Here is a 106,553-nt window from a genome sequence, read left to right as displayed (position 1 = left end):
ATTTATACGCTATGATGGTACTGTATTATCTGTAAAAATGCCACTGGCAGGGAATGGGTTAACACTAGGGGGCGATCAAGGGGTTAACTGTGTTCCCTGGAAGGTGATTCTAAGTGAAGGGAGGGGACTGACTACGGCAAGTGACGGATCGTCACTAATAGGAACACACGATCTGTCACTCCTCTCAGAACAGAGATTTGTGTGTTTATACACACACTTCCATGTTCTGTCCCTTGCGTGCGCATGTCTGGTATCCCAATTCCGCAAGCTGGCGTATAGTTATGACGGTTTGTGGGATCGTGCCGACCTGCAGCAGTAAAATGATGGTGGCTGGTCGGCAAGCTGTTAAAGCGGAAGTAAAACCATTGATTTAATAGTTTACAAAAACAGTTACATTCACGGCATGCTACCTGTCACATTGGTTGTGCTCTCAAGCAAACTGTGAAACCATCCAATGGCTGGTGTCATAACTGATCACATGTGCAGCATCATGACAGTTGAAGATTAAACAGAGGCCAAGATGGCAGCTTCCTTGGCTGAAACCGATAGGAGGGTTTACTTCCACTTTAAGCTTAACGTTTAGAGGCAGGAAAAAAAAACCTTCTGGCTTGCATTTCTGATTGGAGCTTTCTGGCAGAAAAAAAATGCAAAACTTGCCTAAACATGTGTTTTTCTGCCAAGGTAACAGTTGTTATTTAAGCCTAGTGTGCATAGAGCCTAATAGTCTGCTAGCTCTGCTTGCAAGCTTTTGCTGAGCCTGTGATCTACGAGGACCCCCAGATTTTTTTTTTTTTTTTGCATTTTCCCCCTAGTGAGTAACTTGCATTCATATTTTTAGCGCCCAAGTGCATTACTGTGCATTTTTCAATATCAAACCTAATTTGCTGACCCCTTTACTTTATTGAGGTCTTATAAAGTTTATATCATGCTGTGAAGTTATTGCCCTGTTTAGCTTTGTACATCCGCAAATACTGGGATTAAAACTATTTATACCAAGCTGTATAGAATTTTTTTTAATAAATGAAACAGAATTGGTCCCAGAACAGCGCCTTGCGGTACCCCACTTACAACTCCATACCATTCTGAGTAAATGCTATTTATCACCACCCTTTGAATGTGCTCCTGTATCTATTTTTCTGTCCAGTTTCATATACCACTGTCCATGTCAAGAGACAGTTTGTAAATTAAGTGTTAATGGGGAACTGTATTGAAAGCTTCTGCAAAATCCTGATACAAATAAAACAAAACAAATAGTTTAGGTACATACTATAGGTGGAAAGATTCCAGCACAGTAATACGATGCCAAATACTACTAATACATCTTGGATGTGGCCCAGACTGACAAAACCATCCTATGCAGGGGGATTTGGTGTTTTTTCTGTTCGAGCACATACTTGCCATTATATTGTGAGTGGTTTTACTTAATTTAATAAAGCAATTTTAGCAGATTTACACTATGGAAGCCTGTTTGTTTTTTGATTGCATATCCCATATATACCGATTGGAGGATTCTGTGCATGCTGGAGTCAACATCTTCTGAGTTACCTGGTCACATCATAAGCATATCGGTGTATGAGGGTCATTAGGTGCTTGCCATAGCACAGTGGTGCTGCGTTGCACTTATGTATTGTTTGAGGAAGCACTGACATGTTTAGGTTTGCACCAATCTGAATACATGTACAACTTCTGTCTTAGCATTTGGACCCTCAATTATTTGCACTTGTAGTTTGTGTTTTTCAGCAGATATCCGATATTTGCACTGGCACTGGCATGCACACCAATATATACCTTTTTCATATACTTGTATGAACCCTTCTTTAAATTTCGCCAGCAATGGCACTGTTTTGTTCAATGGCCTGTTGAAGAAAAAGGCAACACCTGAGCCACCGAAAAGGGATGTGGGTGGAGAGACAGAGCCTCATACCAGGCAAGTTAAAGGAGTTCTAAACCCTTGTGTTCCATTGTGATCCAATGACATGGGTGCCGGGGGGCGAGGCTGAGCAACATTCGTGTCTGTGGACACAAATGCTGGACTCAGGAGCGCACATTCTAGTGGACCCCCTCAGGAGAGCGATTCTCCTAGGGGGTTATCTGATGCAGGGAGTAATCTTCCAATCTTCCATTGTGGAAGGAAAGAAAATTGCATAATCTATAGGCTGCTTTACTTGTCTACAACGTTGAATTGTGAAGTCCAGGCCGCTCCCATCCCGGAGGGCAAACCGCAGAGGGGGCCTTCAGGGACTGGGTTCCATAGTGATCATGGCCCTGGACATGTAAAGCACCATGCGGCTAACAACACATTGAACCAAGTGAAAAGGCGTGTGCCCATGCAGAATCCAGTACCCAAAGCAACATTACAGGCTGTCCCCACAAGTACAGCTCCCAAGGTTTATGCGAGGTAGCACCAATCCAGATACACTGCTTCTATACTGGCATTAGAAAAAAAGCGAGGGCTTGGCTGAAGAATCAGAAGATAAAATAAAGAAATAATATACTAGTAAAGCGCTAAGGTTTTTTCCATGAACAAAACAAAGATCCATCACCTTTAGACACTAGTACAGAACTGAGGTTTCATTGAGTAGGGAAGGGTTATAGGTGAGGCATCCAGGGTTTCCCTCTACAGCTTTGTAACTATCCAATCACCTGAAAGTGCACACCTATAACCATAGTGTATGAATACTCTACCTGTGTCCTGTACAGTGTGATTAAAGAGGAAGAAAACCCTGGTGGGTTTTACTTCCTCTTTATTTCCCTGCAAAAGGTAAAGCATAATGGGTTAATATGCATCGCATAGTGTTACTTACCTGACACCGCAGCCAGCAATGTCTCCGTTGTCCCCACGAGCAGGGAGCATCCATCTTCGCCCCTCTTCCTTCCGAGGCCGCAAACTCCGGCTCTGTGACTGGCCGGAGTCGCATGACGTCACTCCCGCGCATGTACGTGGGAGCCGCCAGTCACGGCATGACCTCTATTGGAAACAGCATGATGTGCCCTTAAAGGACGCATGCACTGTAGTCATTGGCACTCGTCTTTTTAGTAAATATCTTCTAATCCGTGGAGGTTTAGGAGATATTTCAAGCCTATATTAAGGCTTACCTGTAGGTAAAAGTGGTTTTCCAGGGTGTACAACCACTTTAAGATGCAACTTTTGATGAATAACGTCTTCTATCCAAAGCTGTCACAGCATAACTACGTTTCCATCACCAAATAATTACAGTGCCTTGAAAAAGTATTCATAGCCCTTGACATTTTCCACATTTTGTCATGTTACAACCAAAAACGTAAATTTATTTTATTGGGATTTTATGTGATAGACCAACACAGAGTGAAAGAAAAAAAATGGTTTTCAATTTTTTTTACAAATAAATATGTGAAAATTTGTAATCAGAAATTTCCAAGTCTTGTCAAAGATTGTCAATCGAATTTAGGTCTGGACTTTGGGCCATTCTAACACATGGATATGCTTTTAGCTAAACTATTTCTTTGTAGCACTGGATGTATGTTTAGGGTCGTTCTGCTGGATGCTGAACCTCCGCCCCAGTCTCAAGTGTTCTGCAGACTAACAGGTTTTCTTCAGATTGTCCTGTATTTGGCTCCTTCAATCTTCCCCCATCAACGCTGACCAGCTTCTCTGTCCCAGCTGAAGAAAAGCATCCACACATTATGATGCTGTCACCACCTTGTTTTACAGTGGGGATGGTGTGTTCAGGGTGATGTGTAGTGTTCGTTTTCTGGCACACGTAGCGTTTTGATTTTAGGCCAAAAAATGAACTTTTGGTCTCATCTGACCAGAGCACCTTCTTCCACATGTTTGCGGTGTCCCTCACATGGCTTCTTGCAAGCAGGACTTCTTATAGCTTTCTTTTAACAATTGCTTTCTTCTTGCCACTCCTCCATAAAGGCCAGATTTATAGAGTGTACAACTAATAGTTGTCCTGTGGACAGATTCTCCCACCTGAGCTGTGGATCTCTGCAGCTCCTCCAGTGTTACCATGGGCCTCTTGGTTGCTTCTCCTATGCTTTCCTTGCCCGAATTGTAAGTTTAGGTCTGAGGTAGGCAACCTTAAAGAGGTGAAGATCTAACTGAACAACACGGAAGAAGTAAAAGATCATTGGGCACCTTGTCGCCTCCTCACACCTGATTTAAACCTCTAATTGTCGCACTATCATGTTGCAATCGTGTGCATTGCACGGTAATCATGGGTTTATATCAGGTGATGAGGAGGAAATAGATCACCTCCTCACCACCTGTCAAACACACTCAGATCATTTTTTAGAGGAGCAGCAGTTCCTGCTGCACTTGTGAATGAGCCTTTATTCGTCAGCGGCGCCCTTAGGGCTTGTTCACACATAAAAGTTAGAGGGTAGTAAAACCCTGCGGTTGAGTCAAGGGTTTGCTGCGCCCCAATCCCTACCCCCAACCCCTGAGGCAGCAGCCAAAGGTGTACACATGCTGCAACAGGAAAGAAGCCCCTTGTTGCTTTTGGTGGGTGCTACCGCCTGCCAATCCTGACCAACTCAAGTAAATAGGGCCATTCTGCAAGCGCCCCACAACTACCTGCTTCTGTGGGGTCCAAGGGGTTAAAGCAACACAGTGCTGCTATTATGTCCATTGTATTGCTTTACACTGACCTGAAGATCTCTTCTTCCCTACTACTGGCACCCCTCTGGAGACAGCTAGTCGGGATAAGAGATGCTCCCTACAACAGCTGCAACGTTACAAATAGTCCCTCTGCATTACACTATGTTTGACGCTCAGGGCTGGCGGGTCAGCAAGCCCAGACCGCAATCTACCAGTCACCCGGCTGAGATGTACTGGTAGATCACAAACTACAGGTTGCTGAGCCCTGGTTTAGGGGGACATCAATGTTTTGGTAGGTTTTCAGTTGTGCCATACGCTTTCCATTTTCGGATGATGGATTGAACAGTGTTACGTGAGATGTTCAAAGCTTGTGATATTTTATTTTATAACCTAGCCCTGCCTTAAACATCTCCACAACTTTATCCCTGACCTGTCTGGTATTTTCCTTGGCCTTCATGATGCTGTTTGTTCGCTAAGGTTCACTAACAAACCTCTGAGGGCTTCACAGAAGAGCTGTACTTATACTGAGATTAAATTACACACAAGTGGACTCGATTTACTAATTAGGTAACTTCTGAAGGCAATTCGTTCCACTAGATTTTAGTTAGGGAGATCACAGTAAAGGGTGCTGAATACAAATGTATGTCACACTTTTTAAATATTTATTTGTAATTTTGTAAACCATTTATCATTTTCCTTCCATTTCACAACTAGGTGCCACTTTGTGTTGGTCTATCACATAAAAAATGGGTATGAATACTAAAGTTCTATTTCAAAGTAGAACTAAGGGTAAAACTTTTTTTTTACATTTTGGATAGAATAAGGGAGGGTTATAACCAGTCAGTTATAGGAGAGATTTTCCTTAACTTCCTGTCCCACAGCCAAAATAGGAAATGAGAGAAAATACCTTAAACGGCACAGACAGCAATAAGACCTGACAGGTGTTCTAACCCCTCTCCACTCTATGCAAATTGCCTTTAGTTACACTTTAAAGAGGACGTAAACTTCCTCTGCAGACATTTACCTATAGGTAAGCCTATAATAAGGTTTGCCTATTGGTAGTGTAAATCTCTCCTAGATGTGTACCGTTTAGGAGATATTTACATTACATCCAGCTAGTGACATCACTGGCGCATGCGCTCTGAAGGAATGACCAGAGGGGTCGATCCTTCTGAGCTCTGTGCATGGTGGCTCCAGCGTGCATGTGACGTCACCGCGGCTCCGGCCACTCACAGCACTGGAGCCCGCAAACCCAAGAGAAACACTGGGGAAAATGTCAGCTGTCTCAGTGGTGTGTGGGCGCCCACTGGAAAGCTTAATTCTAAGGTACTGAGCGATACATACTAGCGATACATACTAGCTCATTATGCCTTTGTCTTAGTTTTTTTTATAGGAGTTTACAACCTTATCTGTTTTCAATTGCATGCAAACTGTAAATCTATTGGCAATTGAAAAAAATGAATTCAAGAGAGAAAGTGTTTATATACATCTTCAAAATTTTCACAAACTTTATAAACACCCAAAACAGAATTTATCAAATGTTACAGCCCATAATACGTTTTATAGTTTCAAAATCTATAACTGTACAAAATGTTACAAAATACTAATAGCAAAAAACACAGCACAAATTATGACACTTAAAGTGACCCTGACGAAAGCCTAAAAAGACGAGACACATCCTGTAAAATATTAGGCTAAATACCCGTCCAACAGGGAACGAGGGAAATCTGCTTAAAGAGTTCCTCTGCACACTACCAGGAATGTCAGATAGTGGGTCTCCGGTCTTGCTCTGTGGTTCCTCCTGCTGAACCCCTATGCCCCTACATGACAGTAGTGATCACAGAAGAAACCACAGCACACAGTTGGAGACATGCAATCCAACACCTATAACAGTAGGATTACTGCAGCATCCAGAGCTAATAAAGTGAAACCTTCTGCTGGACAGATACATATGTAGCCTGTTCTTTTACAGTATGTATTGCATTCAGTTTGTTTGGGATAGCGACAGGATACCTTAAAAGATAAAAATCTGAGAAAACTATTAGACAAAAAAAAAAAAAGATGCCACAGGGAATTTACTAAAAACTTCAATTTACAATAGCACTCCGTTACATTTCATATACGTTGATGTCATTTAATTGTCCTCCTGATGAAAAGATGATATACTTCAGGGATATTAGATTCTTGCATAGGAATATCTGATCTGACCATGAGGGAAAACAGTAAATCAGTTTGTGAGGGTCTTTTGTCAGAAGAAAACCTTTGTTCAAAATATCTCTAAGCTACAGAAAAGCCCCTTTTTCTCGCCAATTCTGACCAATCATGACTGGTAACAACTCATCATCATCACTTTCAGCATCCTGTTCCCTTTTGCCTGCTTTTGACTTCATAACTTCATTCAATGACTCATTTAAGACATCTCTGCGGTCTCTTAAATGTTCAATTCGCCTGTAGCATTCACTGCAAGAGAGAGCAAAAGAATAAATACATACAAAGATACAATTATATAAAGCTTCCAAGTCGTGGAAACAATATTACTGAATCACTTCAGCTCTCAAACCTGTATAACCGCCTAAGGATCAAAGCAATTTTATTCTTCTGCTATAGGCTTGTTGATCTGGCAAAAAAATTTTCACAAATATAACAAAATAATACATAGTGGGGGAAATTTACTATAACTGGTGCACAAATCTAGTGCAGCTATGTATATAGTAACCAATCAGCTTCCAACTTCAGCTTATTCATTTAAAGAGTAACTTCTAGATGTGATTTCCTATTGGAAGTATCTCTCCAAAAATGACACTTTTGTTGCAAAGAATGCATAAAATGTGACTTGTATCTTAGTGCAGACTTCTGGGGAAATCGGTGAGCCAATCACACAAGCAGGAAATTATGTTTCTGGGGGAATTCTGTGTACAGAACACCTCCAGGTTGCAATATTGAATTGCATTTTCAGAAAATTACAGATTGAAATGAAAATGTCATTTTTAAGAACATTCAATTACAATATAACTTGTATGGCAATTGTATACGCTATATTTTTTCTTTATTTGCTATTTTTTTTTATCCCCATGAAAGTGGCGTTACCCTTTAAGCTTTGAAAATAAAATCTGAAAGCTGATTGGGTATTATGAACAGCTGCACCAGATTCTGTGTCTACCAGTGTTAGTATACCCAGACCAATCATATTGCATATCCTATGTAATCTATAAAAAGATGCAACAAAACAAAACATTTTAGACAACAGTTTGAGAAGCGTTCATTTTAGACAAAGTGTTTCGGTTAATAAGACTGCACATGTTATTCTATAATTTATTCTGTGTATAATGGCATCAAAATAGTTCTTCTATTACAAAGCATACAAATAAAATAAAAATCATTTTGCACTTTTGCTTCACAAAAAATAAAAATAAAATAAAGGACCAAAATGATCAAACACATTGATAAATAATTGTCAATTGTGATTGAAACATAATAGTGAGGAAGAGGAGGCGGAGTAAGAAGTTGATTAGGGTTAACCAAAGGTGTTAAATAGAAACTTTTTCCTTCGGGAACATGTTACATGTTCCACCCGTTTTTAGGGTGGAACATGTAACATGTTCCCAGTCCTGCAGCCACTCCCCAACCCCGCACTCCCTGTGACAGTAGGCCAGGGATCTTCTCCCGGTAGCTACTGTCAATATTTGAAAGGAATGCGGCCATGCCGTTCAGTCATAGAGTTCTGTGAATGAATAAGCTACAAGTACCGACAGCTTTTGCGGCTGTCGGCTTGTAGTTCTCCATAAACTACCACTGTTGAGTGTTCTGGTAGTTCATGGATTTTTCCTGTCTTTGTGAAACTGCCTGTCTGTACAGGTAGACAGCTTATATGGGTGTATGTAGAAGTCATGCATTGCACCAAATATGTGCATTTTTTTATTTAAAAGTGAACTTATCTTTTAACCACTTCCTGCCAAATCATATCACCCAGGTACCTTTTGTCTTTTTATGCAGAGGGTCGGTCTCTTGTAATAGCAACCGGAGATGTCCCCTCGCAGCTCTCTCGGGCTCCGCATTCGCTGGCCGGAGACCCATACAAAGCTGGAATTAGCTTTGATCGGGTCTCCACTATGGTAAGCCAGAAGCAATGACATTGCTTCCAGTAAACCTGGCTGTCATCTGTGCCATTTTTTTTAAATGCTTTTTTAATACTTTCATAGTTACATAGTCCATAAGGTTGAATAAAGACACCAGTCTATCCAATTCAACCTGAGTTAGTGTCTACAATTGTCCCTATCCCTGTACATTGTACACTCACATTGGTCCCTACCCTCAAGGAACCCACAATCCAAGGTCCCCATTCATATACTAGGGCCAATTTTGGACAAAAGCCAATTAACCCACCAGCATGTCTTTGAAGTGTGGGAAGAAACCCGAGTACCCGGAGGAAACCCAGGCAGGCAGAGGGAGAACATGCAAACTCCAGGCAGGTAGTGTCATGGTTGGGATTCGAACCAGCGACCCTGTTTACTGCTAGGTGAGAGTGCTAACCACTACACCACCGTGCACCTTTTGAGTGCAGGGGAGGGATTTGGGGTCTAATTGACCACCGATACCTCAATAAAGAGTACCACTCACATGCCTATTGTTTTCACAAGGATGTTTGGATACCTTGTGACAGAAATAAAGTGATCACAAAAATTACAAAAATGTAAAGCAACAGTGTAAAAAAAAAAATTTAAAGTGCCCCCACCCCCCCGTACTACCGCGCAAAGGCGAACATGTGTGTCGGTCCCGCATGCACACAAACAGCGATCATCCTACATATGTGAGGTATCACTGTGAATGTCAGATTATTAGCAGTAATTCTAGCACTAGACCTCTGTAGATATAAAGTGGAACCCTGTAAAGGCTTTTAAAGTGTCGCCTATGGATAGTAAAATTAATGTAGTTTGTTGCCGCTGGGCAGGCGTGCGCAATTGTAAAGCATGACACATTTGGTATCCATTTACACGGCGTGACATCAACTTTTATATTTTACAAAAAAAATGGGTTATGTATTGTGTTTTGCAATAAAAATTAAAAAGGTTAATTTTTTTCCCCCAAACATTGCGTTAGGAAAACCACTGCACAAATACTGTGTCACATAATTTTTTTTTAAAAAACAACCAATTTATTCTCTAGGGCCTCTGCTTTAAAAAGATATGATGTTTAGGGGTTCTAAGTAATTTTCTAGCAAAAAAAAAAAAAAACCTGATTTCCACATGTATACAAAAAGCGCCAGAAAATGCCTGGTCTTCAAGTGGTTAAGGCATTTAAGGACTTAACATGCAGAAAGATTTGCTCCGTGGAAACAAATCAAGTGCCTGCTAGATGATGCTGGAGAGCTCTGGGGGCAAAAAATTCAGTCTTGTAAAGTGGATATAAAAAGTCTACACACCCCTGTTAAAATGTCAGGTTTCTGCGATGTAAAAAAAAAAAAAAAAGAGACAAAGATAAATCATTTCAGAACTTTTTCCACTTTTAATGTGACTTATAAACTGTACAACTCGGTTGAACAACAAACTGAATTTTTTTTAGGCGGAGGGAAATAAAAATCTAAAATAATATGGCTGCATAAATGTGCACACCCTTAAACTAATACTTTGTAGAAGCATCTTTTGATTTTATTACAGCACTCAGTCTTTTTGGGTATGAGTCTATCAGCATGGCACATCTTGACTTAGCATTATCGTATTTGCCCACTCTTCTTTGCAAAAACATTCCAAATCTGTCAGATTGTTAGAGCATCTCCTGTGCACAGCCCTCTCAAGATCACCCCGCATATTTTCAATCGGATTAAGGTCTGGGCTCTGGCAGAGCAATTCCATAACTTGAATCTTCTTCTGGTGAAGCCATTCCTTTGTTGATTTGGATGTATGCTTTATGTTCAGCTTTCTAGCAGAAGCCTGAAGGTTTTGTGCCAATATTGGCTGGTATTTGGAATGGTTCATAATTCCCTTTACCTTGACTAAGCTGAAGAAAAACAAAGCCCCACGGCATGATGCTGCCACCATGCCTCACTGTGGGTATGGTGTTCTTTTGGTGATGTGCAGTGGTTTTTGCAGCAAACATATCTTTTGGAATTATGGTCAAAAAGTTGAATTTCATCAGACCATAACACATTTTCCCATATATGCTTTTGGGAGACTTCAGATGTGTTTTTGCAAGATTTAGCCCATAGTCCAGACATGTGAAGAATACAGAAGATCGTTGTTATGTGTTCCACACAGCCAGTACTTGCCAAATATTCCTGCAGCTGCACATACGCTCACCACGTTGTCAGGACTCAGCAGCCCTGATATACGGTTATCAGCTTACGAGTGGGTAGAAATTGGCAAGCTCAGCCAGGTATTTCATGTGACCGAGGCGGCCACATTACAAAGCACAAGCACTGCTGTATAACATGCTTTAAGGGAACAAGGATCACATTTTTTTTTAGGTTAACAAACACTTTAATCAGAGGCCCGCTAAATGATGGCAAGTGTGTACGGTCTCCTGTTTAACATGAGTTTGAATGTGATTGCTTAATTCTGAACACAGCTACATCTGCAGTTATAAAAGGGTGTGCACATTTATGCAAACCACATTTTTTATTTATTTATTTTTTTACTTCTCCCCTGAAAGATTTCCGTTTGTTTTTTCAATTGCGTTGTATAGTTTATACTGTAGGTTGCATTAACGGTAGAAAAAGCTTTGCAATTAGTTATCTTTGTCTCATTTTTTTAACATCACAGAAACCTACATTTAACAGGGGTGTGTAGACTTTTTATATCGCTTGTAAATGCTAAATGCCAGGCACACATTTACATACATGGATGAAACATATTAAAAGCAGCTGTGTTATCTGCAAAATGATTTGCATTTCTGTCCATCACGTTCTGAGATTTACAGAGGCCATGCTGAGAAAAACTGCACAGACTTGGTCCACCATTGTCAATATGAGGAAGTAGATTGAAAGCAATAATGTGAATCACACATGCCAAAACAATTCCATACTGGATTTTCTGCATCTTCTCTTATAAATCCTCCTCAAAGTGTCATTATGTGCATATTAAAGTGGTTGTAAACTCTCCCCCATGACTTTGTCCCTTGTGAATCAGCATAAAAGAAAACCTAATGAACACTGCTTTTAGATATCTCCTTACTTGCCTAGTATTGTTGTAATCCCTTTTGTTCTTTAGTCACTGAGCATGCCCATATATCCCATGATTTACGGCACACTCTGCGTGCTCGTCTATTATCAGGACTTCCTAAGGCACAAAACTGAAATTCCACAAGACTGCATAATCACTCAGAGAGCTTCCTCCTACACCCCATGTGACCTTGCAACATCACATGGAGTGGAAGAGACATTGTACAGCATTACTGCAGTCTTATCAGCTGAAGCGGATAAGACTGACATGGGAAAACACTAGATAATCGGCACAAGTAAATACTATGAAATAAAACAAGTCAGCCACGAGCAGGGAAGCAGGGTTGCCATAAACGTTAGCTTGAGAAGGAGGCTTGGGTAATAGTACAGGAAGTGCTCAATGTAAGGGTGGAAAATACACTCTACTGTGGACTCAGAAAACAATACTTAAGATGGCGCTGCCTTACCTCTGGAAACAAGTTTTTTTAAAGTTTCTTTAAACAGTAATTTGGGATTTGGGCTGGATTACAGTGGCTATAGTTTGATAATTACTTATTATAATGGACTCAATGAAAAGCATCAGAGTGGGATAGTTTACTTCCTCTTTAATACACACCATGACTAATGCTGTTTAAGATTATATAATCATTCCACCTACGCATACTATAAGTTAACATTGTAGTTACTTGCAAGAAAAAAAGCTGCCTAGGACATCCTAAAAAGGTTTGCATTTAAGACTGGAGCATCTGAGTATTTGGCTCTGCTAAAAAAAAAAAAAAAAAAAAAAAAAAAACACGTTTTGTGAAAATAAAGTCCATCCTATTGCATTAATTTGGTGATACTTAGCCAGAAGAGGCCTGTGAAAATAATTTGTCTGTATGGTTGTTTGAAAAGGCTCTAACAAGAAACCTGTCAAGTGAGACCTTAGTTAATTGCAACTTTCAATGAACCAAACTGCAAGATGAGTAATATGAGGTCAAAGAGAAGTGGCACTTCTGCAAAATGGCAAAATCACAAAGTTAAAAATTAAGAAACAAAACTTTATCTCTATAAAGCCAAACCAGTTTGCGTACATCTGTTCATCAATTTCCTCAATCTGCCGATCCAGTCGACCTTCCTCGTCTTCTTCTGCCACAATTGCTTCAGACACCTTTAACATAAAATGTTATAATGGGAATGTAACTCACATAAGCAGACTGTTACATTAGAAATTCATTTTATGGCACACCTTTGCCCAATTGGAAAAAACACCAAGAACCAACTACCCCATGCTAAACCATTCCCCAAATACACATGCTTACAAAGGTGTTGTCTAACACCCTGGGCTACCACCATCAGTACCTGTGGAGGGATTGTTGATCTTTGGGTAATTTAAGGGGTTGATTTATACAAAAGTGACTTGGCCGCTAGCAACCCCCAGCAGGTGCGGAGTACACGTTTTTCTAAATCATTAATGCACACTTCCTGCATGCAATGGAGTAGATATTCTTTAACCACTTTCTTACTGGGTACTTAAACCCCCTTCCTGCCCAGGCCAATTTTCAGCACTGTCACTCTTTGAATGACAATTGCGCGGTCATGCTACATTGTATCTATATGACATTTTTAGCATTTTTTTTTCACACAAATAGAGCTTTCTTTTGGTGGTATTTAATCACCACTGGGGCTTTTATTTTAAACAAACATAAAAAGACAAAGAAAAAACAGTTTTTAACAAAACAGGCAATTTTTCTTCTTCATAGACGTATACTGATGAGGCTGCATTAATGGGCACTGATAGGCAGTGATAAGCAGGACTGATGGGCACCGATGAGGCTGCACTGATAGGTGGCGCTTTGTGTGCGGGACCGAAGTCCCGTTTACTCCAGATGGTAATCCGCTTTTCTTTTCTTACATCAGGGGACACAGAGCCATAGTAATAACTATGTGGGTTATATCGGCGTATCAGGTGATGGACACTGGCACGCCCCTTAAGGTGTGTACTTCCCCCCCATATATCCCCTCCCATTACTGGCATTACTCAGTTGTTTCGCCTGTGTCTAAGGTGTTGGGCACGTGTAAGGATGTGTTGTACTGAGCTCCACGGGCAGTAATCCTTGATGAGAGCCAGCCATCCTGACCAGATCCGTTTTGATGTCTCCGTAATGGACTAAATGAATGGTACTTGGGCCTCGTAATCTGAAAACACAAGGTTTTGCTTGCGAATGCTTTGAGAGCTGGGCCCTGGGATCCAGTACTTTTTGGTAGGAAGGCCAATAAAAGTTTACTGGCAGGATTGTGGAATAACCTGAGTGTTCCCCGGTTCCTGAAGGTTTGCTTTTAGGGTCTCGGAGCCTAACGTGAAGGGCGAAGATTGGGTTTTCATCTCTGATAAAACCCTGCTGCGAGGATAAGGTAGGGGAGATTTTCTCAGGAATCTCTCTTTCTATATATTGTGTTGTCATGTCATGTGTCACCACTTTGGGCTGTATTGAGCACTCACCATTTTTGATGCTGGAAACAGCACAAGCTCCACTCTGTCTAAGCCAGCTCAGACCCTCAGGTAAGAGAAAGGGGGGTCTGATCACTTCCTGGGCCCCCAGATTGGCGATTTTTGTCTGAATTAATGCCAGCCAGCTGCCTTTTTTTCTTTCATTAAAAGAAAACGTTTTTTCTGGCAAACCGTGGCCGCTCACTGAGCGGAGGATTTACCCCCCCCCGCCATGATGCCAGCGCTCGCACAGTAGATTCAACTTCCTTGTTTGGAACAGGGGCCGTATTCCGTGGGGGCGTGGCTAAACGGCGTTAGACTTTGGGCTCATGTGTAGGAAGTATTTTAAAGCTCTGCAAGAGAAGCTGCTGTCTGGCGGGGGAGGGACAGAGCAGAGTGGTTGCTAGTCAGGTTTGGTGACACAAGCATTTCCCTTTTGACAACATTGTACTGTATAGCTAGGATTAATAGCAGTTATTGTACTGCACTATAGCCTAGCAAGTGAAACATTCTTTTGCTGGTACTGCCTCTGCTTTGTACTGTAAGCTATGAGTGACAGGGATCAGAAACTCCCCCAAGGGTTCTAAGGGGTTAATGGTATACAACAAACTAAAAACCCTTCCAAAAAGAATGTCATCCTTCCCTGAGAGGTATACGGCCAGTCAGATGAGCCGTCAAGGGTAGAACACTTCTGTCCCTGTGTATTTCATACAAACAGGATTTTTCTTCTACCATTTAAAAGATTATTGCTATCATGTCTCTCCATAGTAGGACTAAACATAGCGGATTCCCATCTAGTCCTCTGGGCCCTTTTGTTGAGGTGCAGGAGGCTGGGGATCAGGTAGATCTTCCCAAATATTGGAAGATACTTATCTTTCCTCTTCGGAGGATCCTAACAGGGAGGGCGTAGCCGCACAAGTCAGGCGTTTGTGTACTCCTTTACTTAACCCTTTTGTTGCCTGCAGCACAGGCTCTTGAGGTATCCACCTCTAATAAGGTTCATTTGAAACCTCCCCCAACTGGGGATGTTTTTTCCTATTCATGCATAGCTATATATTCTGAATGGGAAAATTTCTATGAAGAAATGGGGGGTTCCAGCTATTAATGCTGCAGTTACCTCAGTGAGCAGAGTCTCACATGTCCAGTGGATAATACACTGATGTTAAAGGATCCAGCAAGTTAAGGTTGGATTTTCCGTTTCAAGACAGGATGTCTTTTGCAGTTCTTGCTACAATTGGAGTAGCTCAGTCCATTAACCCTTTAACATTTGCTCCACTATTTTGGTGGAGCACATTTTGAGTCACGCCAATGCATTGGAAAATGTGGACTCCATTGGGTTAAGGAACAGGTGTGAGATACCTGAAAATTCTGCCTGATCAGCAGGCCCAGCAGAGGGCTGGTGTATTTGATGCACTGTGTCTCACAGATGCTATGAAGGACTCGATCATTTAAGCCTTATGGCTTATACTTGGACCAGTGCATTCTTGCAGAGGTCCGTGGCTAAAATATTGATCAGCCGAAGCACCAGAGGAAAATCCTTAGCCAGTCTGTGTCCCTTCCTGGGGTACGAATATTTAGAGTGGATAAGTACTTTCAAAAGGGGGTAAAGCTCTCTTTACCAGTAAAAGGAGGTTCAAACAGTTCTTTAATCATGCAGCCTCTCCTATGCCTGGGGCATCTGCCTTTAGGCAGTCTCGACGGTCTCAATCGTCAGGTTCAGGAGAAAGTTCCCAAGGGTAGCACCAGGATCTTGGGGGCAGAAGGCCCATAAAGCAGAATGCTAAGGCCTTCTCATGAAGGAGCACCCCCACTTGTTTGGGTGAGGGGAAAGGTCCTGGGATTCTCAAAGTCTGGCAGGAACAATGTTAAGAGCAGAGGGATTTCTGCAATTTTTTTTCTCTAGGTTACATCTACAGTTTCAAGAGCCTGGATGGCTCAGTCTGCTTTTGTTCTGAGGGTCCGGTGTTCGGGTCCGGGTCCTGTTTGGGTGCTGCCTGTGGAGTCCTTGGGGCTGCTAATGCGGCAGTCTTTATGCAAGACTGTCCATCTCCTCAGAGAATGCTCCTAAGGTTCCAAAAAAAAAAAAAAAAAAAAAAGATGTCTCTCTTTCTTGCCTCTGGATCAGCTGTTATCCCAGTCAATATCAGAGATGCCCTTAGTGGAACAGGGGTTTTCCTCAAACCTTTTAAGGTCCCAGAGCCAAACAGAGAGGCAAAACCCATTCTAGAACTCAGAGATCTGAATCGGCACTTAAACATCCGATCCTTTCATAATTCGATCGGCTGTGTCCATCCTGCAAGGAAGGGAGCTGCATATCTCCATGTGCCAGTTTCCCGCTTACCAGAAATCTCTGCGGTTCGAAATATCTTTTTTTTTTCTCAGTTGTGGCACTGCCATTCGGCTTAGCCACAGCACCACCAGTGTTCTGAAAGATTCTTGCACCTCCTTTAGCCAGGTTAACGGTCCTAGCCTATTAGAAGATCTACTTTTAATTGATCATTCAGGCTCAGCTCTAAAACCAGAGTCTGATCTCAGCTGTAGATAGCTGAAATCCCTAGGTTGGATTCTCAGCCTAGGAAGAGTCTCCTTAAAACCATCAAGGAGGTTACTTGGGGGCTGGTTATGGATACCATACAGAAAAAGGTATTCTTACCCCAGAGAATCAGTTCCAACTTATCAGGACAAAGGAAAATTCCTTCATTTGGCGGCAGGAGATTTTTCAGGCAAATGGTGGCCTCCTTCAAGGCCGTCCCTTACATGTAGTTTTATTCAAGGACTGCTTCAAGACACCATCCTGTCGGTCTGGAATAAAGAGGATTCAGGCCTTGTTTGTTTCCAGAATGCTTGGTTCCCGACATTGGTCAGAGCCTAAATTGGTGGTTGTTATCCAGCAGGAGGGAAAATCTTTATCCTGGAAGGTGTTAGAGGGGAGGAGCAGCCTTGGAAGGAGATTCTGTCCAGGGGAGATGGTCCAGGTTAGAGGACCTTGCCCATCAACTTTTTTTGGAAGTTTCAGGCAGTACATCTGGCCATAGAATCTTGGTGGTCAGACCAAGGGACTGTCCTGACAGGATTCAGTCTGACAGGGCCACGGCGGTGGCTTACATCGATCACCAGGGGAGGCACGAGAGGTCGTGCAGCCCAAAAAGAGGTAAATAATGTTCTATCTTTGGCAGAACACAACACTCCTTGCCCATCAGCAATTCAAATTTTTCAGGCGTACTACTTGACGCCAACAATTATTTCCAGGAGAATGATCTCTTCACCCCATGTTCCTAGCAATATGTCAGATGGGATACTCCAGACATGGACCTATTTGCGTCATTGATTAATAAGGTCGACAACTTTAGGTCGAACAAGGGGTCCGCTAGCAGGCAGAACAGACGCATTAGTCTTCCCAGGGGATCAGTTCTCACTGATCTATGCATTTGCTCCAGTTCTGCTACTTCCGCGCTTTCTCTGCAGGATTAAGCAAGAACAAAAGGAGGCGATTTTAGTCCTTTGGACTCTGCCTTTATAGCCAGACCTTCTTGCACAAGGTCCGGCATTTCATCCTGCCTTACAGACAAGGAGTTTAACAGGTTTGACTGCTGAATCCCACTCTATTAAAGATCGCGGGTGATCTCCTTCGATAGTATCTACTTGACTAATGCCAGGAATCCGGCTTCCAGAATCACTTACTTTAGAGTCTGGAAGGCATAGGTTTCTTGGTGTGGATCCGGGGGTTGGCACCCCAGGAAGTATGTCAATAGGCAGGATTCCTGCATATGGGATCTGAAATGAAGCTGGCCTCGACTTCTATCTAGCGACAAGGCCTGGATATGGCTGTGTCTTTTCCTATGGCCTCTTGCTTCCCACTCTGGGTGCGTAGCTTATTCAGGGGGTAACACTTCTAAATCCTTAGGATTTAAAATTGGTCTTATCGGCTTTGTTAAATCAGCCATTTGAACCTTACAAGAAATTCCCTTGGTTCTTTGACAAGAAAGCTAATCTTTTCTGCTTGCCATTTCTTCTGCTAGAAGAGTATCGGAACTAGCGGCTCTGTCTTGTAGGAGCCATATTTAATCATGTATAAGGATGAGGTGGTGTTATGTCCTCATCCTGAATCCTTACCAAAAGTGGTAACAGGTTTTCATTTAAACCAAGATATTATTCTTCCTTCTTTCTCCCCAGAGCCTTAATGTGGGGAAGAGAAAGCACTACATTCTCTTGATGAACCGTTCAGGTTCACAAAACACAGGTTTTGTTTGTACTGCCAGAGGGTCCAAGATGTGGACAGGCAGCGTCAAGATCCACTATTTTCCAAATGGATTTGTCAAGTGATTGTTCAAGCTTCAGCTTAAAGAAGAAAATTCTTCCTTCTCATATTAAGAGCACGCTCATCCAGGGCGATTAGTGCCTCTTGGGTGGTGCATCATCAGGCCTCTATGGCTTGGATCTGCAAGGCCGCGACTTGGTCTTCGGTTCATATGTTTATCTGATTATCTGATTTTATCAAATTGATAATAAAGGTCATGAGGATATTGCCCTTGGGTACAGCATATACTACAGGCTGCAGTATGAGTCCTGTGGCCTCCTGTTTTTTGTTCTCCCCCCTTCAGTTGCCATTGCTACGGGACATCCCACAGTTATTACTATGGCTCTGCGTCCCCTGATGTAAGAAAAGAAATTAGGATTTTTAAAACTGCTTACTTGTAAAATCATTTTCTTTGATGTACATTAGGGGACACAGAGGTCCATCCCTCCCTTCTTCTTATACACTTTTATTGCTTGGCTACAAAACTGAGGACTCCCAGTAATGGGAGGGGTTATATGGGGGAAGTACACGCCTTAAGGGGCGTTCCAGTGTTCAGCACCTGATATGCCGATATAACCCACACAGTTATTACTAAGGCCCTGTGTCCCCTGATGTACAAAGAAAAGTATTTTACAGGCAAGCTGTTTTAAAAATTTTGTAAAAGTGTGAACAGGCGACCAAGTCGCCGCTTTACACACTTGAGCGACAGATGCTTGATGTCAGAAGGCCCAAGACTCTCCGATTGCCCTTTTGGAGTAGGCCATGACCGGAAAGGGGTGAACCTGCCCCTTCAAGGCGTAGACCTGTAGTACAATCTGTCTGATCCACCTAGAAATGGTGGTCGACGAGACCGCCATGCCTTTTTTCAGACCAGCCACCGAAACAAACAAGGAGTCTGACTTCCGAAAGGGAGCGGTAGCAGACAAATACACCCTCAGAGCCCAAACCACGTCCAGGGAGTGAAGGGCCACCTCCTTAGGATGTGTCGGCATCGGACACAGAGATGGTAACACAATGTCATTATGTTACTAAACGTCTTAGACCCGGTTCACATCTATGCGTTTTATGGTGCTTTTTGCAGAAATACCCTACAGTTCATTTACATGGTTTCCTATAGGACACGTTAACATCTGAAAGGGTCAGGGACTTTTAATGCAAAATTCAATTTATTGGTTCAATATTCTTCAATGGAGAAGCTGTGCAAAAGCATGTAATGAGTTTTTGCATCAATTTGTGTTTTTTAATCTGCCCAAAAAAAATTCAAAAATGCAAATTGCAGTAAAATTGTGTGTGCAAAAATCAAAAACACACAGCAAAAAGCACTGCAGAAACAGATCAAAAGCAAACTGCATAGGTGTGTACCGAGCCTTATGCTGGTCACGCAGATCAATTTTCAGATGAGAATATTCAAAGGAAAAATCTTTGCACATTCGCTGAATGAAAGAATTTTGTTTGAAATTTTCACTTGTTTTTAACATTCTGTTTTTAAAATGTAATTTCTGAACGAAAACCTCATACACTGTCTGAAAATTCCTTTGACTAAGAAGTTTTCTATTTCCAAATTTTCCTGTCACTGTGGTTGAAAACGAACGTCAATTTGACCCACTTTTTATTTTTTAATGGTTATTAACCGATTAATCGAAACAATAATCGCCCAACTAATCGATTATGAAAATAATCGTTAGTTGCAGCCCTAGACGTATGCCACCGCCGTGGCGTTGTCTGACTGGATCCCGATTGGACGACCTTGAAGTCTTATCGACCATGTGGAGAGGCATAGCCTGATCGCTATCAGCTCGAACAGATTGATTGGCAACTTGGATTCCTCCACCAACCAGAGGCCCTGGGTCGACTGAACTCCCATTACTTCACCCCAGCCGGTTAGGCTGGCGTCCGTTGTGATTACTGTCCATTTCAGAGGTAGCAACGACTTCCCGGACCGAAGTGCCGGAGACCTCAGCCACAAGAGCAGGGAGTCCCTGACTAACTGGCTCACCTGAATCTGCCAATCCAGGGACAACGGAGATATGTCCCATTTTGTCAAAATCTCCTTCTGCAGGACTCTGGTGTGAAACTGGGCATACGGTACTGCCTTGAAAGAGGCCACCATGAGTCCCAGAACTTGCATGCAGAAGCATAGCAACGACCACCAGCGGTTCGTCAACAGTTTTACCGCGCTCTGAGAGTCTGCAGCTTGTCTGCAGGGATAAACACTCTTGCTTCCATCGAGTCCAGCAGTAAGCCTAGGTACTCCAAACGCTGAGTAGGTACGTTCACCGACTTTTTTCAACAGCCACCCAAATTCCCGCAGGGTCTGCATGGTGATCGCCACATCCTCCTCTAACTCCGAGCTGGAAGATGCTCTCAGGAGGAGATCGTCTAGGTATCCCGAGATCGCAACCCCGCGTTGCCGCAGCAACGCCAAAACAGGAGCCAATACCTTGGTAAAGACTCAGGGTGCTGATGCCAAACCAAAAGGGAGAGCCACAAACTGGTAGTGGGCTTCCCCGACTGCAAATCACAGAAATATCTGATGCCAAAGGCATATGGGTATGTGCAGGTACGCATCCTGGATGTCTAAGGACGCCAGGGAGTCCCCTTGATGGAGTGCAGCGACTACTGAGCGAACTGATTCCATTCTGAACCTCTGTACTTTCACAAAGTAATTGAGGGCTTTCAGGTCCAAGATTGGACATACCCCTTCCTTTTTGGGGACTACAAACCGGTTTGAGTAGAACACCTGGAAACGTTCCGATTCCGGAACAGGTACTATCACCCCGCGACTCAGCAGGTCCCTTACCGCCCCCAATAGGGCTTCCCGGCGAGCCGGGAGTATGGGTATTCTGGAGGGGAAGAATCTGTTTTGCGGCCGAGAGGGGAACTCTATCTTGTAGCCTGAAGAAATCAGATCGCAGACCCATTGGTCAGACAGCCGAGAGGCCCACCGGGCTGCAAACCCCTGAAGGCGACCCCCCACCGTGTTGCGGGCGGGGGCAAACCTTCATGCGGTAGCACTTTTGCTCGCAGGCTTGCGGTTCCAGGGACGCTTTGGTCCTTCAGAGGTCGTCCTGTCAGGCTGGGGACGCTTGGTTGAAACCCCGGGTGGTCAAAAAGGCTGTTTGTGAGCGGAGAATGAGGGCCCTTGCCTACGGCGTGCCTGTGGGAGTAGTATACTCTTACCACCTGTGGCATTTTTAATAATGTCATCCAATGAGGCTCCAAAGAGACGATCGCCAAGGAAGGGAAGATCCGTCAGGGCTTTTTTGGATGCCTGGTCAGCAGACCAGCATTTCAGCCAAATCAGGTGCCTCAGCACCACTGCTGACACTGAAGCCCTGGATAACAGAGGAAGGGTATCCAGGGCTGCGTCACAAGTGTACTTCAGTCCTTGTGCTAGTTCCACGCAGACAGGAGAAGCCTATTGCTCTCCCAATTCGTGGCGCAAATGTTTTGCCCACTCGGTTAGTGTCTGAGACACAAGTGCGGATGCCAGTACTGGTAGCATAGTTGACCCCACAATCATAAACAAGGAACGAGCCACTGCCTCGGCCTTCCTGTCCGTGGGGCCCTTAAAGGCAGGAGTCCCCTCTACCTGGATCGTGGTTACTTTGTTTAACCTGGATACTGGGGGGTCCACGACCGGAGGAGCCGACCACTTTTTGAGAAGGCTCTCCTCAAAGGGGTCGACCCCATTGCTTGTAAATCAACTTATCAAAATAAGTCAGATACGAAAACACCTTAGGTGAACGGGCTGGCTTACGGGACCAAAAAGGGACCGCTACATACCTGAATCTTCAGGATATCAAGCGCAGCTATGATAAGTACTCCAACAAGCGCTTTGTCGCACACGGACCCGGACAGGGACTCATCCTCACTGTCCGATCGGTCCTGGTCAGCGTCATCTGAAACGACAGAGCAGGGGTCACCAGCCTCAGCAGGGGCCGAGTCTGTGTCAGAGCTCTCCCCGGAGGACGGGGGGCCAGGAGCCATTTTTTAACCACCTTTGCTCCCACGCACTGCCTCCATCTTGGCAACGAACGAATTGAGGATGGCCGACAAAGCGTCCAGAGGCACTGCACAGTCTGCAGGTGAACCGGTTGCAATTGCCTAGATTTTGGGGGGAAAAACACCAGTTTCTAAAGCCATGCCGACCCTACCCTGTCTGCCACCTGATGGGGACTTAGGACAGTGATGGTCCCACCGTCCTAACTGCTGCTGGCTGAGGGGCTCTTTCCTGCAGGACTCACCACCCTGACTGGTTCTGTGCTGTCCAGCTAGTAGTGTCTGTGTCAGCTCTCAGATGCATAGGAAACCACACTGCGCTGTGCAGAGCTGCTGTAAATGGTGCTGAAACTGACCAAAAATGTGTTCAGGCTTCAAGAAAATGGCCGCCGAGCGTCCAGTATAAAGGACATAATCACAGGGAAAATGGCCACTGAACTACAGGGAAATGGGCAGACAGCATGCTGCTCCTTGCCCCACCAAAGATGGCTGCCGAGCACTGTATACCATGAGGGACAGTGAACAAAACAGGCAGATAAATGGCGATGAACAGCGCTACAGTGATCAACAGATACAGCCTCCAGACACCTGCAGGGAGAGACCTACACACATCCAGGGCACAGCCCAGCCAGCGCAGTCCCCCCCCCCAGGCGAGAGCCCCCCAGAGAGCCCCTGTCTATGGCACACACAACGCTCAGCAGCCCATGCAACATCCCCCACAGGAAAGGGGGGAGGGAAGAAAAGGACAGGAGGAGAAGAGATGGCAGTAAGGAACCCCCGAATAGACCTCCCAGGGAATGCCCAGCTTCTCAGCTCCACGAGGCAGGGAGAGCTGTACTTACCAGTCCTGAAGAGCTGGGAGACATTCCATCACAGACCCACTCTCCAATCAGTACGGTGTGGCTGCTGGTCCGGCACACTGACACAGACATCAGTAAACCGGTCATGTGTGTGCCCCGGAGCATTTATGCTCACCGACCGCCTCTGGAGCTGAGGCATGTGGTAGTCGACCCAGCGCGGAGCTCTGGTCTGCACACGCTCGCTGGCCAGGCTGGGGAGACTACAAGAATAAGAGTATCCAGCCTGTCACCCAGCCGGCTGTTGATAGCAGATCACAGGATCTTTAATCTTGCGCAAAAAGCAAAGCTTCTGCAAAAAAATCCACAGACCGATGGGCCCGCAGGGTTCCTAGGCAGAAAAAAAAACTGAAGCGGCAAGGCAGGCTGTGGGGTTGTTACCCAAGGGACCGCTCCTTGGGTGGAACTAGAACGTTCTATTTTTTGTATTACATGTTAACATGTCATGGCTAGTCCTCTCCGGAAGGTGGCGTAAAACCCAATGGTCTAAGAGAGGAGTTGTGTCAGTTGGTGAATATAAGGGAAATTCCTACGGCTTCGCATTAAAATAAAATCTCAAGCAACACTGTCAACCTGCTGGACTACAGAACTCTGTGCCCGACACATTTTTGTCCCTCTTTACATGCTTATTTCTTTCCCAACAAAACAAAGCTGCTACTTCGACTAAGAGTCAGTGTAGGGAAATGGCTCTCAGCCTATATACAGTATCAAACAAAAGTGAGTACACCCCTCCCATTTTTGTAAATATTTTATTCAATCTTTTCATGTAACAACGCTGAAGAAATGACACTTTGCTACAATGTAAAGTAGTGATCGTACCGCTTGTATAACAGTGTAAAAGTTGCTGTCCCCTCAAAATAACTCAACACACAGCCATTAATGTCTAAACCTGGCTAAAAAGGTGAGTACACCCCTAAGTGTAAATGCCCAAACTGGGCCCAATTAGCCATTTTCCCTCCCCGGTGTCATGTGAATCATTAGTGTTACAAGGTCTCAGGTGTGTTAAATTTGGTGTTATCACTCTCATTCTCTCATACTGGTCACTGGAAGTGCAACATGGCACAGCATGGCACCTCATGGCAAAGAACTTTCTGAGGATCTGGAAAAAAGAATTCTTGCTCTGCATAAAGATGGCCTAGTCTATAAGAAGATTGCTAAGACCCTGAAACTGAGCTGAAGCATGGTGGCCAAGACCATACAGCAGTTTAACAGGACAGGTTTCACTTAGAATAGGCCTCGCCATGGTCGACCAAAGAATTTGAGTACATGTGGTCAGCGTCATAGCCAGAGGTTGTCTTTGAGTGCTGCCAGCATTGCTGCAGAGGTTGAAGGGGTGTTGGGGTCAGCCTGTCAGTGCTCAGACCATACGCCGCACACTGCATCAAATTGGTCTGCATGGCTGTCAGCCCAGAAGGAAACCTCTTCTAAAGATGATGCACAAGAAAGCCCGTAAACAGTTTGCTGAAGACAAACATGGATTACTGGAACCATGCTGTGGTCTGATGAGACCAAGATAAACTTATTTGATAACTTATTTGGGTCAGATGGTGTCAAATGTGTGTGGCAGCAACCAGGTGAGGAGTATAAAGACAAGTCTTGCTTACAGTCAAGCATGGTGTTGGCAGTGTCATGGTCTCTGGGGCTGCATGAGTGCTGCCGACACTGGGAAGCTACATGGTTTGAGGGAACCATGAATGCCAACATTTACTGTGACATACTGAAGCAGATTATGATCCCCTCCCTTCAGAGACTGGGCCACAGGGTAGTATTCCAACATAAGACCCCAAACACACCTCCAAGATTACCACGGTCTTGCTAAAGAAGCTGAAGCTAAAGGTGATGGACTGGCCAAGCATGTCTCCAGATCCAAACCCTATTGAGCATATGTGGGGCATCCTTAAACAGAAGATAGAGGAGTGCAAGGTCTCCAACATCCACCAGCTCCATGATGTCGTCATGGAGGAGTGAAAGAGGAATCCAGTGGCAACCTGTGAAGCTCTGGTGAACTCCATGCCCAAGAGGGTTAAGACAGTGCTAGAAAATAATGGTGGCCACACAAAATATTGACACTTTGGGCCCAATTTGGACATTTTCACTTAGGGGTGTACTCACTTTTGTTGCCAGCGATTTAGACATTAATGGCTGTCTGTTTAGTTATTTTGAGGGGACAGCAAATTTACACTGTTATACAAGCTGTACACGCACTACTTTATATTGTAGCAAAGTGTAATTTCTTCAGTGTTGTCACATAAAAAGATAGAATAAAATATTTACAAAAATGTGAGGGGTGTACTCAGTTCTGTGAAATACTGTAGGTCAAGGGGTATGCCTACATCAAGAGGAACTGAACTCCCAGCAGTTGCAACCTGCAAGAATTTTACAAGCCTAGTGATGATGTCACAATAAAAACAGTTTCTCACAACAGTAACATAAGGAAAGCTTTAAAAATAATACAGTACCATAATCTAGAGGAGGAAGGGGGAGTCTGGGGTAAAACTTGGGTGATGCCTGAATATATACGTTATTTTTTTTCAGTAGTTTTAATCTGTGAAATAAAATTAAAGTAACCATTCGCAAGAGAACTATACGCATTGAGCTGATCTAGTTACAAGTTGTTGGACTAGTGGAAGATGTGGTTTCATGCAGCGGGTTTTCCATGCAGAAATGTGAGCTGTTAAACTTCTTTTATGCAAGTAAACCTGCAACAAGCCAGGGCGATTCAAACAGTGCATATAATGAAACATTAGAGAAACAGAGGTTCCTTTCTGTAAAAATTGCACATCTTAGTGATCAGTAGATCCAGAGGGGCATTTCCTGCAAAAAGCTGGGCCTGACACTGCCCGCCTCAAAGCACCTAAGCCTGCTAATTTGACAATGAGCTAATTGTTTAACCTTTTTCACAAACATTTGTTACAGTTTTTATTAAGGTTTTGTGAAAACAAACATTTTAGAAGCTATCCCTCTTTCTCACCAACCATACAGCCATGTCTGTGTATTTTCTAAATACAAAATAGCAATAAAAAGGTAAAACGATACTCACAGTATTAACTTGACGCATTTCCTTCTGAAATTCTTCCCACTCTTTAGCCATGTGATCTTTGGGAGCATCTACTTTTCTCACCTTTACAAGAAACAAAATTAGTCAGTAGAAAGCTGCCTTGAATAGACCGCAGCTGTAATAAAATATTATATAAAGGCAATAAAAATACATATATAAAAATTCTGTATAAATAATGGCTTAAAAACTAGGCATTACCAATGTATTCACAATCTGTGCACATTCAAGAAGCCATAGTTCCATATTTGCTCTCAAATAAACATTTTCCACTTAAAATGAAAACTGGACTGTAGCCGCTTAAGACTTATATATTGTGTATAGTCTTTCAAGAGTGTCACGTACACATGAACAAACTACCCTGTCCACTTGAACTAGTGTACAGAACTTTGGTGCCCAACTTAACGGAACTCAAGCGTCACATTTGTTGCCACATAAAGAGTAAAGAGCTGCAACTAAATAAGGGAGTAAAACATATATCATGTTTTGAGAATTTTCTTTGCAATCTATAGACACAAAGATGCAATAAAAACAGAAAAAAAAATTATTCCACATTTTAAGCATTAAAATTTTGACACTGGTATAAAACATGGCAAAGTTATTTGCAATTTAAATAAAGTTTCTATGTTAAAAATTTACTGTGGTGCTAAAAAATAAAAAAGGAATTACAATTTAAAAGTTAATATTTTTACTGGTAGAGTTGCTTTAACCACTAATTTATATCTCATGTGACTGTTGTGATTGGCTCTCAGAACAGTCACATGACTGGGAGTCTCTCTCAATGGCTCCAAATCAGAAGCCATAGCCAACAGCTGTTGGCAACCTCAGCTCAGTTATTAACTGCTTCCGGACCAGCTAGCGCAGTTTTACTGCGGCAGGTTGGCTCCCCTGCACAAAATCACGTAACTATACATGGGTTTGTGGGGTCAGGATATCAGGCAAGCGCTGCACAGCAGGGGTGCCAATGCTCGTGGCCGACGGTCGCAATGACCACCGGCCATGAACGATCGTGAGCTGGAGACACAGAACAGGGACAAGAGTGTGTAAATGCACACTTCCCTGTTCTGACAGGAATGACAGATCGTGTGTTTCTATTAACTAGGAACCCCAATCTGTCACTTTCTGTAGTTAGTCCCTCCTCCTTCAGTTAGAATCACCTCCCAGGGAACACAGTTAACCCCTTCACAGCCCCCCAGTGTTAACCCCTTCACTGCCAGTGAAATTTTTAGAGGTAATCAATGCATTTTTAATCGCACTGATCGCTGTATTAATGTCAATAGTTCCAAAAATGTGTCAAAATTGTCCGATGTGTCCGCCATAATGTCGCAGTCACAAAATAAAAAATGTTATAAATCTATCCCCTATTTTGTAGATGCTATAACTTTTGCGCAAACCAATCAATATACGCTTATTGCTTAAAGCGGAGGTCCACCCTAAAGTGGAGCTTCCGCTCATTGGAACCCTCCCTCCCTCCGGTGCCACAATTGGCACCTTTCAGGGGGGAGGGGGGTGCAGGTACCTGTACAGTACAGGTATCTGCACCCACTTCCGGCGTAGATTCTGCAGAAGGTACGCCCCTTTCCGCAGAATCTACGCCCCTTTCCAAAGGTCCCCCGCTGCCTGCTGGGAAACACACAGATCCCAGAGACAGCGGGGACCATCCTTATTGCGCAGCGCGACTCGCGCATGCAAAGTAGGGAACCGGGAACTGAAGCCGCAAGGCTCCACTTCCTGATTCCCACACCCAAGATGGCGGCGGCAGCACCCGAGAGACGATCGAGAGATTGGCTTCGGATGCCGACATCGCGGGCGCGCTGGATGGGTAAGTGTCATTATTTTAAAAGTCAGCAGCTGCAGAATTTGTAGCTGCTGGCTTTTAAAAAAATTTAAAAAACGGCGGACTCCCGCTTTAAGAATACAAATCGGCCTAAACTGAGGGGAAAAAAAAAAAATTCTTTTGGGGGATATTTATTATAGCAAAAAGTAAAAAGAATTTTATTTTTTGCAAAATGGTCGCTTTTTTTTGTTTATAGCGTAAAAAATTAAAACCGCAGAGGTGATCAAATACCAACAAAAGAAAGCTCTATTTGTGGGGGGAAAAAAGGACGTCAATTTTGTTTGGGTAGAACGTCGCACGACCACGCAATTGACAGTTAAATTGACACAGTGCCGAATCGCAAAATGTGCTCTTGTCAGGGAGGGGGTAAATTCTTCCGGGGCTCAAGTGGTTAAATAATTTTAAAAATTTTAAACAGTCAAAATATTCGGCTGATTAGGGTTAATAAGGAATTAAATAGGAGCAAATATTTATTTCATTATATTTTTTTTTACTGGTAGGGTTGCTTTAACCCCCAACTTACATCTCATGTGACTGTTTTTTTTTTTTACTGTGATTGGCTCTAAGAATGTTTAAATGACTCAAAGTCTGTTTCGATGGCTCTAGATTAGAAGCCATGGCTGATAGCTGTTGGTAACAGCACACCACCTTAGGCCATCATGGATGCACACGTGACGGCTGGGTGTTAAAGTTTTGGCGGGGGGGGGGTTAAATCCATACTAGATTGAAGGGCCTAATATGGATTTGGGGGGGTCCTCTTGAAAATCCATACCAGGCCCCGGCTCCTAACAACCAGCATGAATCGCACACAAAAACACATAAAAAAATGCATGTAGATGCAATTTAGATGTGCTTCCATTAAAGCCTTTGGACCACAAAATCACATTGCATTGCACTAAAGTAACAAAGGACTATTCCTCCCGAAAGTCCCATTACAGCTGCACTGCACTGATGTGAACGGGCACCATTGGACTAGTTATTTCTATTGTCATGCGATTCAGTGTGACCCAGGTCACATCTGAAATCGTATCAGCGTGAAACAGGCTTGAAGAAACGAAGTATAGTATGAAATATTAATGTTAAATGGTATCTCTCCAATGTTCCAAACTCCAGAGCAAGGCCCAGTTGTCATTTTGATAGCTGGGATTTTCTGGCAAGAACAGTGATCAGTGTGGTGCTCACAGGCCATAAAATGCCCTGCAGGATTCAACAAGCTGTTTAAATAACAGTTTCCCTCTGGAAAGTGTGGCAAATTCCCTAAAGATTTAATATAATAAAGGCAAGAGGTTCCTTTACATGCGGACATTCAGTTTCATTCTATAAGCTCTAATGAAAGAGGTACTGTGAATATGGTGGCTTATAATGGAATGAGTACATGTTAATATTAATGAGTTATCTAGCAGCAAATTAGGTCAGTTTTATAGGCAAAATGACAAAAGACTAAACATTGCAGTTTAGTATTTCAATTCAACTTTATGAATTCTACTGATTCATCAGACAAATCTTTAGCAGTTTACAGCTATTTGGTTGCAAGTATGTAGTGAATATACCTTGTTCAAAGTATACTTCACATTTACTATTCTAAAAGACATTGGGCTTAAAATATACTTTACTGCAGCCTCTTTCATCAGAAAAGATATGGCTCGTGCTAGGCTCCATATGTTGTGTATGTGAAGAACACTGCCAGCGGAGCCACTAACAATTAAAATGAAATGGACCATTTTTGTTCTGAATGTGTTAATGATCCCATTATGGCATTTAAAGTAACACTGCATAGAAAAGAAGAACACTTGCCTTTGCATCAACTTCTGGGTCATCAAAGAATCCCTCAGGTAAAGCTTCTGCTGTATTCTCTTTCCTGCATTCAAAAGAAAACACATAGTGAAATAACACTACATGTGAAAGTAGGACTGTGGACTTGTTATTGCTTATAATGCAGTTATAAAACACACAGCTTAGTTTTCATTGCCCAAACAATAACGCACACACATTCATACATAAGACTATATATCAAGGCTCAAGAGTATTTTTAGCCATCCTAATTTCCAGGGAAGGCAACAACCCCTAGGCAGAATCCTGGGTGTTTCACCACATTCTACTGTCGGTAACAGTTTTGAATGCAATGTGTCCTTGTCAAACATACCAGGATAGGGAATACTGAAATCCTGAAGCCTTAGACCCCTTTCACACCAGGGCATTTTGCAGGTGCTATAGCGTTAGAAATAGCGCCTGCAATCCGCCCTAAAAAAGCTGCACCATTGTTTGTAGTGTGAAAGCTCCAAGGGCTTTCACACTACAGCGGTGCGCTGGCAGGACGTCAGGGAAAAGTCCTGCCAGCAGCTTCTTTGGAGCGGTGAAAGAACGGTGTGTTTACCGCTCCTCCACCGCTGCTCCCCACTGAAATCAATGGGGCAGCGCTGTAATACCGCCGGCAAAACGCTGCTATTGCGGCAAAACATTGCTAATGATGATGTCCTCTTTCTTCTTCTGGGGAGATCTGGAACAATGCCAAGCATCTAAATCTCACAAGTAGCTGCTCTTGCACTGTTTTGGAGTGCTCTTTCTTGAGATTTTTTGGAAAGGTGGGTAAATTTAATAATTTTTCTTTCCCTAAAAATTTTTCTATTTCATGCTGCTATCTAGTATGAGGGAGCAGGTCCAGATTTGTGTCGCTTTAACTGACAATTGCGTGGTTGTGCAATGCTGTACCCAAACAAAATTGACGTCCTTTTTTTATGACAAATGGAGCTTTCTTTTGGCGGTATTTGTTCACCTCTGCGGTTTTTATTTTTTTGCGCTATAAACAAAAGAAGAGCAACAATTTTGAAAAAAACAATAGTTTAGGTGGATATATATTCTACAATTTTTTTTTTTTTTTTTACAAAAAATATCACAATAAGCTATAACAAAAGTTATAGTGTCTACAAAATAAGAGATAGATTTATGGCATTTTTATTATGATTATTTTTTTATACTAGTAATGGAGGTGATTTTTATCGGGAGGGCACGCAGTGACGCCACCACGCTGTTTGAGAGGAGGACGGGCTCCTGTTTTACCGGCCGGTTTCTTATTACTGTTTATACAAGCTGTATTTTACTCATCCACATGTAAGTGTGCTACCTTTTTCTTTAATAAATTGTTCAAACGATATCATGCCATGTTAGCCCCTTTCTTTTTCGGGAATTACTGAGCTCCACGAAGCATATTAATATCTGGAGGGCACTATTGGGAGATGGAGATTTGACCCACTAAAAAGGAGGATATCTTTTGATGGGACCCATCGATTATATACCAACGCCCAAATTGCTTATTTTCTGGTAAGCACATTCATTGTACGGTGACGGGCACTTTTATGAGCTTTTGGATCGTTTCTAATCACCGTGGTGTCACAAACGCTTATTTGGATCCACATAGGAACTTCCCTTGAATGGACTTTTATTTATGTTTTTTTTACTTTACACATTGCTGTGTTCTTTATGCACTTAAGGTGTTTTTCCATTGTTATAATCATTTAAGGTTAATGCCTATTTATTTTGTTATTACTTTCTGACATTTTTTACTGTAGGGTTGGCGCAGTTTTTTGTTTCTGTATATTTGTTTGGTGTTGTATCACATCTATTGCTGCTGCCTGTTTCACATTTAGTATATTTGTTTTCGTGTTTTTTTCCTAGCGCGGAATAATTTTTTCCATCTACAAAATAAGAGATAGATTTATGGCATTTTTATTATGATTATTTTTTTATACTAGTAATGGAGGTGATTTTTATCGGGACTGCGATATGGCGGCAGACAGATCGGACACTTGACAAATTTTTGGGACCAGTGACAATTATACAGCAATCAGTGCTATAAAAATGCACCAATTACTGTATAAATGTCACTGGCAGGGAAGAGGTTAACAATAGGGGGCGATCAAGGGGTTAGTTGTGTTCCAACTGAAGCTTTGGCGGAGGTCCATCGACAAAATTTTATATATCAAAACGATAATGTAAGACAATAATGTAAATGTAGAAAGAAAAGGCTGACACTCATGGCCAACATCTGTGGTATATAAATTGAACAAAAAGAAAAAAGGGGGGAGAATCAGACTATATAGGCAATATAGGAAGTATACACTCATAAAATCTAAAAAAAAACTTTATTATACAAAAGATCCAAAATATCATACATGCATGCTTTTAATTAAAAACACAATTGTATTGTTTTTGCTCATAGGTTGAATCAATTGCATATAGTTTACACTACAACATATATGATCCCACAGTCTTTTCCATATAGGTACATTAGTGTCTGGGACCTCCTCTTTAGCCTCTCCCTATGCTCTGGTTTAATAAGGGGGGCCCTCAGATCCCTGCCCCCCACCCTATGTGAAAGAGTAAGGGAGAAAAAAGTGGCAATAAAAAAAAAAATAATAAAAAAAAAAAAAAAACACAACACAACACAGCTTTTTAAAGTAATTAATCAGTCTTCTTCCGACTTTTCCGCTCTGTTCAGCCCCTTCTCCCACTCTGTCGGCTCCTCCACTATCTTCTTGTAGCACTTTTACTAGCGGAGAAGCCTGGTCTCCTCCGTCCTCCTTCCCTCTTCTTCCAATGTTGACACGATGCGGTCTTCCGCGGTAATGGCTTGTGCGACGTGCTTGGCGACTTATATAGGTATGGGGCATGCACCGGGACTTGACGTCATAAGGGGTGGGGTCACCATGTGACCACCTGGTGACCACGCCCCATACCTATATAAGTCGTCGTGCACGGCACACAAGCCATTACCGTGGAAGAGAGCATCAGGTCAACATCGGAAGAAGAAAGAAGAGAGAAGAGGGAAGAAGGATGGAGGAGACCAGGCTCCTCCGCTAGTAAAAAACTACAAGATAGTGGAGCAGACGGCAGAAGAGCGGGAGACTACGCCAGAGAGCGGGAGAAGAGGCCGAACAGAGCAGAAAAGTCGGAAGAAGACCCCCGGAGCTGATTAATAAATTATTTTAAAAAGTGTGTTTTTTTTTTTATTGACACTTTTTCCCCAGGTGAATGGGTAGGGGTACGCTGTACCCCTTACTCATTCACATAGGGTTATTAAAGGGGGCTCCCGGATTCCGATAAGCCCCCCCCCAGACCCCGACAACCAATGGCCAGGGTTGTCGGGAAGAGGCTCTTGCACTCATCAACATGGGGACAAGGTGGCTTGGGGTGCCCCCCTCCCCATGTTGAGGGCATGCGGCCTGGTACGGTTCATGGGGGGGGGGGGCACTCGCTCATCCCTACCCCCTTTCCTGACCAGCCAGACTGCGTGCTTGGATAAGGGTCTGGTATGGGTTTTGGGGGGACCCCCCCCGCCGTTTTTTTTCGGCGAAGGGGGTTCCCCTTAAAATCCATACCAGACCTAAGGGCCTGGTATGCTCCTGGAGGGGGAACCCATGCCAGTTTTTTTATTTAAAATTTGGTGTGAGTTCCCCCTTGAGAGCTGATTATACTCTGATTGGCCACGGCCAAAGTCTGGGGCGACTTAAAGTCAAGTTGTAAGTCGCCCCAAGTCGTGTTGAAGTAGCTCCAAGTCGCGCTGTTATTCATACTCAAGTCGTGTCCAAGTTGCCTCCAAAAGTCGCGCTACCCCAGTGTTAATGGACTCTTAAAAAAAAAAAAAAAACCCTTCCCACTTCATGAGGTCAGCAATGGCAGCACAGGAAAGAGAAATGTCACAAGGCCTGAGAAATAACTTTTTTACAAAAACCAGTGAAGGTTACAGCAGAGCTTTACTTGTCAGAATACTGTAGCAAAAGTGATACAAAAATGTACCAAAAGATGGAATAAAGATGGAAATGCAACCATCTCAGAGATGTCCAGGCCATCCACGGATGTTAACACCTTGACTGGCGTGTCTTCCGATGAGAAAGGTTGAAGAAAATCGCTATGCAAGTTCACTGCAGTTAGCTAAAGAAGTAGAAAGCCAAACTGTGGGTGATTGTTTCTCATGACAGATTACGGAGTACACTGCAGAGCATGGCATTCGTGGGTGTTGTCCCCGAAGGAAGCCTCTCCTAAAGGCCATGCACAAAAAAGCCCACCAGGGCCCATGCTGAAAAAGAAGACTACTGGGACTCTGTACTCTGAAGTTATCAGATCAAGATAAATGTTTTTGAAACTGATGGCTTCAAAACTGTATGGCGTCGCAAAGGTGAGGAGTACAAAGAAAAATACATGGTGGTGGCCTTCAGTGGGGCTCCATGAGCGCTGCTGGTGAGCTGCATTTCATTGATGGTATCATAAATTCACAGATGTATTGCTCTATGTTGAAAAAGAAGATGCTACCATCACTCTGTGCCCTTGGTTGTTGTGCACTTTCAACATGACAATGATCCAAAACACACATCTAAGCCCACTGTTGCATTTCTGAAGAATATTCCCTGGATCAACTTTACCTATAAATATTAGTATCCAGTTATATTATGTACATTTAGGAAAGAATCCAGGCCTTTTTTAAAGCAACCTGAGCTGTCCAGAACCAGTGTGACCTACAGAAAGTTATATAGCACCTGTGACCAATTAACTACTCCCCTTAATTAGCAGGCTGAAGGAAGGAAAGAGATAAAATGCTACTATGGAAGCTCCTAAAAAGTATAGAGTTAGGACTGCAGATAATACTGGGGTGTAGTTGCATATGTGTAAACAAACCCCCTGTTTTAACGCAAACTGTAAGACAGGATAATTTGGCTGGTTGCAGGCTGACTGGTAAGTTGAGCTGGGAATTTTCTTTGGTTTTAACACTTTAGGCAGGAGTTCTAAATGTTCCATGACCAAAAGATCAACTGGCATAGTGATTGGATCCCTTCTAAAAGCCAGAAACAGTGGGCAGATCATGATAGCCAGCTTGAGTTTTCTGAGATTAGAGTCAAAATACATCAAAGCTATATGGCACATGACATTTTCCTTGGACAGAGGAGGCAGTTATGCCTGACAAGTACTACTCCAAAGATGCATGGAATGTACAAAAAAGGCAAAATTCCAGGACGCAGGGGTGAGTCACATCAGTCGGCACAATGCAGGCATCAGAACCTTTTACTGAGTGTGAGGCACCCGATACTGCAGGACTGGTCCTCCATGTCTAGAATCAGACATGTTGCACCAGGGCAGTACTCTAATAGAAGCAGATGTAGGGTCAAGCGGACAAATGCGAGCAGGTCACAGATGGCAGGCAGTAGGAACAGGACCCCATGCGACTCTTGCAAGCATGAGCATCAGCTGGAAGGTGCTTCCTCAATGCTGAAGAACAGGAAAAAAAGAGCAAAGTGCACGCATGTAACACTCCACCCAGTGGATGATGTCAGAGCATAGCCCCTGTCACAGTAAACCCAAAAGGAAAAAAAGGAAATTTTAAAGATGTCCAGCGGTCCTAATGACGAGGTAGCTCCTGGTGCTCAGCTCAAACTGCCTTCTCACAAAGTAGGTCTTTAGAGACAGGGCAAGTATTGAGGCAATGTCATGGCTCTGGACCTTCCTGCATCCTTCAGATAGAATGGACACAAAAAAAAATAATAATAATAATAATACAGCTTGGCTTCTGCTTGGGCTCTTAGGCGAGGGTGACATCAAAGATCCTACGGCCATTAAATCATCTTTGTCTAGCCACTGCGGGAGAAGGAGGAGTGTAAAATGTATATAAAAATTCATAATTTTCCTTTTAACTTCTTTTAATGCAGTTTTTCAAGATGATATCATAAAAACTATTTTTAAAATGAAATGAACTCTTCAAAAACCTAGATAGATAAATGTGCAAAAGAGTAATAAGGTTTAATTTTTCTCTCTCTAAACCAAACGAGGAATGCAATAGTCACTAGAGCCCAGTTCTATTCTTTTGTTTCTTTCCTTTGAATTTTATGAAAAAAAAAAAAAATGATTTACAGTGCTCTGCAAAAGTATTCACATCTCTTGGCATTTTGTCATGTTTTGCTACCTCACAACCTGGAATTAACATGGATGTTTTGAGGATTTGCGTAATTTAATTTACAGAACATGCCCACAACTTTGAAGATTTTTCTTTCTTTTCTTTTTTTTTTTTTTTTAATTGTGAAGCAAACAAATAGGACAAAAAAAAAAAAAAAAAAGAAAAGGTCAATGTGCATAACTATTCTAACCCCTCAAAGTCAATACTTTGTAGAGCCACCTTTTGCAGCTATCACAGCTCCAAGTTGCTTTGGATAAGTTTGTATAAGCTTGCCACATATTACCACTGGGATTTTTGCCCATTCCTCCTTGCAAAACTGCTCCAGCTCCTTCACGTTGCATGGTTTGCGCTTGTGAACAGCAATCTTTAAGTCTGACCACAGATTTTCTATTGGATTGAGGTCTAGGCCATTCCAACACATTTACATGTTTCCCCTTAAACCACTCAAGTGTTGCTTTAGCAGTGTGTTTGGGGTCATTGTCCTGCTGGATGGTGAACCTCCGTCCTAGCCTCAAATCGCACACAGAGTGGTACAGGTTTTGCTCAGGAATATCCCTGTATTTAGCACCATCCATCTTTTCCTCAACTATGACCAGTTTCCCAGTCCCGACTGCTGAAAAACATCCCCACGGCATGATGCTGCCACCACCATGTTTCACTGTGGGGATGGTGTTCTTTGGGTGATGTGATGTGTTGGGTTTGTGACACACATAGCGTTTTCTTTGATGGCCAAAAAGTTAAATTTTAGTCTCATCAGACCAGAGCACCGTCTTCCATACATTTTGGGAGTCTCCCACATGCCTTTTCGCAAACTCAAAACGTGCCTTTTTGTTTTTTGCTGAAAGTAATGGTTTTCTTCTGGCCACTCTGCCATAAAGCCCAACTCTATGGAGCGTACGGCTTATTGTCACCTTATGTACAGATACTCGTCTCTGCTGTGGAACTCTGCAGCTCCTCCAGGGTTACCTTAGGTCTCTGTGCTGCCTCTCTGATTAATGCCCTCCTTGCCCGGGCTGTGAATTTTGGTGTACGGCCGTCTCTTGGCAGGTTTGCTGTTGTGCCATGTTATTTCCATTTGGTTATGATAGATTTGGTGGTGCTCCTAGGGATCATCAAAAATTTAGATTTTGCAAGGCACTGAATACTTTTGCAAGGCACTGTAAGTATCAGAAAATGCTGCCCTTGTTTTTCTCCCCTGTAACATTTTACAGTAAGATTCAACAGACATATGGAGACACTGTAGGAGTTCTTGGAAGTAGATCAGTAACATGCTGGGAGCTTATACCCTTTTGTCTCATAGCCTTATTGCTTCTAAGATTATGTTACAAGCAGTGTATACTGCAGCTGGGCATTGTAGAACATTGCTACAGCCACTGAAAAACATCACAATCTTCCTAGAAGACGGTTCAAAATATTAAACCATCCTATTAAAAATACGTATAGTGCTTCTGACCTGCTAACATCCTTCCTTCATGGTTTCCTTTTTTTTCTTTTTTTTTTTTTTTTTTTAGGGTGGATCCATGGAGCCACCCTTGCATCCAGCACTAAAGAAAAGAAAAAATTTTCTTGTGCCAACATAGCAGCATGTGCAAATCTATAAAGGCTTAATGCCCCCACAGCAGCCCATTTCCTTTTTTGTCCCCACAGAACTCACAACTAGCGTAACGAGGAAAACCCTTCACTTCCACCTCTGGTGGTTGTCCATGCAGGTTCAGCCTCTTCTTTTAGTGCTGTCCCTGACCTTAAACGATTGTGTAATACAGCTGAGGGCTTTGACAAAGCGCAGGAGCGCGAAACATGTAAGCAGGAGAGTCGGCATAGCAACCTTCCCCTTCACAGCCTTCCACGTGACAAGCCTCTCATGTGATCCACAGCCGCTCGGACAAGCGGCGCTGCAAGCAGTGCAGCGTTCTCTAAGCTGCCTATGTGTACAGCTGATATCATCTGGTGACTAAGCTTGATCCTTTCCACCCAGCGTGCAGCATTACACCTCTGCCTCCAAGCCGAACGCTTCAGATGGAGCTGAAATAAACACCTCCCCCTCGGTCATCAGACTGGACTCATCAGCTCTGTAGCCCATTGAACACCTATGAAGTGAGTGTCCCTAGGAACTTTGTTCCATTCGTTTACACTGACTTTTCATACAACGCTCTGGGTTCTTTCAGATGATTGATTGCATTCATTAGGCATTCGATAGCTGTGCACATTGGTCTTTGGTTTTCACCTTTCCAAAGTTTTAATTGAGAGATCTGAGGAGCTTTTCATTATCAAACATCTGTCCGTTTTATGATTGGTGTTTTTTATGTGTTTTAGATCCTGCAGGGATCAGATGTCTGTGTTCATTGTTTACATTTAATAAATGACATTTTATAGTCTTTTTCACATCAATCTACTAGTCCCTTTGATGCGCTGTTTTTGATCGTTTTTTTCTAATACAGCTGAGAACCCTTTCTGTGGATCTTTTGGGGAAAACTGGGGCCAAAATATTCCCACATACATCACAGTAACCAGGGTTATCTTTCCTGGAAGTGTTCTCCTCATCTCATGCAAATTTTCAAAGCCTGCCACCCAATTTAGTGGATCCATGGAGCTATAGAACTACAATTCCAGAACAAGCATGTTTTCTTGTTCTGAGTGTGTCTGTCAATGTCCCCAGAAAATCAGTACTATGTTTTTTCTCGAATGGGCTGCACCCACGCCATGTTCCAGTGTGCATTTGAGCTGGAAATTGTGGAAAAAAAAAAAAAAAAAAAAAAGTAAAAGTGGTTACATTCCAGGGAGTGATGCATCATTCTGAGCACGTGAAATGGATAGAGCTCACACGGCCATCCTGGACATGGGCAAAGTGAGCAGATTGGTGAGGAAACAGAAGCAGGCATAAGAGTGGAGAAAATGTTTTTCAAAAGCTGGCGGCTTTACAGATAGGGAGTTCATAGGCTAAGATTTGCATGACATGCCGTCTGTAGATATAGACATTTACTGTTACCACGGGCAAACAAACCTTCTCAGAAGATTTAATGCGCTTATCTTTGTAATGTATTTCACAGACAAAAATGTGTGTGTTTTTATATTTTCTGAATTTTTTTTTTTTATATATACACAAACCAGGTCATGGTTATGCAGTAGTGTTTGTCAGCTTACCTCTCCATGTGTTCAGCTTAAGAGGCCAGCCACTCTCACCTGGCTGCTTAAGTAATCTCTCCTCAAAGCATGGCTCCACCCCAGCCCCTATCAGGGAACTGTATATAAACCTGTGCATTTGCAAGCCAGCCCTGCTGATCAATATTGTGTATCTGGCTTCCATGTGCAACTTGCTGTGTGTTCTACGTCTGATTCCAGTTACCGATCTTGGCTTGTTCTTGACTATCCCTGCCTGCTTGTTGCCCGGACCTTTGGCTATCTTCTGACTATCCTTTGTTGTCGCAGTCTGCTGCTTCTTCTCTACCTCCCTGTAGTCTATCGTGAGCGTGAGCTGGGAGTCCCTAGGGGTCGCAACCTGGAGCCAGACTGCAGCTAAATCCATCCCCACCACTAGGGGCCTCTGGTGAACACCCGCTGGCTCTTAGATTCCCCACCGTTGGAAATCTCATGCTCTAGCTCCCAGTGTCATCAGTGTTGGTACTATAGAGTACCTGCTCTCTTGTAACACCTAGAGCTCAATCCGCAGCAGTCAGCCGTAGCGTTCACTACCTTGGTGCACTCCAGATCCCAACGGGGTGCATCTGTCACCTGGACTCAGGTGACCTGACGATTTTATCAGCCATGGACCAATCCGCGGCTGCAATCGGTGGCTGCACCTATTCCGGTCGCAGACGCAGCCACACATTCACTAACAACTGCCAGCTCTGTCCCATTTCTTTGGTGACTCCAAGGCCTGCAGGGGGTTCCTCAGCCAACACACCATTCATTTTGAACTCCAGCCTATAAACTTCCTGTCTGATAGGGCAAAAGTAGCCTATATTATTTCCCTTCTCTCCGGCGAAGCTTTAGCCTGGGCTGCAGCTTTAGACTGGGCTGCCCCCCTGTGGGATAAGAATGATCCTGTGGTTTCCAGCCTGTCCCACTTCTTGAAGCTCTTTCAAAACATCTTCGAGGAGCCAGCTCAGGTTTCTTCAGCGGCTAGGGCCCTTTTAAGTCTTTGTCAAGAATCTTCTTCAGTGGGACAATATGCTCTTCAGTTTCGTATCCTCACAGCTGAGTTGAGCTGGAACAATGAGGCCCTGGTTGAAACCTTTTTACATGGCCCCTCTGACCGAGTGAAAGAAGAATTAGTGGGAAGAATCATCCCTGCTGGTCTGGACGATGTAATTTCCTCGTGTAACCAGATTGACATTCGTTTTTAGGAGAGATCCCTAGAAGAAAAAAAAAAAAAAAAGCCAGCACTCCTTGGGCCCTAGTCAGTCTGAGCTCCCCTTCCTTCATTCCATGAAGCATCTTCTGCCTGCTGAGGAACCTATGCAGCTGGGCCAGACCAGGCTAACCCCCAAAGAATGTGCTAGGTGCAGAACTATGGGCTTGTCTCATATTGGACCCACCAATCTCGCCACCTTCTTCCGGTGTTCCTTCATGTAGGCACGTCTCCTCAAACGATCTTTGCATATCGGAATTTCAGGTCTGCTGGCAATTTTATGGATTGGGAAACTGCTTCTTCCATGAAGTTTACCCTTTTGCCCCTCACTACGCCACTGGTAGTCTTTGAAATTGATGGCACTGTTCTCCCTGGGGCCCCTAGCCACTTCCTGACTCTACCTATTAAGAAGTCTGTAGGGATACTCCACCAGGAGTGGATATCCTTCCTCGTTCTACCCAAGGCCTCTACCCCCATTGTATTGGGCCTTCCTTAGCTACAGCTCCACTCTCCACATTTGGACTGGGTCTCTAGACAGATCCTGGCTTGGGGTCCCTCATGTTTCTCATCCTGCCTTCTCAAGATGGCCCCTAAGGAGAGATTTACGGTATCTACCACATCTGTATCTTCTGATCTTCCTGCTGCATACAGCGATTACCGGGAAGTGTTTTGTAAGAAATAAGCTGAGGTGCTTCCTCCCCAAAGTTCTTTTAACTGTGCTATTGACCTCGTCCCTGGAGCAACTCTGCCCAGGGGTCGTACCCACCCTCTGCCCATCCCAGAGACCCAGGCCATGTCAGAGTACGTTGCAGAGAATCTAGAGAGGTTTCGTCCAGAAATCCTCATCGCCTGCAGGTGCAGGGTTCTTTTTCGTTGCCAAGAAGGATGGTACCTTGATACCCTGCATCGACTATCGAGGTTTAAACATGGCGACTATCAAAAATCAATATCCCTTACCCTTAATATCTGAGCTATTCGACAGGTTAAAGCGTGCCTCCATTTTCCCCAAGTTCGATCTCAGAGGTGCATACAATCTGGATTTGGGAAGGTGAAGAATGGAAAACTGCATTTAACACTAGACACGGGCATTACAAATACCTCGGTATGCCCCAGCTGTGTTCCAAAACTTTGTCAATTAAATCTTCAGGGATCTGCTGTACCAGCTTGTCGTCATCTATTTGGATGACACATTCTCATCTTTGGAAAATCTGCTTGTCCATAGAAACCATGTCCGCACTGTACTTCAGCACCTTAGATATAATAATCTGTATGCCAAGCTGGAGAAATATTCCTTTGAATGTTCTGAGGTCCTGTTTCTGGAATTTTGTCTCGAGTTTGGGTCGTATGGATCCTGGAAAGGTCTTAGCCATTACCAACTGGCCTCTTCCTGCTAGCCTCAAGGCCACAAAGTGCTTTCCTGGCATCACAAATTATTATAGGCAGTTCATAAGGAATTACTCTTCCATTGCTGCGCCTATTATAGCTTTGACCAAGAAGGGTGCGAATGCCAAGGACTGTTCTCCTGAAGCTGTCTCTGCATTTGATGACCTGAAACAGGCCTTTGTTTCTGGACCTCTCGAGGAGACCTAATCCTGGGGATCCATTTTTTATTGAAGTGGACGCTTCTTCAATGGGGGTGGGAATTGTGCTTCTTCAATCCTTTGAGAAGAGACATCAACCACGTGTGTTCTTCTCCAAAAAAATTCTCAGGCAGAGAGAAATTATGCTAATTGGTGATCAGGAACTTCTCACAATTAAATTAGCGTTAGAGTGGCGTCATCTCTTGAAGGGTTCCCCTCACTCCATAACGATTTTTATCGATCATAAGAATAGACAGTACCTACAGAATGCTAAATGTCTGAATCCCAGACAGGCAAGGTGGAGTCATTTCTTGTTTTAATTTCAGGTTTACGTACAAACCTAGTCCCTGCAACGGTCGGGCTGATGAACTCTCTAGGTCATTTGAAACTTTGGACGAGGAGTCCACCCCTGAACCTGAGACGATTCCAACTTCATGCACGGTTGCCCATTCTACCACCCTGGAGTCAAAAATTCACCCTGGCAAGACCTTTGTCCCCACTGAACTAAGAGCCAAGATCCTTCGTTGGGGACACGATTCCAAGGTGACAGGTCATGCTGGGTTCCTCTGATCTTTCCTGCTCATCAGTCATCCCTACTGGCCTAATCTCCGCTCTGATGTCAAAGTCTACATTAAGGCTTGTCATGTCTGTGCTCAGTCTAAATCCTCCACACAAGCCCCTGCTGGTCATCTCATGCCCTTGACCATTTCTAAGGAGCCCTGGTCTCACATTGGTAATAAAATCCACGACAATCTCCCACTGTCACAAAATACTACGGTCATTTGGGTGGTAATCGAATGGTTCTCCAAGATGGCTCATTTTGTTCCACTTCATGGTCTTCCTTCTGCTCCTGCCTTGGTTCCCACTTTTGTTCGAGAAATTTTCCATCTCCATGGGGTTCCTTCTCATATTGTTTCCGACAGGGGCGTTCAATTTACATCTCGTTTTTTGGAGAGCCTTTTGCAAATCCCTCAATATCATTTATACCTATATCTATATACCTGTTCTCCAGATATTCCAGCTTTGGTTGTGGCTCAGGAGTCTTTCAATTCTATTTGGAGTGACGCTCACGATTCCCTCCAGGCACCCACTGACAAATTCAAAGGTTTTGCAAACCGCCGCAGGTGTAAAAACGGCTTCCTTCAGCCACGGGACAAAGTCTGTCTCTTCACCAGGAACATCAAGCCCCGAGTTCCTTCTCTAAAGTTTGCTCCAAGGTTCATTGGTCCGTATACTATAACCTCTAAACTGAATACGGTTTGTTTCAAACTCCAAATTCCTAAAAGCCTCAAAATCACTAAATCCTTCCATGTTGCCCTTCTGAAGCCTTTAGTCCTCAATAAGTTCAATCATCCTCTCCCTACTGCAGCCCCAGTCTCGGAGGATAATCAGGAATATGAGGTTAGTTAAATTCTGGATTCTCGGCTCTGTAAAAGCATTCTTCAGTACCTCATGCATTGGAAAGGGTTTGGTGCTGAGGAGAGGTCTTGGATCACTGCATCTGAGGTCTTTGCACCTCCTCTTTTGAAGAGGTTCCATCTGAAGTTTCCCTCTAAGCCTGGGCCCAGACAGGGGAGGGAGAGGACTCAAGAGAGGGGGGGGGGTTACTGTTATGGTTATGCAGTAATGTTTGTCAGCTTACCTCTCTCCATGTGTTCAGCATAAGAGGCCAGCCACTCTCACCTGACTGCTTAAGTAATCTTTCCTCAAAGCATGGCTCCACCCCAGCCCCTATCAGTGAACTCTATATAAACCTGTGCACTGAAAGCCAGCCCTGCTGATCAATATTGTGTATTGGGCTTCCGTGTGCTACTTGCTGTCTGTTCTATGTCTGATTCCAGTTACTGATCTTGGCTTGTTCTTGACTATCCCTGCCTGCTTGTTACCCTGACCTTTGGCTATCCCCTGACCATCCTTACCTGCTTGTTCCCCCCCCCCCCCCCCCCCCGACCTTTGGCTATCTTCTAACCTTTGTTGTCACAGTCTGCCGCTTCCCCTCTACCTCCCTGTAGTCTACCGTGAGCTGGGAGGCACTAGGGGTCACAACCAGGAGCCAGAATGCAGCTAAATCCATCCCCACCACTAAGGGCCTCTGGTGAACACCCACTGGCTCTTAAATTCTGTGCCTTGGGAAATCTCATGTTCTAGCTCCCAGTGTCATCAGTGTTAGTACTACAGAGTCCCTTCCGTCTTGTATCACCTAGAACTTTATCTGCAGGAGTCAGCCGTAGGGTCCACTACCTTGCGGTGCACTCCAGACCCCAACGGGATGCATCTATCACCTGGATTCAGGTGACCTGACACTGTATGATATAGGAAAATAATTTCTTTTTGCGTGGCAAGTGTGCACACTGGGGTATATTCAAAGTCCCAAAATACTCTGTACTTTTGTTCCTCAGAGTAAGTGGACTGCATTGTTGTCTGGGACACGGTCTCTTCGGAACAACCCAGAAACCTGGTTGAGGTTACAAAGCCTTCTCATATGCAGCTTCCTAAGAGACATCCTGTTTTCATTACTCTCCTCCTGATCTCTGCATATCCACTCAAAATTCTGGGTCAGTGTTTTTTTCACACCAGTTCTTGAGGCAGAATGGTTCACTGATCCAAAGTCCATAGGGCATTAGTCCATTCTGCATTTAGACGCGCTAAGAGACAGGATTCAGGTGCAAATTTATGTTGAAGTATACCAAATCTGCAACAGCCTCCCTTTACCTAGGAGATTTCTGACTTAACATGCATTGAAGATAATTATCAACGTCCTATTCTTATATGGTTTAATAAATCCCCATGATGGGTGCCAGTCAGTCTGGAGAGGAGCCATAGACACCCTTGATTATAGGAGACTTGGTCCTTGTAGTTTAATTCCCCAACATTAGAAGCTTCAGATGTTTTTTACTGTCCTTAAATTAGACCTTATTCATGGAAGGTTATACAATCTGAATTACAACATAAAAGACCATTAGGATAGCATACATCAACTGTCAGAAGGATCTAGAAGTTTGCAGTAGCAAAGAAATAGATTGGATCATATTGACAAAACTTTACGCTCCAGTCTTGTCAGCAAAGTGCATTCCAGACATACACAGTGGCAGGCAGACTTCAGTGCATGAACCCAGGGGAGTGGTCACTACTCCTGGAGCAATTCCAGTAGGTACAGCATTTCAGAAGTAGGCAACTCCAAAAGGTTGACTTACTGGCATCCAGGTCAAAACAAAGGCTATGCAGTTTCATCTAGGGTAGAGTAGTCCTTTGGTAGAAGCCATGGATGTTCTGGTGACTTTGCGGGATCAGTACCTCAGTACTGGTTTGTCTCACAGGTTCATAATGGAGAGCATTCCGGTGTTCCTCTTTGTTCCTGGATGGTCCGTCCACCTGAAAGGATGCTTTGAGGGCTCTACTGGATCAGAATCATTTGTTTCCAAGGAGCAGTTCGCCATCCTGCTTTATGGATGCTGCCTTTAGCAGCATGGCAGCTAAATCTCAAGTTATGGAGAGACAGGGCACTCTGGAGTCTAGGCATCCCGATGCAAAGCTGGGAGATCTGCTTCTTGTAAAATCTATCTCTGGACATGCAATGCACGATTACTTTGGTGTAAGCCTCAGGATTACCTCCCCAGAAATGTCTCCATGGGACAAATCCTCTCCTGCAGCCAGATTTGGGCCAGCGTTGAGTTGTCAGTACTATTAGTTAGGTACCTACCCTTTCTATTTTGTTTTGGAGGCCATTGGTTTCCTACTCATTGATTAAAACACTTGTACATGGGGGTTTCCAATATAGTTTCCCCTTGTGATTCTGTGGCATTAGAAAGCCTTTGCTTTGATGAAGAAGGTGTCTGAACTGGCAACCTTATCTGATAAGGAATTCTTCATAGTTTTGCACAGGACAAGGTGGTATTGAGGCCCAGTTCTTAGGGTAGATTCCATCTAACTCCTCAACCAGGACATTCTAAGGTTCCTCAATCTACCTCCAGTTCACCCTAGGAAGTTTCCTTCTACTGTCTGGGTGTGGTTCAGGTTTGAGAGTCCATCTCAGCCTCTACTTCTTTCAGACAGGCTATTTCTTTTTTGTTTACCAAGATGGGCCCTGTACTAATGCTCTGGTTTCACCATCGCAAGATGGCACAAGCAGGCCATCATCCACCCACATGGTGCAAGGTTCAAGTTCCATTCTTTCCTGACAAGGTGTACTCAATTAAATCTATGAGTATTTCCAGAGCTTTTTAACTTAAGACAACTGTTTCTCAAATCTGTCAAATCAAGGTTACCACTTGGGCTTTTTAGTCTCCCTTTTCTCTAAGTTCTACCAGGTGGATATTTGGCCTCATCTTAAGCCATCTTCAGGTTTAAGACCCCTCCAGCAAGCTCTCTAAGCTGCAGGCAGTTCACAGCTTTGCTCTTCTCATTATGTTTGGGCCTGCGGCCATTTGTTTGCCTAACCTGCAGCTGGATTGCTTCTGGACATCCTTAAGTTTACTGTATCTAGATCAAGGAGATTGTCAGTTAGGTAATCAAAACAGCTATACCTAGTTCCTTAAAGGCAACAAAGGTAGCAGGCATCAGAGCACAATCACTTTGCGGAGCCACCTTAAGTAAATGCTGCACAAATCAACAAGGAAGCATCTCAAGATCATGGACTTCTTTGCAGATTGGATCGTACATATCCGCTAAGGGACACCTAAATGTATGAAAAGTAGAAGCCAATTCTTCCATAACAGAATTGAACCACTTGTTACATTCTGGAGCAGATTTATCTTTCAAAAGACAACCAATACAGCTACAACACAGAGGCTTGGTCCAAGATTAACCTAATTTAACAGAACATACAGCACACTTCTTGGACGCAGTATTTCTGCTCTATTCAGCAACTTTGTGCTGTAGCAAAAAGAAACAAATAAAGCTCACTTTCCTAGATACACATCTCACCTTGCCTAGTAACAAAGTGTCCACCACCAAAGGAGACCAGGTGGCATGTCAGAAAGAGCATATGCAGGAGTTAGGGCATAGCAAGACTCTCAAAGCCCTGACCTGTGAGCTGGAGCCTACCTCCATTGGAGCTTATTGGGGTGAAGCCTCCATAGCCGTCCGAGACAAACCACATTGTAGCAGCCATTGTTGCACTTTTCCCCCACTAAAAAAGGCACCAGGTCAGGCTGTTTCCCTTTACCCTGCACTTGCCAAGGCCCGAACCTAATGAACCTAAAAGCACCCAGGGATGATGGTGTTCCCCCCCAGAAGTGACACCCTATATCTTTCTGATTCTTAGAAGCCTATCCACTGCAGGAACGCCCACCGAGTTCCAGTGGGGAGAGCAGGTGTCAAATGACCTTGAACACTCTCTTTTCCTTCATCAGTGTACCCAAAAAGCATGTTTTTAGAACTGTTGCACCAGTTATCACTAATCCATAAACAAAACAGCAAAAGGACCACATTTTGTTGCTTGCTTTAACTACTCATACATTTTCATCTACAAACGACTTTTTATCAGCCTGTTACACTTTTTCAAGTGGCTCTAAAGGCTAAAAAGTTGTGTTACCTTTATGCAGTCTATGCACTGCACCACACCACACAAACATTACCTACCCGTTTCCCTGCCATTGCAGAAAAGATCTTGCAAATCCATCTTTCACTTGTTTACACACAATGCCTTTTAATTTACCGGTTTGCCCATGTTTTAGATTGATAGTACATTGATGAATTTGGAAATATTTTGTGAGTTATTTACTTTCAGAACTTATCAGTTTAGCTATTTGGTGCAATCAAGGTTTGGCCTTGAAATTATGGCAGAAGTTTGTTTTGTTGTATTCAAGTGTTTGCATGATAGCATTTCAAATCTTACCTCTCTACCAGTTTTTCTTGAATGTCAGCCTTCAAAATAGACCCAGAATGGGAGACCACAGGTGTCTTACTATCAAAGAAATCTACAGGTGGGGAAGGAGATAGTAAAAGTCAAACTCTAGGCAGATATAAAAGACACATTAATACAGCTTTGCAATCATTAATACATCATTAAATGTATTTTAAAAATGCAAGCAGTGTAAGTAGCTGAATTTGGCCTGAATCAGAGTGCAACCAGTCCCCCCCCCCCCCCCCCCCACACACTCTTCAATCCTCCTGTCTAAGCTTCTCACAGCTGCAGTCACACACTCAACCCTACCATGTACAATGCAGGGTTAATAGCCCTCCATTGTACGTGATAACACTAAGAGGCCCTCCAGCCCACAGCTTCAGAAGAGGGAAGTCTGAGATGGTCAGAGCAGGGAACAGGGTAAGTATCTTACCCCTAGACATAACAAGCAATTAACCTTTATAGTGCAAGGGGGCCCACGGCAAGGGTCGATTTTCTTTTTCTTCAAATTCCTGGAGTTGGGCAAAAAAATAAATAAAAAAAAATAAAAAAAAAACAAACACTAACCATGCAACATACTTTCACTTGCTGTATAAGTGTTTTTTGTTTGTTTTTTTTTAACCACTTTCAGACCGGACCATTTTGCTGGTAAATGACCAGAGGTCTTTTTACAATTTGGCACTGCGCTGCTTTAACTGGTAATTGCGCGGTCATGCAATGTGGTACCCAAACAAAATTTGCGTCCTTTTCTTCCCACAAATAGAGCTTTCTTTTGATGGTATTTGATTGCCTCTGCGATTTTTATTTTTTGCGATATAAATGGAAAAAGACCGCAAATTTTGAAAAAAAATGATATTTTCTACTTTTTGTTATTAGAAAAATCCAATAAACTCAATTTTAGTCATACATTTAGGCCAAAATGTATTCAGCCACATGTCTTTGGTAAAAAAAAAGTCAATAACTGTATATTTATTGGTTTGCGCAAAAGTTGTCACATCTACAAACTAAGGTACGTTTTCTGGAATTTACGCAGCTTTTAGTTTACGACTGCCTATCTCATTTCTTGAGGTGCTAAAATGGCAGGGCAGTACAAAACCCCCCCAAATGACCCCATTTTGGAAAGTAGACCCCCCAAGGAAATTGATAAGTGGCATGTTGAGCCCATTGAATATTTTATTTTTTTGCCTCAAGCGATTGAATAATGACAAAAAAATATATATTTTTTTTTTTTACACAAAGTTGTCACTAAATGATATATTGCTCACACATGCTATGGGCATATGTGAAATGACACCCCAAAATAAATTCTGCTGCTTCTCCTGAGTACGGGGATACCACATGTGTGGGATTTTTTGGGAGCCTAGCCGCGTACGGGGCCCCGAAAGCCAAGAACCGCCTTCAGGTTTTCTAAGGGCGAAAATATTTGACTTCACTCCTCACTACCTATTACAGTTTTGAAGGCCATAAAATGCCAAGATGGCACAAAACCCCCACAAATGACCCCATTTTAGAAAGTAGACACCCCAAGCTATTTGCTGAGAGGCATGTTGAGTCCATGGAATATTTTATATTTTGCCACAAGTTGCGGGAAAATTACAAACTTTAATTTTTTTTTTTTTTTTTTTCACAAAGTTGTCACTAAATGATATATTGCTCACACATGCCATGGGCATATGTGAAATGACACCCCAAAATAAATTCTGCTGCTTCTCCTGAGTACGGGGATACCACATATGTGGGACTTTTTGGGAGCCTAGCCGCGTACGGGGCCCCGAAAACCAAGCACCGCCTTCAGGCTTTCTAAGGGCGTTACAGTTTTGAAGGCCATAAAATGCCAAGATGGCACAAACGCCCCCCAAATGACCCCATTTTGGAAAGTAGACACCCCTAAATTTAGGGGTACACTAGTGAGACTAGGTAATAAATGGCGGGTGCCCTGAAACTATAAAAAAATAACTAACCAACCAGCGTCACCTGTAACCGTTATATGGTGATCACTGGTGAAAGGGTTAACTAGGGGGCAATCAGGGGGCTTTATGCGGTAGTATATGGGGGTCCCTGGCGCTATAAAAAGCTGCGGCAAACCTAAATACCTACCTGCCTAACTAGCGTCACCTGTGACACTAATACAGCGATCAGAAAAACGATCGCTTATTAGGCTGGGTTCACACTGGAGCGATGCAGGAACGCCACAAATCCGCGGCGGGTTCCCGCATCGCATGCCTCCCGGCGGCAGTTCACACTGCCCTATGCGAACTGCTGGGAGTGTCAGTGAAATGTTAATGACACCCCCAGATCAGTTCGCATATCGCAGTGCGATCTGCAAACTCGGATCGCATGGTGTGAACACCCATGCGATCCGATTCTGCTGCGGACCAAAAAAAGGGTCCCGTGCGAGTTTGCGGCGGGTGCGACGCAAATTCAGCCATACTATCTGTATGGCTGAACTCGAATCGCACAGAGATCGGATGTGATTTGCACTGCAGTGCGGTGCGAATCACATCCGTTCTCAAACCGCTGCAATGTGAACCCAGCCTTAGTGACACTGGCGACGGGGGGTGATCACGGGGTTAAACCTTTATTGGGGGGGTTAGGGGGGTACCTTAGAACTAAAGGGGGCTAACCCTAACTGCCCTAACAGTTTTTACAGTCACAAAGGACACCCGCCGGGTGATCAGGGGGTTAAACCTTTATTAGGTAATAAATGGCAGGTGCCCTGAAACTATAAAAAAATAACTAACCAACCAGCGTCACCTGTAACAGTTATACGGTGATCACTGGTGAAAGGGTTAACTAGGGGGCAATCAGGGGGCTTTATGCGGTAGTATATGGGGGTCCCTGGCGCTATAAAAAGTTGCGGCGAACCTAAATACCTACCTGCCTAACTAGCGTCACCTGTCACACTAATACAGCTATCAGAAAAATGATAGCTTATTAGGCTGGGTTCACACTGGAGCGATGCGGGAACGCCACGAATTCGCGGCGGGTTCCCGCATCGCATGCCTCCCGGCGGCAGTTCACACTGCCCTATGCGAACTGCTGGGAGTGACAGTGAAATGTTAATGACACCCCCATATCAGTTCGCATATCGCAGTGCGATCTGCAAACTCGGATCGCATGGTGTGAACACCCATGCGATCCGATTCTGCTGCGGACCAAAAAAAGGGTCCCGTGCGAATTTGCAGCGGGTGCGGCGCGAATTCAGCCATACTATCTGTATGGCTGAACTCGAATCGCACAGAGATCGGATGTGATTTGCACTGCAGTGCGGTGCGAATCACATTCGTTCTCATAAACCGCTGCAATGTGAACCCAGCCTTAGTGACACTGGCGACGGGGGGTGATCACGGGGTTAAACCTTTATTGGGGGGGTTAGGGGGGCACATTAGAACTAAAGGGGGCTAACCCTAACTGCCCTAACAGTTATTACTGTCACAAATGACACCAATGCAAAAAAAAAAAAAAAAAAAATGCAATTGGTGTCACTGTGACTGGGGGGGGGGCAGGGGTAATTGGGGGGGTGATCGGGGGGTAAAGGGGGGGTGTGAGTGTGCCTGGCATGTTCTACTGTACGTGTGGTGTGTTGGTGCAACTCACCGATCCTCTCTCCTCGGTGCCGGAACGAAAAATACCGGCACGGAGGAGAGATTACATCACTTCCTCTCCTGTGAGGAGAGGAAGTGATGTCACGGAGCATTTCTATTCGTCGGGAGCGATCGCGAGGGGGTGGCCATGAATGAATGGCCGCCCCCTCATCCCGGATCGCTCCCGAACGAATGCCGACCGCCGCAGGCACCGGGGGGGGGGCCCGATCGGGCCCCCCACCCGCGGGAAGGCAGGGACTTATATATACGCCCATATGCCTGCCCGTGCCATTCTGCCGACGTATATCGTCGTGTGGCGGTCGGCAAGTGGTTAAAGTAATTTTTTATTCGTATAAAAAGATAAGAAACAAAATACACATTTATACATCCTTCACTTTCTCTTTTCACCCACCACCCCAGCATTTAACATACATACCTTTGTTTATATAATGCACTACAATATTTTTTCAGCCATTTATCAAAAATAGTATACAATTTCTTTTAATTCACTATGCATAATTCCAAGGAGCAAAAAAGAAAAGCAAAGACGAATTCCTGGTATCACCCAGAGGTAGGGCCCCATTATCCTTGACTCTACATCACACCCTTCCCTTATCTGCTAATCCAGCATTCCCATTTTTTAACATTTTAGCATTTCCCCTTTTATTATTATACACAAATCTTTCCTTTCTTATTGTTTTATTAACCTCATCCTCCCATTCTACACGAGTCAGTGGATTTAACGCCAGCCACCTTCCAACTATCAATTTCCGTGCAAGGAAAAGGCATCTAACTATTGCTGATTGTCTCTCCCACGTTATTGTCCTTTTCCATACAACCCAGTAGGCATATGTTGGGGTCTAGGTCAAGAGTAATTCCAAATACCTTATTTATTTTTCCCATAACTTCACTCCAGTATCTATTTAGCTTGGGGCACCTCCACATCATATGAATTAGGTCTCCCTTTGGGTCCCTACATCTTGAGCATTTAGCATCCATCCTCCATCCATATAAAAATAAATTCTGAGGTGTCATATGCTCTATGCAGTAGTATTAAAATGTGACACCGATTGTGATGGTGACAGGGTACTTAAGGGACCTATTTCCAAGATATGCTTCCACTGTTCGTTTGATATGTCCCCCATGTTTTCCTCCCATCCCTTCCTACAGGGAAGCTAACCATTTCCCGTGATAACCCTGTCACATATACCATCATATATGAATAAAATCAATCCCTTAGGCGTATCAGCGTTAATTATTTTTCAGAGAATGTTCATCTCACTCCCCTTCATTGGCCTCTCTTCGAATAGCGTCTTCAGAAAGTGTCTGACTTGCAGATATTTAAGAAAGGATTCACTGGATGTGCCATATTCCACCTTAAAGCGGAGGTCCACCCTAAAGTGGACCTTCCGCTCATTGGAACCCTCCCCCCCTCCGGCACCACAATTGGCACCTTTCAGGGGGGAGGGGGGTGCAGGTACCTGTACAGTACAGGTATCTGCACCCACTTCTGGTGTAGATTCTGCAGAAGCTACGCCCCTTTCCGCAGAATCTACGCCCCTTTCCGAAGGTCCCCCGCTGGCTGCTGGGAAACACACGGATTCCAGAGACAGCAGGGACCATCCTTATTGCGCAGCGCGACTCGCGCATGCGCAGTAGGGAACCGGGAAATGAAGCCGAAAGGCTCCACTTCCTGATTCCCATACTCAAGATGGTGGCGGCAGCACCCGAGAGACGATCGAGAGATCGGCTTCGGGCGCGACATCGCGGGCGCACTGGGCGGGTAAGTGTCAATATTTTAAAAGTATTTGTAAAAAAAAAAAAAAAAAAAACGGCGGACTCCCGCTTTAAGTTCCAGGCATGATTTAAAGCGGAGATCCACCCATTTAAAAGTCAGCAGCAACAAAAAGTGTAACGGCCAGCTTTTAAATAATCGGACACTCATCTGTGCCACGGTCCAGCAATGCAGGTGAACGAAGATCTGCTCCTTACCCCCTCCTCTGTGGAACCGGCATTGTAACTGTGGGCGCGAGCCATGCTGCGAATGGCTGGGTAATCTTCTGGGACCTGTGATGTGTCCCAGGAGATTGCAGGGAGGGGGGGGGGGGGGGCGGGGGAAGGTGAACTTCCTTCCAGCACCATGGAGCCCCAGGAGGAGCCAGTCTCCAGAGCCTCCTTCAACGTATCATGGCTCATGCCCAATAGAAACATTCCCCTACCTGGATTCTGTTCAGACAGATCGTTACATCCTTTCAGATGTTGCAACCGTGATGCCAAAAAATAGCACAATGGGTGAGGGACTGTCAAGCCCAGCTTTTGGCAACTGTAAAGTACATAACCATATCCTTGACTGTTTTTCTTTTCCAAAACAACTCTCTAAATATGGATGTCAATCTTCTGAAACCATTTCCTATTTATCCAAATTGGGGAATTATGTCCAGTGCATTCAGCAATTGAGGCATCCAAGTCATCTTGATTAGATTGTACCTTCCCGCCACTGATAAGGGTAGCTGTTGCCATACCTTTTATCCAAAAGTGGGATAAACAGGATTTTACGGTGAGTACAAAAATCCTATTTCATCTATCATTGACGGACACAGCAGTTCTTCTCGACCTTAGGGACGTCCCCAAGCAGTGGCAAACGAGGGGTGCAAACAGAAAACCACAATAAGTCCACCCAAAACAACCAGAGCTCCTCAACGGAGGAGTTGCAACTTTAAACAGCCGCCTGCAAAACCTTGTGGCTGAAGTAAGCATTCGAAGATGCACTCATATCAATCTTGTAAAATTTAGTACACATCTGAGATACAGGCGCTTGAGAAAGCCCAAGAGGCACCTTTTGCCCTGGTAGAATGCGCCGTGACAGGAAAGGGAGGTGCCCGTCCCCTTATGGCATAAGCCTGAACCACAGTCTGTCTGATCTACCGAAAGATGTATTCTTTGGACCTGCCACCGATACAAACAGCGAGTCTGACCTCCGGAAAAGGAGCCGTAGCAGACAGATACACCCGCAGAGCCCGGACTACGTCCAGGAAATGCAAAGCCACCTCTTTAGGGTGCGACGTCCGAGGACATAAGGATGGAAGCACAATGTCCTCATTTAGATGAAAGGCCAAAACAATCTTTGGAAGAAACTAACGCTGCGGATGCAGCACCGCCTTATCTTTGTGGAGGATCAAGTAGGGAGACTTGCAAGACAAGGTCATCAACTCAGAAACCCTCCTGGCAGATGTAATGGCCACTAGAAAGACCACCTTCTGTGAGAGTGTCAATAAGGGAATCTTCCTGTTTCCAAACAGCGGTTTCTGAAGCACCGAGAGCACCAGATTCAAATCCCATGGAGGTAGCAGTGGTCGGATGAGAGGAGCCACATGTCAAACCCGGCCATGCGTTTTGGGACTGAAAAGGCCCACTGCAGTTTTCCCCATTCCTTGTAAATAAACTTATCAAAATAAGTTAGGTAAGGAAACACCTTAGGCATGCGGGCCGGCTTATGAGACACGAAAGGGACGCACACCTCTGTAGATGTCCCCGACCTATACTCCATTTTTTAGGGTATCCCGCACCACTGTAATAAGTGTTCCTACAAGTGCTTTTTCCTGTGCTGACCCGGACACGGAGTCAACCTCACTGTCCGAATGGTCCTGGTCCGCATCTTCTGATACATCAGAACATCGGCCGCCAGTCACAGCGGGGCCAGAGTCTGAATCAGAGCTTTCCCCAGAAGACGGTGGGGGGAGGGGCGGTTTTTACCCCCCTTGCGCCCACACACCACTTCCACCCTGGCAACAAAGGCCTCCAGAGCGTCCATAGGCACCGCAGGTGCAGGGGAACCAGTTGCAACCACAGGGGTGTCTGGGGAAGAAGCACCAGCTTCTGACAACATTCTGACCCACACTCGCCTGCCACCACTTAGGGACCTAAGGCAAGGCACACAAGTCCACCCTCCTAGCTGCACAGACTGAGGGGCCCCCCACAGGACTCACCACCCTGATCCAGGTACTGTGCTGCTGCCCGCTCTCCCCTGTGCCATCCATGAGGTGTCTGTGTGGAAGCGTGCTGTTCTAGAAGGAAACAAGTGCCCAGTGCTAGAGGCAAAACCACCTGAGGCTACCAGAAAACGGCCACCGGCCGCCCCAGCAAAAAACGTCTGAAAGCACCATGAAAATGGCTGCGGAACTACTACAAAAATGTCTGAAGGCAAAAAAAAAAACATTTGTGGCTACCACAAAATGGCCGCGGCCCCAAGAAAATGGCCACGGAGCGTGTGGCAGCCTTCTCAGTGGCCATTTACAGACACCCACAGTGGCAGAGAAAAAAGGGAAGTGGATAAGCAGACCCCCAACACCCAGCGCAGCCCCAAGAGCCCCCCATGGAGGACCCCCGGCCAGGTAAGAGCACCGCACCCCCATGTGCCCATTCAAACAGCGGCCAGTAGCATGGGGAGGAGGAAAAGGACAGGGAGAGAAGAAAGGGAGAGCAAGAGACCCCCTAGTCAACCTCCCAGGGAATGCCCAGCTGCTTACTCCTGCAGGAACTGCGGGACGCATTCCACAGACAGACCCATCACCCGAGCAGTACGGGGTGGCTGCCGGCTACGGCACACTGACACAGACAGCAGTAGCCCGGTCATGTGTGTCCCGGAGCATATAGCTCACCGGCCACCCCTGAAATAGATGGGGGATGTCATGGCCGACCCAGCGCGTAGCTAGGGCCTGCTCACGCTCGATGGCCAGGCTGGGGAGACTACCAGGATCTATATTATCCAGCCTGTCACCCAGCCCGGCTGTTGAAGATCACAGGACTCAAAAATGCAGAAAATTGTCCCATCGGGAGCCAGGTCCTTCTCCTATACTAGGCGGGAAAAAAAAACTGAGCTGCTGGATGCAGTGTGAGGCGTTCTAGCCAGTAGGACCAACCCCTGGGCAGTACTGTGCAAGTGTTGCTGTTTTTAACACTTTCTGCCTAGTCCTCTCCTAAAGGGGCGATATAACCCTAAGGTTAAGAAGAGCTGCTGTGTCAGTCAATGAACGATAGAGAAATAAAAAAATCAACTAGTTATAGCTGTCCTCTTACAACACCCTTTCACCACTCACCCTTGAACCTCACTGAAACTGTACAACCAGTGTTTAGATTAAGTATTTCCCATACAACTTCACTGTTATTACTTATCAAATAATTTAGAAACAATACATAGATGAAAAGTACAGTTGCACATAAATCCTTGGATTAACAGATCATTACACACCTGTGTAAGCTAAAACAGTAGCAGTGATATATTTTGTGCTGGTCTACGATTGTAAACACTCTTGCATGATTTATGACACATACATATTGTTGCCTTATGAGTTTATGTGAAATCTCCATTAATAGCTGTAAAATATTTTAATTATGAATATAGTTCATATAGCTTGCATCTATATAGGGCGTAGCATTATCTTCACATATCTGTGGTAGACCAGACAAGTCAGTGCCTAGGCTTGAGTATACAAACAATGGGATCCAAACCTCATTGTTTTACACATACTCACTTCAAAGGATCCGAAGCTGGGATATGCAATGAAGGGAGGCCAACCCGAAATCAATACTTAACTTCCGGGAACATTCAAGTTAATCTCCTGCTCAGAATGGCTCACCAATTAGAGCCACACTATCCATATATGTATAAACATCTATATATATTTATTAGTAAACCAAATATGGCATAAATAGAATAATATACATGCATAAAAAGGCATATGGCGTATGAAATATACATAGAATAAATTGTAACCAACATCTCACACACACACACACACACAATAAAAATTGTACTCCATGATCCCCCAGGGAAATGAACATGGTCATTTAATCATGTATAATAGCAAATATTCTAGATGGTTTTAATTTTTATCAAGTAGATGCATCAAAATGCCTCATCAGGAGCAAGTGCATCGATGTTCTGAAGGGAGATAAAAATCACCAAATACCACATGCCGGGGGGTCAGCCAGAAAGATATACGTTTGGCACGGGAGCTGAGGAAGGGGCCAAAGCGGAAACCAGGAGCACAGATGTAGTCCCCCATGGGATATATTGTGTGAAAATTCTATGTTATATAAAATCTTTCTGGCTGACCCCCGGCATGTGGTATCGCATGGTCTCAATATCATGTCCTATGTGAGTATTATCAGTTATGGCTAGCCATTTTTGTCAATTAATTCTAACCTCCCAGTTGGTAGTTATATTATTTCACTTTGGTGATTTCTATCTCCCTTCAGAACATCGATGCACTTGCTCCTGATGAGTGGATTGGAGTCCATGAAACGCGTCAAGCACATTTTGAAGCATCTTCTTGACAATAACTATTCTAGATGGTTTTAATTAGTTTTTATTATACCTGATCAAATGACAATGTTCATTTCCCTGGGGGGATCATGATGTACAATTTTTATTCTGTATGTATCATGTTGGTTACAATTCATACTATGAATATGTGATACGCCATATGCCTTTATGCATGTTATATTGTTCTATTTATGCCATATTTGGTTTACTAATAAACATAGATGTTTATATGTATGTGCATTTGTTTGGCTCCACCGCACACACCTCAAAGTCCCAACCTTCCCCCCTTTTTTTGCTTACCATGTTAAAAGGTTATATGAAATTTTTGTGACTTGGTTTACAAAAACAACCAAATGCTAAGGTCTATGGTGCAAAAATGTGAACTATACAAAAGCAAAATAAATGGGCTTCCAAATGTACCCCATCATGCATAAAAAAGCACGACCCTGTTTTCATAACGCAGCAAGCTACAGTGTATTGCCATGTTCTTGCAGCAGATTACAATGCAGCACTGTAATGTAAGTGATAATATTAAATACATACTAAGAATAATCATAACATTATGATTACCAAACATAACCTGTTGAGACATGGACTCTACTAGACCTCTGAAGATATGTTGTGATATCTGGCAACAAGCTTTCATGAGGAGATCATTTAAGCCCTGTTCGTTGCAAGGTGGGGCTTCCATAGATCTGAATTGTTTTTCCAGCACATCCAATAGATGTCTGATTGGATTAAGATCTGGAGAATTATGGGCCAAGTCAACACCTCAAACCTATTGTTGTGTTCCTTAAATAATTCTTGAATTCACCAAACCAGACCACCTCCCATTGCTCTGTGGTCCAGTTTTGATGCTCCCATGTCCACTGTAGACACTTTTGGCTGTGGACATGGGTCAGCATGGGTGCCCTGATTGGTCTGTGGCTAGCTAGCCCCATACACAACCTTTGATGCCCTGTGTGTTCTGCCACCTATCGGATCCCGTGCCAGAGGGAGCCCCCAGACTTTATGAGAAAAATTTAATAATTATAAAAGTAGTTTGATTATTTAACCACTTCAGCCCCGGAAGATTTTACCCCTTCCTGACCAGAGCACTTTTTACAATTTGGCACTGCGCGGCTTTAACTGACATTTGCGCGGCCATGCAATGTTGTACCCAAACTAAATTTGTGTCCTTTTTTCCCCACAAATAGAGCTTTCTTTTGGTGGTATTTGATCACCTCTGCTGTTTTTATTTTTTGCGCTATCAACAAAAAAGAGCAACAATTTTGAAAAAATATATATATATTTTTTTTTGCTATAATAAATATCCCCAATTTTTTTTTTTTTAAACAATTTCTTCATCAGTTTAGGCCAATATATATTCTTCTACGTATTTTTGGTAAAAAAAATAAAATAAAAAATACAATAAGGGTATATTGATTGGTTTGCTCAAAAGTTATAGCGTCTATAAACTATGGGGAAGATTTATGGCATTTTTATTATTTATTTTTTATTACTAGTAATGGCGATGATCTGCAATTTTTAGCGGTACTGCAACATTGCGATGGACAGATCGGACACTTTTGACACATTTTTGGAATCATTGAAATTTATACAGTGATCAGTGCTATAGATATGCACAGATTACTGTGTAAAAGTCACTGGCAGGGTAGGGGTAAACACTAGGGGGCGATCAAGGGGTTAAATGTGTGTTCCCTTAGTGTGTTCTAACTGTATGGGGATAGGACGGACTGGGGGAGGAGATATATCATTGTTCCTACTTACTAGGCACACATCATATGTCTCCTCTCCCTTGACAGAACGGCGCTTTGTGTGTTTATATACACACACACACACACACACACACAAATCCCCATGCTGGCACTCATGTACGCGCATTGGGTGTCCTGCCGTGCAACAGGCGCATGCCTCCGGCTGCGCGTTTGTGCCCTCTGTCGGCTCTTAAAGGGAATCCTGTATATGTACGGGGTATGAGGTTCAATTGTCCCACAGTAAAATGTGTGTAAGCCAGTCGGGAACTGGTTAAAAAATTAAAGTGTGGGTGTGGGTGTCAGGATACAGATAAGTTAAGCCTGACTTCAGAGACAAAGAAAGGGATGAGGGCTTCCGGGAGATGTTTTGCATTTCAACTTCTCATATTATTTTACTATTTGAGTTGTGCGTTTTAACATGACTGTGGCCTTGTATTTTCCAATTACCTGTGTATTCTTACAGTCAAAAAGAGGGGAAAAAAAAAATCTGACAAGTGTTTTCTTCAAAACTCAACATTTATCATTCTCGAAGTTTATTATTCATATCAGTTCACTTTTTTGTTTGCCATATAATCATATTTCTGTGTTGAGGGACCCCGAACTTGAAGTGCCCTGCCCCCCCCCCCCCCCCCGGTCTAAATCTGGCACTGTGTATAGTATAATTTACATTATATATATATATATATATATATATATATATATATATATATATATATATATATATATATATACACATATACATACATACACACACACACACACCAGAATACTATGTCCTTTATGCTGATTTTCATGTTTTTATTTTGGCTGCACGTTAACCGCCTCCCGACTTCCTTGCTGCATACAAAGTACTCATATTCTTATTCTTTGCGAGGATTGATGTTGTTTGAAGTATGATAACATATTACAGTAGTAAGTCCCCTACTTATGAACCAGTTCTGTTCCAGGAGCTTGTTCCTAAGTCCATCAAAGAATAGTGTTTGCAGACAAAGGCTGCGAGCGCTGATCAGTGTGTTCTGGCAGTGAGACATGCGCACCCAGCTGTGAAGCTGCAAGCTGTCACAGCCGGATGCCCACAGTAGTATTGCCAGCGCCGTGGACAGGTGGGGGAGAGAAGGGAGGGTTTGGGTGGCCACGTGGCTGCATTGTAGGACAGGTGAGTGTCTCTATTAAAAGTCAGAAGATACACTTTTTTTGTAGCTGCTGACTTTTAAACAAAAAATTGACCGGAACTCCGCTTTGAATTAAAAATAACCTCAGTCCCTTAAAAAGCGCACTAATCCGGTGCACTACAGGGTACAGGCATTCACACACACTGCTGCTGGGAGGTCAGGAGGGGTTACAATCCACAGCTGACAGACAGCCCTGTGAAGTTTCCTGTACTGTTTCTGTGCTGACCAGTGGCAGCTGGTGCGCAAATTTTTTTTTTGGGGGGGGGGCGCAAACAAACTGAAAAATACTGAACCTCCCCCATTAATTGCAGCCTCACTGTGCCCGTCAAATGCAGCCACTTGTGACAATCAAATGCAGCCATCACTTAACTAATCCCCCCACTGGTGCTGACAGACAATTCCCTGGCATTCCTGTTTGTGCCTTCCAGCACACTAGGAGTTAACACAATGGAATGCGCAAAGGGGAAGCCAGGGAACTGTGAGCACGGAGCATGTACTAGGTGTAAGTAGAGTCCAAACAAATTTGTACACTACTACTGTTAATATTACAGTGTTTTAATAAATGGTGTGTTACAATCAATAAGGTGCCCCTGCTGTATGTGCTTTTTAAAAAATATGGAACTTCATACCGAATTTCACAGTACAATACATCCAGCTCATGTGACTGCCCTGCCCTGCCCAGCCCAGCCCAGCCCGCCTCTCTCCTCTCATGTCTCTGATGTCAGCGGGAATTCTCAGCCCTGCCCGCAGACTGTAGCTGTAACACAGGATTTATTAAAACACAGTAATTTTACTAATACGCTCGGAGCGCTCTCCCGGGAGGGACGAGGCAAGTCGGGATAACGTCACCCGACAATCGATTTTCTGGTCATTTGCATCGATGCCGCATTGGGGACACCCGAATTGCGAGGCATTGGTTCATTTCAGCACCCCTAGTCAGCACACAAAGGCGCAGTAGGGGATATCACTGCACCAACATTGCTTGTGTTAGTACGGCGATCTGTCAGTTTTTTGCTTGCAGCCCACTGAGTGTGTGTACCTAGATTTACAGGACTGGACATGCGAACACATGTTCGCATCTTTGAAAGTTTTCAAGTTGAATGTTTGTAATGCTCGTATAGGAACTTAATGTATATGCTTAAAAAAAAAAAAAAAAAAAGTTATATATATTTATTTACAATTAAAGAATGTGTTTTATGGTACAATTTGCATAAGCCAACTATTTATCAATGGAAGCCACCAAGGAGGGACAAAGTAAGGGAGTTTTTTACATATATATAAGCCTGACAGGTACATCCAATAGTTTCACTGCCGACCAACTTCAATCTTGCTCCAGTCAACCTAAATGTATGCTACTTTAAAATGCAAACCTGTGAGATCCTGGTCCTGCTGTCTGCAGATGGTAAGCAGTCAGCAAAAGGTTAAAAATAAAGACTGCCCAGCATATAGCCAGTTTGTTGGAAACGTGTGAATATGAGGAATGTTGAAGAATAACTGTGCCCAACAGTGCCATGTTCCTTTTAATAGGTTTGTTAAACGTGACTTGTGTGTGTGAGAGAAGATAATGCTGTAAATAACTGCAGACTTACATTGTCAAAAAATCGTTGCTTACGACAAATAATCAAATATAAAACACTACAAATATTAAGGCTAGAATTGTATTTCAGTAATATAAATGGGAAACACCTGGTGGGAGGTCATCATGTGCAGTTGGTGGAGGCAATGGGATTTCTGTAGATTTCTGCACGGGAGACGATAGCGCTGCTGAGTTAATTTCCACTTCCTTCTCATCTTCCTCCTCTTCATCATAATCGCCTGCCAACAACCGAAGACTTGCAACATTAACTGTAGCCTGTTTACTAGATGGTTGATCGGCCTTATCGAAAAAGCCTGCTGGAAGCCTAGAACGAAAAAAGACAGAGCTCAAGGTTTTCCTACAAACAGGTGCTCTCAGCAGGCAGATCTGACAAAACTCTGGGTCAAGGCTTTGGTATGCCTTTCGAGCAAGCCACGTGTCTTCCTGGATTTGACAGTTTACCCCAGTCAATGATCTGTGTGCTTTTGGACCTGCAGGCCACATTTCTTCAAACACCACTTATGCCCAAGTCAGTCAGAAGGCATCTCCTAAGACTGCATTTTTCAAGTGCCATTAAACATTGTCAGCAGACCAGGTCATGCCCAGCAGACGTATGCAGTGCAGGTGCACTCTTAATGGGCCCCTTCAAGCTAAAAGCATTTCCAAACATTCCAAAGATGTCTTATACAGATTGTGTCTAGAATACCATTAGAAAGGTTCCTAAATGATTTTTTTGGTCACCCAAAGATGGCACTTAACTTTTGATTATATGCACTATAACTATCCAACTGAATGTGTTTATTGCATTTAATCATTAGTAAAACTTTTAAGCTCAAAACCTCACAATGTGTTAAACTGTATAACGTCACATTTTTTTTCTTGATTGCTCTAGACCACTCTTGGATAAAGTAGATAACCGTTACAGCTTCTGTCAAGTTTTTACTGCTGTGTCCTCATTGGAGAAACCCATTCCCTTTATTTTCCTTTGGAACTACTATCTTTGGAGACGGAGGGGATAAGAGGAATGTGTACTTGTAAATGCCATATCTTAGAGTAAAGTACAGGATACAGGAATCAATTCATAGACCGTAGGTTATATGCCACGGCATTCAAGTAAATGAACACTGGCAATAACTGTGCTGGGTCCACCCCCTTGTGTTCCCATATAACCCTGCCCACTTCATGAGGTTCCAGTTTTGTTAGCAAGCAGTTAAAAGTTCATAGAGATGGGAGTGGGGGGACCTGTGTTCTGTACTGTACTCAGAGATACAGAATTAACAGATGCATGAAAATTCTTTATAGGAATCGATACATAGACCATGGGACTTGCCAACACATAACAAAGGGATGTGCAACAATACCGCTTAAAGAGCCAGAACTGGCCCACAAGAAAAAGCAAGGTGGCTAAACAGACCCTAAGAAACATTTAACAGTAGAACACCTTGCTGCTGGAGTAAACTACAGCAGAGACTCAGTCTCCTGGCAACCAATGGTTTAGGAGAAACATGAAAAAGAATTCAGGCAGTGGCTCTGCTCACAGGAGGAGTATAGATGCTGTATAGGCTTCAGAACTGGACCTCAACAGGAAAATGGCCAGGAGACAAAAAAAAAAAAAAAAAAAAAAAAGAAGAACGTATTACCAGAAAACAGAAGCCCTGTAAAAAAAAGGCAGCAAAAATACTATGCAGGCAGGCGGAAGTAGGGACAGGAAACCCCAGGGGAACCTTCAGATAAGGAATTAAGAGAAAAGAAGGGAGGCAGGTTCTAAGGGAGACATGGCACCTGGCCACAGAACTCCTCCCAGACACCTAAAGGGGGGAGAAAATAAAAATGTTGTGCTGTCCATGAGTACATTGCAGGCAAGGAATAGAAGTTAACATAGGAATATTCAGGACATAAGGATATCAGGAAGTTAACTGGCAAGGCTGCCACGCAGCCAAAGGAAGAAGGCTGAACAAATCAGATAAGTGTCAAAGTTCCTATAGACTGATGGACAGGAAACTGTTTAAAGTGGGAGTAAACTCCCATCTCTGACTTTTACTTATTTATAATATATATATATATATATATATATATATATATATATATATATATATATATATATATATATATATATATATATATATATATATTAAGGCTTACCTATTACATGCGCGGAAGTGACGTCATCGCAGCTCCGGCCAGTCACACAGCCGGAGTGCACAGACTCGGAAGGAAGATGGAAGTGGCCTCCAACAGTGACAGTGTTTCGCTGGAATGCTTAGTTTTCAGGTAAGTTTCACATAATGTGCTAGAATGCAAATCTTACTAGCACATTATGACATTACCTTTTCAGGTTGGAAAAAAAAAAATCCCAGCGGTTTACTACTGCTCTAAGAAACCTTGGGAACAAGGGGATAACAGCCTCATCCAATAAAAAAAATGAGTAAACAAGTACCCAGTAAGACCTAGGGAAGAGGAAGCATAATGGCTGCCTTAGCACGAAAATGGGAAAATTGGCAATCAACAGTCATAGAATGGGTATGTTATGGTGCGTCGGGGGCTCAGGAAAGGATTGAGGGCTAAAGTCAGTTAGAACATGCCATGGCAAAACAGAGTAGCAGGGGCTCCAGGTTGTAACCAACTTTCTCAAGTAGAGGGTATTTGAAATCAAGGACCTGGGAGCAATAAACTACTTTTTGTTGTCGCAAACCTGCAAGTCAGAGAAAAAAAAAAAAAGGTCACAGCAGTGTTAAATAAGGACTAGAGGGTGAACGATTAGCAATTAAAGTGTCACTAAAATAAAAACTTTTTTTTTAGTAGGGGAGGGTATAACCTGACAGATTTTTTCTTTGGCAACTGGTATCCCATTTTGTAGCTTTCCCTTCATTTCCTGTCCCATAGCTAAACAGAAATTGAGAGGAAATCCCTGCAAAGTGAAAACCACAGGGTTTCAGCAGAGCTAAAATCCTCATTGAACGATTACCCCTCTATTCCTGTTCTGATGTCAACATAAAATTTACGATTTTCTTTTACTTTTATTGAGAACAGAAGAACAGGACAAATAGAGACAGAGAGCAATATAATGCAGCTTACCAATCATTAGATGTGATGGCTGCGTTAGATTTGTTTTAGGCTTTTTTTCCTCTGTTTTCATTTGGTGATCTGGTCAGTAACACACCTCCTGCCACCACTCTGGATGAATGAATGCAAGGGGCACAGTAGACAGCAACATTGTCAGTCTGGGAGGGATTGGAGTGTTAGATTTAAATTGAAGCCAAACTCCAGATCACACTTTATAATCAATTACAGTTTTTTTCCCTACTTGAATAAAGGTTTTACATGAATAAATAAAATCTGATCACTGTAAGCATCCCTGTTAGTTTTAAATGGTTTGTCTTATCCCTGTAAACTGATACACCTGGAATATGTGGTTGATGAAAAGAAAGACCGATAAGGCCGACATCTGGCCATCTATAGGCCAGCTTAATTTCTAATCCTATCTGTAGGAATTCAAGGATCCTACCTATGACAGATTTCCTGGGGTGCCAACCCCTGGATTTACACAGGGACATATATGCCTTCCAGATATTTGACTCTGGAGGCTGGCTTCCTAGCATTTAACCTAAGTAGAATTACTGAGGCTAACTGCCCATGATCTTTCAGAATGTGTGTCTCAATAGCCAAACCGCTAAATTTAGCGTTTGTAAGGTAGGATGGAATACCGGACCTCACGAGTGAAGGTCTGGCCATAGTGGTAGGGTCCAAGGGTCCCCCCACCGCCATCTTTACTATCTCGGCAAATCAAGATCTCCTGGGCCACACTGGGTCCACAAAAATCACTTCCTTCCCTTCTTGCTTGATCCTGCAAAGAAGGTGCAGAAGCAGCAGAACAGGAGGGAATGCACAGGTCAGTAAAAAAAAAACTGATCCCACGGAAAAAACAAACAAAGCATCTACAAAATTCCACATCTGGAACTCCATCTTCTGGTTTATCAACAGAAACATGTCGGGGTGAAGGGACCATTCTCTGGGAACAATTGTTGGCGACTCAAGTAGTCCGCCTACCAATTGACTATTCCTGGAATGAAAATTGCTAATAGGCAAGGAATGTTGTTTTCTGCCCGAGATAAAATATGATTCAACTCTTTCTGGGCCGCACAACTTCTCATGCCCCCTTGGTGAATGATAAAAGCCACAGCTGTGGCACTGTCGGATTGGATCCTGCTAGGAAAATTCTGTATTTTGAACATTCAGCCTGAATCTCTAGAATATTAATGGACAAGATCATCACTGATTTGGACCATTTCCTTAGGACAGATGCTTCTTCCAGGACTGCTCCTCAGCCCAGAAGGCTGGTGTCTGTGGTTACCACCTTCCAGGAAACTGGTAGAAAGAATTTATTTTTGAAGATTCTTGGATATCAACCACCAATTGGGGCTCTGACGCACATTGGGGAATTAACACACTGGGAAGCCCAGAACTTGGGCCTTCTTGTTCCCAGTGGACAGGATACTGTTTGGCAGCAGTCTTAAATGAGGCCACGCATAAGGAACGGCCTCAAAAGAAACCACCGTCTTTCCCAACAAATTAATGCAACGCCGAATTGAAGGATTCTTCTTGGACTTGAGTAACTTAATCAGTTCCCTTATGGAACTTATTCTTTCCTGGGGAAAAAAAAAAAAAAACATACTCTGAGCTGTATCAATGATCAGCCCCAAGTACTGCAATCTCCTTGATGGATTTAAAAAGGATTTCAGTAGGTTGAGAATCCAACCTAGGTATTCCAGGTAGCTAACTGTGGTGACCAAAGTTTGGATAAAGCGGGCTACCGAATTGATCTTTGAAGAGAAGATCTAAGTAGGCTAGTATTGTTATACCATGAACCCTTATTACCCTGGCTAAAGGAGGAGCCAGGACCTTTGTAAGCACTCGAGGTGGAGTAGCTAGACCGAAAGGCAGAGCCACAAACCGAAAAAGATTTTCTAACTTGAAGCATAGAAATTTCTGGTGAGCGGGGAAAAAAACGTCACATGGGAAAAAGCATCCTTGATGTCAATTGACGCCAGAAGTTCTCCCTCTTATAGGACAGAGACTACTGATCAGATCTTTAGATCCCTGAGAACAGAAACCGGCAACCTCTTATGACTTCTCTGGTACCGCAACGTGGAACCCAAGGTTACAATGACCCATGATGTAGCAAGGGAGTTTCAGGAATTTTATAACTCACTATACAATTTGACAACTAGGCCCCCACCTTAGGAACACAGATTCCTACCTGTCCTCCTCCCATATGCCCCAACTATCAACTGCAGATAAGGAAATCTTAGAAGACCCTATCACCACAGAGGAACTCCAGGGAGCCACTAAACCGGGGAAGGCCCCTGGCCTCGACAGCCTTACTATCCAATATTATAAGGTCTTACTACCCTCACTTGCCCCATTCATAGTCAAACTGTTTAACACACTAAGCTCTACTGTAACATTTGTGGCAGACACCTTACAGGCCCATATATTAGTGATCCCTGAGGACAAAGACCCAACTTCTTGTAGAAGCCATCGGCCGATTTCTTTGCTCAATCTAGACCTCAAACTCTTCACGAAATTTTGGGCAAATAGGATTCAACACCTATTTCTGAGCCTAGTCCATTTAGATCAAGTAGGCTTCGTTCCCACCTAAGACAACACCACCAAGGTCCTAAATGTATTACATGTAGCCAACAAATCCCGCACCCAATGCATGTTCCTTAGTACCAACGTGGAGAAGGCCTTTGACAGGGTAAACTGGAGATTCATGCTTTCAGTTTTAAAGTATGCTGGCTTCGGCACCAATATGCTTCAATGGATTTCCACAATTTACTCTCGCCCCTCAGCTCGAGTTCAAGCCAATGGAGTTCTGTTGGAACCCTTTAAAATTACCAATGGGACGTGACAAGGATGCCCATTGTCGCCCCTCCTCTTCACCCATTCACTGGAACTTTTTTTTTTATGTACTGTGCGTTTAAACTTGGACATAATTGGCATAATGGTCGAAGATACCCAACACAAAATCTCAGCCTAAGCTGACAACATGTTATTCTCCCTCATGAACCCCCAATCTCACTCCCGAACTTGATTAAAGAATTTGAAAGATATGGAGCCTTTTCCAATCTCAAAATGAATGGGAATCAACCTCCTGCAGCCAACTCTCTCACAACTCTAGAGCAACTTTAAATTAAAGTGGAACAGCACGCCGCTGACATATTTTGGCACGCTTATCCCTTCCAAAATATTCAAACTAAAAACTTTCCTCCACTACTGAAAAAAAGTCAGAGTTCTTCTGGACAAATGGAACACCGGACTCCACTTTTCGTTTGGCTTCTGCAATATTCTCAAAATGAGTATCCTTCCTAAGCTCCTATATCTCCTACAGGCTCTACCAATCAATATCCCATCTAACTATTTCAAACAGATCCAAGAGGTATTTTTTGCATTCATATGGGCCCATAAACGGCCACAATTGAAACGCTGCCAGCTCACACTACCTAAACAATATGGCGGACTGGCAGCGCTAGACTGACGGGAGTCACTTTTGGGCACAGGGTGACCAAGAAAAGAATGAACCCAGAGAATAGGATTGGATTACTTCAAACGGGACAGTGATATTCATTAACAATATCTCTCAAGAAATATGAAGATTTTGTCCCCTGTACACTGAGGTCTATGGCCAGGAAGTATATCTCCTAATATGAGCATTCCAGGAAGTTCAATGTTAGAGACCGACGTCTATTGCTTAACAACGTTGCCTTTGTCTGGATAAGTAAATCGTGTTAATGTTGTCCGAGTCATTTTTCCCTTCACCTATTATTAAAGAGGAAGTAAACTCCCCTATCATTTTCAGCCAAGGAAGCTGCCATCTTTGCCTCTGTTTAATCTTCAGCTGCTATGGTGCTGCACATGTGATTCGTTATGACACCAGCCATTGGATGGTTTGGCTGAGAGCACAGCCAATGTGCAGTTAGCATTCCCGGCATGCCTTTTTTTTTTTTTTTTTACTTTTTTTTTTTAACTGTTTAAATCAATGGGTTTACTTCCACTTTAAGTGTGCTAATGAACTCACCTGTTGTCCGCTAGGGGAAGTATTGACACTCAGAATAATGTGTATTGGGGGCTCGTTATGTAACCATTGTGTGATGTTGTGGGTGGATCCAGGTCATTGTTCATGTGGCACCTGCAGTATTCTCAAGTGTATAAAGAGCGCCTGCATTCATTTCAATAGAGAGTCTGATTCCCATTTGACCCTTGTCTCGTACTTGGGGGGGGGGGGGGGAATTATTCATATGGGTTTCTTGTTCAGCTGATCGGAGTGTCCGGTAGCTACCTTTGTGTTCGGAAATGGAATGTTCTAAAGGGCTTTAACCCCTTTCATACACAGACATACGCAAATACTACCAGGCTATACACCTAAGTAAACTCCTTAATTGGAATATACACAGCGACTTCAAATTATGGGTTTGAATTGAGCAAGCCCAAAGTGTCATACCCCTCTGTAAAGCACTTTGGTGCTATGTTTCACTACCGAGGGAGGTGAAAAAACACCCTCTGATTGGTCAAACAGCTAAACTGTTTGATCTTGCTTACAAACACCCCTCTCTCATCCCCAATATTGGGGATCCCACTTTTCACCCCAGGACATTAGGATCCAACCTTTCGGAACTTAACAAGATCAGGCCGTTCGCAAGCCTTTCACTTCTTGATTGAGGGGAACTGGCAGTCAATCTCGGTTCTTGCCAATCCGGCTGGTACCTTCGGTTTGGGATTTTGGAAGGCTCTTCAAAACACAAATTTTCTCAGATCCCTCCCGTCCCCGAGCAGTTTTAATAGACCCCTCACAATTTTTGAGGAGTACTGCTTGGATTTGGGAGCGATGCCTCACACACTCTCAGCCAACTACAACTTATTGATCATGTCTTCGGAACCCCATTCCCTAAGCTGCATTCGTTAATGGGAACAGGATTTTGGTAACTCGTTCAGTACACAACACCGACAACATATCCTCCGATTTACGTACAAATCCTCTACCTGCACGAAAGTGCAAGAAACTAACTTTAAAATTTTAACTAGATGGTATAGAACGCCGATGAGGTTAAATAATTTTTTATACCAGAAAGAACGGGGCACCATTCTCCATATTTTTTGGACTTGCTCCAAACTAGAACACTTTTGGAAAGAGGTCAAACGCATCGCACAAAAATTCCCAGAATCCCCGATACCAGACAACCCAGCCTTTTTCCTCTTCCATGCCTCTAATGCCCCTGGAAAAGTCTACAAAAAATAAAAAAATCAATCATGCACCATCTCCTTGATACCGCCAAGGCATGCATTCCTCTTAAATGGAAATCCCCACAGCCCCATCGATAGGGATGTGGCTTAAAAAAGTAGCGGAATTAAATAAGCTAGAAGACCTCATTCTCCCAGCACGCCATCAACAGGAACACTACCCCAAGACTTGGTCGCTTTGGAACATGTTCGTCTTCTCTAAAGAAGGAAGACCCTCCATGAAAGTAATCCTGCCAACTAAACCTATCTCAATTGGACCTCGACCCCACTTGATATTCTAGGGATGCAAACCGGCTTCCTGTCTGCCGTCTATGCAGTGTGCGACCTCACATTTAGTATCTCTCCATTCCTTTCCCGACCCCCTACCCATCTCACCCTTGTTTCTCTCCCTCACCCATCTCTTACTCTTTCTTCTTCTATTATGCAGTTTTTTTCTTCATGGACCAGTGTTTTTATGGCTCCATGTTACTCTTTTTATATATAAAATCTGAAAACCGATTTGGGCTGGTTCCTATCGGAACATATTGGAGTTTTGGTTATGACTTACCTTAAAAAGGCCCTACTCCGAGGTACTACATTTCTCACTTCTAGCATGGCATATAAAAGACACTTCAGGTAGCCAATGAACATAATGTCATCATTAGTTTACAATGTTTAATTTTATGTAATGCATATTTGTACTGATGTATAATGTACCAAAACTGTTCATATTGCAATGCATGTCCTTGAACCATGTCCTTTGATTAAAAAAAAAAAAAAAAAGTTGATGTGAAAATACTGGTGCTGTGTTATTCACTGTGGACTTATTTACTATCATATTCATTAGTTTTCATGAGTATTTGTTTTACAACACCCATGTATTGGGATCACATACTAAATTTATATTACATTATGCACACCAAGTGCATTTGTTAACACTGGTGTGGCGACATGGTTTTAATTTGTTAATTACTCACATGTATCTATATTGTGCCTTATACTCATATCGTTATTACTCCTCACTATAGTGATAATGCACTTTGTATTGATATAATATTGGCATTTTAATGCTGGTATTTTATTCTTTACGTTTCACAAGATTTTTGTTGGCTTCATACTATACTTTTGAGGTGGTTGGAGTAGCAACATTTATGTAGAGATAGAACAGGGCAACAACTATTTGTTATTATTTGACTTGTTGTTGGATGTGGGAGCGCTAGTTGCACCTATCAAAAGACTAGATCAATGAATTCACAGTAGCCAATATAAAGCAAGATGGTATGAATCTTAAAAATCGTAAAAAAAAAAAAAACTTTCATAAATTGGAGTGGAAATTTTTTTGAGGCACCTCTGCTATAATGTCTGCATCCCACTTGGTTTCTGCCACAATGAGTGTGTCAAGGCAAGGCAATTCTGGTTTTAGGTTAGAATTATAGTCGGAGGAGGAGAGGCAGAAGAGCACTTAAAGCGGATATCTCCCTCTGATTTCAGAAGCAGTGATAGCTGCTACAATTGGTCCGACATAGTAGCTGTAAATTATGCCCTAATCAAACAAGTCGCATGTTGTGCGTCTGTAAGGGAACTTCAACGACAGGACTGGAGCATTGTTGGTGTTAGACCTCGCTCCTGAACAATGGAACCACTAACAACTTGAGAGGAACTTGGAATTTCTCAAGGCCTGCAGTTGGCTCACTGCTGCCTATCCCAAGGTGTTTTCGCTCCCAAGCACCTATAATCCTCCAATGCCAAGTAAGGATCTTACTCACGGAATGCATGTGGATCAAGCGAGTTCAGCGTGTCCAGTATGAGGAAATCATGGCTGTGTCATGGATCGGGCAGAAAATTGTCCAACAATGTAAGGTTACCTTCAATTATTGTATGTCACCCAGCAATGCAGATCCACCTCAATCATGATGTTCAATAGCCAGAAATCTTGTGATGTCAATGACCAAATAAACTCATGTCCATGTATGTTCAATGACCTCACACGGAGACCCCGTTACTCTGCTTATATTGTGGCAGCAATTATCAGAAGATGACATTTGGCAGGAATCAAGTGCAAATTCAGACTTCCAGGCAGGGAGTTTTTTTTTTTCATTTAGCAGATCAGCCGTTGTCAGGCATCATGACTGACAAGGATCTGCATTGCAGGACAATGAGATTTACTGTGAATTTTACATTGCAGAGGAGGTAGTATCTGGGGTCCCCCTTATTTTTAAAGGGGGCTTCCAGATTCGGATAAGCCCCCCACCCGCAGACACAACACAACCACCAACCCAGGGCTGTTGGGAAGAGACCCTGTCCTGAACAGGGGTAGAAGGTGCTTTGCCAAGGGGTCCCTCCTGGCATAATACACCACCCCCCCGTTGAGGGCATATGGTTTTACAGGGAGAGGGGGCGCACACCAGTCACACACAAGATTTTGTTAGAAGAGGTCAAATGAGAGTGCTGCTCTCCTACCATAGGCTATAACTTGCATTTGGTTAGAGTAATTTTTCTGGCAATGTTTTTCACTTAACTTCCAAGTCTCTATGGTAATTCTTTTTATCTGGGTACAGCATATAGCATAATTGATTTGTTTATTTGTGGTATTGTTGTTTTCCAACACTAGTGATTTGAGTTGATTTATCATCGATGAGCTAGGGAACCAAGTGCCTATCACCATCACAAACAAATTCATTTTGACAATGGCTACAACAGTGTGGCTAACACTTACGCAGAAGTAGTCGCTGAAGCTGAAGACTGTTCTTCTGAATCTAGAGAAAGGCCACAAAAACAAATTAACATGCAAATATTTTGAGTTTGTTTTTCACATGCAGTGTAAGAAACTTTACTATAAAACAAACAATACATTAGAATTGCATCAAACAGAAATAGTTTTAAATAGAACACATTTTATAGGTAATAATATAAACAAACCTCAAAGGGTCCATAGCTTGATCTAATATTGTTTAATAAAACAGTTTTGAAAATCACAGAGAAATTAGGATATACACTGCACTTCTTTAATGAATTTACTAGGGCTGTGGAAATTAAAGATGAATTCCTCGATTAATTTTTTTGATCGATCAAAATTCTTTTGATCGGTACTCACCTCTCCGCCAGCTTCCCGGTCTTCAGGGAGTTCTGTCTGAGATTCGGTGATGTCACTGGACTCCTCCCCCCTTCCCCAAGTGCCTCCATCTGCAAACGAAGGGAAGGGGGGGAGGAGTCTGGTGACGTTGAAGTTCTGATTGAACGTAACATGTACGGGGGAGGAGCTACGCATGACGTCACCTGCTGCTGCCCTAGGGAACTAACACGATTGTTGGCTTTACATGCTGTGTTTTTATCATCTTTATGTGAGTATTTTGTGTTTGAACACAAAAATGTAATCTTGTACTTAAGCGGTGAGCACTTAGATCTTTTCTTTCTACCCATGACGTGGCGCCCTTGCTGAGACCTAAGGAGATGTGAGAGAAGTTTATTGTCCGCGTTAACCCTTTTCATATCCGCTTGCATGACCACCTGTTTGCACAGGGGTCCATGCCATAAGGTGAGAGTGATTAGTTAGACCGGAGGTGGCGGGATTGTCACGCTACTGTGGAGGAAAAAAATACATTTACTTACGTCAGTGCTACAGTTTGAATTTAAAACATATTTGTGTGAAGTTAAGTCATGGATTGTGGAAACTAACTAGTGTCGGGTGATTGTATATAGTGTACACCACATTTACCACTGACTAATGCAAAGTTGCAATGCAAGGAGATCAGCTAAAAGTTGGATCTGTATGTGCGTTACAATTAATCGAAATTAGCCGATAAAAAAAAAAAATAAAAAATAAAAAAAAAAAGATTAAATCGAACACAAAAATTTTAATCACCAACAGCCCTAGAATTTACCTTTCTTTAAGGTGTATAAAAACACATAGGCGCCTACTTTCAAAGCAGTGGTACAGCCATACTGCTGAGAAATAAAAGACAAAAATACAGCAATGTGCTTTACAAATATGCTTAGTGCTCTGCTGGCTTTGTGACTCCTATGTTATTAGAGTGCTATTTTTTTCTTATAACAGTAGTTAAAAAAAAAAAACAATAAGGGAAGTCCTAAATTTGCCTAATGGAAGGAAACTGTAAAATATTGCAGGTTCCTGGTTTTGGCCTGTACTTTATGAATCATTAGGAGTCAAAATGCAGGGTATGCTGTAAAAATACATTGTGGTATATAGTAGAGAGTGGATAGCGATACCGGTTATAAATGCTCCCCTTAGTATAAATAAATGCAGTGAAAGAAAAAAAAATAAAAAAATAAAAAACAACACACTGTGAAAAACACAAACACTTAAAAAACATAATCCTTACCATATAATCTCACAAAATAGCACAGAATATGCTAAATCCAAAATATATTAAAACCTACATATAACCTGCTAATATACTGTACAAAGGGCCAGTTATAATCGGTTATCAAATCTAACAAAGGTAGCAGGCTGTCCAAAGACTTTAGAAGGTACAATCATGCTTCTTCAGTCTGATAGGAAGTTGTATGATAAAGTGTATTTTCTGGGTTTTAAACCTTACCTCTTACTTTCTTTATATCCTGACTCTCTAAACTTGGCCCTTTCCTTTTAGTTGCTTGTGAGCTCGGTGCAGGCACAGAATGACTACTGGCGTTTACATTTGTGCTTTTCAGTTCTGCAACTTTCTGAAAATGAATATCGAAAAATGTATTTTCCATTAAATGTAAAATTAGAATATATTGAAAACATGTTTAGTACATTAAAAGCTGAACTCTATGCAGATAAATACATCAATAATGCAGCTATGGATCCATGAATACACCATTAAATGTATTTAATTTTTAATTGGAAGCAATGTACCTAAACGTGGCCTGACATCAGCTGTTTTCAATTCCCTGCTCAGCACAACTCAGACCAGAGAAAAAAATAAAAATAAAAAAAAAGCAGCACAAAGAGGCAATTTTTTTTTTATATCAAATTTTTTTTACTGCTAAGTATGAAGCATATACCTAAAAGTATGACATTACACTTCAGTTTGTCATTGTATATATCAAGTACGTATACCAAGATAACCTTAAACATTAAGAGAACAAGTATAGGTGAGTAATTATAAAACGGCTTGATCATTATTCATTTGCCTCTACACGGCACCCCTTCAACCATGTTTTGCTAGCGTTTTCCCATATATTATGGCACATCTCTTGCCCGTGGAGTGGCAGACTTCCAACCCATAAGTATTGTTTTCCTAGCTTGAAACAAGGCTCTATTGAATGCTGTCCTTGTCATTTCCTCTGAAATTCCCCCACTCAGGTCGACTAGAAGGCAACAGATTCAGGAGGAACATTGGCTTACAAATACCTGGTTAAGTGTGGCCAGGACCTCCCTCCAATATCTATGGAGCTTGGAGCAACACTAGAGGAGATGTATCAAATCACCTGGTGCTATTCAGCATTTGCCACATAATGCGTCAGGTAGCTTACCCGTTTTATATAGTTTTACTGGATATATATATTAAGGCTATAGTAGTTGGTAAGTTTGATATTTGAATGCTCAAGTATTTAACCACTTTCAGACCGGACCATTTTGCTGGCTTAAGACCAGACCACTTTTTGAGATTCGGCACTGCGTTGCTTTAACTGACAGTTGCGCAGTCATGCGATGGGGCTTCCAAACAAAATTGACGTCCTTTTTTCCCACAAATAGAGCTTTCTTTTGGTGGCATTTGACCCCCTCTGCGGTTTTTATTTTTTGCGCTATAAACAAAAATAGGGCGACAGTTTTTAAAAAAAAAAAGCATAATTTTTTACTTTTTTTGTTATAATAAATATCCCTCAAAAATAAATTAAAAAAATGTTTTTTCCCTCAGTTTAGGCGGATGCTATTCTTCTACATATTTTTGGTAAAAAATAAATAAATCGCAATACGCGATTGGTTTGTGCAAAAGTTATAGCGTTTACAAAATAGGGGATAGTTTTATGGCATTTTAAATTAATACATTTTTTTTTACTAGTAATGGCGGCGATCAGCGATTTTTATTGTGACTGCGACATTGTGGTGGACACATCGGACATTTTTGGGTCCATTGTCATTTATACAGCAATCAATGCTATACAAATGCATTGATTCCTGTGTAAATGACACTGGCAGTGAAGGGGTTAACCGGGGGGGGGGGCAGTGTAGGGGTTAAGTGTTCCTAGGGGCGTGTTACTAACTGTGGGCGGCTGGGCTTTGTGTTAGTGAACACTGATCATTGCTCCAATCACAGAGCAGAGATCAGCGTCACTTGTTGCTAGGCAGAACGGGGAGATGCTGTTTACAACGGCATCTCCCCGTTCAGCCACCTGTGAGACGAACGCGGGTATCCCCGCGGCAAACGAGTCCGCGGGACCCGCGACCGGACTCACGGGGTCCCGACTGGCATGCGAGCGTGCCACCCGCGGCTGGCACGCGATGGCAGGGTATTTAAAAATGGATGTACCTGTATGCCAATATGCCTGCCCGTGCCATTCTGCCGATGTACATCGGCGTCGGGAACTTGTTAAAGGTAGTCACTATGGGAATAGGACAGGGATGTACTGTTCGTAGCCCAAGTGCCTCATCCAGAAACATCAATGCGGATTTGGACCAGTTGATGGTAAGGCCAGAATAGTGGACATTGTCTTAAATAGCGAGTCGTCCACGTCCTCCAAAAAGAGGAGCATGACGTCTGCATAAAGCATTATTTTCTCATGCATTTCACCAAGTTGAAATCCCTTGATTTGTGGGCAGTCGCACACCTGGGCCGCAAGAAGTTGAATAGGGAGTGCAAAGAGCATCCCTGCCTGGTCTGCCTGCCCAGGGCAAAGACCGGGGACATCCTGTCAGACATGCGTTTGGTGGCCTGAAGAGAACTATACAGCAGCTGTGTGCAACCTATAAACCTAGGGCCAAATCCAAATTTGGACAATACAGCCCATAGATAGCGCCAGCTGACACTGTCAAATGCCTTATTGGCATCAAGAGACAGCAGTGCCCTGTGGTCGGTGCTATCTGCTGGGGTTTGTATATTCAGAAAAAAAAAAAAAAAAAAGTCTTCTGAGGTTGGTCGCCATGGATTTGCGTGGCATGAAGCATGCCTGATCCGAGGTGAACATAAGACAGGACAATCCCGTTAAGTTTTATTTCTAGGACTTTGGCCAGTATTTTTATGTCACTTTGCAGCAGGGAGTTGGGCCTATAGGAGCTTGGATCTGTCGGTTCCTTTTCTGGTTTAAGCAGCAGTATATTTGCCCTGGACATAGTTATGTGTAGCTGTCCTGTTTTCAACGAGGAGTTGAATACTGCCAGTAATTTAGGTAGGATTACTTCCCCATACTGAGTGTAGACTTCCATGGGGATCCCGTCATCCCCTGATGCCTTACAGGTATGGAAAGAGGCAGCCGCCTCCTTCAACTCGACCAACGAGCATGGTGCTTCCAGCTCCCGTCAAGCCCGATGAGTCAGAGCCGGTAGGGAGATATTTTCCAAATAACACTGTAGTGCCTCCTCAGAGTAACCATCACATGGACTTTACAAGTTTTTGTAGAAAGATGCCAATTCAGTGAGGAGATTGGTGTCATTCACCAGCCACCCATTGGAGCATCGAATGGTCCCTATAGCTGGGGAGGACTCTTGAGACCTAGCGATTCTAGCCAACAACCGACCTGTTTTCTCCCCTTCCTCATAGAATGCCTGTTTAGTAAATAAAAGTTTCCGCTCTGCAGAGGAAGATTTCAACCAGTCCAGGGAATCCTGGCCAGATATCCATGCCTTCCTCGCAGAGTCAGATGGGTCAGTGACACAGGAGAGCTCCAACTGTCGTACTTGATCTTCCACCCGCTCCAGGAGGGCAGAGTAATTATATTTTATGGCTGCAATTTCTGCTATAAAAGTGCCTCTATGGCAAGCTATAAAAGGAATCCCACTTCAATGAAGCATCCGAATAAGTTTGATTGCCATGGAAAAAATTTCTTTCACCACCCTCTTATGGGAAGAAAAAAAAGTTTCAGCCAAAAGGCGTTTAGTTTCCATTGGGCTTTCGGCAGGGACAAAGTAAGTTAGTTGTGTTGCGGTGCTCACATGCTATCAAGGTAAAGTTGAAGAGCGTTAAAAGTGGAGCTGAAGTTTGACCGTAACAAACAGCAAGAGGGAAAAAATAGGATTTTTTGTACTCACCGTAAAATCCTTTTCTTTGTAATTCACCGACCGACACAGCTCCTCTCTGTAACAAAATGGGTTGTTGGCCCTATCATTGGAGATTACTAGGCAAAGTTGTAATACAACACTTCAGAACTTTAGTTCCGCTCAGGGGGGGCGGTCTCAACCACCAGATCAGTGAGTCTCTGACTGCCTGGCTCACCTGGATCTGTCGATCTAGGGACAACGGAGATTTGCCCCATTTTGACAAGATCTCCTTCTGCAGAACTCTGGTGCGGAACTGGGCATAAGGTACTGCCTCAAAAGGAGGCTACCATGAATCCCAATACTCGCATGCAAAACCGAAGTGACGACCAGTAGTTTGACCGCAGATCTGAGAGAGTCTGCAACTTGTCTGAAGGGAGAAAAACTCTTGCTTCCCTGGAGTCCAACAGCAAACCTAGGTACACCAGACGCTGGGTCGGCACAATCACCGACTTCTTTAGGTTCAACAACCACCCAAATTCTAACAGGGTCTGCATGGTGATCGCCACATCCTACTCTAATTCTGAGGCGGAAGATGCTCTCAGGAGGAGATCGTCTAGGTAGCCCACGATCGCGATCCCACATTGTCGCAGAAACGCCAATACTAGAGCCAGTACCTTGGTAAAGACTTGGGGGGCTGATGCCAGACCAAAAGGAAGAGCCACAAATTGGTAATGGGCTTCCCCGACTGCAAAACGCAGAAACTTTTGATGCAGAAGGCATATGGGTATGTGCAGGTAGATATCCTGGATGTCTAAGGACGCCAGGGAGTCCCCTTGATGGAGTGCAGCGACTACTGAGCGAGCCGATTCCATTCTGTACCCCTTCCTTCGTGGGAACCACAAACAGATTTGAATAGAATCCCTGGAAGCGTTCCGAGTCCGGAACCGGTACAATCACCCTGCGATTCAGAAAATCCCTTATTGCCCTCAACAGGGCCTACCGGTGAGCCAGGGATACGGGTATGCTGGAGGGGAAGAATCTGTTTGGCGGCCAAAATAGAAACTCTATCTTGTAGCCTGTGGAGATCAGATCGCAGACCCATTGGTCAGATAACCTGGAGGACCACCGGGCTGCAAACTCCCGAAGGTGACCCCCCCGCCCGAGACATGAGTGGGGGCAAACCTTCATGCGGTAGCACTTTTATGCACAGGCTTGCGGTTCCAGGGAGGTTTTTGACTGTCCGTGGGCATCCTGTCGGGCTGGGGACGTTTAATCGAAGCTCCGGGCGGACGAAAAAGCAGCTTGCGAGCGGAAAAAGAGGGCCCTTGCCTATGGCATCGCTCCTTAGCTTTCCTGGCCCATGGGAGTAATGTACTCTTACCACCAGTGGCATTTTTAATAATGTCCTCTAACGAGGCTCCAAAGAGCTGGTCGCCAAGGAAAAGAAGATCCGTCAGGGCTTTTTTGGATGACTGGTCAGCAGACCACCATTTTAGCCAAATTAGGCGCCTCAGCACCACAGCTGACACTGAAGCCCTGGATAACAGAGGGAGAGTATCCAGGGCCGCGTCACAGACGTACTTAAGACCTTTTTAGTTGGTCTGCTAGTTCCACGCAGACAGGGGAAGCCTGTTGCTCTCCCAATTAGCGATGCAAAAGTTTTGCCCACTCAGTTAGTGTCTGCGACACAAGTGTGGATGCCAGTACAGGTCGCACAGCTGACCCCAGAACCGTAAACAGCCTCAGCCTTCCTTGAATACAGGAGTCCCCTCAACCGGGATCGTGGTTACTTTATTTAACCTGGATACTGTGGGGTCCACGACCGGAGGAGCCGACCATTTCTTGAGAAGGCTTTCCTCAAAGGGGTAATGCACTGCCATGTATTTGGGGACTGAAAAGGTCAGTTGCGGGCGACCCCATTCCTTGTAAATTAACTTGTCAAAATAAGTCAGATACGGGAATACCTTAGGTGAACGTGCTGGCTTGCGGGACCTAAAAGGGACCGGTACATCAGCAGATGGATCCGCTGGCTCCTGAATCTTCAGGGTATCATGCACAGCTGTCATAAGTGCTCCAACAAGCACTTTGTCGCGCACGGACCCAGACGGGGACTCATCCTCACTATCCGAACGGACCTGGTCAGCGTCATCTGACAAGACAGAGCAGGGGTCACCGGCCTCAGCAGGACCCGAGTCTGCGTCAGAGCTCTCCCCAGAGGACGGGGGGGCAGGGGCCACTTTTTAGCACCTTTCTTCCCACGCACCACCTCTATCTTGGAAACGAACGATTTGAGGACCGCCGTTAGGGTGTCTATAGGTACCGCGCAGTTTGCAGGTGACCCAGTTGCAATTGCCTGGATTTCAAGGGAAGAAACACCAGTTTCTGAAGCCATGCTGACCCTACCCTGTCTGCCACCGGAAGGGGACTTAGGACAGCGACAGTCCCAACCTCCTTGCTGCCGCTGACTGAGGGGTTCTAACCTGCCGGACTCAACGCCCTGAGGAGTTCCGTGGTCCAGATGCAGAGGGACCAAAGCTGTGTCGGTGGCAGCCCGTTGGAACGATCGGTGAACAATCGCTGAGCGATCTGAAAAACGTGTCCAGATTACATAGAAAGCCTGCCAGCTCTCTGTGATGACAAAACAGGAAGCTGAGGACACAGGAAGCTGCTGCTAGAACACAAAAAATGTGGTCCGGCTTCAAGAAAATAGCCGCCAGTGTTATGAATAGGGAATCACTGGGAAAATGGCCGCTTGAAGCCCAGAAGCATGCTGTCCCTTGCCCACACTGAAAATGGCCGCCAGCCAGCGCCATGAGAGGCAGAGAAAAACATGTGGCAGACACAGCGCTGCACCAACACAGAGGCAACCCTCACTGACACCTCCCGGGATCAAGCACTCAGGACCCAGGCACCCCAGAACAGCTAGAACCCAGGTGAGGGCCCAGGGGTACACACACACCGCTCAGCATCCATGGGGAGGAGGGGAGTTAGGGACAGGAGAGAGAAGAGAAGGGGGTGAGGGGGCCCCCCAATTGACCTCCCAGGGAATGCCCAGCTGCTCAACCCTGCCGAGACAGGGAGAGCTGTGCTTACCAGTCCTGAAGAGCTGGGAGCCATTCCATTGTAGCCTTCTGATCAGTACAGGGAAGGATACCGGCCCGGCATACTGTGATGCAGACATCAGTAGCCCGGTCATATGTATGCTCCGGAGCATAAAAGCTCACCGACCACCTCTGGAGCTGAGGTATGTTGTGGCCTGCTGAGCCGTAGCTGCGACCTGCATATGCTTGATGGCCGGACTGGAGAGACTACAAGGATAAGTGAACCAGCCGGTCACCCAGCCGGCTGTTGATAGAAGATCACAGGATCTTGCGCAAAAAAATCAAGCTTCTGCATCAAAAAAAATAAAATGGACCTAAGGGCCCGCAGGGTTCCTAGGTCTATTCCCTCACTACGCAAAATAAAACTGAGGCTGCTAGGGCAGAGTGTGGGGGATTGTAACCTAAGGGGCTGCCCTTCTGGGCGGGACTAAAATTCTGAAGTGTTGTATTACAACATTGCCTAGTAATCTCCAGTGATAGGGCTAACAACCCATTTTGTTACAGAGAGGAGCTGTGTCATCGGTGAATATAAGAGAAATTTTCTTTTTTTTTTTTAAATCTTCCTCAAAAATAACTTCCTTTGTCTAGCAGACACTCCCATTCACTATGCCTCAAAGCTGGCAGGCATCCCAATACTTTGGCCAATATAGTGTATGTTGGGAACTATTCAGTGGACATCGCTGCGGAATACATGAAGGAGGCTGTACAACCAAAGGATCCTATATGACATGACTATATGATATGAAATAAACATAAAACTTCCTTTATCTCCACAGACTGAGCCAAACCCTACTTTAATTGTCTCTCACATGTTCCCCCTCCCAGACATTGCAGCTTCCAGTAGAAGGGTTTCAGCAACAGAGGCAGTGCTGTCGATCCAGTACAGTACTAGGTGTGGCCAGTGCTGAATCAGCAATGATAATGCTGATAAACACAACTCCTGCAAAATGTTTCCGTCCAACTGTAGTGCAAGCAGGCACGTTTACATAAAAGTGACAAATCTGCGCCGAGTTCAGGTGTAGCGCAGTATTATAAGAAAACAAACGGAAGATGCACTTATAGCTGAGCGCTGCAGCATATACTTCTACTTTGAGGGGTCATATTCAGTTGAAAGGTTTACCAAAACCATGTAGTGGAAGGGCCTGCCTGATTGCATACAATATGAAACTCCTAAGGTTTGACTTCATATTATATGGTTTTGGTAAATCTGAAGGAAAAACTCTGCAGAAAAACTGATAGTGTGTATGGGGCTTTACTGGTATTTTCCACATCGGCAATATCGTTTTAACGAGTTAAAAGCAACAAAAACGATGCCAATATACACCAACGGGTAGATTTATAAAAAAAAATAAAAAAATAAAAAAATTGCATAGCTGTTTGCGCATTGAAGTGGCATGGAAATTCTTTGTGTGTGAATGGGGCAAAAATCAAATGTTCCCAGGCTATATTCTCTGCAATTCGAATGCATGAAATACCACATTATGGTCACAAGATGTTGCTGACTAACATAAGAAATAAGCATGCTCCTCAGTGCCATCTAAAACCATAATGCTATATTTTTCACATACACACATTCAAATTGTAGAGAATAAAGCCTGAGAACATTACATTTTGCCCATTTGCATTACTATTAGTTTTCAGGGAGAAACAGCTGTGAAACTTTTTAAAAGCAGACCAAGAGTTATAGAACTTCAAAATCTTTCCATTAGCAACAGCGATTGCTTTAACTTCAACCTAAAGACTAGGCACTGTAATTGCAGTCTTCTTGTCTAGTCTAGAGTCTACACTGTTACACTTTCAAACAATGTTTACAGCACTCAAAATTTTGTTAAGAAAACATACTAGCCTCACCTCTTTATGTTGTTTTCCAAGAATGTGCGTTTGCCATAGTATTTCGCTTTTAATTGGTACATTACATACAACACAGGACAAATGACCAAGACTGTTATATGTAGAAAACACATGGTTAAGGAATTTATATATAAGGAGGTCTTCAGAAAAGGCTGAGACTTTGAAAAAGTTATACAAGCCAAAAGCAGTACACAACTGTTATATAATATACTGGGATATTGAACATGACACCTCACTACTTCAGTAGAGAAGTTTGTGCTCTTCATCCTGGAGCATCTAAATAGTCGGACAAAAAAAGTTCCCTTAAAAAAAAAAAAAAGTAATGCCGTGTACACACGACCGGACTTTTCGATGGACTGAATGCCGTCAGACTTTGACGGACTTTCATCAGACTTCCGTCGAATCGGACTTGTCTACACACAATCACACCAAAGTCCGACAGATATGACCGTGATGACGTATGACCGGACTAGAATAAGGAAGTTCATAGCCAGTAGCCGATAGCTGCCCTAGTGTCGGTTTTCATCCGTCAGTCTAGCATACCGAACTGATTTTTCGACCGGACTCAAGTCCGTCGGAAAGATTTGAAACATGTTCTAAATCTAAAGTCCGTCTGATTTTTAGACAGCAAAGGTCCGATGAAGCCCATACACGGTCAAATTGTCCGACAGATTTGTTCCGTCAGACCTTTGCTGTCGGAATGTCCGGCCGTGTGTACACGGCATAAGACTCTCGCCATTACATGGTATCTGACTTTGGAAATGTTGGCCTTAAAGTTATAAGTGTAAGCCCTCATATTCACACTACTGAAGCATGTCGTCCATATGCACGTTTTTAATTTGGTCATTTATTTTAATGGGTCGCCCTACACGCAACAAATGCAGCAAAGGAGCTCATGTATCACTTGTTCATTTTATTGCCTGCAAAACCAGTTTCTACTTACCGAATTGGAGTTTCATAAAAAGAATCATACAGTGAGGGAAAAAAGTATTTGATCCCCCTGATGATTTTGTACATTTGCCCACTGACAAAGAAATGCTCAGTCTATAATTTTAATGGTAGATTTATTTTAACAGTGAGACAGAATAAAAACAAAAATATCCAGAAAACGCATTTCAAAAAAGCTAAACTGATTTTCATCTTAATGAGTGAAATAAGTATTTGAGTAAGTATTCAATCAGCAAGATTTCTAGCTCCCAGGGGTCTTCTATACAGGTAACAAGCTGAGATTAGGAGCACTCTCTTAAAGAGAGTGCTCCTAATCTCAGCTTGTTACCTGTATAAAAGACACCTGTCCACAAAGGAAATCAGATTCCAATCTCTCCACCATGGCCAAGAGCTGTCCAAGGATGTCGGACACAAGATTGTAGACCTACACAAGGCTGGAATGGGCTACAAGACCATCACCAAGCAGCTTGGTCAGAGGGCGGTGATAGTTGGTGCGAACTTTGGCTGTACTTTTCCTTTAAAAATGAATGGAACCAAAGGCATCACACACGTTTTTCATGAATGTGCACTACACAAGTGTGAATGCAGGCTAAAAGTAAAATAGCTCAACTAACCCACGTTTTTACTTTCAATTTTATTATTAATATCAAAATGTAGACACAAAACAGTAACCTAAACAATAGCCAAGGCACTGGCAAGATGGATAAAGAGCAAAACAGAAGAGTAATAACAATACGATTTTAACATCAAAATCATTGCAAAAGGTTCACCACACATAACTAAAGCAGTTATGGAAAATGTTCCACGAGTCATACAGAGTTTGAAGTTTGGGGCAATGCCCCAAAAGTAAAAAAGAAAAAAAAGGAGGTAAAGAGAAGTGAATTGAAGAGCAAAGGCAAAAAAAGTGGGGTGAGGGAACGAAAGGAGAGGAGAGGAGGAAACCCAGAGAAAAAGGAGCAGGATGTGTTGGTCACACTAAACTGCACAGGAGGTGGCCATGGTCACTACAGCTCAATATGTTCATAGCTGTCCCACTGACTCCAAACCCTTTCAAATTATTTAGTAGTATCATTAATGATACTGGCAAGCTGGGTGGGTCCGTTCTGGCAGACCTTCCAAAGAAAGGGGTCTGTCTGGTTTCGGCCAGTCAGACCAAGTTTTAAGTACACTTGTCCCTGTCAGGAGCCTAACGCCCCAGGGGATTCAGGGCAAGGCCCTCTGATTTCAGAGGGCTTGTGTACCCGTTGCACTTTTTTGTGTTCACATTTTTTTGGCACCAGGTGAAGTTTTTGAAGGTGTTTTGCACACCACAGGCTTTAAAAAAAAAAAAAAAATGTATGATACTGGCAAGCTTTTCATTAACCTCTAGGGATCCGCGCTATAGCCGAATGACGGCTACACTGCGACCCCTTACCACGCGATCAGCTGTCAGCCAATGAAAGCCGGTAATCGACTATTTCTTTATTTAAAAGAAAAAATCTGTTCACCGGCGGAAGTGAGCGGGACATCAGTCCCGATCCCCGCGATGTGCCCAGATCCTCAGTGCCCACCTGTGCCCCCTATAAGTGCACCCTACCAGTGCCCACCAGTGCCCACAATCAGTGCCTGGACAGTGCTGCACATCAGTGCCATCTATCAGTGCCCATCTGTACCACCCATCTGTGCCATCTTATCAGTGGCCATCAGTGCCGCTTTATCTGTGCCCATCAGTACTGACTTATCTGTGCCTATTAGTGCAGCCTATCAGTGCCGCATCATCAGCGCATATCAATGAAGCAGAAAAATTACCTGTTTGTAGAGATGCACCGATATCCGTTTAAGAGAGAGTATGAGTACTGATACTTGTGCTCAAGTACTCGCTCATACCAATTAATGATATTGTACGGCGCGATTTGAGCCCATAAAAAAAAAAAAATTAATAGGCTCAAATTGCACTGCAAAGAATCGCATGTGATTTGTACAGGAATGCGGTGCGATTCATGTCCAATTTACAAGTGGTTTCCCGCACTGCTCCTATGTGAACTCAGGCTGAAGTCACTAGGACAACCTTGGGTTCACACAGGAGCGGTACGGAAAAGCGGATGTGATTTAGACAGAAATCGCAACGCTTTCCTCTTCAAATCGTATTTGATTCTTTGCAGTGCAATTTGAGCTCATAGTTGTATGGGCTCAAATTGCACTGCAAAAGTATCGGTTTTAGATTTTGGAGCATTGACACAAGCATTTGTACTCGTGCAAATGCTTGTTATCGGCACCAATACCAATGCAACCCTACTATTTAGGTATTTATTTATTTGATGCATCTTTTATATTTTACCAAAACAACTGGGTATTATATTGTGTTTGTTTACACAATAATTTATTTTAGTGTATTATTATCCTGAAAATAAAATTTGATAAACTGTGCAAATATCATTTGGCATAAAAATGTTGTTCTACTGGGGCCTCTGATTTCAGAAAATATAATTGTTTGAGGGTTTAGAATGATTTCCAGCAAAAAATAAAGATTTTTAAAATAAGTGACGTTTGTTTAAAAACTTGCCCTGGTAGACCAGTGGTTAAAGAGGAGAGGAAATCAACAACCCCCACGACTGCCTCTTCCAGGTTTTTAAGCTAGCCCCTGACGATGTACTAACATATCCACCCTCTAGCAACTATGTGTCCCTACTAAGATTTCCAAGGAGGCTGAAGGAAAATTCTCCCCTAGGCAAAAATGGAAGTAGAGGGTGGGGCTTGGTTAAAAATGTAATTTAAAAATTATGTTTTACCTTTTCCCTTATCGTATAAGCTACCAAATTTTCTAGTAGAATATAAAAGCAGAGGTTGCAACAAGTAAAGAGATACCCAACATGTCAGACCTTAAATTTGCATGTGCCCGTGAAATGGCGACAAACTTCAGTACCCTATATTTTACATAGGTGATGCTTTAAAAACCCCTATAGGTCATCAGTTTAGTGTTACGAAAGAGATCTGGTACTAAAATTGTAGCTCTCATTCCTATGTGTGGCGATATGTAACATGTGTATCGCAATCAATGTTTTCAGGTGTAGACGCTCCGACGTGTGTGTTTACGGGGTGGGTCCTCAATTTTTTTGGGGAGGGATTTTATGTGCTGGATGTAACTTGTACATATATTTTTAAGTCCACTATGTGGTGAATTTTTTTGGTTCTCTTTAATGGGACATCCGAGTTCTTAAAGCCCCCGAATGTCTCATCTGTGCTCCACTCCACACACATCCACTCTCCTCCCTGTCTTGTTGCCGACCCAGAAGTGACGTGTATGACCCCACTCACAGTTTCACCAGCCATTAAGGCTGGGAAAGAATGTAATGTAGTGCAATGTGCATTGTATAACATTCTTTCCCAGCCTTAATGGCTGGTGAAACTGAACAGGGACCTGGAAGTGACGTCATACAGGTTACTTCTGGGTCGGCAATAAGATGGGGAGGAGAGTGGATGTGTGTCTGCTCTTGTCTCCCCTCTACCCAGCAGTACCCTCTATGCTGGTCCTGGGCCCACTGATGGGCAAGCAGAGCCTGGGATACATTGGGGGGCAAGCACAAAGAAGGGTGAAGCATTTGGGGCAGCAGCCCATGCGTCAGGGCGCAATTTCTTGTCACCATGGTGATCTAGGATTTGTCGAGCCCGGGGGAGGGGGGGTGAGGTTGAAATCGGGAACCTAGTTTCCCCCATCCCCGCAGTCTTCTGGGATACATCACAGATCCCAGACTTCTGTAGGACCAAACGCAAAATGCAGCACAACTCATGCAGTGAGAAACCAGCTGTGAAGCCGCAAGGAGTCAAAGCTGGCTTGCCACAGAAGACAAGGTGGTGCCAGAGATCTGAAGAACCTGGCCTGCGTGGGAACAGAGATGGACATTGGACAGGTAAGTGTCCCTTTTTTTTTTTTAAAGTCAGCAACTACAGTACTTGTAGATGAATATTTTTTTTGGGTGGTGGGAGGTTCAGCTTTATACCCTCTTCCTCTTCTATTTTTGGCACTTATTTTGGAGTGGGGAGAAGGTACCTGGTTTTGACAGGTATCTGCTCCCACCTTCGGCTGGATCACCAAGAAGGATCCACCGGAGGTTCTTCTCCCCACCTCCCTGCCCACAATCTTCTGGGACACATTGCAGGTTCCAGATGGCTATGGGACCGTTCACGCAGCACGACACGTGCATGCGCAGTGGGCTTCCAGCTGTGAAGCTGCAAGGAATCACAGCAGGCTGACCACAGTACACGTGCCAGTGCTGGGGGCCTGAAGATCCCAGTGAAGAACCAGCTTGGGTGAGGACCATGCTGGACCCCTAGACAGGTGTGTGTCATTTTGTTAAATGTCAGTAGCTACAGTATTTGTAGCTGCTGACGTTTAATGCTTTCAGTCAAGGCGAAGAACTGCTTTAAGGCCGGGAGGCAGAGCAGCTTCCCGATCGTGTGAGCACTGTGGTTAGCTCTTACATCAGTCACATGATCAGGAGCGTGTGTACCACTTGCTCCCCATCATAAGCCATAAATGACAGCTGTCAGACAGCTTGGTCAGTGCTGGGAGCCTGCTCTGAATTTCATATGCGTGCGATTGGACATTAGGGCCCACACTTCCTCCATTAAATGGCTGGGAAGAGGTTAAACACACACGTGGGTGTGAAGGGTTAGTTGTGAAGCAGAGTGCAATTAAAGTATAAAGTCCATAATGGAAGTATAGTGTAGACAGGATGAGGACTGAGAAGCGCACAGTACAGCCACCCAGGACACAAAGGATATTTCGCCAATGGTGACTCGATCCTCTTCTTGCTCGAAGTCTCCCTCTGCTTTGCTTTCATCAGCCGCCGCAGCTCCTCTTGCTGGACCAATTTCTTCTTCTTCCCGGGCGCCGCCATCTTTCCCTCAACACGTCGCCTGGTAAAGGCGTCACTTCCTGTCCGTCACATGTGCTTCCCGGAGTTTACCCACACTGAAAGAACAGTTCCGGATAAAACCGAGGGACACAATGAGACCGTGTGTTGGATAAAACGTCCTATAGATAGCAGTGTTTACTGAGAATTCCCAGTTGTCAGCATTTCCCTTTTAGCATTCATGAACCGTTTTGAGGTTATTAAAAAGAGTAACTGTAACGTTCGAGGTTATACACTGGGGGACGGCTTGTGGGAATTCGCAGTGGCAAGTGTGATATTTCATATCGTCACTAGGTGGCGCCGCATCTCTAGTTTTGAATACACTGCTAGGTTGGCTCTCTACAGATATGGAGCTTCATATTATCCAGTAGATGGCGTATCATCACAGTGGCAGCAAAATCACAACATGGATATGGATCATTGTTTGCAGACATTCGTAGCTTTTAGAACCAAATCCTCTTTCCACGTTCTTCCTTAGTTGTCTCTGTTTTTCTGATATTAAGAAATGACTACCTACTTACCCATATTTGCCATTATTTGAAAATAATTAGGAAGGACACCGTGAAGGGAATGAGAAAAAATAGGACATAATGTATAAAGCTCAAACTGCTAGTGGTCCTGGCAAAAAAAATTGGGTGTCTTCAATTAGGTGGGTGCCATTGCACAGGGTGTGGCACCTTTCCCACTTTCCCATACATTTATACAAACCAGGGAAAAACAGTGCACTGGACAGAAAGTGGGAGCAAAAAAATCCCCACCATGTCAGTGGCGATAGTAGTAACTCCTAACATTGGTGTCAGTGGGAGCAGTAAAAAAAAAAACCCTCAGCATTGGTGATCAGTGTCAATAACAATTAGCCCCCCCCCATTGGTGATCAGTGTCAATAACAATTAGCCCCCCCCCCATTGGTGATCAGTGTCAATAACAATTAGCCCCCCCCCATTGGTGATCAGTGTCAATGACAATTACCCCCCCCCCCCCCATTGGTGGTCAGTGCCAATAAAAAATTACACCCCCCCATTGGTGATCAGTGTCAATAACAATTAGCGCGCCCCCCCCCATTGGTGGTCAGTGGCAATAACAATTAGCGCCCCCCAATTGGTGGTCAGTGTCAATAACAATTAACCCCCCTTCATTGGTGGTCAGTGTCAATAACAATTAGCCCCCCCATTGGTGGTCAGTGTCAGTAACGATTATTAACCCCCCCTCATTGGTGATCAGTGTCAATAACAATTGACCCCCCCATTGGTGGTCAGTGTCAATAACAATTACACCCCCCCCCCACATTGGTGATCAGTGTCGATAACAATTAGCGCACCCCCCCATTGGTGGCCAGTGTCAATAACAATTACCCCCCGGCATTGGTGGTCAGTGTCAATAACAATTACCCCCCGGCATTGGTGGTCAGTGTCAATAACAATTATTAACCCCCCTTCATTGGTGGTCAGTGTCAATAACAATTATTAACCCTCCTTCATTGGTGGTCAGTGTCAATAACAATTATTAACCCCCTTCATTGGTGGTCAGTGTCAATAACAATTAACCCCCCCATCTCATTGGTGATCAATGTCAATAACAATTATTAGCCCCCCCCCCCTCATTGGTGGTCAGTGTCAATAACAAATATTAACCCCCCTCATTGGTGGTCAGTGTCAATAATTATTAACCCCCCTCATTGGTGGTCAGTGTCAATAACAATTATTAACCCCCCTCATTGGTGACTAGGGATGAGCCGAACACCCCCCGGTTCGGTTCGCACCAGAACTTGCGAACGACCCCCGCGTTCGGCACGAACGTTAGAACCCCATTGAAGTTTATGGGACTCGAACGTTCGAATTGGAAAGTGCTAATTTTAACGGCTAATATGCAAGATAGTATGCTAAAAAGGGTTTGGCGATCTGCCTCCTGCCTCAGGGGACATGGGTCACTGCAAAAAAAAGTTTTAAAAACTACCGTTTTGGCGGGAGCACTGATTTTAATGACGATTAAAGTGAAAAAAAAAAGTGAAATATTCCTTTAAATATGGTGCCTGGGGGGTGTCTATAGTATGCCTGTGAAGTGCCACGTGTTTCCCGTGTTTAGAACAGTCCCTGCACAAAATGACATTAAACGGAAATAACACCATTTAAAACTGCTTGCGGTTTTAATGTTATATCTGGTTCCTGCAATATGGTTGAAAATCATTCAGAAAAATGGCATGGGTAGCCCTCCCTGCCCATTACCAGCCTATTTGGGTCTTGTACGCACATTAAGGGGAACCCTGTACCCATATTAAAAAAAAAGGAAATGCGTGTGGCCCCCAGGCCCTATATACTCAGAACAGCAGTATACAGGCGGTGCAAACAAGACAGGGACTGTGTAGGTTTGTTGTGTTAAGTTGAATCTGTTTGTCATTTTCAACCGGTACATTTTTAAAGTGTAGCTCCAGTCAAAAAAAATATCTTTAAGCTTTTTGGAAAACATAGGGAAGGGTTATCACCCCTGTATAATTTGTTTTGTCGTCCATCTTTTTTCATCTCACTTGCTGTTGTCTCCTTCCGTTTGCAAGTAGGAGATGTTTGTAAATTGGATGTTTGAAAGTAGGGGCCTGCCCTATATGCTCTGCAGAAATGGCGGAACAAGGTGTTGGTTTTGCAACAACATTGTAAGCCCTCAAAGTGACTCTTGGTGGCCGCTGGAGCGCCCTGCTGTGAACGATTATATCAAGAATTGTAATTACATGCCATTGTTGAACAGTGGTAGAAAAATTGACCTTTGGTGGTTGTGGTGCTGGTGCCACAACACTATAAGTCCTCACAGTTACTCTGGGTGGGCACAGGAAGGGGCCCTCCTGTGAAATATTATATCAAGAATTGTAATTACATGTCCCTGTTAAACAGGGGCAGAAAAATTGGGCCTTAGGCACTGGTGCCATCACACTGCAACCTCTGCCATACACTCTAGTTTTTTTGCAGGAATTAGCCCTGCTGCAAAGCATTGCATCAAAAATTTTACTTAAACGCCCCTGTTAAACAGGGGCAGAAAAATTGGGCCTTAGGCACTGGTGCCATCACACTGCAACCTCTGCCATACACTCTAGTTTTTTTGCAGGAATTAGCCCTGCTGCAAAGCATTGCATCAAAAATTTTACTTAAACGCCCCTGTTAAACAGGGGCAGAAAAATTGGGCCTTAGGCACTGGTGCCATCACACTGCAACCTCTGCCATACACTCTAGTTTTATTGCAGGAATTAGCCCTGCTGCAAAGCATTGCATCAAAAATTGTACTTAAACGCCCCTGTTAAACAGGGGCAGAAAAATTGGGCCTTAGGCACTGGTGCCATCACACTGCAACCTCTGCCATACACTCTAGTTTTATTGCAGGAATTAGCCCTGCTGCAAAGCATTGCATCAAAAATTGTACTTAAACGCCCCTGTTAAACAGGGGCAGAAAAATTGGGCCTTAGGCACTGGTGCCATCACACTGCAACCTCTGCCATACACTCTAGTTTTTTTGCAGGAATTAGCCCTGCTGCAAAGCATTGCATCAAAAATTTTACTTAAACGCCCCTGTTAAACAGGGGCAGAAAAATTGGGCTGCTGGCATCACCCAGAACCAAAAATGTTCTTCCAACATATCAGCGGAGGAGGAAGAGGATAGACAATCAACATAACAGGACAGTCACTCAGCATCAGCATAGGCAGTCTTGAAGGGATGTGGTATTTCAAAAAAAATTATTCGGTTACATCAGCTTCAGGTGCTTGGTAGCTGTGGGTGATCCAAGACTGATTCATCTTGATGAAGGTCAGTCGATCAACTGATTCGGTGGACAGGCGCACCCTGTGATCGGTAACGAAGCCACCAGCAGCACTGAAGGTGCGTTCCGAAAGAACACTGGATGCAGGACAGGCCAGTAGCTCAATTGCATACTGTGCAAGCTCTGGCCAGTGATCCATCCTCAAGACCCAGTAAGCCAGAGGATTTTCAGTGGGAAAGGTGTCCAAGTCTGACCTTGCCCCTAGGTATTCCTGCACCATGTAAATTAGACGCTGGCGATGGGTGCTGGAACCAATCATACCTTGGGGCTGCGGACTAAAAAATTGTCTGAAAGCATCAGTCAGACGGCCACCTTCTCCACCGCTCCTTCTGACTGATGCCTCAGCAACACGTTGTCCAGGACCAGGAGTTTGTGACCTCCCAGTCTCTGGGAACGCGTTGCACAGAGCTTTCTGCAAGGCCTCCCGGAGATGTCTCATCCTCTGCTCCCTCTGTGATGGCAAGATAAGGTCGGCAACCTTACCCTTGTACCGTGGATCAAGGAGAGTGGCCAGCCAGTAATGGTCCCTCTCCTTGATCCGAAGAATACGAGGATCCTTCCGCAGGCTTTGCAGGATCAGGGAGGCCATGCAGCGTAGGTTAGCTGAGGCATTCGGTCCGGAGTCCTCTGGGTCACTAAGGACAACATGATCCGCAGCTACCTCCTCCCAGCCACGTACAAGTCCACGTGTTTCTTGGGACTGTAAATCATCCCTATAAGACTGCTGCTGCTGATGCTGAGTGCCAGCCTCCACCTCCATGCTGACACAATCATCCTCCTCCTCCTCTTCCTCCTCCTCACCCTCTTCCTGTGTGATGGGTGGCACAGCAGGAACACTGTCTGGATAAAGGGGGCCTTGAGAGGCAAGGAAGTCCTCCTCTTCCTGCCTCTGTTCTGCCTCAAGGGCCCTGTCCATTATTCCACGCAGCGTATGCTCCAAGAGGTGGACAAGAGGTATAGTGTCACTGATGCATGCACTGTCACTGCTCACCATCCTTGTGGCCTCCTCAAATGGTGACAGGACAGTGCATGCATCCCTGATCATGCCCCACTGGCGTGGTGAGAAAAAACCAAGCTCTCCTGACCCTGTCCTGGTGCCGTAGTCGCACAGGTACTCATTGATGGCCCTCTGCTGCGTGTGCAGCCGCTGCAGCATGGCCAATGTTGAGTTCCATCTGGTGGGCATGTCACATATAAGGCGGTTCTTGGGCAGGTTCAACTCCTTTTGGAGCTCAGCCAGCCGAGCACAGGCATTAAATGATCGGCGGAAATGCACACAGACTCTCCTGGCCTGTTTCAGGACATCCTGTAAGCCGGGGTACCTGCCCAAGAACCGCTGCACCACCAGGTTAAGGACGTGAGCTACACAGGGCACATGGGTCAGTTGTCCCTGTCGGAGGGCGGAGAGGAGGTTGGTGCCATTGTCGCAAACCACCATTCCTGGCTTAAGCTGGCGTGGCGTCAACCACCTCTCGGCCTGCCCCTGCAGAGCTGACAAAACATCCGCCCCAGTGTGGCTCCTGTCCCCCAAACAAACCAGCGCAAGCACGGCATGGCATCGTTTTGCCTGCGTACTTGCGTAGCCCCTGCAACGCCTACGGAGCACCGCTGGTTCTGAGGACAGAGCACCGGAAGAGGCCATGGAGGAAGAAGAAGAGGAGGGGGTGGAGGAGAGAGGTGTGTCACAACCAATAGTAGCATTTTGGAGGCGTGGTGGCGGAACAACCTCCAATACTACTGCACCTTGTCCTGCATCCTTCCCAGCAGCCAGAAGAGTGACCCAATGGGCCGTGAAAGACAGGTAACGTCCCTGTCCATGCCTGCTGGACCATGAGTCAGCGGTAATATGCACCTTACCGCTGACCGCCCTGTCCAGCGAGGCAAGGACATTGCCTTCCACATGCCGGTAGAGAGCCGGAATTGCCTTCCGTGAGAAAAAGTGGCGTTTGGGGACCTGCCACTGAGGAACCGCACATTGTACAAACTCACGGAAGGGGGCCGAGTCTACCAACTGAAAAGGCAGCAGTTGAAGTGCTAGCAATTTAGCCAAGCTAGCATTCAACCGCTGGGCATGTGGATGGCTGGGAGTAAATTTCTTCCGCCGGTCCAGCAGCTGGGGCAGGGACATTTGTCTGCTATAATCGGACGTGGATGTACCACTAGCAGAGTTCCCGGAAGCACTTGGCTGTGACACACCTAATTCTACACCTTCATTCCTCTCAGAGCAGGTTTCAGAGAGGACTGAAGGTCTAGTGGGGTTGGAGATGCCAGCTGATGAGGAGCAAGGAGAGGTCCGCTTTGTTCTTTGGTGTGGGTCTTTGAGGTATGCTTGCCAACGAGCTGCATGGCAGGTCAACATATGTCTGGTCAAGCATGTGGTGCCCAAGCGGCTGATGTTTTGGCCACGTGAGATACGCTTGAGACATATGTTGCAAATAGCAGCGGTGCGATCTGATGCACTCGTCTCAAAAAAGGCCCACACCAAAGAACTTTTAGAATAACGCGCAGAGGAAGCGCTCTGCGCAGAGGAAGCGCTCTGCGCAGGCGGAGCTCTGCGGTGTGATTCAGTCGGTGTGCTGCCCCTAAGCTGGCCCCCGGAGGGCATCCTGCCTCGTTGGACATGTGCCTCCTCCTCCTCCTCCTCCCTCCTTCCAGGCACCCACGTGGAGTCAGTGCCCTCATCATCCCCTCCCTCTTCATCGCTGTAGCAAACCTGGCAGTATGCTGCAGCTTGTGGAACATGACTGCCAGATTGCTGTCCTTCTTGAGCATCCCCTCTCTCTGTGCTCACGCTACTGCCTTCCTCTAGCTGAGTGTCATCATCAGAGCCCACCAAACACTGGGCATCCTCCTGGAGCATGTACCCAACACTGTGCTCAAAGAGTTCAGGAGACTCCTCAGGAGGACGTGGTGGGTCTAGGGAAGGAGTCACTGATGATGACATTGAGAGGAGGGACGACGATGTGTTAGCAGCTGCTTTTCTACTACCCTGAGACTGGGTGAGAGAGGATGAGGAGGATGAAGAGGGCTTGGTCATCCACTCTACCAAGTCGTTGGCATGTTGCGGTTCAACATGTCCAGCTGCAGAAAAGAAGGACAAGCATGTCCCATGGCCACGTGCTGATGACAATGCACCGCGTCCCCGACCAGCACTGTTGTCTCTAGACACAGAGCCTGCTTGCCCTCTTTTATCGGCTCGCGCCTGTCTGCCTCTCCTTGCTGGCCTTCCAGACATGGTAATGGCCTGAAGGGAGTTGGGTAAAACAGTAGTTGGGTAGTTTATATTGTGCTGGAGGCACACAACACCCACTAACTCCTGCAGATGCCTTTTTTATAGAACAGCAGAGTTAAAGGGGTATATACAGATGTATACTGTGCTGTGCTGGAAGCACACACAACTTCCAATAACTCCAGCAGATGTCAATCGGGCCCAAATAGAGAACAGCTATGTAGGTGGATAATAGCGGTATGTACTGGGTACAGAGCAGGCACACAGCACGCACTATCTCCTGAGTGACACTGCTGACTGCAAGCTCTATTGTTAAAGATGGACCACTAGCTATATAGGTGAGGTGAATATCACGGTGTATACTGCGGTCAGGGCACGCAGACAATAACCAGAAAACAGCAGAGTTAAAGGGGTATATACAGATGTATACTGTGCTGTGCTGGAAGCACACACAACTTCCAATAACTCCAGCAGATGTCAATCGGGCCCAAATAGAGAACAGCTATGTAGGTGGATAATAGCGGTATGTACTGGGTACAGAGCAGGCACACAGCACGCACTATCTCCTGAGTGACACTGCTGACTGCAAGCTCTATTGTTAAAGATGGACCACTAGCTATATAGGTGAGGTGAATATCACGGTGTATACTGCGGTCAGGGCACGCAGACAATAACAAGAAAACAGCAGAGTTAAAGGGGTATATACAGATGTATACTGTGCTGTGCTGGAAGCACACACAACTTCCAATAACTCCAGCAGATGTCAATTGGGCCCAAATAGAGAACAGCTATGTAGGTGGATAATAGCGGTATGTACTGGGTACAGAGCAGGCACACAGCACGCACTATCTCCTGAGTGACACTACTGACTGCAAGCTCTATTGTTAAAGATGGACCACTAGCTATATAGGTGAGGTGAATATCACGGTGTATACTGCGGTCAGGGCACGCAGACAATAACCAGAAAACAGCAGAGTTAAAGGGGTATATACAGATGTATACTGTGCTGTGCTGGAAGCACACACAACTTCCAATAACTCCAGCAGATGCCAATCGGGCCCAAATAGAGAACAGCTATGTAGGTGGATAATAGCGGTATGTACTGGGTACAGAGCAGGCACACAGCACGCACTATCTCCTGAGTGACACTGCTGACTGCAAGCTCTATTGTTAAAGATGGACCACTAGCTATATAGGTGAGGTGAATATCACGGTGTATACTGCGGTCAGGGCACGCAGACAATAACAAGAAAACAGCAGAGTTAAAGGGGTATATACAGATGTATACTGTGCTGTGCTGGAGGCACACACAACTTCCAATAACTCCAGCAAATGACAATCGGGCTCAAATAGAGAACAGCTATGTAGGTGTATATAGTGGTATGTACTGGGTACAGAGCACGCAGACAGCACGCACTAACACTACTGACTGCAAGCTCTATTATTAAAGCTAGATCACTAGCTATATAGGTGAGGTGAATATAGTGGTGTATACTGCGGTCAGGGCACAGACAGTAACCACTACACAAGAGCAAAATAGTAAATCAGCCAAAAACGATTGGTGTGTAACTGTGTTGAAGGTACACAGAACACCCACTGCTTCAGATGCTAACAAACACTACACGAGGCTGCCTGAAAGGCAGCTTTATATAGTGTGGGGCGTGCACTACACAGTCTGAGCTATGATTGGCCACAGGCAGGATGCCTGTGGCCAACCATTGCTCTTCCCGCTACTGGCGCTGCGATTGGCCAAGCATGCGGGGTCACAGTGCATGCTTGGCCAATCGTGAGACAGCAATGCATTGCGCCATCGCAGTGCATTGTGGGCCACACGAATTTTGCCGCGAACGGCCCAAACGTTCGGAATTCGGCGAACGCACGAACGACCGATGTTCGAGTCGAACATGCGTTCGACTCGAACACGAAGCTCATCCCTATTGGTGACCAGTGTCAATAATTATTAACCCCCCCTTCATTGGTGGTCAGTGTCAATAACAATTAACCCCCCTCATTGGTGGTTAGTGTCAATAACAATTAGCGCCCCCCCATTGGTGGTCAGTGGCAATAACAATTAGCGCCCCCCATTGGTGGTCAGTGTCAATAACAATTAACCCCCCTTCATTGGTGGTCAGTGTCAATAACAATTAGCCCCCCCCATTGGTGGTCAGTGTCAGTAACGATTATTAATCCCCCCTCATTGGTGATCAGTATCAATAACAATTATCCCCCCCATTGGTGATCAGTGTCAATAACAATTACACCCCCCCCATTGGTGATCAGTGTCAATAACAATTACACCCCCCCATTGGTGATCAGTGTCAATAACAATTACACCCCCCCCCCATTGGTGATCAGTGTCAATAACAATTACCCCCCCCCCGGCATTGGTGGTCAGTGTCAATAACAATTACCCCCCCCCCGGCATTGGTGGTCAGTGTCAATAACAATTATTAACCCCCTTCATTGGTGGTCAGTGTCTATAACAATTATTAACCCCCCTTCATTGGTGGTCAGTGTCAATAAGAATTAACCCCCCATCTCATTGGTGATCAATGCCAATAACAAATATTAGCCCCCCCCATTGGTGGTCAGTGTCAATAACAATTATTAACCCCCCTCATTGGTGGTCAGTGTCAATAATTATTAACCCCCCTCATTGGTGGTCAGTGTCAATAACAATTATTAACCCCCCTCATTGGTGACCAGTGTCAATAATTATTAACCCCCACCCCTTCATTGGTGGTCAGTGTCAATAACAATTAGCCCCCCTCATTGGTGGTCAGTGTCAATAACAATTATTAACCCCCCTCATTGGTGGTCAGTGTCAATAACAATTAACCCCCCCTTCATTGGTGGTCAGTGTCAATAACAATTAACCCCCCTCATTGGTGGTCAGTGTCAATAATTATTAACCCCCCTCATTGGTGGTCAGTGTCAATAACAATTACCCCCCCATTGGTGGTCAGGGGCAATAACAATTAAATCCACCTGTTGCTGGTCAGTGGCAATAACAATTAACCCCCCATTGGTGGCCAGTGGCAGTAACAATTAACCCCTCCGCCTCATTGGTGGGCAGTGTCAATAACAATTATTAACCCCCCTCATTGGTGACCAGTGTCAATAATTATTAACCCCCCCCCCTTCATTGGTGGTCAGTGTCAATAACAATTAACCCCCCTCATTGGTGGTCAGTGTCAATAACAATTATTAACCCCCCTCACTGGTGGTCAGTGTCAATAACAATTAACCCCCCCCTTCATTGGTGGACAGTGTCAATAACAATTAACCCCCCTCATTGGTGGTCAGTGTCAATAACAATTAACCCCCCTCATTGGTGGTCAGTGTCAATAACAATTATTAACCCCCCCCTCATTGGTGGTCAGTGTCAATAACAATTACCCCCCCCCCCCATTGGTGGTCAGGGGCAATAACAATTAAATCCACCTATTGCTGGTCAGTGGCAATAACAATTAACCCCCCATTGGTGGCCAGTGGCAGTAACAATTAACCCCTCCAACTCATTGGTGGGCAGTGTCAATAACAATTAACAAAAGTGTTTCAGCCCCAGTTCCCAAATCTTATTACATTTGTCAGGCCCATGCCAATCTAGTTTTGACTTTCCGGATGCCTGATGTCCAGGCTTTCATTTGAATTGATTTAATGCAACTGTTTCCTTTTTAGGAGCGCTTCATCGGGGTCCTGTCTGAGGGGGTTGTGTAAGATTTTATGAACTATTTGGTATATTTGAGTTTACAGCCGAGTGTGCTTGGGCACATACTGGGGTTTATTTACTAAAGTTGGAGAGTGCAAAATCAGGCTCACTTCTGCACACAGCTCCGAGGTTTTATTGCCAAAGCCTAACTGAACAAGCTGAGGTTAGAAGCTGATCAGTATCTATGCAGAAGTGAGCCTGAATTTGCACTCTGCAGCTTTAGTAAACAAACCTAAATGTGTAGAAAAGTTCACTGCAGCATCTTGAACAGAGGGGAGATAAAGTTGAGTGGAATTTAGATATCCGCGATAGCAGTAAATACTATTGTGAGATTTTGTCATTTATTTTCCAGAACACAAATATTGCAAGATTTAACAGCTTGTCCATCCTGACTTCAGTCCTCTGCACTGATCAAGGTTTCCAGCATATTCTTCCACTTGCCAGTATAGGATGGGTGAGGAAGAGTAACTTACCCCAAAATGAAAATGTGGAGGAGCAAAACCATGTCTGGTAAATGGGGTCTGTTCCTTCATTTAGATTCAAAAGCAGTCAGGGATCGGGCATTGGGTGAATTTATTGTTTTTAGGTTATCGTTTTTAACTTGTAGGTACCAAAAAATCCCAGTATTTAGTAGATGGACATTTTCCTGAAGATAGGGAAAAGTTTCCCAGCCTGGATAAGCTGGCCTATTTCCATACGCAGTCTAGTTGCCAAAATCGTGACGGCTAGGTCAATTAATGAATTTGCCATGTAATTAGACCAATGTGAAGTATATAAATTTGGTTTAGGTATCCGGCAGATGATGGCTCTTAAACTACCAATAGCATGACAACACACATACAATTTGCAGTTTACTGCATGTTACCCTAACACGTAAGTTTGAATGAGCCCTAGGGGGTAAGGGCTCACTTTAGCAGCTAAAGTGAGGATTAGGAATTAGTATCTGGGTTTAATGTTGGACATTGTGAGATTTAATGTAAGGGGTTAAAGGGTTTAGGCTAGAAAATTAAGTTTGAGGGGGTGATTTAGCATCAGTGAAAATTTGCAAGATAGGAATATTTGGGGGAGCTACACTGTTTATTTGGCTAAGAGCTGCACTACAAAAGGTCACAGTTTTAAGAACTAATGAAGATAACCTTGTATGTACTTTATTACCAGTACTTTCCAACTGCATATCAGTATTATCTTAAAAACCCTTTATGTCTTCAAATACATAGCTTTGTTTTATCCTTTTTTTTTTTAAGGTACCCTCTGACATTTTAAAGGGGAGATTCAGGGACTGAATCTTTGCCATGGTTGAAAACCACAGTATTATCTTCATTGCTATAAATGCATATGGTGGGCGGCACAGTAGTGTAATGGTTAGCACTCTTACCTAGCAGTAAAAAGGGTCACTGGTTTGAATCCAAACCATGACACTACCTACCTGGAGTTTGCATGTTCTCCCTGTGCCTGCATGGGTTTCCTCCGAGGTACTCTGGTCTCCTCCCACACTCCAAAGACATGCAGGTAGGTCAATTGGCTTCTGTCCCAAATTGGCCCCAGTATATGGGTGGGGACCTAGGATTGTGGGCTCCTTGAGGGTAGGGACTGATGTGAGTGTGCAATGTACAGGTATAGGGACAATTGTAGACACTTACTCAGGTTGAACTGGTGTCTTTATTCAACCTTGCTATGTAACTATATATATCCAATTGACATAATTGATACACTAACTACCTTTGCATACAGAACTTGTTTTGCCTTACACTTGTGCACAGAGGAGTTGATTCCAGGAAGGACGTGTGTTTGAATCAAACACAGAAGCGGACTTACAATCACACATCAATATCAACATCTCCTGACAGAGGATTGTGTTAAGCTATTAACACAAATTCTCCAAAATACTCTGTGGAAAGAACCCAAATACCACGAGTGTCTATCAAGAAATTATTGTATTTTGGATGGATTTAATGGTCACTCTGACAGCACCCTAGCATGGTAACTACGTATACACAAAACAGTAAAAAGATCTATTAAACCAGGAAGTGCACTTTCAAAGTATAATAATGGATAGCTCATGGTTGGGATATGTACCGGTATATACAGGGCCTTGCGAAAGTATTCGGCCCCCTTGAACTTTTCAACCTTTTGCCACATTTCAGGCTTCAAACATAAAGATATAACATTTTTATTTTTTGTGAAGAATCACCAACAAGTGGGACACAATTGTGAAGTGGAACGAAATCTATTGGATTTTTGAAACTTTTTTAACTAATAAAAAAACGAAAAGTGGGGCGTGCAAAATTATTCGGCCCCCTTGCGTTAATACTTTGTAGAGCCACCTTTTGCTGCGATTACAGCTGCAAGTCGCTTGGGGTATGTCTCTATCAGTTTTGCACATCGAGAGACTGAAATTCTTGCCCATTCTTCCTTGCAAAACAGCTCGAGCTCAGTGAGGTTGGATGGAGAGCGTTTGTGAACAGCAGTTTTCAGCTCTTTCCACAGATTCTCGATTGGATTCAGGTCTGGACTTTGACTTGGCCATTCTAACACCTGGATACGTTTATTTGTGAACCATTCCTTTGTAGATTTTGCTGTATGTTTGGGATCATTGTCTTGTTGGAAGATAAATCTCCGTCCCAGTTTCAGGTCTTTTGCAGACTCCAACAGGTTTTCATCCAGAATGGTCCTGTATTTGGCTGCATCCATCTTCCCCTCAATTTTAACCATCTTCCCTGTCCCTGCTGAAGAAAAGCAGGCCCAAACCATGATGCTGCCCCCACCATGTTTGACAGTGGGGATGGTGTGTTGAGGGTGATGAGCCGTGTTGCTTTTACGCCAAACATATCGTTTTGCATTGTGGGCAAAAAGTTCGATTTTGGTTTCATCTGACCAGAGCACCTTCTTCCACATGTTTGGTGTGTCTCCCAGGTGGCTTGTAGCAAACTTTAGATGAGACTTTTTATGGATATCTTTGAGAAATGGCTTTCTTCTTGCCACTCTTCCATAAAGGCCAGATTTGTGCAGTGTACGACTGATTGTTGTCCTATGGACAGACTCTCCCACCTCAGCTGTAGTTCTCTGCAGTTCATCCAGAGTGATCATGGGCCTCTTGGCTGCATCTCTGATCAGTCTTCTCCTCGTCTGAGCTGAAAGTTTAGAGGGACGGCCAGGTCTTGGTAGATTTGCAGTGGTCTGATACTCCTTCCATTTCAAAATGATCGCTTGCACAGTGCTCCTTGGGATGTTTAAAGCTTGCAAAAAAATTTTGTATCCAAATCCGGCTTTAAACTTCTCCACAACAGTATTACGGACCTGCCTGGTGTGTTCCTTGGTCTTCATGATGCTCTCTGCGCTTTCAACAAAACCCTGAGACTATCACAGAGCAGGTGCATTTATACAGAGACTTGATTACACACAGGTGGATTCTATTTATCACCATCAGTCATTTAGGACAACATTGGATCATTCAGAGATCCTCGCTGAACTTCTGGAGTGAGTTTGCTTCACTGAAAGTAAAGGGGCCGAATAATTTTGCACGCACCACTTTTCATTTTTTTTATTTGCTAAAAAAAGTTTAAATTATCCAATAGATTTCGTTCCACTTCACAATTGTGTCCCACTTGTTGGTGATTCTTCACAAAAAATTTAAATTTGATATCTTTATGTTTGAAGCCTGAAATGTGGCAAAAGGTTGAAAAGTTCAAGGGGGCCGAATACTTTCGCAAGGCACTGTAAATAATGCTCTTAAGTTGGGTTTATTGTATACCAATAAAATGTGTTCTCTTTTTGTCTCAGTAACTGGCTGAAAGGGATTTGTTTGATAGATGATCATTTTAATTGTGAAGAATCCTCTGTGTAGAAGAAGAAAAAATGGCTTTCCAGGTAAGTCTTGAATCAATCATCTAGCTAACCGAATATCAATATTTTTTAATGAATACTCTGTATGTACTGATAACAGTTTAAAAAATATAACAATAATATTGTTCCAGGCGAGCAGCTCATTAAAGCCTAAGTGCAGCCAAAATAAAAATAAAAACCCTGAAAAATCAGCATGAGGGACATAACATACAGTCAGTAGGATGTGTCCCTTGCTGATGCCTCTTCTTTTTGGTGAAATTCTCCTCCGTCTACGTCCCCCACCACAGTAATTTTCTGGTGCGGCAAGGGTTAAAGTGTTACTAAACCCAGTCATATGAAAATAGTTCACCTGGTCCCCATGCAGTGCCCACAGCTTATGAATCTTCTTTTTACATTAACCTCCCTGGCGGTATGAATATTTCGGATTTTAGGTGCTAAAAGTGGTACAATTATTTTGCATGAAAATTTGGCGTTTTATATTGTAGTCCTGTAATTCTTAGGAATAACTCTCTTAAATATGTCCAAACCAGAGTCTAGCAGACATCCCGGGTATGATAAAGTTTGAAAAATTAAATCATAAATTATAATATAATAAATAACTATAAATAATTATACCAAATAATAATATAACAATAATAAAAATTATTCAATAATGTAATCAAATCAAAAACACTGAAATTTGCTCAGTTGCAGAATTGTCGCTGTCATTACTTTTAGTATTTGATGACGGATCTCCCCACAAATCGCTATCGCTCAATTCTGCGAGTGATTCCAATTTATTATCGGTTTTCTAGCTGGTCTAAAATCATTTTTGATGTAAAGGGACAGTTTTGGTTGCTATGGACAATCTCCAGTTTCCAGGCATAAAGAACAGTTTTTATAATATAAAACTGCATGCAGGGCACTGGGCAGACCACTAGGGACAAAGGGGATGTGAAATAATTACATTATACTGTATGTATACTGTGTGTTTCACTTTTTGAATTTGCCGCCGATCTCCGTCCCCGTGCGTCGTAACGCTTGCAGGGAACGGAGATCGGCTCTGTGATCGATCCTGCGGAGGACGAGCCGCTCGTACAGCGGGGGGACATCGCTGGATCCAGGGGAGAAGGTAAGTAACCTCCTCCTGCATACAGCGATGCGGTCCCGAGTCTGGCTCGGGGTTACCGCTATTGGTACAAAACTTCCACCCCGAGCCAGACTCGGGAACAGCGCCGGGGGGGGTTAAAATGCTGCCACTATATACAGCTTTTTGGCTGATTTGTATACCACGGCCACGTGATAAACTGCAGGCTTTCAGGTAGAAGATTTCCACTACAGCCTGTGTGCTCATCCTGTTATAGGAGGCAGATCATCCATCAATCAAGATGTGACATCCCACCCACTGTGTTCTTTTTTTAGTTACTGGGCATGGAGGAGGAGGCTGGGACTGGGCTGTCATTTAGGATCTGTATACACGCCCACAAGTGTGATGTCAATATGACCTGAAAAGCTCAGCTCACCAAGGAAATATTCTCTCTAGCAATAAAGACCAAACTGAGCATGTGCGGAGGGGCCACTCAGACTGTCTTATCTGGCCTTGCCCAGAGAGACCCTGCAGGAGGGGGAGGATCTGTGCATACAGGATCAAAGAGCCTTTTTACACAATACAGCGGATTAACCCTTTAAGTTCCACAGTGAGTATAACAAGCATGCTATTCTGCATATATAGAGACAGATTTTACTGTTATGGGTTTAGTAACACTTTAATAGAACTAAAGGGCTGTCATCAATAGTGTTCATCTATGGAAACTCAGCTGTCCATTCACAAAAGCCATGCTACAGCTTCCATGAATGAAACAGAATAATGAATAGAGGATGTGCAGATGATTGAAAGGTCTGCCCCTTCCATTCATAGATTGTGTTTCATTCAAAGAAGCTGTAGTACAGTTTCTATGTAAGAAGCATCTGGGCGGAAGGGAGGGCAGTGTCAGATTATCTTGATAAAAACCTTTGACAGCCTTTTAGTTCTATTAACGCCCATCAGACTGGAACATGGTAGGGGTGGGGTGCATGGACGGAGGTGGATTTTAATGAAAAGAAGAGGCATCAGCACAAGAGACACATCCCACTGTAAGTTTTGTCTCTTGTGCTGAAGTTTGTTTTTTTATGTGGGCTGCAGTTAGGCTTTAAATACTGCAAAAGACTGCAGGAGGTCAACAAAAGATCATTGCATGTTAGGGGCTAAATCCTAAAACTAGCAAGACTAGGATCTTTGGAGGATGGACGGATTTTTGAAAAATGATATAAAAACAATAATAAACTGCGCTTAGGCATAGACACCAAGAATAAATAATTAAAGAGGAAGTAAAGGCTATAAAAAAAAAAATGCAACCTGCAAGGCAA

General features: G+C 43.9%; 1 protein-coding gene across 1 annotated transcript; it reads right to left on the bottom strand.

Annotated features, from left to right (window-relative positions):
* Positions 1 to 6,044: 6,044 nt before the first annotated feature.
* ZNF830 (zinc finger protein 830) lies at positions 6,045 to 89,620 on the bottom strand. Its single transcript, XM_077491890.1, has 10 exons — positions 89,458 to 89,620; positions 83,749 to 83,848; positions 75,216 to 75,339; positions 73,373 to 73,412; positions 62,490 to 62,704; positions 47,957 to 48,038; positions 30,048 to 30,111; positions 26,402 to 26,482; positions 12,809 to 12,885; positions 6,045 to 7,042 (listed from the first exon to the last, which is right to left on the bottom strand). The coding sequence occupies exons 1-10, from the start codon at positions 89,571 to 89,573 to the stop codon at positions 6,865 to 6,867; spliced, it is 1,077 nt and encodes a 358-aa protein (XP_077348016.1). The 5' UTR covers positions 89,574 to 89,620; the 3' UTR covers positions 6,045 to 6,864.
* Positions 89,621 to 106,553: the final 16,933 nt, after the last annotated feature.

Source organism: Lithobates pipiens, unplaced genomic scaffold (assembly GCF_037356315.1).
Source record: "Lithobates pipiens isolate NorthernLeopardFrog02 unplaced genomic scaffold, aLitPip1_a1.2 Scaffold_19, whole genome shotgun sequence".
Classification (NCBI taxonomy): Eukaryota; Metazoa; Chordata; class Amphibia; order Anura; family Ranidae; genus Lithobates; species Lithobates pipiens.
This window is presented reverse-complemented; position numbering and strand designations above follow the sequence as displayed.

Bases quoted from the DNA above. Each gene is read 5' to 3' on its own strand.
- ZNF830 (XM_077491890.1), bottom strand. From the start codon at position 89,573: ATGGCGGCGCCCGGGAAGAAGAAGAAATTGGTCCAGCAAGAGGAGCTG. The intron at 73,413-75,215 runs GTAAGGTTTAAA...GCCTTTCTCTAG, and splicing joins GGATATAAAGAAAGTAAGAG to ATTCAGAAGAACAGTCTTCA. The intron at 62,705-73,372 runs GTAAGTGTTAGC...TTTTCGTTCTAG, and splicing joins GCTTCAGCGACTACTTCTGC to GCTTCCAGCAGGCTTTTTCG.